Genomic DNA, 144,179 nt, shown 5'->3' with positions numbered 1-144,179 from the left:
ATCTTTCCATAACTTTTTTACTTTTTCTCAAAGTTACTTTTTCTTCTTTAAATTTTGTTAATGTCAGGATTGCTTTTGTTGACTCTTAAATCTTCTACTATTGTGTTATTCTGATAAAACGTTATTGTTTGATTAAAAAATAAGCATTTCCTTAACCTTCATTTTTATTCTAATTAAGTTACTTTACTAAATATTGAAAACAGATTCTCAAAACATTTAAAGTTTTTTATACCAGTTACAGTTCTATGATAGAAACAAAAAGTTTTTTAACTCTATACTCATTGTTTGTTAGTATCAAGTTTGTATACAATGTTTTATAAAAATCAGAGAGAAAAAAAAATTAACCAAAATAACCTAAATTTAATATTGTTAGTAAGTTGAAACAATGTAACATTTTCGCAAAACATTTTTTTAAATAATGGTCGTTAGCAGCTGTAAGTTTTATGTCAGTTTTATTGTTAAATGAAGTTAGTAACTTTTGTAACCATGGAAGCTTCATAATATCACCACAAACTTATTTTGTTAAATAAGCTTTACGCTTAAAGTATTAAGTTTTATCCTTATATTTCAAGTTATTTTTATTATATGTTCTTTAAAACATATCGAAACTGTTTGATTACGGCAAAAGTTTTAATTTTTTCAAAATGAATTTTGAACGATGCGAATGTTTTAGTTTTATTTAACCACTTTTGTTAACATACAGTTACAAGTTGAAATTACGAAATTGCATTTCAACATAAAAACTTTCAAAATAAGTGACAACAAATCAGATTGCCCTCATTTCAGAACCCTGACTGTTTACAAACCATAGCAAGCACTGTTTGGCTACATGCTTGGGGCAAATATGGCTTTTTCTGGTGAACAAAGGGTTTACCACATGAAATATTATAATTTATTTAAATATTTTTAAAACAAATTCTTTACACCGCCAGGTTGGGAGAAAATTCAGGAATGAATTAGAAATAATTATGTAAAATAAGTTTTATTTATTAGAGATAATTTTTTCTCTCAAGTAGGGCTGTTTCAGTGTCAGTTGCAATCGTTGATACTTTTGATATTTTTAATACGTAAGCTTTATGACGTAAAAAACAAATGATTCACATCACGGATAGGTAAAGCAGGATGTAAGTATTACAACGCTTTCAAATATAAACTATTTTAAAAAATTAAGAAAACTTTCAAGGTATACTGTAATTCACTACTACAATTTATTTTTTTACTTTCGACCCATCATAATTCTTTAAATGAAAACGAACCATTTGTATTTTCGAATCAAAGTTATTTGCTTTTATAACAAAACCACAATAGAAACAGGTTCTTTAAAAATTGAGTTTTGAAATTTTATTGTTGTTTATTGTTTTTCACCGTCATTTTTGTGTTTCCGTTGCGTAGTTTTTAGAAAGCAAAACCAATATTTCAAGTGTTAGTTTAAGTAAAAGCATTAAAAAATGAATACGCTTAAGGTTCTTGAAACTAAGCTTATTCAAAACAATTATTCATTTTTTAATTTTAGTAATTAAAATCAAGTTATAAGAGTTGTCGTATGCACATCATTAGATGTTTAGTGTTTATTTTTAGATAACATGCTATTGAATAAAATTATCTACAAAATGCAAAATTATATTAATTATCGCATTTACTAAAAAGAATGCACTTACAAATATACTTTATGTATAAAACCTAAGCTATGTACCTAGCTTAAGGTTTTCTTTTTGTGAAAACTTATTTTCAACTTGTTTGATTAAAATGTATACTACTCTGACTCCTTATGCTTACTTTAACGAAACATCTCAATTATACTTGTATTTTTTTGTTTTCACGGCACAATTTATACTGCAATATTAAATTTAACTAATTTTTGTTGTTAATTTTGTTAGTTTGAAAAATACAATCTGTTTATAATGATGAAAACATTGATTTAATTTACTTTTGCTTTGAATAACACACATAGCATGCTGATGTATATCAAAAAGTTATTATTTTTGTTGATGTTATTTTTTATGAAGTTAGTAAAAAGTACAAAGACACTCTTAACATACCAAGATTCGGATGAAGTATCATTTTCCAAACTTTAATTTAACATACTTTAAAGTAATATGTAAAATTGATTCATTAGTAATTTAAGTACATTTTGGAGTTTAAAAAACAATATTTATAAAAGTTAATCTATTGAAACAGCTAGACGTGGTATTTAAAAAAATGTGAAAGTGATTTTTAAAAACATATGTATACACTCTATATACAACTTTTTTTTCAAATTGGCAAAGTTATCTAGATATCTAAAGCCGTGAAAAATAAGTGTATTTTATAGCACAGTGTTATAAAAATAATCTATTTTATTAAACCTCCATAGAAAAAAAAACTTATGCTAATCAACACCAAGGTTTTTAAAATCTGACAAGTACATTAATTGGCACTGATATAAAATTACTAACTTAAAAACACAAGTATTTTAATGTACCTTTGATGTAGATGCAGAATTGATCTTCATTCTCTTTCTGTAAGAAGAAGTGAAGTCTGATGATGATCTGTTGTGATAAACATGCAACAATTAGCAAGCTATAAGCATTTTGTGTGTTATTAGTATTATAAATAACAAGCTGTAAGCATTTTGTAATATAATTAGTTGGTTAATTATTAATTTATAAGCTGTAAGTATTTGTGAAGTTATTAGAAGTAAAGTTAAAGTTGTAACAATGAAATTACTTGCAATATTATTTATAAACAAGCTATAAGCATTTTGTATGTTATTAATAGTGCTATAAATAACAAGTTGTAAGCAGTTTATGTTATCTAATATATATGTATATATAGATATACATATTTAATTAGCAAGCTGTAAAAAATTTGTGAAATTGTTAGTGTCATAAGTGATTAAGAAGCTGTAAGCAGTTTGGTTAAGTATTAGTATTGCTGTAAGTGTAAGCATTGCACTGTTTTACTTATGTTATCGTTAGCAATATAAGTAAGCATTAAATAAAAAGAGTAACTTTTTTACTGTCATAAGAAAAAATAAACGCCAAGTTGAAAGCACATTTCTTATTACTCAAAAAGAAATTTTAGTGATTCTGATTTTTAGTTTATTTATATTGTTTTTAATCACCTTTACTTTATTTCTAAAAATAATAAACTTTAAAAAAAAACATAGTTTAATAACGTGCTTTGACGTATTATATAACACCGGATACAACGTATGTATTACTTTTAAATTCACAAATACACTAGTTTCACGATTAAATTTAGTAACAAATATATTTGAAAAAATTTGTCAAATTTTATCTAAGCCTAAAATAATATACCTCTAATATTATAAATTTTGATTAAATCGTATTTACTGTTACTTCTGTCAGAAATAAACATTCTGTTTTTATTTTCAAAGGTTATTAGGTTTTCTGTCACAATAAAAAATAATTTATGTTAAAAATATTAAAAGTTGGAATGTTCTGTCAAGGTGGATTAAATTATGTATTAACTATAAATAGTGATCTACTTCAAGTTATATTTAATCAGAAAAACACATTAAGTATATACATTTGAAATTTAAATAATTTAATATAGATTTAAGTATAGGTTCATTGTTTAACAAGTTCTAGGACCAAGTCTTTTTTTTGACGTTTAATGTTCTATAGTAATAAGTAAAAATGAATGAATTATGAAAAACAAACACTTCAAACTAACACTTAAGTTGTCATACCAACATTAAACATACAATAAATACCACACAAGATTTTACATTAAACTACTGAAAATATCAATAGCAAAGATTAACAAGTTTTTGAATAACATTTCTCTAATCATTAAATAAAGGAAGCTATTAGTCACACTATAGATTTCAACATTCAAATGTCACGTTTTTAAAGGAAACTGAAAACAAGGAAGGTTACATTCGTCGCTTAACAACAGTGATTGTCTAGACTAAACTTATTTTCCTTTCGTTTCAATCCACAAAACCAAATTTTTTATAAAAAGATAAAGAAATTAAACTGTAAAATACCACTTTTTTGCTATTTTAAATAAAACTAGATATTGTTAGATCAGACTGAAACGAAACAACAACAGTTGGATTACAAAACCAATAAATGCAACAGAAAAACAACTTTTAATGTACTTGTACAAAATAATTTAAGATACTCACATTTGCACGGTGGGTTGAGATACCAGTATAAAAATCGAAATATTTGTTTTTCTTAACATAATACATAGTTTAAAAAAAAATTCCAATGCTAACAAATCCACGGTGGATTGAGATATCAATACAGACATCAGACAAAAAACAACAGTTATTATAAGATATAGCAAACTTTTAAATTTGAAAAATTAAACAATACTAACAGTTGCACTGTTGGTTGGGATTCTTTGCAGAAGATCTTCTTCAGGAGTCTGAAGTAGTCCCTCCTGTACACCTTGTTCATCAACCCGTATATTATGAAGTTCAGGCAGGAGTTGGAAAGGCCCAACCATCCGAACACCTGAATTTTATTAAAAGTACGTAAAAAATATAAATCCTGACTATCTTTAAAGTTCAGGGAAATATTACTTATAAGAAAGAAAACTGTGAATAGTTCTAAGAAGCTATGAGTTATAAACAAAAAAATGTGATTGACTTAAGCTAACTGAAAATTTAGCTGAACGATTTGAAAAATAACTATAAAATCTAAAAAAACTCCTATTGCTGAGAAACCTCTATGAAAAGAAAACTATATTGAACAACACTAGCAAAAAAATAGTCTTTCCTTTTAATTTTTTTAGACCAACCTTTTTGGCATTGTGATTAATTCCTCTCGGGTCTATGATGATAACCAATGCGTATCCACCCCAGCTCAAAAAGAAAACCACAACTGTTAGGGCTAAAGTTCTGGTAAAAAATAACTTATTTTTTATAAATAATAATTATATAAATAACATTTCACCCCAACTAAGTGCAAAAACAACCACTATTAATGCTTACGTTTTGTTAGGTGTTTAAATAATTTATTAATCAACTTAAATACACAAATAACAGTTCACACCTACTGCTAAAGTTCTCTAAAACCTTTTTAACATTATCATTGTTTTTTTATTAATACTACGTTATTAAATCTACTTGAAGTTATTCATATTTATATATTGAAAATATAAATACTTTTATATATCGAAAATAAAACAATCCAATTTAACTCAGTTCTAAAAAAGAGATTTTTTGCTAAAGCTGTGTAGTAACTATGCTTAAATTAATTAATTTTTGAGTTATAAAGTTGTGAAAAAAAAACTATAAAAAAGTATATAGTCTGATAATACACAAACTTGACCACCTAAGCAACATAAGTTCTTTTTTAGTAGTTTTCTTTTTTATTGATTTTCTTCTTTCAGTACCAGTTGAAAATGACTTCCTTGTCATGCTTTTCTTGCGGACCGCTCTGTTTGAAGAATTGTTTTTAAACAACCAACTGACAAAAAGTTTTAGCTTTAAAAAATAGCTTAAATATTTTTTTTTAATTAGAAAAACTTTTTTAGTATCTTTTATTTCGTTATAGTAGAAAAATTATCAAGATTAATAAAAAACAAGTTTGTTATTTTGCATAATTTGCTTTTATAACCAATATTTTTTGTTGCAAATGTTATTTAAGTAACTTCAGCCAGTTGTTATAATGTGGATTTTTGTTATAAATACTAAAAAGCTTCGTATACCACTATGAAAAGCATTAATACTTGTTTAGAGTTTTTGTTTGATATATTGACTCATAAACCGATATTTTTGTACACCGGGTTCTTGGACCAAAATTTTTGAGCGTGTTTTTTGTCGTTCAAGAAATAATCTTATGTTGCTAATTAAATAAGAAATTTATAATTACTATTTGGTGGGTAAAACAGTTTTAAGAAATGACGTTAGTTTTAATCTTTCGGTATTTAAAGCAAATCTTAGTAGCAAAACTTTATTTTTTCGTTTTAACTTATTAATCAACCTTTTATGAGTTCAAGTAAACTTAAAAACTAAACATCACTTGAGTTTATTTCATTACATTCAGGCAATGAATTATATTGGTTAGATGTAGTTAATAGATGAATACAATAAAATGATGACTAAGTCTTATGTTAAGTTATGCTTATACAGTCTTATTAGTCACTGAATTTTCATATCATATATAGTAAAGTATTATAAGCTTTAACTATACTTATGTTATCAGTAAAGTACGAAAATTACACCTAAATATAAAATGTATTAAGATATTTTATTTTTAAGAACACTATTTTTTAATGTAAAACGTCTTTATTTTAACAAGTTTAAGTGCATAAATACTTTTTTTAATTTCTTTTCGGTATTAATAAAACAAACTAGGTGCTATTTAAGTAAATTTAATTAAAATATTTTATTTAGCTTCAAAATCTAAGCCGTTAGGACACTAAGTGCATATCCAAAACCAAAGTTTTGTTTAGATATCAAATATTTTTCTATGTCAAACATACTACAGTTAGTACTTGAAAAATGAAAAACAATCATACCAAGCTTGATCCTTTAAAAAGTAGAAGATATAGCGTTATGAATACCTTACAAAAATAGAACAGAAAAAACTAAAAATTTGTTCAATTTTATCAAATTTAACTTATGCTTAAAACAAAAAATATACTTTAATCTAAATGTGAAGTTTGTTCAAATAATTTTTGATTGCCTGCTATTATAAAAAATTTCGCTCGACTATTTATTTTCATAAATCTGAAATCAATAAAAACGTACAAAGTTTACATGTTAATATGATAAGTAAATACGACTAAAAGTTTATAAGCAAAACTTAAACGCATTCTAAGATAAAAGTTTAATTTAAATATAACACTGCGTTTTTAAAATTTCTCAAATGAATAAGCACTTTAAGGGTCAAAGGCCACTAATTTAATTTTTCCCGAACACTAGCATATTTGGCGTGTAATGTATTAGACAAGCTAGTTGTTTTCAGAACTAATAAGCTTTATTCTTTTGGTTATTGATCTGTAACTTTTAAGCTGCGTATAGAATTTAATCTTAAAAAGAGTTTCTTTTTTTGATGAAAAAGCGTTTTAGAAAAGTTTAGTGTTATATAACACAATATTTAAATTAATTTTATTTTTGACGTTTCTCTAATAAATTAAATACTGAATAATCTGATTTAACAAAAAAAATTGATAGTCGTTTCATAATCTTATTATTTAATGAGAACTCAACTTTTTTTTTGTACTTTTAAAGTACAATTTTATCGTAAATAGTTTTTATAAGCTTATTTGTTTGGATGAATTTTTGTCAGTCTTTTTTAATTTTTAAACAATTTTAAAAGTTTTGTTAGTCATTTTACTTCAAAAATGTTTAAAAATAACTATATATTACTTTTTTAACCAAAAAACAATAAAATAAATATTTTCATAATACTTATTATTAGTAAGACACTAATAAGAAATTAAGATAAATAAAAAGTTTTTAGTCCTAGTTTTTTCTAGTAGATAATAATTATCTATACTTAAATGATGTACCTCTGTTCTTTATTTTAAACTTTGAAAAAAAAATTGATCTATCCATAAACTTACTAAAAATATTTTATCGTTACTAATAGTTTTAATAGCTACACTTAGCAAACATAAATCAATAAAAAACAGTTAGCCTCATTTAGAATCAGTCAACTTTATTTGTTCACATGCTAAATACTAATTTTGTTAATGATAATAAAGTTTATGTTAATCAAAACAGCATGTTGCTGTTGGTAACTTGTTACTACAACTAAAACATGAACTAAGTAAAGAACAAAATTTACTTGAAAGATGAAATATAGAAGAATAAAATAACAAACAATGGTAAGAACACTTAACTAATAAGTGTTTAATAAACAAATGTAACCAACCTGAAAAGTGATATATAGCAGAATGTGGTGACTATTAGTGGGAAAAACACAGCAGTCACTGAAGCAAACCAGTTGTAAGATAAATCGTAAGTATCATTCCAAGTACATATTTGCATCTTCCAATCGTAGCTAAAAAACAAATTAAGTTGTAAGATATATTATGAATCTTATCCTAGCTTCATGCTTGACATTTCCATTCATATATTTAAAAAAAAGAGTATAAACAGATATTTATATTTTTTGATTTTTTACATTTTTTTAGATTTTTATATAATAGAAAATGTATTAAGTATATTTAAGTCTTTTACTACCGTTATAATTCAGAAGTTTGAATTAAATAGATTCAATCTTTTATACAAAGAAAATTCCGTTATACATTAAATTTTATTGGCAATCTTTTTTACAAAGAACATTCCGTTTTACATTAAATTTTATTGACCTTTTAGATTTTAAACTTTGTTTAATGTTGTCTAAAAGTTTAACCACTTAGCTTAGTAAATAAAAAAAAAAACACTAACATGTTTACTAATCGATTTCGAACATTCATTTAATCTTTTTTTGTTAAGATAAATTAAAAATATTGATGAACAAAAAATTAAACATTATACAAATATCAAAATTAAACAGTAGATTGTTACTCAGCTGACAATGTTTCACCTATAAGGATCCTCACAGCTTAAAAGTAACAAGGTTGAGAAGCTTATGGTGATCAAGCCCTCAAGTTTTGTATTAATTGAGCACTTGAGTCAATTTTTATAGTTTTTTAACTTATGTACAATTTATATATATATATATATATACTAATTACCCGCTACTGCTCCATCCAGTTATGATGGGAATTCCGAGCGCAAAAGACCAGACCCAACTCAACACAGCGAATATGATGATACGTTTCTTTGAAAACATCTTGTTGTACAGTGTGGAGTGAATTATTGATAAGTATCTGTATGAAGAATTTTAGTTTGGCTAAAATCATTGGAATCACTGAAGTAGATAGATACTTTAAAAACAATAGTTTCGGAATACCTTAAGGTATACAAGGTTGAAAAAATAGGTAAAGCTTCGAAAAAAATGTAAAAGTTTTTTTTAAATTAATATATTGTTTTGAAAATATTACTTTATAAAAAAAAACTTATCACAAATATTTCCTTTCTTACAAACTAAATAAAACATTTTACACATAAAAACAATATTCACAACTTAAATAGCATAGTAATAATAATTTTATTGTGTACGACAAATTTATTTAGGCAGTTAAAATTTATATACTTGTTTTAACTGTTCAAAATATAGGTTTAATTGTTTGCTAACAAAAGACCCTAGTGAAGTAACTTCACTGGAATATAAATAAAAACAAATTATACAGTAATCTTCCTTCATTCTACCAACATATGTTTCTGTGTGTCAACGAATCAAACACACAGTTAATTCGTTGACACACAGAAACATATGTTGGTAGAATAAAGGAAGATTACTGTATAATTTGTTTTTATACTTGTTTTAACTTTCTTTTTAAGAAAATACCCTTTAGAATGTCTTTAAAAGTTTGATTATTGAAACATTACTACATCTATACCAAAATTACTAGTGTATATGTATTACATTAAGTTAAATAAAACTAGTATTGACTTTATAATAAATAAATTGTTTAATATATTAAGAAAGGTAGTGTACAAAGTTTAACATTTATTAAAACTGTAAAAATTTTCTCGTTAGTAAATTTTTCATGCAAATTTTTTTTTCTCATAATTATTTATTTATACCTTAGCCGCACGCTACAGAGACATATATCTAAATTGGAATGTGCTAATTGTTTGTTTAACCTACTAATGTGTCACTAATAAACAAAATATTTGATAGGCATCGATTTTTTTGTTAAAGATTAATGTTATATACTTTAAAGTGAATAAAAAAGTTCATTAAAACGTTTAAATAGATAAATAAAAATTATTTTTTATCTTTCACACAACCATAAAAGAATTCAATAAAATCTCTAAACATAAACGAAGTTTAGCATAGTTTGTAAACAAAAATAGCCTGTTTCACGACAATAGCTATTGCAAGCAAGTAATTAAGTTAAGATTTCGTTTACAAAAGCTTCGGTTATCTATTTTAAAATACAGACCTACGTAAATTTCAAAATAAATATTTTTTCTTAGTATTAAACAATTAGTTATTACTTATTTCAAATATTGTAAAAAAATGTAAAGCAGGTGAGTTTCAACTATTATAATTAGACTTCAAATATTATTTTTATAAGCAGTTTTACTTAAAAAATGGATTTTTAATCTCTAAATTTTTTTAAACTGTTAAGTTACTAATATAGTACAATAAACACTCGTATTCATATAAAGCATGTACACTAAAGCATTGTACACACAATATCATTTTCAAGGTAAAAATCAAAAAAAAAGATTTTAATTTATTTACAATATTCAAATTTACCATTGCTTTCTGCTTGAAACATCATTCACTTTTATACTTTTTGCATTAGTAAGTATCAAACCCATTTTTGGGTAAACATGTTGTAAACTTTGTACACATTACATTAAATGTTAATTTTGTGTATTTTTAAGTTATCAAGTAATAAATCTAAATTTAATAATTTTCACTCTGTCCTATCGTATTAGATAATCTGTCACTAATAAATCATACATACAATAGAGATTTCTCGAACTTAATTTACAGTTAAGTATTCTTAGTAATTTTTAAGCTAATTGACTTTTCTAAATAAGGTTTTTATTAAAATCTTAGGAGAACTTATTTAGCAATACAAGCAGTAAAATAGAGTTATTACTTACAAAAAAGTAAAATTAAGATTTAGAACTTTCTTTATTTCACTTTGTAAACACGAAAAGACTAACCAACTAACTAAAATAAATTTAAACAATTTAAAACTTTTTTACATTAATTGTATTTACAAATTGTATTTCGAGCAAGTACACCAAAAATACACAGAATAAATATAACTAAAAAGATATAATAATTTAAAAGTAATAATTATCTGTTCACAGCAGTCAAAGCCAGGTTGTATATAGAGCAAGTGCAAGCGGAAAAACACTTGAGAAAATAAAAGTTTATAGAACAACAAACCTATTTACTTCGGTAAGTAGAAGGTTGCATATGGATCAAGTACAAGCAAAATGGCGTAATAAAGTAGTGACAACAAATTAAGAAAAAATAAGTAAAAACAATCAAATTACCTGTTAACTGCAATCAACGCAAGGTTGTATATCGAGCAGGTGCAAGCGAAGAACACGAAAACGCCGAAAACGTAACAGGGGACGTCACCAATGGCTTGTTCCGTCTTCAGTACGTTTGCAAACACGTGTGGTAAGTATATTCCTGTTAGCTGTGAAAAAATGTTTAGATAAATTTTATTAATTAGTTTTAGTATTATTTATTATGAATATTTATTTAGTTTTCAGTATGTTAGCAAACACGTGTTGTAGGTATATTCCTGTCAGCTGTGGGAAAATCATTAAGTTTACATAGTTTATTTAATTCATATAAATTTGCTTAATACTAGTATTTTTATTAAACAGTCGAGGTAAGTAATTCATGTAAACAGTTTGAGTATTAGCCGTGTAAAAACTTAATTAGTAGGTTAATTTTAAATTGTAGGATGAAACTAAAAAAATATATGTAGATTTGCAACCAGTTGTAAGATGTTCGTTTAACAATTAACAGCAACAGAAGAAAAAACAGTTTATAAAGGCTCAAAGTACTTAAGTGTATACAAAAAGTACGTTTACTCCTAAAAGCTAAATAAAGTGTCAAAAATATAATAAGAACTTAATTGGTCTTTTTCTTTCCACAATTGAGTCACTAGAATATACTTTTTTATTAGCCAGATTTAGAAAAACGTTTTTTTTTCGTGTAGTTTTACTGCGTTTAAAGGTTGTAGAATGTAAATTATGTTAACCAACAAGCTAAATTCGCAACTTTATATTTTGCTGTTCAACAAACAAACAAAAACGAGTAATTTCTATACTATTGCAAGACAACTTTGACTTTGCCATTTATCGACTAGTTTTTAAGCATGTACAAAGTTTAAAAAGCATAAAAATTAATTGTCTAAGTTTAATTTAAAAAATGAATAACTTATAAATTTTTAGGAAAAAGTTTAAGAAGGTAAGACTCAAATTATTGCTAAATTCAATCTAATAAAAAAAAAACAAGACAACTGAGCCGTTTTGATTGATAATTCAATTTTAGAGACAGTTTTGAAAGTCACGAGTAGCAAAATTAAATATTTATGTTTGCTTGATCAGAGATATCAAAAACTGATAAAATTTTATTGATTATCTTCAGCTTCTAAAAAATTTTAATAAATGTGTAGTCTGTCTATCTTATGGTTTTAAAAGAAAGTAGCACTTTTAGTTTTCCCAAAGAAAAGCTACTTTTTTCAAAAAATATGCATATCTTTAAGAACAAATAAATTGAATTCATTAAATCTTTTTACGTCTACAATTATTTCAATTATTGCTTAGCGACTTTTACTTGAAATTTTGAAAACTTTACTATTTACTGAACGGATATTTAAAACAAAAGCCATTAAATATTTTTGGTGTAAAATGAAGCAATTACTCGTTTCTTCTTTAATAATAAAAGTATCAAAACTGATAAAATATTAGAGTAGTTTAAGTTATTAATATTTACTAAATACAAATAGTTAGATATTAATATAAGCATGGAAAGTTTTTTGTCGTGAGTGGAATGAAGTATTTTTATTAATATACGATCTAAGTTTAAGTAATTCAAAAACTTTACACCACACTTAATACTAGTTAATACTTTTAGATGCTGTAGAAAACTTAGTTAAAACAAGTTTTATTTTAATTTGATTCAAGCTTATTACTTTAATTAAGGCGTGTGTTTTAAGAATAAAATACTAAAAAGACTTTACAAAATATTTACTTTTTGCATTAAAATAAGCAACCAGAACAAAATATCCGAAAAAACTAAGTTTCATTCATTATTTATAGATACCGGTAAAAAACTTGAAAGGTTTGTCAAAACTTAACTTTCTCGATAATCTTTTTAAAAATTTAAAAATCTAAAAACTTCAAGGTCAAGTTTGTGTTCAATTTAGTCTTTAGTAATTTTTCCGGAAATATTCAATAAAAAAATTCTTTTTATTCAAAAATTTTATTTTATAGACAGTTTTACGAAGAGTCATGAAACTGAGAAGATTTAATATTATTGATTACTTGGATTAAAAATATCAATATAAGTAATGATATGTTATTGATTATTTTGTTGTCTATGAAAATCCTAATGTAAAATCCAGACTGTCAGCCGTGCATGTTTAATTAATTTAAATCTTATCACTTTCAAGGTTGATTTTATTTCATATTTACGCTTAATGTTTGATAAAGTCAACTTCAAGGTTTTTTTTTTTGTTTAAGGAAAACATTTAAGTTTTATAATTTAATTTTTCAACAGTTTTAAATTCTTTATAATAATCAACTGTTCAGTATTAAATGCTTTTTAAACAACCGTTTTTAAGAAAAAACACAGCATGTTTCTGTAAAATAAATAAACTAATAAAAAACTTGTGGTACAAACCTTAACAGTTTCTTATGAAATCAAAAACATTTTAAAAGACTGAACATATGTTTATTGTTTAATGGTACCACTAAAAAAATAGTTAAATAAGCAACGTTATACATTGCGATAAAAAGTTATACTTTATTTCTTGAACTTTGTATAACTATTTAGTTAAATTTAATCATACTTTGAGTTGGGGATCTACTAAAATCTATATACTTAAAACCTTAAAATATAACTATTTACGACCCTAAAATTATCAGTAGCTAGTTCTTTATTTTTTTAAAATAATAGTTAAAAATAAAAATAAATTTACTCTTTAAATTGTAACAATAGTTTAAAATAATAAAAAATTTGTCATTTATATTAACTATTTTCAAATATAAAAACAAATAACAAATCTAACAATTATATCAACAAGACAAACCACGAACACATTATAGAAAAAACAGTTAAAACATCTAAGTGTAAAACTAACCATCAGATCCACGATTGCCAGATTCACTACGAACACATTACCGTGCTTGTACAGCCTCCTCGCGTAGTTTATACTCGCAATTACCAATAAATTCCCGAAAACCCCCACAACGATGACCAGCACCAGGTAGGCCAGCTGGAACGCCCTCTTGCCGTCGTATCTCCCGCACCAGTAGTTGACCGGGTCGCAGTGCCGGCAGTAGGTTGCGACGTCGGGAAAATCCCCTAGTTCGTATATGGTTGTGACGTTGCATAACAGAGACAGAGGGTCAACAAAGGTCGTGTTTTTCGTCGTGTTTGGGATGTTTGTTGTAAAATTTGACATTTTGTTACTTGTTTATTTTACCTGAAATTTAGTTTTTCTAATATTCTGACATCTACAACATCTATTTGTTTTGTTAAAAGTTAATTAAAATAGTTTTAATTTTTTACAACTAATAACGTTTTTATATATTTGTTTTAAGTTTAAAAACATTTTGTTGCAGAATGTGGTAGCGTATGAACAAATTACTTTGACTATGGTGTTCAATATTTGCTATAATTTAATTAAAATTGTTAATGTTAAATCTTTTTTTTAGGTCAACTATTCAGAGCTTTATTATAAATTTATTAATTTTTAAACTAAATAAATTCAAATGATAACAAGTTAAGTTATACTATTTTGAACATGAGATAGAAAATAACCACGGTAGAAGATTTTATGTAACGTTCAGATATTTTAAAACAAAATGTGACAATTTTTTGGACAGATTAAATAATACATTTATTTTTGACTGAAATTATGTCAAATGATTTACTAACTTCAAAAATAAATGTGAATATTTTTGAAAATTTTAAGAAAAATCAATACATGTTTGTGCAGACACATATAAATTTAATAAATATATTTTAAACTTGTAAAAAGATTAGTCTGCGATTAATCAATAAGCTTTAATTTTTTTTCCTTGCTAAGCTTATTTGTTGTCATTATTATTTACATCTAAGGTTTTTTCTAATTCTATTAATTTTTTTTCAATTAAAGATACAAGTTCTAGTTGTTTGAACAGTACTTTCCAAATTAATCTTATTTTCAATAAAAGTTTAACTCAAAAACAAAATTCCTTTAAAGTTAATTTTTGGCTAAAATATGAATATATTTAACTTTATAATTGCAAACAATATACTTACATATATAGTTAGTTTCTAAAAATAGAGATCTTTTGTAACAAGTTTCAAAAGTTGGGGTAAAAACAACAGAATATTAAATTTAACAAATGTAAACTTAAAATATACGAAAACGAGCAATGGTTCGATATTTTAGCATAGAATGCAAATACTGGTTTGATTTTATTATATTTTATTTTTATGTTCTAGTACTATTACGTTCACAAATAACTTTGAAACGATTTCAAAAGATAAACGCAAGTTAAAACACTTTACTCCAGCGATTACATCAAACACTAGTCTTCCTTTAACGCTTTCTTTTGTGTATTAAACTAACGAGCTTAAACAATTTACTTCATAAAACTAACTCTATTTACTATCAAACACTAAACTAATCTTTATACAAGCTTTGAACAGACAGCCTTTACAGCTTATTAGACTAAAATCTTTGTTTCAGTAGGCAGTTACGTTTTTAGATATTAGTTTACGGATTTAGTTTAAGCTTTCTGAGTATTTTATTATCCTAAATAAAATCACCTACTACGAAAACACATACCTTTGTAGTTAATTCATAGTTTTTTTTCGTAAAATACCTATCAATAAAAAGCTTAACATTTATCTTTGAAATCTTTTGAACGTTCAAACGTGTTAAACTTGGTTTAAGTCGGTTTTAAAGACAGACGCACTATGATTTAGCAAGCAAACTAAATGGACTGTTAAAAACTTCAAACACCTCGATAATTGTTGCTCACTTGAAGTTATTCTTTGAAAAACTTTTCAGTTTTAAATGCGTTTGTGTGTACGTAGCTTTTTGTTGTCAAAATGTTTAAACCACTATACTTTTTGTTGTAATTTAGTGCTTAGCCCGCCAAATGAATAGCATTACTACAAGTTCAAATATTTAATATGAAAGAATTATCATATGCTTTGGTTTTAAGAAAACGAATAAAAAGATCTCAACTACTAGAGGAGAAATAATGAATTTATTTTTTCAAGAGTTTATTTTAGAATAAAAAAGTAATGCAAGTTTTAGCCGTTAGAAATAGCTTTTTTAGATATATTTAGCAAAGTTAACTTTTAGAACTTTGAAAAGTAAATAAACTAATTATACTTTAAGAGTATATCTAAAACACTTATAAAATATTTTAAGTTCACGAAAACTTAAAGATTTTTTTTTGACTTTTCTCCCAAATGACCTATAATGCATTAACACATTATACGTTTAATTAGCAAATATTTTGGCAGAATAAAAATCAATTGTCTGCTAAAGTAAAAATAAATTTAATTAAAATTTCCATATTGGTCACTTTTAAGTTTTTATGCTGTGAAATATTAATAGTTTCATCTTGGTTAAGATCAAAAAACAAAGACAAATCTAAAAAGTTTAAAGTAAAGTTTAATTTTAATTTTAAGTTTCAACAAACGCACATAAAACTAAATTAAACAGTTTTGAATTTAAGTATTTACAGCTAATTGTGCTTTTATTTATTTTCGGTAAACATTTTAAAAAAGCTGTATAAAAAATAAAACTTAAATTTTGCATTGTTATTTCGCTAAATTAAAAAAAAGGAAATCTATAGTAAATAATATTGCTGGAAAAAACAACCTACAAAATTAAAAACAAAACAAACAAACTTAGACTTATAAACTTAAAACAAGTTTTTAACACACACAGTAAAACACCTTACACATACTTTAATAATAAAGCACATTGTATAATGATGGCAGCAGACGGCAATATAAATCATAGTTCTATAATTGTTTTTTATTTTATTGTTTTGCAACTGTTACATAACTTATGTATGATTCATACAGCTTTTAATATAACCGATGTATAAAAACGACTTTGTGCGTGGTTTATATATTCTTTTTACTTTTAATGACTAATTCTTTAATTTGTGACCGCAATACACGTTATAACTAATTACTAACCTTTTCTTTTTATTCGTGGTTTTGTTTATTTTAACAAATTCGTTGCACATTTAACAAAACAAATCTCAATTTATTTATGCTCTGGACATATATTTTACGCAACGATTTAAAAAAATGCTAGATAAACAATAGTAAAACCAAAAGTTATAAATTATAGAACAATTTTATATTGAAAATAGCTTTAAAACTTAATACAAAAGACAATTTTAGCATTTACTTTTACTAAATTATTTTAACCTTATTCTATACTTAAAAACATTTAATAAACATTCTTTTAATCAATTCTAAATGGTTTCTCGATCAATGTTTTCACATAACAGTTTTTTATAATTCTATTTAGTTGTATTATATAACTGAAAATTTAAATAAACAAGAAAAATAAATTAAACAAAAGTAATTAAGTTGAAAAAATTTTAATAAAAATATATAAAATATACATACTCAGTAAACATTAAATTAAGTCTTAATTTCGTGAACTGTATTATTTGTTTTGAAAAAAAATTATAGCACAAAGTTACTTTGGAATAAACATTTCTAAGCAACTTCAAGAAAATAGTTCTAAAAATTATTTCTTTCAAAGCCTATTAACTAAACTATTTTACCAAGCTCTTAGTTTTATTGCTTTAATAAAAGTTAAAATGAAATGAACACATCAAACTAAGCTCTTATTACTTTTAGTTTCTCAAAACTTACATACATACTTATGACGCTTATTTTTAACAAATTAACAACACCAATATAAAAATTATTTTCTCTACAAATCATACTATCAAGTTATAATTTAAACTATATTTCATAAAATAAAACCAGTGAGCTATAGTGAAGGTTTGCCCTTCTTACTAATTTAAAACTCTCAAAGCTTATTATACAGTGACGTTGTATTTCTAAACAGCTTAACAAAAACCAGTATAAAAGCTATATATTTCTCTACCAAATTTACTATCAAAACATGTTATAACATATTTTTAAAGAAAATAAACCAGTATATTACATTAAAGTACAAACATTACTAATTTCAAATTCTCAAAACTAAGTTATCGTAATTTCAAAATCTCAAAGTTTGCTATAAAATGACGTTATAGTTTTTTTTAGTTAAAGAAAAATTATAGAAATATTATTTGCTCTACCAACTTTACTATCAACTTATTACTTCTAACATTTTTTAATAAAGCAGTAAATCACAGTCAGCTCATGTAACTAATTTCAAATTCTCAAAGCTTATACAATATGACGTAGGTTTTTTATTAAATAAACAAAATCAATCTCAAAACTATGATATCTACCAGTTCTACTACCAGCTTACAACTTTTTTTAGAAACTAAACCTGTACATTACGTTTAAGCTCACGTCTAACTAATTTAAAATACTCAAAGCTTATGTTTATGACGTTTTTTTTTATAAATCAACAAAATCAATTCCAAAACTAATTTCTTTACCAACTTTTTCAATAACTTATTATATCATATATAACAATTTTTTAAATAAACCAGTAATTTACACTGAAGTAAGCACACGTCTAACTAATTTCAAATTCGCAAAGCTTATGCATTATGACGTTTGTTTTGAAGTGCGATTTTGTGAGAAAATAGTTCTATCTCTTTCCGCGTAGCCTTTTTACGCGAAGTTTCTTTTTTGCATGCTCGAAATATAATCAAGTAAATATTTATAAAGGTTTCAAAATTTTCAACAAAAAAACAAGCAGACCTTAAAACAATTGTTAATAAAATTTATAAACTTTAATTGAAAAATCTAAAATTATGCATACAAAATTTATTTAAATGCCGTCAGTTTATTTTGTTGAGTAAGTGTGTCTACTGTGACAAAAAAAATTGTAAAGTTATTTACTGAAATTTCATTAAGTTTTCTTACGTCAATAGTTTTTACACTAATGACACTGTTTAGTCTGATTTTAATTGTAAAACACATATTCTACAACAATAATCTAATCATGTTTAATGTTTTAAAATAAAACATTTGATAAGCTTAATAAAGACTGGTATTTTTCTTAATTAAAACAAATACAGTAATTTGTTTACTTGTTCTTTAGAGTTCAACAAAACTTAATCACAAACGTTTAATAATTAACTTATTTAGAAATTTATGTTGTACTCTTTAAAACGCTTAAAAGTTTCCTTTACTTTTAGTTGAGATGATAGTGGTTCGTTTGCCTCCACTAACTAATTAATTTTCACATAAAAAGCTTTAGTGAACGCATATATTTAATAAAAAACATTAAAACATCATCTTTAAAAAACAAAGAAAAAAAATTTTAAGTTCATTTTAAACTAAATCAACTATCGAGCAGCTAAGCTTCTTAAATTTTTAAATAACAACTTTAGTACGTGTAAAATGTTACTCACTTTAACTAAAAAAAAATGGTCATTAAACGTTTTTGTTTAATTTTTTTATCTTTTACCTAGCTTACTACGTTACTTGGCCTTCGTGTTATCAATAAATATCTACCTTGTTTTTAATCTTTATGAGTAAACTAATTTATCAAAGAAGAATTTAGTTTTCATTTGCGTCTTAATACGCAACTAATCTGTGAGAAACAAGGTCTAATAACAAATTTTTCAGCTTTATTATTTTTGTATGCATTTTTCAAGTTACGTATAAATTTAATGAAGTTTATATTCACTTTGCTAAAGTTTTAAAATGTAAGCATTTTTTTTAAGATTCAAAAACAAAACATCGTTTACTTAAAACTGTTGATGTAACATTAAAAAACAAAACTTACTCTATGTTTACAAAAAGTTACAATCAATGACAAAGTAGAGCTTTTATGTAAAGCAGAAATATTCTTAAGCGTTGTATGGTTTAGTACGTTAGTTTTAAACATAAGCATAAGAAAGTTACATAAAACCTTTTTATTAAAAAAGAAAAAAGTTTTGACAATAATAATAAATCTGCGTTTTCCTTATAAAACAAAAAACTACCTGTTATTGGAGCAGCATTATTTAGCGCGTTAAAAATCAATTTACAAACTAATGTTTCCTAAGCATTATTTCTCTTTCTTCAAACTAGTTTATTTGTACTAAAAATACATAAAAACCTGTTACTCTTTGTTAAGTTTGGCACCTCTTTGGAGAGAGTTGTCAATACTGCAAAAGATATTACAATATGGTTTGACTAAGGTATGTTCAACGATAATATATAAAAGACGTTTAGTAATGAAAAACCATATACGCCAAAACATTTACTTTTCTTTACTTTAACGCCTTACTTATAAACTTATTGTTTAAAAAAAATCCCTTTTTAAAAAGTTTAGTGAAAACGAGTTCTTTGAACCTTTCAGAAGGAAGACTTAACTTATCTGTTTATGTACTTTGTAATAGAAAATTTGTTTGAAACATTAATATTCAAATTATTCTAAATTTTTATTTTAACTTACATGTATACGTTTAAAATTTAATTATAGTTGAATAAGTAGGTTATTAATAAAATGTTTTACTCTATAAATTAGCAGAACGAACGTGTATTTTAATGTACCACATTACAAATAACTTTTATTTTTTAAATAATTGAAGAAAAAGTAATATCAAAAAATGCTTCTTAAGATTTAATTGCAAGTTCAAAACTAAATGTGATTATTTTTATGATTTATACAAAAAACGGTATGCTAATAACTTTAAAAGCTTAATATCCATATTGATCATAGAGATAAACTAGATCTTAATTACAGGAACTAACCTTAACTATGTGTTAATGTAATCTTTAGTTACAAAAAGTAAAAGGTAATAAATAAACTTAAGTTGTGCTTCTGAGTTTTTTTAGTTGATATTAAATAAAACTATACTGCAAAAATAAATAAATAAAATATTAAAACATAAATCTAAAATAAGTTAAGACATTAAAACAAAAAAACTTAAAGGTTTTCTAAAAACAAACTAAACCAACAAAATTCCAACAGAAGCTATGAATTTAAACCTTAACCTCATTGAACTTTAGCTATAATTTTTTGATATATGTACAAGTAAGAGCGAAAAAATTCTTCATTGTTAAGGAATTATTTGTCTTTCAACATACACATAAAATAACAGCATAAAAATGCATACACCGGCTTGACACCGGCTATAGGATGTGCTTTTATTTTCTCTAGATTTGTTTTGAAAATTTATGCTGTAAAAAATTGTTTATGTGTTGAAAGACGAAAAGTTCTTTAAGGTATGATCATATCTATGTCTGCTTTTAGCATATTCAAGATTAGTAAGTTTAAAACAGTGTTTTACTTGATGCAAATGTTTCACTGGCTTTCAAAAGTAAGTCAGGATTTCAGCCAGTTTATATACACATATATGAGGCTTTTTGAGTGGATTAAACTGGCTGATTAATTTTTCCTTATAAATTAAGACTCTAAGTTTATCCGGTCAGGTTTTATGGTTAGTTGCTGCATAAATTAGCAAAGTCTGTTTTAAAGGCATAAGCGTATTAAATGCAATGTGAACTTTACTCGATATATAATACACGCCTTAAAAACTTAATTAATGACCTTGATATTTAGTTTATTTGAAGTTAACACCGTACAAACAGTGTATAAAATTTGCCATTAAAGACCTCTTAACTACTTTAAAAACCAAATTCACTGCAAATCTGATCAATAATTAAACTTTTTTAATGTAAATGTAACAATTTTGCAAATAACAGAAAAGTCTAATTTACAGTCATTATAAATCATAATGGTGCATTATATTAATTGAAGTATGCTCGCTTTAATTTAAAATTTACACAAACCAACCTTAAAAATGTGATAGTAAAATAGATTTTGAAATAGTTTTAAGAGAATTTAATGAATAAAATTATTTTCTTCGATACTTAATTTATACTTTACCTTAAACAAAACCTCATCGACTATAACTAGCAAAAATACAATAAGTAATATATAGTTGAAGATATAACTACTTTAAATATATTGGAAGGTAAGGTACCTTTGTTCTAAGTTTCTTTTTTACGACTTAATATCAAGTTTAGTTGTAAACACCTTTCACAACTTTTATTATCTTTAGAATAGTTTTTTTTTCTAAGTGAACTAAAAACCTTTGAGAACTGTTTTCTTTTTGTAGTAGCTTAAAAATTAATAAAAATTTAGTATATACGATGTATCTACATTTTTTAGCAAATAAAAAATCAATGAAGTGTTTACAAATCAAAACTGTAAGGAAATTAAGTTGTACTAAAAACAAATATTTTCTGATACTTATAAAATTAATAAAACTTTTTTGCTGATCTCAAATAGTAATTTACATAAGCTTGATCAAGCTTTACATAACTTAGATTAAAGTCTACTTTTAGTATAACAGCCTAAACATGGTAATATGATAACAAAGATTAGCTTAATGTTCTTAAAAAGATTGAGCTTGCTAATTAAAAACGTTTGTTTTATTTTAACTTAATCATCAGCCTTTATAGTAATTTCATGGACTAACTTGTCTAAAAAATTATCACAACAAGTATAAGTCAACCTTTGCTCTATATAAAATTTTTTTTAGCTCAACTGCTCTATATATGCACTTTTAATAATTTAAGTAGCTAACTGAAAATATTCAAAGGAAACTAAGACCCACCTTCGCATTTTTATTAATTTATAAAACCATTAGAAAATTTATTTCAAAGAATTAGTCAAGCGATTAAACGCAAACTCTTGCTAAGCTCAAATGCAATTAAAATCTTAGTATGCTTAAATTCTGTGTTTTTTTTATCAGTTTTACTCAAACATATATTTCTAAATCTATTCAAATAGGTAAAAGTTTAAGAAAACAAGGGTATGACTAAGGCATCTGTTTATATTTTAGAGAAAACAAAACCGGTTGTTGTATGAAATGTATTAGTAAGTTTTCTGTTTTTAGATATTCTTTTAAAATTCTTCTATCCAAGCATGCTTAAGCATAGTGTGTGTTACAAATAGTATCACATCCAAACAGGCTTTGAAATACTAAACTTTTAATTTCTTTAATTCATTTTGAAAGACATTAAGTGTCTAAAAAAATTTTTGTGAGGTTATTAAAAGTTTTAAATGAAAAGTACTTTTTGTTCGCTTGAAACATTTTTTCTAGAGACTCTGAATTAATCTGTATTATGTATATTTACGTAACATAACAGCTGTGTAAGTATTTCAAAGAATTCTAAAACTTATTTCAGTATATGGTTCTGAATAAATAGTATAATACGATAATATTACATTATATAATATCTTTGTTACAGTTTTTGGTTTAGCTAAAAGTTGAGCTAGAGTAACAAACACTATATAAAAAAGTAGTAAATACTTGTTGTAAAGTATAAATCAAGCTCAGTTCTTATAATATAAAACTTATAAAAAATGTTCTTGTTTCTAAGTTAAATTTGCTGTATTTAAAAATAAAATACAAACACAACTACTTTTCACTAGAAAACAACAAAAAGCTGAAAAACTTTTATTAATTTTACCGGTTTTTGCAAAAACACTAATTTGATTGCTTTATTAACGATTTATCTATCCAAATTTTTCCTAGCTTAACGTTTTTAAATGTGATTTTTGGGCTTTAATGCTATTTCAAATATTTTATAGACACTTTTCAGTCTAAATGCTCACTAAATTCAACACTTTGTTTCATAAGCAAAAGTTTAACAAAATTTATTTATTTTCAAATATGTGCAATCTAACAGCTGGTAAAAATTATAATCAAATAAGTTTAACAACATTATTTTCCTACAATTTTAGGATTTCCAAACTATACTTATCGTCTTACTGTGTAATGTGTTCTATTTTACTTATTACTTATTGTTCGTATTTTTGTTTCTAAAAGCTTTTTTTCAACAAATTTAGACTATTTTTACGTACTAAACTTCTCATATAAATTCAACTAAAAAGATGTTTAATTTTATACTAATGCTAAATTAACTTACTTCAAAAATAAAAAACTTACAACGCACAAATAAAGTTGCCAAATAGTAACTACTTACAGAGCTTTTTATAACTTAGACAAACTATTAAAGCTACTAAATCCCTTAATGTACATGCAAAAGCTTTCAAACTTAGCAAGTTATTAAATTACTGGTCTTAGCGCCAGTCAACTGGTTTATATAAACTTGTTTGAACTTAAATTTAAAAATTTAATATGAAGATTTTCAAGCTGTAAAATTTGTTTATCTCAGTAACAAAAGGTTGTTCTGTATGCAAAACTGTACAAAATTTACAACCAAGTAGTGAATTTTGCTGATGATAAGGTATATTATAAGAACTGTAACTTTATATCTTCAATAATTTTAAAAAGTTTTACTAATTAACGTAAAAATATATACTTCTTTTTATACAAAATTGAAGTTACTGTCGAATTTGCCAACTATTAAATTGGTAAGCTTGTTTACAAGTTTGTTTACAAGTTTAACTGTACAGACACTTATCAATTAAAGTTTTGACTAAAAAATACTGTACTTTTTTATTTATTTCTTTATATTTTTATAGCGTTGTCATTAAAGCATTTAATGATATTTTAATGTCAACTCGTTAATCAAACTTCTTAATTGTTTTTTGATAATGAACATTTTTTTAATCTAAGGTAAAATTTTGGACTTTTACTTGACTACAAATCAGTAAACACCAAATATTTTTACAATTTTACTTAACTTGAAAACAATTTAATATTTAAAAATAGTTTTCTCTTAAATTGTAGTTATAACAGGTTTAAAATAGCATTAGTCTGTCTAAATATTTTTTTCTAATTAGCATTTAACACGAGCACTTTACTGTCAAAGTTATTGCAGATTTTACGTCTATCTATTCTAGAATAATTTAAAACAGATTGTTTGTAATGCTACGAATAAAAAAGTATGCAGATAATTTAAAAATTTTCTCTAACATGTATATTAGTAATAAATAATGGATGGATAATGTACTTACCGGATAAAAAGTTGTACATCTTTTTGATAAAAAGTCGTTGATAGTTAACAAAATTAAACTTTTTTGATCACACAACATTTGTACACTCAGCTAAAACTAAAACAAAAACAAATTGAGTAAATTATCATAAACTTTATACACATAACGATAAAAAAGTAAAGTATTGATTTTGAAAGAAACGATAGTCGAAACAAATAAAAATAGAGCGAAATAAAAGTTTTCAATGCAATAAAATTTAATGTTTTTTTTCAAAACGGGAACAAAAACGTAAACGAAAGTTTAAATGTTTGAAGTTATTGATACCAATAAATTAAAGAAGCTTCATTTTTCAATAACTTTATAGCTAACAATTTTTTAAAACTATGTATCAACTATCTTTAAAGTAATTTGTTTACTAATATGTTTTCAAAATCTCACATATAATCAAGTACTTTAGTTTTTAAATGTAGCTTTTTTTTTGGTATGATACATGTTGTTAAAGTTAAACTTTAATTTTTTTTCATGGTTGTCTTAGGTTTAAAATTTAGATTAAATGGCCAAATTTAAACCATCTTGTTTTATCAAAAAATAACTTAAATTTTTTTTTAAAGCTAAATTAAGATTTTTTTTTTATCTATTTATTTTAAGCCAATAGATAAAAATTTATTTCTGATCCAAAAATATTTTACTTTTATTTTTATAATTGTGCTAACTTAACTTTAAAAAACTCTTGTTTTTGAAATTAAAATTTATTTTTATCAATAGAAATTAGCATTCCATTCATCCATCAAATGAGTTCTTTCCTGATCGAATCTTTCCTCTACTGTTTTTCTGTGGCTAAAAAAATAATGTTTGTAAATAGTATAAATTAGTATTGTTGATTCTTTTAATGTTATTAAATCCATAAACATTTACTATAAGCAACAATAACTGTTAAACTGTGTACTGTAAGTATTTTAATAGTTCTAATTTTACACAAAACTATGTACTATTAGAGTTGAAGAAACTGATATTGGTACTATCTTTGATTTTAAATAATATCTTATTTCAACATTGCGTAAAGAATATAAAAATTAATACTAAACATACAAGCATATACTTATAAACCTGAAATAAGTCATCCAGTAGATGGCGTTAAAGATGAGAAAAAGTACAGGGAAGAAAACCTTGGCGTGTCTGTCAATAGGAGAGACTCTATCCTTTGATAAGTTACAAAACAGTGATACAAAGATTTTATTGGAAGCTAACTTACTGTTTTTGATTATTTTATTAATGTCTGAAATTTGTTTTAATGTGAAAAAAAAACAACAAGTATCTCTTTAACATTTCAAAACTTTAAGAAAACTTTTACTAAATGATTCTACATACTTTGGTTTATTGAAAAAACTAAAATGTGCACAAATGTTTGTGACTAACAGTTTGAAAAACAACTAAACCATGTAAGATAGCTATTTTTTCTTATATTTTTATGCTTTTCTACGCTTTTTTTAAATCTGAATAAGACTAAGAAAAGTTTTGCATTTAGACTTTAAGTGAACATATAAAAGTTATGAAAAACTTAAAAATTTGAGTCGTTCATTTTGTTTAACTTACTATCGAAGTATAAAGTTTAATAAATGTTTCTTGCCAATTAAATTCTTAAGTACTACACCATATATATACTCCTTAGCAACTTACTTTCGAGGTCAATACGTCATAAATGTATTCCTTAGCAACGGCGCAAAGTTTCCTTGCCAACTGAACGTCTCTTTCGGGGATGGGGCCCTTCAGGAAGTTTCGTTCCTTGTTGGTGGTCGTGTCAGCTGTAAATATAATCTAAAACTAATTCAAAAAATTTAAAAATCTATAGAAAATTGAAAAGCACAACTAAAAATACTTTTTTTTAATTATTTTCTCTTATTCACATTGCAATTAAATATAAAACTTACTTTTCTATTATTATATTCAAATAAAATTACTATTTAACTTTTTATATTTTTATCAGATTTGTTATTAAGTTGTTTTTTTTTTTTTAATTTGTTCAAAAATTGTATAAAGACTTATTAAAAAATAAAAAACAAATGAAAAATATTTTTTTAGTCAACAATTTAGTGTTTATGTATTATCTCAAAGTTTTAACAGGTGTGTTCAACTTTGTTCAACCTTGCAACATGTCTTTAATGGTGGTGAAGCACTTGACGAACACGTTGTTGTTCTGAGTCGTCTGTGACGTCATAAACTGGTCGCTGGAGGCGATATACATCAGGTCCTTCAAGCTGACGTCAACAACAGAGTCGCATATGCTCAAGCGAAGTATTCTGAACAAAAACATAATTTCAGTTATATATATTAATTTTTGTAAGTTGTAATATTTTACAAATAAATTCTAAATTTAAAATGTCAACTTTCATTATTTTTCGATCAATATGTGAAAGATGATTGAAAAAAAAATTTAACTTTTATAGATAATTAACAAAAAAATAATATTGAAAGTTTTACTAAAACTAAGCTCTGTTCAAGTTTCTCTGAACTCTGTAAGACTTATATTTACACATTCATTTTAAATTTATTTTACAAAATATTTCAATACACACTTATCTTTTAAAAAATATCGTTAATAGAAATGCACGCATTTTAAAAATTAAATTAAAGTTCTTAGTTTAGCCATGTTTGAGTTTAAAGCTTTTCCTTTTACTTTTTAAGTAGTTCTGGGTGATGGAGGTCTGCCTTGTCGAGGGGGCATCCCAGAATGTTTGCGTTGTTTGTGCCCTTGCTAATGTTGGGACTTTTGTTGTTTCTATTTTGGGTGTTCCCCTTCGATGTTTTGACTTGCGGTATTTTGATCGTTCGGTTCGTTTCGCTGTAGTTTACTGTAAAAAATTATAGTTAAAAATGTTAAATGAAATTCATATTTTTATTTAAGTAATAGAGTTTGTGACTAAACTTTACTTTGTTAATCATGTCAAGTTAATTGTAAATTTTAAATTGATAAGTGTGTTGCAAATGAACAATACAACGAAAAATAATCACTTACTATATTTCAAGAGCTACTTGGTCTACGCTTATATTCAAAACAAAACTTTATACATTCTTTAAAATCACGAAAGTTCAGCCAGAAAAAAGTTATTTAAAAGATAAATTGATAGTTTTCTAAAAACTAGTTTTGTTTGAGTTCTACAACACTTTTATCAAAAGAACTAGGACTCAACAAGATTAAGTTTTTAAAGAACTTTTTCATTAAATATCGTTTAAAAAACCTACAAAAAAGTTTTCATGGCAAAGTTTAAAAAGTAAAAAAGGCGATGAAAACGTGTAAAAGTTTTGAACAAATAAAGATTTTTTACTAGCTTTTTGAATTCAAACATGTGTAATATAAAGCACAACTTTCATAAAAAGCTTTAAGACAAAGGTATACACAAAATACTTTCTTTCAAAGATTGAATACTAAAAATAGTAGTTTTTAAAACAAGTTAAAGCAAGCCACAGTAAGTTTATAAGCACTATATCAAACTTATTAAACGCAACACTAATTGTAACATTTAGTTTTACGAAAAAACATTAAGTGAAAAGAAGCTGAAGTAAAAAAGTCTCAGGTAACATTTTTAAAGCTAACAAAATTTACAAGCTATTATAACAAAATTTTTTAAATGGATACCTTAATGAAATAACCTTAAAACTAAAATAACTTTTTATTGATCGTTATAGTTCGGTAACAACAGAAACATATGACATGAAGCATTAGAATTTTTAATAAGATACCATATGTACTTTAAGTCAACTACGTTCGAATAAAAAGTGAACTTTTAGAGTAATAAAAATGATAATGACACTAACCGCTGGCAAATTCAATGAGAGATAAGAAACAGAACACGAAGCAGGTGACAATATAAAGATCCATAGCAGTTGTATATGACACTTTTGGTAGTTGTTGCCTTGTGCTAATGCTAAGTGTCGCCAAGTTCAATATTGTCATTATTCCTGTTTTATATTGAAGCCTTGTTTTTAAAAGTGATTTTGTATTGCTTTTTAGCATGATTTGTGTTGTTTTCGGTTTAAGTTTGTTATAACACACTGTTTTAAGATAGTAATCTTAATTTTATATTATTTATACCATCACCAAATAAACGTTAAGTTGTTAATTTAATCATTTGACAAATATTTTTTTGTGTTTTCTTTTTTTTTTTCAAACCAAACTATTGAATTTATTAGAAAGAAACTTAAATTAAATCACGATGCTTATGTAACTTATTTTATTTTTTTTAGTTTAGGGTTATGAAAATAAATTGAGTACATAAGTAAAGATTGAAAAAATAATATCTTTTCATAAAACAGTTCTATTAAAACAAAATGTAAGTTTAATATCGTAAAAACTTGAGAAAAACTGCAAAGCCGTTATAAAAATATAGTTTTATTCCTTAGTAATTACCACTAAATAATAAGTTTGTCATGCTTTTAAAATAGTTACTAACCAAAGACAGTTCTAGCAGGAACTGCTTTCTTATTAACCCAAAATGACATCTGAAAAAGTTTAATGTTAAAAACCACATTTTAGAAAAATTTAACGTTAAAAAAAACATCCACATTTTTTGCTTTATAGTTACTTTATTTTATTGACTTTTGTTCAATGAAGCTTAGAATAAACTGTCATGAAACATAACATTTTTTCAGATTTATCAATAAAAATACACTTTAACTTAAAAGTTGTTGTTTTTTGGATAAAATTTTACATAAACTTTTAAAATAGATTTTTTCAACTCACTTGAGATAGTATGACAATTAGAATGCAAGGCAGATAAGTTTGTACGATGAAATATCCAAGTTGTCTTTTCAAATACAATCGGACTTCCAATACGGAAAAAGAACCTTAAAGTATTATATTTCATAACTTTTATATTTCCATTTGCATACAAAGTCCAACTGTTCAACTTATAAGTAGTTGTACAAGTTTTATATATGCATATAGTTTTGACATACTTCATCAAAGTTTGTTTGTTTTAAATATTAACTTTTCTTAATACGCAGGCAGTCATAACAATTTCTAAACATTATAGTGGTCAGAGTTTATTTATAAGTTAGATTTCTTTTTCTAAATAAAAATAATTTAATATAAAACAACTGACCGTAGGGAGTTACTTCAGTTCCGTTCTTCCAGGAGTAGTTCATCAGCTGGAACTGGTTGAGCCTGGACGAGGTTTCAGGTATGTCGACAGGGAAGCTGTTGTTGGACACCTTCCAATTGAAATGCACTTCGTTCTGTATAAGATTAGAAAGGTTATAGCATGAAAATAGTTTTCGACTTTTTTAAACTAACAGGAAAATGCAAGAATTATGTTTAGCTTTGCTAGTCGTATAAATGATATACTTATAACTAAAAGTTCCACACAACAAATTATAAGTATTTGAAAAATATTGAACTTCAAGCATGTTGAATACACATATATAGAACAAGTACATGTAGATTACGCTAAACTAAAAATAATAAGAATTTAAAACAAACATCAGTATATCCAAAACTTCCATACAATAAGTTACAAGTATGAACGTCCATTGGAAAGTCTATCAGTGACATCATGCATTTTGCTTTTATTGTCAATCTGAAACGTTTTAAAAATTCTAAAACTACAATGTATAAATAAAAGTTTAGCTCATTACAAACTGTTTTCAGCCTTCTTTTGTGGTGTAAAAAGCTTATTTATTATAACAATTAACCACGTTCTCTGAATAACAAACGAAACAGAGTATATATTTTTTAATTTAAAAGTAAGATTTACGAACATTGCAAAAAAACATCATAAGGAAAAGTTAAGTAAAGCTTGTAATACATTACAAACGCTCTCTCTTGTAAGGTCTTTTTTAGAATTCATTAAGATTTTAGACTTATTTTACATAGGAATTAAGGTTACATGTTTTTTTCTTTTTATAAATCAAACTCCCGATATACGCTATCTAGCCAACAACTAGTAATTATGACATCATATAATGGTAACACACACATTTTTCAATTACCATAAATTCATAATAGCATTTAGTTTTGTTCATTAAACTTTTATCTAAGTCATTTATAAGTACTATGACTTTATGGACTATTGTGACTTGCTAATAGTCTATTAGATTATTACATAAATTTGCATATACGTTTTATGGAATTGTCAGCAAGCAACATCTTGAAATTTTTAACAGAAGAAAGTCATGAAAAAATATTTACACATTTTATAGAGAACACTCTTATTTGATTGCGGCCTCAAAACGATTTGGGCAGGATAAGATTGTTTTTTATATACACACGTGACTGCTACCATAAAAAATGACTACAACAAAAAAAGTATTAATCACCTCATGGTGTACAAAATGTTCCCGTTCGACTGCAACCTCAACAGCGAGTTGGGCACCGTTATTTTGTGCGCTATCGACTTCTGTTCCCCATTCCTAAAACACGTGGCAGGTTTTATTGCAAAACTATATATTTTATTAACTTAACAGAAATAAAATAAAACCTGAAGAACGTGTCAGGGGTCCAGATCCTGTCCACCATTTTGTTGGACAACTTGAGTTCCTTGATGTTGGTTCCGTTGGTGATCTTCTCAAAATTTAAACGTGGGTCGGTCCATCTGTGTGAGTTTTCAATTTAGGGGATTTTATAATATAGCTCGTACATGTGGGTTGAGAAATATTTAGTTTTTATTTCGGATATGCACCTTGTTTAATCATGAAATTTGATCAAGATTTATAATTTTTGTCCTTGTAGTTTTTCAGTATAGAGAGTTTCTAATAAAAAAGCTAGTATTTTGTAAATCTGCGAAGAAAAGTTTTTTTTTTAAGTTTGACAACATGTTGAAATAAAGAGTATAATGTTAGAGCTAAGTGTAGTGTTTAAGTTTAATTAAAGACTTTTTAAATGTTTTTATATTGCATATTTTTTAAAGTTCAGCTGACTTAGACTTAAATAACAAACTCTTGCCTGAAGAAAACATCCAAGATATACTCAAAGTGGGTGCACGACTATTCAAATTCCGACAATTCAAATTCTTAAAAGAAAATTGAAACGGCCACAAATAAAAAAATGCTGTATATTTGACAAAAATAAAAAATACATATGATAATCATATTAATCTCTACTGGTCATTTTTTTCTTTTTACAAAAAATTAAATATTTTATGAGATATGGTTTTAATAAAGTAAAAGATATAGTTATTTTTAGTAGTTTTAGAATATCTTGAAAAATATTTTAGATTTTACAAAAAAAAAAAAAGTGGCTTATAGATATTAACAAGATATCAGGATAAACAAGATTAACATATGGTTTTTTTATTTTTTTCAATTTTTATATTACTATTTGAGAAAAGTCATTTAAATATTTTTTTAAGATTTTGAATTGTCGGAATTTAAATTGTCCGAATTCGAATTGTCATGTAACCAGTCAATTTTTATCAAATTTAAATGCATCTCACTAAAACATATTTTTGCAAAGTAATATCAAATTATCAAACTCTTGTCTGAAGAACACATCCAAGGTATAATCCATGTCTTGTTCGGATACAGGTCCAAAACCGGTGACGTAAATGTTACTTTTTATTTCTAGTGGTGAACCATCTAAAAAATTTATTTATTTATTTATGTTTATAAATTTCTTAGCAAAAAGTTTTGTCGACGATTCTTGCAGAACCGATTTTTTTTTATTTACCTTATTTTCCAAACAAAAAAAACTATTGTTATTCTAAAAACTTAAAAATAAATGAAAAACTTTAGTAGATGAAGTTTGGTCATCGCGTTAAAATTTTTAATATCTAAGTCTCAATAATTCATTGTAAACTGTTTAGCACAAACAGAAAAAGCGATGTTTTGAGTAAATAAAAACTTAGCTAAGCTAATATTCAAAATTCAATAAAAATAATAATTCAAAACAAATTTCAGCTTATAAAAACTTGGCCTTTAAAAAAGTCTTAGTCTGTTGTTTAAGTTGTCAAAAAAAAATTAGAAACACTTTGGAGAAAACAACAGTTGTTGTAGAAAGTTGAGTTTCTAAACAAAACCAGTATTAGAGGGCCGTATTCTGTTGTCGTAGTTGTGGAGGAAGGTGTTAAGAGTTGTTGTTATGTCTTTCGCGCAGACTTTGTTTTTGTCTGAAACACAGTTTGTTTCCTTTCTAAATTGTATCGCGTCCCCACACCTGAAAATGTGTAAGTAAAAATAAAGAATGTATATGTCGAAGCAGTACGGTTTTATATGTGTTTTGTCTAAAATTTTTGAGAAAACATTGTTAGTAGAACTTTTCTCAAAAAAGGCTTTAAATTTAAAAAACAACAATTTAGTTAGTTTGATTTAAAACATAAAGTTTAGCACAACATTTATCAATGTTGTGTTTAATTTGACTTAATTGTGTATAAACAAAAAAAGTGTTAAAATATATAAAATAGATAAAGTACTTTTTTCATAATTATAAATATTTTTTTTTTGTTTTACACCTTTTAAAAACACAAGTAGTTAATATAAATGAAAACTATTTACTATGTTTACTTACTAAACATTAATAATATATTTTTAAGCTTCTTTCTGCGGTTTTAAACTAGTCTTATAAAATAAATACTACTAAAAATTTAATAGAAAAGTATACTTTTAAATAAATCATTTCTTATCAACCTAAACATTAAGTGATTTATAAACTTTTTAAAAATATTGTAAAAAAGTGCTTTCATATAAATCTGTATTAAAATTTCGCGTTTAGTATTAAACTTAAATTCACAGCGTTAAGCTTTAAAATAATGTATTTTTTATTTGTTATTGTCTTTATTAGTTTAAAAAAAAACAATCTTATTGTAAGGGTAGACCCATTCACTATTGATGAATGTAATATTCTTAAACCAAACTAACTTTTGTAAAAACTTTTCTTTGGGAGTAAGAGGTATTGAAGCAGACACAGCTATCAATGAAAAAAAGCATATAAAATGCAAAACTGTGTTATTTAACATTGAGTATGCGCTAAAACAACTAAAACTTTTGATTGAATTAATTATATTTAAATAAATCTCAAATTTGCTTGATTTTATTTAAAAATAAAAAACTAAAATTGTATTATTAACAGTACTACACTTGTTTAAAAATAAAACTTTTATAATTTTATTTTACTTAAACTTTTTTTTCAAATTATGTTTAAAAAACTGCCCTATAACAAATTTTTGTGAAGTTATATTTAAAAAAAAAATTGAAATTTTTAGTTTTTTTAACTGTTGTTCTGGAAAAATATTGTTATTTTTATTTTAAACTGTCGTAAACTCTCTAGATTAGTTAAATTCAAACAAACTTAAAACTATAATTTTAACACATAAAAAATACCTGCTAACAAAACTACAACAACTTCTAGAGCTTAAATTCTCAACTAAGCGACTTGGAAAGAAAAAGTAAGAAATGTTGTTTATTGATTTTCAGAGTGAATATTCAACTGAAGTTCAGAGTGAAATTGTATTTTCCTCAGCATAAATTATTCATCGCAAGCTTTCCAACCTTAACTTGCAACTTTTCTTTTATTTTAATTATTCGTTTACTGCAAATTTACTTCACGTGAACGACCTTAATTTTAAACTAAAAACAAACTTTGTTTAACGCAACTATTTCAATATTTTCGACAGTTTTACTTTTTAAGCTTTAAGTTATGATAGTTAAGTAAGGTTTTGATTTTAAGCTAAACGATACAGTTGTTTAAATTTTGTTTACGATTGAAAAAAAGGTAACTTAGGTATCTGAAATGTTTTACTTTTTTACCTAAAACGAAACAAAACAGGGATTAATTTTTAATTTATCTCAAGATTTTAAAATTACTTATGAAATATTATTAAAGCCTTACATTTAATTCTACATGTCCTCAAAAAAATATTTTTATAAAAAAATTTTGACCACGCTCAAGCCCCCAACTTCGTTAATCTTTTGACTTATTTCGTAATATATTAGCTATTATAATAGCAAAGTTTTTTTGAAGGTATTTTAAGGCAACGACCTCAAATTTGCTGGGTTTATATTTTTTTTAATTTATGTTTCTTACTTAACATATTATTTTCATCTTGTGTCATGTTCTCATATTTTATATTTATTTAATGATTTTTTCCAACAAAACTTTTTATGTGAAATTCACGATAATGATGAATTATTAAGCTTATCAAAGTTTGCAAACCTTTTATAAAATCAATAAGGTTATTCTAGCATTAGTTAAATATTTAAGAAGGAAACATAAAACTGCAACTGCAAAAATTCTTTTTTCTTGTCTTTTTAATATCTTGCACCTCATTAACTTTGGAAAAACTTTTGAATAAAACTTTTTTTAATAATTTTCTAAACAAAAAACATACAAATTGACTTGTTAATTTTTTCTTAAGTTTTTTTTCTGTAAATATTATAGCGAAACTTTTTTACTTTTAAAAGCTTGACTGTTAAAGCCGTATTTTTCTTTTGGTACGACATCAAGTTTGGCACTTAACTATTTTCAGTTTAAACTTTTTTTGATTGAAATAGTTTTTTTCAAAGAAATTATAAGAAATTATATCATTAAAATTATTAACGGTAATAATGAATTCATTAAAAACTGAGTTCAAACTTAAGAAAAAGTTGGTTATACTTCATATACTTATAAAATAAAAGTATTTTATAATACATTTGTTTAACATGCTATTTGTTTTAGCTCATGATCGAAGCATTTATAAAGAAATTAATAAATTTATCCGCGAAATAGTTTAGCTGTAGAACTTTTTTCACTTTTGATTAGTGTTGAAGAAAGTAAGCAATAACTCTTACACAAAAATAGTACATAACTATAAGTTATAATTTCTAAGATATAAAAAATTAATATTTCGAAACAATTATCTAACACAGGGGTCGGCAGGCAATTGGTGCTCGCGGGCCAAATTTCAAGTTTTTAAAATCTTCGCGGGCCACAGTTTTAGTTTTAGTAATATTTGAATAATCTTCTGGCTTTAGTTTTGGTCTTACCAGAGATAGTTTTACTTTTATTCACTTTATTACTTTAAATGACTTTTAGCTACACATAGAATTCCTATTCAACATATAAATATCTATTTGAGTAGAATTTACATTGTTTAATATACTTAAGTCTTAATAAAATATGTACTTTCTTAAACACTTAATAAGTTAAACTTGATAAAATATTTTTATTTTTTAATTACAACCTAACTCTCTATAAAAACCAAGCTTGAAAAACATTTATGAGTCACTTTTATACATTTTTATACTATGAATCACTTTTTTTTGTTAAAAAAAATGTTAACTTTTAAAAATAGTTTTTACGTCTTAAATAGTTTGTATTCTTCAGAACGTTCAGTAACTCGTTAATTAAATAAATCTAATACCTATTTGTACTCTAAATAAGCTAAATCAAATTTTTTAACATATTTAATGTTAGAATACTTAAATAAAATACCTTATAAGTAATTAATTAGTCTTTTACACGGTTGCCACTTTAAAAGCAAAAATGTCTGAATTATATTAAAAAATTACTAAAAGATAAAATAGCTAAAAACTTTCTGTTAATCAAGCTTAAATATATAACTAATATATCATTTTATAAAAAAGCACAATATGTAAATAGACAAAAAAATTACAATTAGTAAACTACACAACAGTCATAAAAACTGTTCTGAGAATTCGAAGATTTATTCAAAGTGTTTGAAATAAAAGTTTCATATACCCCTAAGTTTAAAAAAAAATTCTTAAACAGCTTCAACCTAGTCTGAATTTTATAATTTTTTTAAACTAGCCTGTTTGTTTGGCAGCCCTATTTAAAATCAAGTTCACAAAATAAAGAAATACCGAAGTTTATTAACAGTGAATTAATTATATAACTAAAAAAATATTTTAATTCAGCTTGAATGGATAATTAAAGTTTTAAACATTTTCAACAAATGTATAACAAATTATTAAGCTATTAAAGAAATTGAAAAACCTATTCTTTATTGAGCATTATAGCAATTCTTTATCTGCGTTAAAATTTTGTATTTAAAAAGAGTAAATGTAAGTTATAAGACGAGCTACAAGAACTATAATACTTTAGTTTCGAGTTATTGCGAGAAACAAAAAAACATCGCTTATGTCAGTTTCAACAACGCACATGATTATTTTCATTAACTACAGACTGATTAGAAAAAAACTGTTAAGGCAAATTATAATGTAGCAAAATTAATTAATAAAAAAGATACCGTTTAGAGTTGAAAACTTGTTTGAATAATTTGTGTTGGGGTTAGTAAAATGTTTTTGTTTATTTCTTCAATATCAACAAGAAGTCGTGTTTAGGAAATGTCTAAAGATTTTAAAGCCGCATAAACCAAATAAGGACTTAAATCAACCTGTTAAGATGTTAAAATTGATACAACAGATATTGTCTATTTTAGAATTTTAATTACAGGTTTTTACTAACTTTGACATTTTAGAAGAATTTCTGGGTTTAGTTCCAACACAAAGCATAAAAATAGGTAAAGACATTTAAAAAGCAAAAGTGCAATGCACCAATATAATATCTTTAAAAGTACAACATTTTGCTTCTATTTTTAATATATAATTAAGTTAAAGTTAAAATAAAAACGTTTTAAATAACTCAGAAAAGTTTTAAAAATACTGTTATCTACTTTAAATGTGTTTTTGAATAAAAAATATTTATATGGTGGATTTTGTGTTAAATCAAAATTTTATTACTTTACGTGTAAAAATTGTTTAAAATTCCAGTTTTTTTTTCAATAATTCTCAAATTCAAGGCTTTACAGAATTTTTAAGTATAAATTGTCAAATTCCAGACTTTTCCGGGATTTTTTGGCAACACTAATTGTTCAGACTTATATGTATAGAATTAGTATAAATAATAATAATTCAAATTATACCAGCTGCAAGACTTAAAATTTAAAACATATTTTAATTTAAACCAACACTGTGCAATGAACATAACATACATCATGAATTTAATTTATCACTCTTTAAAGCAAAAAAAGTCAGTCCGAGTAACCAAAACTAGCTTGATATTTTAGCATACAAAAAGCAATTCAAGCCAAAAACTGAAAAATGACTAAACTTGCCTGAGATTTGAAGTCTTTGAATAGTCATAGTCTGAGTGTGTGTTCAAATTTGATCGAATTTGAACTATTTTGATTAAAAATGTACAAACTTAATAAATTACCATTTCTGAATCTAGTTTGTATTAAATAGGTAGTTATAAAAAACAGCAACTGTTTATATTATTATGAAACGCATACCAATTAACTTATTTTGTCAAAAAACATTGTTTAATAAATCAAAAAGTATACCTAACAAAAACTTTTTTAATTTATGCCATATATATTGTTTTAAATGTGTCTGTACACACTTAGATATTACATGTAGAAACAATAATTTTAGAAAAACATGCATAAACTATTTTTTATCTCATTGAGTATTAAATATAAAGTAGTTTAAAATATGAGCGTCTTTGTTCATTGGTGTGCATAGGAATTAATTTAAAATGCAAAGAAATCTTCTAAAAAATCAAAGGTGTCAAAACCAAAATAAAGTTAACCTTGTTTCTTGTTATTATGTTATTTTTAATGTTTTTATGCACACTAGAATATAACATATAGTAACAAAACATCTGTGGTAGAAACTTAGGTACAAAAAACGTTTTAAAAAACTAAACTGTAAAGAAGTATCATTTTAATTAATTACTGTGCTTATTTTTGTACAAAACGGAAAACATTTGCATTTAGTTTTTACAAGTAGATATTATATAACTATCTTACTAATTCAACGCAATTTTTACACTCTTTTTTTTAGAAAATAATTTGCTGTTGTAAGAAGAAATTTATTATAAAATTGAGAAAAAAAAACCTGGTGGGGTGCCTGTCTTTTTCACATTTTAGGCTAAATCAGTAAAGTCTTTTAATTATTTTAAAGTATTATACAGAAACTTGAAACTAAATTGATCAAACAATTTTAACTTAAAATATATTTTTGCTCAGCGGGCCACATTTACGTGGTCGCGGGCCGCAAAATTTTCTCTCGCGGGCCGCATTCCATTCATAAAAATAACGTGCTCGCGGGCCGCAGATTTATCCTTCGCGGGCCGCATTTGGCCCGCGGGCCGCAGTTTGCCGACCCCTGCAACACGTTTATGCAAAATCAAACAATAAAAGAAAAATTTAAAGGTGTAAACACAATAAACGCATTAGTTATTTCTACAAGTATTAACTACATAATAAGTTTTGATTGCAACAAAAGCTAAAAAAACAACGTTTAAGTTCCAAACTTAAACTGTGCCAACAGATTTTAAAACTAAAATTCAGGTACTAATATGAAAAATTTGAAGTGATATAAAAACAAAGAATGTAAAAAGAGGTCCCGCCGAGACTTGAACTCGGATTACTGGATTCAAATTTCAGTGTGATAACCATTACACCACAGGACCACTTGAGAGCATATTGCTTATAGCGTTTATAAACACATACTTCAAGCTACTGTTGTATTTGATACACGTTTATTAATAATACTGTGGCTTATATTTGGCACTTATGTATTGTAATAAGCAAAGCTACATACTTATTAGCTTCAAGCTGTCTTAGTTCAATTTCAAAGGAAATTAGAATTTCTTATTTTGTACTTTTTAGATGTAAAAATGTAAACTACGTCATAATATCAGTTGCACACAAATCAGTTAATTTTATAAAAGTGTATAGTATTCTTTTTTTTTATGACGTATTAAACAAACTTTGATAATATATGTTACATAATTTAAAACAAGGCTAACTGTCATGATGGCTCTAAGTTTTAGTTTTTTTTCTTATAATATTCAAAAGTAATACTTAGCTGCATTTATATAGAATTAAGAATGTTGATAATATGTTTGTTAAGCTTCTTGTTAAACTATACTAAAAACTGGTAACAAATAAGTTTACATTGAGTATTTTAAACTTGCTACACTTTTTATAGTTAGAAATCTCTTTAATATTTTACAAGTTGAGAATTGTATAAATGTTAGTGTTGTGTAGCTAAACTGGTTTATAGCTTTATACACTCTTAAATACTTAAGTTAACGAATATTAACCTCAAACAACTAATAAGTATTGACAAAATCCTTTTTTTTTATTAGTTTTAATTTTATTTTTAATTAAAAAATTTATTAAATACAAAGTTAATTAAGGCAGACAATTCCTTTAAATTTTTATACCATTAATTAAAACTTATATACTTAAGATCATTAAATCACCACAAAGTTTACAAAGTTTTACACAAAAAATTTCATGGTTAACCAAAATAATTATGTTTTGCTAACATATAAAAAAAGGTACAACTATGCCCTCACTATAGAAACTATTATACCTATGTATTTCATTATTATTTATACAGTTGCATGTCATAAGTTTTACTGATGTTCTTGTACGATGTTAATCTAATTATAAGTATACTTGGAAAATACAATCTGTATAAAATCTTAACTTATATGGTACTTGAATGATGGTTTTAAAAATTAAAAAAAGTTCCCAGACCGGGAATCGAACCCGGGCCGCGTGGGTGAGAGCCACGAATCCTAACCACTAGACCACCTGGGAGGACGACTGTAAGCTAAATAGTAGGTATATATATAGTCGTATACGCAGCAGTCTTATGTTGTGCGTGTGAGCATTTCAGCAAGCACAAGTGTTTTTATTTCTTGATTGTTGAAAAATCTATCAACCAAAGTGTTTAAATTTGTATAACATCTGAAAGTCAAAATTTTAAGTTTGTTGATTAAATTGTTTTACACTTTTATAAACTCATAATATTTCTTTAAATTGTGAGCTCCAACAGATACATCTATATATTTATAACATTCGTTTTAGTTGAATTAAACTAAATACTTATTTATAAGTTTTAACTTGAAATTAAAACATAAGTTGTATAAATATATTTTAAATTATATTTCTATCAAGTAAAATAACTGGTTTTACTATGGAAATTTTTAGCATTAGATAATTTAATTATTATTATTGAAAGAAATTTTTAAAACAATTAATTTTGTTTAGTTAAACCATCACTGAAAAATCATTTCTAAATAATTGTTTATAATATTTATGAAAGTATTTAAACAAAATTCATACATATAAGGTAATTTTCATTAAAAAAAAGTATTATTAAATCTGTTTTAAAATAAAATTCTGCAAAGAAATAAATAAACTCAAAGCTTTTATAACTTTAATAACTAGCCTTTACAATTGTTGCTTTACTAATACTATATTATTATCTATAATCTCTTTTTATGAGTGAAACATTGTTTTTTATAAAAATCATAAAATATTCGAAGCTATAGCTTTACTGATATCTTAAAGTTACTGTTTAAGGTAATTTATTGTAGTTGATTTAGTTTCAGCTGTGTAACATGAGTACATACTATTTTTAAAACACTTATTAAACGATATTTTAACCAAATATATAAAATACTTTTTTTAGACCTCAAGATCATCTTTTCTACAAAAGGTTTATTCTAGTTTAAAGAATAAAAGTGTGTTTTATTTATACAATACAAAAAAATCTTTTGTTTTAATTAAATTATCGTTTTAAGTACTATTTATTAAAGTTTTAAGTCTGTTTTTGAAAACTTGCTCAAAATTAAAGTGTTTATTGAAAAGCTAAAACAAAATTGTGGTATACATGAAAAACTGTTTTAAAAGAATAGCTTTAAAAAAAAATTTCAGTAAAACTAGTAGCCTTACTCTAATCATCTAGTTAGTTATAATTACACTAGAGCAACATTTTTTTAAAATTTATAACACAACTTTTAACAAATGATCACAATCAGAAAACAAGCTTGTTCTAAAACTTATTTTACAGTATTACACAAGTCTATATTTGGAAATTAATAAATAATACTTTTTTTAAATAGTTTAATCATAAAATATATTAATACTCATAGACTTAATAGAATGTATTGCAATATGAATAATAAACATTTGAATTTTTTTGTAAGTGTCAAACAAAACAAATTTTTTTATTACTTACTCACTTTCTAAGTAAATTGTATGTCCATTAAGTTAAGAATGCAAAAAATATTTAGAACAAAAACTTAAAAACTCACTAAAATGTATATTACCTTACATTCCTTAAGCATACTTTCTAATAGTTTTATAACTAATTATCAAACTATTAGAAAGTATGCTTAAGCAATGTAAGGTAATATATATTTTAGTGAGTTTTTAAATTTATGTTTTAGTTTCAAGTTAAAACTTATAAATAAGTATTTAGTTTAACTCAACTAAAACGAATGTTATAAATACAGTAACCTCTCGCTTATTTACGCACGTTGTGTCCACAGAAAAAGTGCGTTAAGATGTGAGAGATCGTAAAGATACGATAGGTACCAAATATACTTACTATAATGGCTGTTTTTTATATTGATTTTAGTTATAAGCAGACTGGGAGCTTTCCCACTTTTAATTATTTGTTTACTTAATTTATAAACTTGAAAACAAAAGATAAAACTAAACATATATTAAAAAAAAGGTTTTAAATTTATGTAAAATATTAATACGTGTAATAAAAATTTACTGATTCAAACAACAAGTAGATTTTTGCTTTATCTTTGTTTATATGTGACTTATTTGATACTTAACATTTATATTCTATTCTTCTTAGCAAATTCAATTTATAATTAAGTAATTGTTTACATTTAAGAAATGGTGTGGTGTCTATATTAAATTTTTTTTCTTTAGTCTTTAAAATTTTTTTGCACTTAGTGCTGTAATAGATTTCTTCTTTTGAACAAAAATATATGAAAGATAAGAAAAATATTTAATAAAAATTGTTTATGTTACTAAAACTTTTTTAATTTGACCTTTGCCCACATAAAAATAAACTTGTTTTACATTGTATTAAAAATATATTAACTTAATGTTTATCAATAAGTAAAGGAACATAAGTTTACAAAGTCTAAAGATATAAAGAGGTGAATTAGCATTTAAAACATATTTTAAATTAAAAATATACAATAAACCTATTTTGTGCAATATTAAAAAGAATTAAAAATTTTTATTTTTTGAATTTTTTAGAATTCTAAAATGCGTAACTAAACGAGAGTGCGTAACGTCACGAGTGCGTAAAGATCCGAGAGGTTACTGTATATAGATGTATCTGTTGGAGCTCACAATTTAAAGAAATATTATGAGTTTATAAAAGTGTAAAACAATTTAATCAACAAACTTAAAATTTTGACTTTCAGATGTTATACAAATTTAAACACTTTGGTTGATAGATTTTTCAACAATCAAGAAATAAAAACACTTGTGCTTGCTGAAATGCTCACACGCACAACATAAGACTGCTGCGTATACGACTATATATATACCTACTATTTAGCTACAGTCGTCCTCCCAGGTGGTCTAGTGGTTAGGATTCGTGGCTCTCACCCACGCGGCCCGGGTTCGATTCCCGGTCTGGGAACTTTTTTTAATTTTTAAAACCATCATTCAAATACCATATAAGTTAAGATTTTATACATATTGTATTTTCCAAGTATACTTATAATTAGATTAACATCGTACAAGAACATCAATAAAACTTATGACATGCAACTGTATAAATAATAATGAAATACATAGCGTATGATAGTTTCTATAGTGAGGGCATAGTTGTACCTTTTTTTATATGTTAGCAAAACATAATTATTTTGGTTAACCATGAAATTTTTTGTGTAAAACTTTGTAAACTTTGTGGTGATTTAATGATCTTAAGTATATTAGTTTTAATTAATGGTATAAAAATTTAAAGGAATTGTCTGCCTTAATTAACTTTGTATTTAATAAATTTTTAAATTAAAAAAAAATTAAACTAATAAAAAAAAAAGGATTTTGTCAATACTTATTAGTTGTTTGAGGTTAATATTCGTTAACTTAAATATTTAAGAGTGTATAAAGCTATAAACCAGTTTAGCTACACAACACTAACATTTATACAATTCTCAACTTGTAAAATATTAAAGAGATTTCTAACTATAAAAAGTGTAGCAAGTTTAAAATACTCAATGTAAACTTATTTGTTACCAGTTTTTAGTATAGTTTAACAAGAAGCTTAACAAACATATTATCAACATTCTTAATTCTATATAAATGCAGCTAAGTATTACTTTTGAATATTATAAGAAAAAAAACTAAAACTTAGAGCCATCATGACAGTTAGCCTTGTTTTAAATTATGTAACATATATTATCAAAGTTTGTTTAATACGTCATAAAAAAAAAGAATACTATACACTTTTATAAAATTAACTGATTTATGTGCAATTGATCTTATGACGTAGTTTAAATTCTTACACCTTATAAGTACAAAATTTAAAAGTTTAATTTTCTTTGAAACTGAACTAAGACAGCTTGAAGCTAATAAGTATGTAACTTTTGCCTACTAAAATACATAAGTGCCAAATATAAGCCACAGTATTACTAATAAACGTGTATCCAATACAACAATAGCTTTAAGTATGTGTTTATACTCGCTATAAGCAATCCTCTTACAAGTGGTCCCGTGGTGTAATGGTTATCACACTGGACTTTAATCCAGTAATCCGAGTTCAAGTCTCGGCGGGACCTTATATTTCATTCTTTGTTTTTATATCACTTCAAAAATTTTCATATTAGTACCTTAATTTTAGTTTTTAAATCTGTTGGCACAGTTTAAGTTTGGAACTTAAAGGTTTTTTTTAGCTTTTGTTGCAATCAAAACTTATCATGTAGTTAGTACTTGTAGAAATAACTAATGCGTTTATTGTATTTACACCTTTAAATTTTTCTTTTATTTTTTGGTTTTGCATAAACGTGTTAGATAATTGTTTCGAAACAGTAGTTTTTTTTCTCAAGAATTATAACTTATAGCTATGTATTATTTAGTATTATTATTTTTGTGTAAGAGTTATTGCTTACTTTATTCAACATTAATCAAAAGAGAAAAATGTTCTACAGCTAAAAAACTTCGCGAATAGATTTATAAATTTCTTTATAAATGCTTCGATCATGGGCTAAAATAAATAGCATGTTGTAATATAAAATAAATAGCAATTCAAACAAATTATCATAAAATACTTTAGTTTTATAAGTATACGAGATGTAACCAATTTATTATTAAGTTTAAACTCGGTTTTTAATGAGTTCATATTTACCATAAACAATTTTTAATAAACTAATTACTTATAACATCTTTGAAAAAAATGTTTGAATTAAAAAAAGTTTAAACTGAAAATGCCAAACTTGATGTCGTACCAAAAGAAAAATACGGCTTTAGCCGTCAAGCTTTTAAAAGTAAAAAAGTTTCGCTATAATATTTACAGAAAAAAAAAACTTACGAAAAAATTAACAAATCGATTTGTATGTTTTTTGTTTTGAAAATAATTATAAAAAAAATTTTAATAAAACTTTTTCGGAAGTTGATGAGTTGAAAGATATTAAAAAGACAAAGAAAAAAATAATTTTCGCAGTTGCAGTTTCATGTTTCCTTCTTAAATATTTAACTACTGCTAGAATGACCTTATAGATTTTATAAAAGGTTTGAAAACTTTGATAAGCTTAATAACTCATCGTTATCGTGAATTTCACGTAAAAAGTTTGGTTGGAAAAAGCATTAAAAAATTATAAAATACGAGAACATGACACAAGATGAGAATAACATGTTAAGTAAGAAACATAAGTAAAATAAAAATATAAACCCAATAAATTTAAGGTCGTTGCCTTAGTATACCTTCAAAAAAACTTTGCTTTTACGGAATAAGTCAAAAGATTAACAAAGTTGCGGGCTTGAGTGTGAAAACTGTGGTCAAATATTTAATTCATAAAAATAATTTTTTCTAAGACATATAGAATTAAATGTAAGGCTTTACTAATGTTTCATAAGTACTTTTGAAAATTATTAATGTGCACTTAAGGAGCCACAGGGGGCCATGAGGTCATAATTTGAAACTTACATTATATATTTTGGAGTTGTTGGGGTAGAGCAAAAAAAAAAGGTCATAGGTGCTTTTGATGGTAGATTTTTGAGTAATGTTATTGAAAAAAGCCATAGCTTTTTTAATTTATTTAAAGGGGGCTATTTGAAATTTTTTTTAGAAATCCCCAAAGTAAGCTATAGTTTTTGTTAAACTTAAGTAACCTTTTATTTAAAGTGAACATTTTTGTAAAAATACTACAGTACAATAAATTTAAGATATAAAATTAAAGTTTTATAAATATAAGTTACCTTCTGAGTGTGCAAAAAAAAACTTCTAATTAAAGTATATTTGAAGTATTGTAAACAAAACTGATTTTTACTACGAAAAATAATTGTAGATTGTTTAGATTTTAGAAGTATTGAAAGACACCCATGTACTTACTTATAATGAACACAAGCTTTAACTAAACAAAATTGAAAGTCAATATTCTTAAAGTTTAATATATTTTTACTCTCGTTCAAATAAATAGAAGAAAAATTACAACGTTAATACTTTAAGTAGGACTTCCAAAGGTCGGCATTATTGCCACCTTGGGAACGGTTTTAGCTATTAAGGGTAGTAAGAAGTATTAGGGCAGTATTTAATTAAATAAGGGACCAAAATGTAAACAAGTGTTTAGCTACTAATGGTGCAATGTCTAATAAGGAGGGGCAACTAAATTTCTTCTATTAAGTGAGCAATTTTGAAAATAAGCTTAGAAGACCCTGATGTAAAGGCATTTATAAAAGAATATGCGATAATTTTTTAAACATGTGCTTAAAATAAATAAGTAACTACAAAAGACTGTAATACAAAAAAGAGAATACCTCTCAAAGCAATACTTATATAATTTCGAATAAAATAAAATCCCTATTTTAGTTTTATTATCACCAATTTTTAATTTGTTAATTGGAAATATCTATATACTATTTGCAACTTAATATCAATAGATTATTCATTTTGTATTTTTATATTTTATTACACAAAGCTTTTCAAAACCATACAAGTTTCATTCTCAAGTGATAAATTTTTGATGAATTTTGAAAAATTTTTTGTTTAGTGAACAGCTCAAAAAATAACTTTAAATTATGACGTATGAATAAATTCAAAATACAAAAATTAGAGATTTAGCAATTAAAAACTAAGGGTATGTTTATTAGTAGATTGTTAACAATTTTATAATGTTAATTATAATTTTATTGATATTTCTCTAACTTTTGTAATTTTTGTATTTTTGAATTTGTTCATACATCATAATTTAAAGTTATTTTTTGAGTTGTTCACTAAACCAAAGTTTTTTCAAAATTCATTTAAAATTTATCACTTGAGAATGAAACTTGTATGGTTTTGAAAAGCTTTGTGTAATAAAATATAAAAAACAAAATGAATAATCTGTTGACATTAAGTTGCAAATGGTATATAAATACGTTCAAAAACCTTTCTATAATAGTACTTATTTGGAAAAGTTTCTTTACTCACACAATAACAGCAAGTTACTGATACAAAGTAATATTTTTGGGCTGTTTTATTTTATAGGAAGCATAGAAAGTTAAACTTTTCTTGTTTGTTTAAAAGTACCTTACAATTTAAGAAGGTAAGTTTCTGTTAATAATTCATTAAAACTAGTTGCATGCTAATAATGATAATTTTGCTAGAATTCAAACTTTAGTTTTATAAACTTTTTTCAAAGAACTAGTAGTTAATCTATACTAAACAAATACTTACGAAAGGCTACTTAAAAACATAATTTTTATCACTTAAATGTTTTGTTTGTTAACTAATTAAATTTGTTCTTTTATCAAGAAAGATTGGTATTGGAGAGTAATAAAAGTTCAAACAAAAAACGCCAATTTATATCATTTTTAATTAAGACTTAAAAAATTGTAATAAGTGCAGTAGAAAAAAAAATGTGGCGGTAAAAGTTTAAATAAAGTGTACAAAGTTAAGTTAAATTTAAATACTTATCCAATAATTCACTCAATTTGATATGAAATAGAAAATGGTTCATACTTCGTTTTTAAACTTGTTAACTTTGATATTAGTTTTAAGTTGCTATGATGTTCAGACATCAAGGTTAAGGTTCAAAGTATATTAAAAGATTACAAAATGTTAACAAACTCAGTTTTTTAGGCCTACCTTTCTGTATATACCTAAATAGTTAGTGAAAAAAGTTAAGTGGTACATTTTGTATGCAAGCTACATACTTTTGTGTTGCACAATTTTCTTTTTGTTTTTAACTATTCATAGTTACTTAACTGTCACTTTAATATGTTATAACATTTTTTCACAAACTGTTTGCCTCTTTTTTGCCTTCCGTTTTGCAAAGCTGCCAAGATATGTAGTCATCAAGGTTAAGGTTTCAAAGTATACAAAAAAATTTATAAAGATTTGAATAAACTCAGTTTTTTAGGTCTACCTTTATTGTATATACCTATATAGTTAGTAAAAAAAATTAACTGGTACATATTGTGTGCACATTACATATTTTAGTGTTGCACAAAGTTTTTGTTTTAGGCTATTCAAAGTTACTTAACTGTAACTTTAATAAGTTATAGTATTATTTCACAAACTGTTTGCCTCTATAAAAAAGTAGTTGCATAAAAAATTATTGAGTGAAGATGCTTCATTTAGTTATTATCAAGTAATTTGTTTTTGAAATTAAATTAGAATTATACAATAATATTATGTTAGTAACAGCAGCCTAAAAATAAAGCTTAATATAAGGTTTAGATCATTATGCAGCAAAAATTTCTCTCATTATTACATAACAACAAAGCTCTATCACATTATGACGTCATAACAAAACCCACAAACAGTAGCTTTCTCACCTTATTTAAATTCAAGCGCTGAATGCTTCTCATTCAAGATCATACTTTTAGGGGTCACTTCTAAAGTGTGTGTCTCACGAACGTTATTTAACAATGACGGTCAACCTCTCACGATGATGAATTGTGGAGGGGTTCTCTGAGCAGGAAAATGACTTCAGCTTGCTGGACGTCGTAATGACTGTTCCGCCGTTGTCAAGGCAACAGCGGAGGGGAATCTCTCTTTCTGAGTGATGAATCAACAAGCCTTGAGTGCTTTATTGCATTATTGATGATTAGTTTCAAACTTTTTTTTTGCATCTAACTTTATTTAACTCATCACTCACGTTACGTAATCTATTTCATTAAAAACTGTTGTTCGCTCTTAGAAAAAAAAAATATTGCTGTAAAGTTTAAAACTAATCATCAATAATGAATCGATTAAACAAGCTTTTAAAAATTATTACAGTGTAATAATAAAAGATTGACCCGGACGTGATTTGAACACGCAACCTTCTGATCTGGAGTCAGACGCGCTACCGTTGCGCCACCAGGCCTTGATGAGAATCGAAGTTGTACGCATTATATACATAATAGCAACTATGACGTAACAATGCAAGTCTTAAGTCGCTATATCACTTGATGTTGTTTATTTTAGTAGCTGTAACTTTGGATTTATTATACAACCATTATTGTTTATAGTGCTTTGAAACCTTTCTTTTGAAACTACTTTAGTAATATGTTCATTAGTACATACCAAATTTACTTATTAGAGATATTGTATTAAAATAACTGTATTACATTTGAATTTCTCTTTAAACCTGTAAACAACAAAAATTAGATATGACATAAATTTAATGAGTTTTTATTTTTTTGCTTTATGAATTAGAAAGGAATTTACAAAAGAAATCAATGGTTGTAAAGGTTTCAACAAAACAAATGTTGTTGTATACTGTATCCTTTTTTTGCTTAATTTGTCAGCTTTCAAGTCGTTACTCAGTTGTTACATAAATAAAAAATTTGTATTTCAGCTAATTGAATAAGAGAATCTTACTTAAGTATTGTTTCTAAAAAAGTTATTAAACTTATAACAAATAGTTGATAAATAAATATATTTGTTTTTATTTCAGTTATCTTTAAAAGACTTGTTTTATTACCTAAAAATTAGTTAGTTTAAATTTTCGATACAAAAAGAACGCATACATTCAAAATAGATTAATGAACATTTGTTTTAGAAAAGCCCCTCAAGGCTTGTTGATTCATCACTCAGAAAGAAAGATTCCCCTCCGCTGTTGCCTTGACAACGGCGGAACAGTCATTACGACGTCCAGCAAGCTGAAGTCATTTTCCTGCTCAGAGAACCCCTCCACAATTCATCATCGTGAGAGGTTGACCGTCATTGTTAAATAACGTTCGTGAGACACAAACTTTAGAAATGACCCCTAAAAGTATGATCTTGAATGAGAAGCATTCAGCGCTTGAATTTAAATAAGGTGAGAAAGCTACTGTTTGTGGGTTTTGTTATGACGTCATAATGTGATAGAGCTTTGTTGTTATGTAATAATGAGAGAAATTTTGCTGCATAATGATCTAAACCTTATATTAAGCTTTATTTTTAGGCTGCTGTTACTAACATAGTATTATTCTACAATTATAATCTAAATTCAAAAAAAAATAACTAAATGAAGCACCTTCACTCAATAATTTTTTATGCAATTACTTTTTTATAGAGGCAAACAGTTTGTGAAATAATGTTATAACTTATTAAAGTGACAGTAAAGTAACTATACATAGTCGAAAACAAAATTTTGTGCAATACTAAAGTATGTAATTTGCATACAAAATGTATCAGTTAATTTTTTTTACTAACTATATAGGTATATAAAATAAAGGTAGGCCTGAAAAACTGAGTTTATTAACATTTTTCTAATTTTTTTAATATACTTTGAAACCTTAACCTTGATGACTGAACATCTTGGCAACTTAAAACTAATATCAAAAATAAACAAAATTAAAAACGAAGTAAAACTATTTTGTATACTTTATTAAACTGGATGAATGATTAGATAAATATTTAATTTTAACTTTACTTTGTACACACTATTTAAACTTTACTCCCACATTATATTTTACTACACTAATTAAAGTTTGTTTGAGTCGTAATTAAAAATGATATAAATTGGTTCTTTTTATTTGATCTTTTTTACTTGCCTAAACCAATCTTTGTTGATAAAGAACGAATTTATTTGGTTAACAAACAAAACACTTATGTGATAAAGATTTTTACTCTTTTTCAATTAAATTACTTTAAACGTTTTTAACTTTCTGTTAACGATTTTTTTTTAATTTATTGTAAACAAGTTAAGAATTTCAAAAAGTGTTAATATACGTCAAAAACATAGTTTGAGAACATGAATAATTGATTAAGAAATATATTTAAGTAGCCTTTCGTAAGTATTTGTTTAGCATAGATTTACTACAATGATTCTTTCAAAAAAGTTTATAAAACTAAAGTTAGAGCTCTAGCAAAGTTGTCATTAATAGCATACAACTATTATTAATGGACTTTTAACAGAAACTTACTTCTTAAATTGTGAGGTACTTGTAAATAAAGAAGAAAAATTGAACTTTCTAAGCTTTCTATAAAATAAAGCAGCACAAAATATTTCTCTGTAAAACTCTGCATTAGTAACTTCCTGTTATTGTGTGAGTAAAGAAACATTTCCGAATAACAAAAAAAAAAATTGGTGATAATAAAATAAAAAAAGGGATTTTATTTTATTCGAAACTTTATAATTATTGCATTGAGAATTTTTTTTTGTATTAAAATCTTTTGTAATTACTTATTTATTTTAAGGACATATTTAAAAATTAATCGCATATTCTTTTATAAATGGCGTTACATCAGGGTCTTCAAAGCCGATTTTCAAAATTGCTCTCTTAATAGAAGAAATTTACTTGCCCCTCTTTATTAGACATCGCCCCATAGTTAGCTAATTACCTGTTTATATTTTGGTCCCTTATTAAATTAAGTACTGCCCTTAGTAGCCAAAATCGCTACTAAAGGGACAATAATGCCGACTTTTGGAAGCCCTACTTAAAACACTGACGTTGTAATTTTTTCTTCTATTAGTTTGAACGAGAGCAAAATAAAGAATATTAATTTTCAATTTTGTTTAGTTAAAGCTTGTGTTCATTATAAGTAAGAACATAGAAGTCTTTCAATTTTTCTAAGATATATAAAATCTTCAATTGTTTTTCGTAGTAAAAATCAGTTTTGTTTACAATACTTCAGATGCACTTTAACTTAAAAAAGTTTTTTTTCTGCACACTCAAAAGGTAACTTATTTTAATGAAACTTTAATTTTATATCTTAAATTTATTGAACTGTAGTTCTTTTACAAAAATGTTCACTTTAAATAAAAAGTTACCTAAGTTTAACAAAAACTATAGCTTACTTCGGGGATTTCCCAAAAAAATTTTCAAATAGCCCCCTTTAAATAAATTAAAAACGCTATGACTCCTTTCAATAACATTACTCAAAAATCTACCATCAAAAACACCTAAGACCTTTTTTTTGCTCTACCTCAACAACTCCAAAATATCTAGTTTAAGTTTCAAAATATGACCTCAAGTCCCCCTGTGGCTCCTTAAGCGCACATTAATAATTTTTAAAACAAAAAACATACAAATTGACTTGTTAACTTTTTCTTAAGTTTTTTTCTGTAAATATTATAGAAAAACTTTTTTACTTTTAAAAGCATGACGATTAAAGTCGTATTTTTCTTTTGGTACAACATCAAGTTCGGACCTTCACTATTTTCAGTTTAAACTTTTTTTAATTCAAATATTTTTTTAACGAAGTTATAAGTAATTAGCTTATTAAAAGTTATTTACGGTAAAAATGAACTCATTAAAAACCGAGTTCAAACTTAAGAATAAGTTGATTATGCCTCATACACTTATAAAATTAAGGTATTTTATAATAAATTTGTTTAACTTGAAATTTAATCTGTATTACAACATGCTATTTATTTAAGTCCATGATCGAAGCATTTATAAAGAAATTTATAAATTTATCCGCGAAATTTTTTAGCTGTAGAACTTTTTTCATTTTTGATTAGTATTGAACAAAGTAAGCAATAACTTTTACACAAAAATAGTACATAACTTTAAGTTATAACTTCTGAGATAAAATTAATATTATTTCGAAACAATTATCTAACATGTTTATGCAAAATCAAACAATAAAAGAAAAAATTAAAGGTGTAAACACAATAAAAGCATTAGTTATTTCAACACAATACTACATAATAAGTTTTGATTGCAACAAAAGCTAAAAAAAACTTTAAGTTCCAAACTCAAACTGTGCCAACATATTTAAAGACTAAAATTAAGGTACTGATATGAAAATGTTAGAAGTGATACAAAAACAAAAAATGATTAAAGAGGTCCCGCCGAGACTTGAACTCGGATTACTGGATTCAAAGTCCAGTGTGATAACCATTACACCACGGGACCACTTATTAGTTAAATGCTTATAACGTTTATGTACAAATACTTAATAGCTACTGTTGTATTTGATACACGTTTATTGGTAATACTGTGGGTTGTATTTGGCACTTATGTATTTTAGTATGCAATACTTACTTGCTTGTTAGCTTCATGCTGTCTTATTTAAACATTAAAGAGAAATAAACCTTGAAATTTTTAGGTATAAAAATGTAAAATTACGTCATAATTTTATCTTAAAGGGTAGGACTTTTTATGGGTAGTTTCAAATATTGGGTACTTTTAATTGCAGCAATTTTGCAATAAAAAGTACCCAATATTTTGATGATGTCATTAACTTTACTTTGGGTACTTTTGAAGCTTAAACTTTCTTAATAAAACAAAACTGCTGTCCAGGTCTATGACAAATTCACTTTGTCTATTTTTCTAAATATGAAAATAACTATATCTGAAATAAAACAATAGAAGGTAACTAAATATTTCCCTTTCTTAACAAAACTATAGAAAAATAATTTTAAACCTTGATATTTTTTGTGTAATTTACAATTTTAAATATAAGCACAAGTTAAGCTCTTGACTTAATAATTTTTTCTTTTATAGTTTATTGATGGCTTTAAGTTATTATATTTTATCAAAATTTAATTATTTTACATGTAGAAGTAGTTTAAAAATTACAGATTTTTAGGTGATTTTTGTTTTTACTACCAAATTTTTTCAATTTTTTTTATTTTACAAGTTCAAAGTTTTTCCAGTTTTTGTTTAAACTGTCAAGTTCCTGGATTCCAGGTGTGTTGGTAACCCTGCTCAAATTTTAAGGAAGTATTCCTTTCAATATTTATTAATAAAAAGAAAAAAGTAAAAAAGATGACACTTAAAACCTACTGTACTCTCCTATTTTAATGTTACATATCAAAAGTTTGTTTTGGTATAAAAAATTTGTATAAAGCTACTTGTAGTTTAGATTAAAATTTATAAAGTGACATCAACTTGTAATAAAAGTGATCTACACCCTTCCTGTACCCAAGGTGACTCCTAAAGTTTTTTTGAAATTTTATTAAATTTTTCTAAATTTAATATATTTTTTTAAATGCAAGTCTTAATTACTTTTCTAAAAAAAAAAAGTGATCAGAATTTCAAGTCATTCTAGGATTTTATACAACATTCCAAGATTTCCATAAGCATCTAGGTTTGATGGCCACCCTGTTAGCTTTATTTCAAACTAAAAAAGGTAGCTTTTATAGAAGTACATAACTTATGTACAACTAGTTCAAATTTTTCTATGACTGAAATTCATCAATAAACTATAAAAGAAAAATTTAATAAGTCAATAGCTTAATTTGTGCTTAAATTTAAAATTGTAAATTACACAAAAAATATCATGGTTTAAAATTATTTTTATATAGTTTTGTTAAGATAGGGAAATATTTAGTTACCTTCTATTGTTTTATTTCAGATATAGTTATTTTCATATTTAGAAAAATAAACAAAGTGAATTTGTCATAGGCCTGGACAGCAGTTTTGTTTTATTAAGAAAGTTTAAGCTTCAAAAGTACCCAAAGTAAAGTTAATGACATCATCAAAATATTGGGTACTTTTTATTACAAAATTGCTGCAATTAAAAGTACCCAATATTTAAAACTACCCATAAAAAGTCCTACCGGCACTTAAATCATTTAATTTCTTAAAAATGTATAGTTTTTTTTATGACGTTTTAAACAAACTTTTGATAAAAAAATATTTTTTAAAATTTGAAATAAGGCTAACTGTAATAATAGCTCGAAGTTTTAGTTTTTTATCTTATAATAGTCGAAAGTTGATCTGCATTTTATACAGAATAAAGAATGTTGAATACATGTTACTTAAGCTTAAATAAGCTTCTTTTGAAGCTAAACAAATAAAATAAAAACTAAGTTTGCATTGAGTATTTTAAACTTGCTTTACTTTTTATAAAATGCTTTTTTTTGTAGTTAGAAATCTCTTTAATATTTTATAAATTAAGAACTTTATAAACGTTAGTGTTGTGTAGTTAAACTGGTTTATAGCTTTATATATTCTTAAATATGAGGTTAACGAATATTAAGCTCAAATTAGTAATAAGTATTGACAAAATCCTTTATTTTTATGATTCTTTTTTTTAATTTATCTAAATTTATTAAATGAAAAATCAACTAAGGCAGACAATTCCTTTAAGTTTTTATTCCATAAGTTAAAACTAATGTACTTAATTGCATTAAATCCCAACAAGTTTTAAAAAGTTTTACACAAGAACTTTAATGATTAATCAAAATAATTATGTTTTGCTAGCATATAAGAAGAGGTATAACTATGCCCTCACTATAAAAATATTATACGTTATGCACTTCATTATTGTTTATACAATTGCATGTTGTAGGTATTATTACGATGTGCTTGTACGATGTTAATCTAATTATAAGTATACTTGCAAAATAATATCTGTATAAAGTCTTAAGTTATATGGTACTTAAATGATAGTTTTAAAAATAAAAAAAGTTCCCAGACCGGGAATCGAACCCGGGCCGCGTGGGTGAGAGCCACGAATCCTAACCACTAGACCACCTGGGAGGACGGTGAGAGGCAAAAATGTAGATATATATACTTGTATGCGTAACAGTCTTATGTTGTGCGTATAAGCATTAGAGTAAGCGCAAGTGTTTTTATTTCTTGATTGTTGCAAAAGCTTTCAACAAAAGTGTTAAGTTTGTATAACATTTGATAGTCAACATTTAAAGTTTGTAGGTTAAATTGTTTTAAACTTTTATAAACTCATAAACTTTCTTTAAATTGTAAGCTCCAACAGACACATCTATATATTTATAACGTTCATTAAACTTAAACTAAACTAAATACTTTGCTATAAATTTTAATGTGACACTAAAATATAAGTTATATAAACAAATTTTTCAGTTATATTTCTATCAAGTATAATATACAAATTGGTTTTACTATACAAATTTGTGTTATTAGATAATTTTCTTTTTATTATTGAAAGAAAGTTTTGAAATAATAAATTTTGTCTAACTAAACCATCACTGCAAAATAGTTTATAAAGAAAAATTTATTTAACAAAATTCACATATGTAGAGTATTTTTTATTGTTTAAAAAATAGTATTAATTCTGTAATAAAATAAATAATTTTTAAACAATAAAAAATAGTATTAATTCTGTAATAAAATAAAAACCTACAAAGAAATAAAAAAACCTAAAGAGTTTATCATTTTAATAACTAGCAATGGATTTTTTTTTTTAACAGGTTTTACTGTATAAACAGTCATAAACAATTAAAACATTATTAATCACGCTTGTATACTAAAAAAAAGTCATAAACAAAAGTAACAAATCTTAAGTGTTACTATTTAAGCTTTTTTTCCTAGCTACATTGTGCTACAACTGATTTTACTTGATGAATTTTGCAGAATAACAGTTTCATTTCCATCGTTTTTCTTATAAAATTACTAAATAGGAAATGGGTCAAGAAAGTACGGGCGTCACTTTAGCACAAAATGACACTTTAGCACGGAATGACACTTAACCACAGGGTGACACTTTAGTCTAGAGTGACACTTTAGCACGGGTCGACACTTTAGCACGGCGTCTTTTTAGCATAGACTGACAGTCTTTTTTATGCTTACATAATGTTTTTTACTGTTATGTTTAAATTCTATAATAAATTATGCAACATGTAAACTTAAACTTAACAAGCATTAAATAAGTTGAAGCTTTAACTAAAACTTCGTGTTTATATTTAAAATACTACTAGTTATTTTAAAGCAAATATCAACTTTTTTATAATAATATATAAGTAAATTTACAAATTCTACTAACTCATTTTGCCAAAACTTTATGTTTAATGAAGGTATTTTCAAACTTTTAATTAAACATTTTCGGTATAAAAGTGTTTGTATAAACCTTGCAACATATAAGAGCTTAAGGTTTTTTATAACATTTTTGATAAGTTTGAATTGATTTTAGTAAGGTTAGATTTGAAGCGTAAATTTTAAATAAAAGGTGTAAAACATAAATATTAATAAATACTGATAAATAAAATGCCTTTGTTTTTTAAAGCTCCGATAACTTAATAGACTATTAAAAGTTTACTTAGTCCATTTTTAAAATACATATAGGTTTGAATATCGCAATACAAAAAGCTGTTAAGTTCATTCTATTTCTACATCTACGTGTGTCGCAACTTTTTAATACGTATGAATGTGTTATAAGATTTATATATAGACTACTACTAAGGTAAGTAAACTTAAATCACAATTTTTTCTATTTATTTACCTTTTTCAACCTTTTAGAATTTTAAGAAATAGCAAAATTTAAAGTTTTACTAGTAAAAGTGTTTTTTATTGTTTTAAGACGATTAAAAAACACTTTTATTTTGAGCACGTGTTCAAAAAAAACTTTAAATTTTGTTAAATTTATTTTGATAGTAATTTAATTAATATAAGAGAATTTTCGTTTTATATAAATAAAACACAGTTTTTTTTTAATTACAATAAAACTTTTGTAGTAAAGATGATCTTGAGGACTAAAAAAAGCATTTTATATATTTGCTTAAAAAATTTTTTAAAGTATTTTAAAAATAGTATGTATACATGTTACATAGTTAAAAAAAATCAACTACAACAAATTATTTTAAACAGTAGTTTAAATATCAATTAAGTATTTATCAATTGATATATTTTTAACTAATAATTAGTTAAGTATGAATTAAATAGTCAAATACTTTATGATTTTTTTTAAAAACAATGTTTCACTCAAAAAAAAGAGATTATAGTTATTAATCCAGTATGTACTAGTAAAGCAAAAATTAAAATTCTTTAGCTAGTTATTAAAATGATAAACTCTTTAGGTTTTTTTATTTCTTTGTAGGTTTTTATTTTATTACAGAATTAATACTATTTTTTAAACAATAAAAAATACTCTACATATGTGAATTTTGTTAAATAAATTTTTCTTTATAAACTATTTTGCAGTGATGGTTTAGTTAGACAAAATTTATTATTTCAAAACTTTCTTTCAATAATAAAAAGAAAATTATCTAATAACACAAATTTGTATAGTAAAACCAATTTGTATATTATACTTGATAGAAATATAACTGAAAAATTTGTTTATATAACTTATATTTTAGTGTCACATTAAAATTTATAGCAAAGTATTTAGTTTAGTTTAAGTTTAATGAACGTTATAAATATATAGATGTGTCTGTTGGAGCTTACAATTTAAAGAAAGTTTATGAGTTTATAAAAGTTTAAAACAATTTAACCAACAAACTTTAAATGTTGACTATCAAATGTTATACAAACTTAACACTTTTGTTGAAAGCTTTTGCAACAATCAAGAAATAAAAACACTTGCGCTTACTCTAATGCTTATACGCACAACATAAGACTGTTACGCATACAAGTATATATATCTACATTTTTGCCTCTCACCGTCCTCCCAGGTGGTCTAGTGGTTAGGATTCGTGGCTCTCACCCACGCGGCCCGGGTTCGATTCCCGGTCTGGGAACTTTTTTTATTTTTAAAACTATCATTTAAGTACCATATAACTTAAGACTTTATACAGATATTATTTTGCAAGTATACTTATAATTAGATTAACATCGTACAAGCACATCGTAATAATACCTACAACATGCAACTGCATAAACAATAATGAAGTGCATAACGTATAATATTTTTATAGTGAGGGCATAGTTATACCTCTTCTTATATGCTAGCAAAACATAATTATTTTGATTAATCATTAAAGTTCTTGTGTAAAACTTTTTAAAACTTGTTGGGATTTAATGCAATTAAGTACATTAGTTTTAACTTATGGAATAAAAACTTAAAGGAATTGTCTGCCTTAGTTGATTTTTCATTTAATAAATTTAGATAAATAAAAAAAAAATTCATAAAAATAAAGGATTTTGTCAACACTTATTACTAATTTGAGCTTAATTTTCGTAAACTTACATACTTAAGAATATATAAAGCTATAGACCAGTTTAACTACACAACACTAACGTTTACAAAATTCTTAATTTATAAAATATTAAAGAGATTTTTAACCACAAAAAATAAATTTTATAAAAAGTATAGCAAGTTTAAAATACTCAATGCAAACTTAGTTTTTATTTGTTTAGCTTCAAAAAAAGCTTATTCAAGCTTAAGTAACATATATTCAACATTCTTTATTCTGTATAAAATGCAGATCAACTTTCGATTATTATAAGATAAAAAACTAAAACTTCGAGCTATTATTACGTTAGCCTTATTTCAAATTAAAAAAAAAAATTTTATCAAAAGTTTGTTTAAAACATCATAAAAATAAACTATACATTTTTAAGAAATAAACTGATTTAAGTGCAGATAAAATTATGACGTACTTTTACATTTTAACACCTAAAAATTTCAAGGTTTATTTCTCTTTAATGTTTAAATAAGACAGCTTGTAGCTAACAAGTAAGTAAATATTGCATACTAAAATACATAAGTGCCAAATATAAGCCACATTATTACTAATAAACGTGTGTCAAACACAACAGTAGCTATTAAGTATTTGTATATAAACGCTATAAGCATTTAACTAATAAGTGGTCCCGTGGTGTAATGGTTATCACACTGGACTTTGAATCCAGTAATCCGAGTTCAAGTCTCGGCGGGACCTCTTTAATCATTTTTTGTTTTTGTATCACTTCAAACATTTTCATATCAGTACCTTAATTTTAGTTTTAAAATCTGTTGGCACAGTTTAAGTTTGGAACTTAAACGTTGTTTTTTTAGCTTTTGTTGCAATCAAAACTTATCATGTAGTTAATACTTGTAGAAATAACTAATGCGTTTATTGTGTTTACACCTTTAAATTTTTCTTTTATTGTTAGATTTTGCATAAACGTGTTAGATAATTGTTTCGAAATATTAATTTTTTATATCTTAGAAATTATAACTTATAGTTATGTACTATTTTTGTGTAAAAGTTATTGCTTACTTTCTTCAACACTAATCAAAAGTGAAAAAAGTTCTACAGCTAAACTATTTCGCGGATAAATTTATTAATTTCTTTATAAATGCTTCGATCATGAGCTAAAACAAATAGCATGTTAAACAAATGTATTATAAAATACTTTTATTTTATAAGTATATGAAGTATAACCAACTTATTCTTAAGTTTGAACTCAGTTTTTAATGAATTCATTATTACCGTTAATAATTTTAATGATATAATTACTTATAATTTCTTTGAAAAAAACTATTTGAATTAAAAAAAGTTTAAACTGAAAATAGTTAAGTGCCAAACTTGATGTTGTACCAAAAGAAAAATACGGCTTTAACCGTCAAGCTTTTAAAAGTAAAAAAGTTTCGCTATAATATTTACAGAAAAAAAACTTTAAATAAATTAACAATTCGGTTTGTATGCTTTTTGTTTTGAAAAGTATTAATGTGCATTTAGAAGCCACAGGGAGGCCATGAGGTCATAATTTGAAACTCACATTAGGTGTTCTGGAGTTGTTGATGAAGAGCAAAAAAAAAGTTCTATGTGTTTTTAATGGTAGTTTTTTGAGTAATGTTGTTGAAAGGGGTCATAGCTTTTTTAATTTCTTTAAAGGGGGCTATTTGAATTTTTTTTTGGGAAATCCCCGAAGTAAGCTAATTTTTTTGTTAAACTTAGGTAACTTTTTATTTAAAGGGAACATTTTTGTAAAAATACTACAGTACAACAAATTTAAGATACGAAATTAAAACTTACCTTCTGAGTGTGCAGAAAAGTATTTTTTATTTAAAAGTATTTTAATTAAAGTATATTTGAAGTATTAAATAACGAAAAACAATTGTAGTTTGTTTAGATTTTAGAAGTATTGAAAGACACCCATGTACTTACTTACAATGAACACAAGCTTTAATTAAACAAAATTGAAAGTCAATATTCTTAAAGTTTAATATATTTTTGCTCTCGTTCAAATTAATAGAAGAAAAAATTACAACGTCAGTGTTTTAAGTAGGGCTTCCAAAAGTCGGCATTATTGTCCCTTTAGTAGCGATTTTGGCTATTAAGGGCAGTATTTAATTTATTAAGGGACCAAAATGTAAACAAGTAATTAGCTACTTATGGGGCAATTTCTAAGAAAGAGAGGCAACTTAGCTTCTTCTATTTAGAGAGCAATTATGAAAATCAGCTTAGAAGACCCTGATGTAAAGCCATTTATAAAAGAATATTCGATTAATTTTTAAATATGTCCTTAAAATAAATAAGTAATTACAAAATATTGTAAAACAAAAAAAAAAAAGAATGCCTCTCAAAGCAATACTTATAAAATTTCGAATAAAATTAAATACTTATTTTCATTTTATTATCACCAATTTTTTATTTGTTATTTGGAAATGTTTCTTTACTCACACAATAACAGAAAATTATATTTATATGCAAAGAAATATTTTTAGGCTGTTTTATTTTATAGGAAGCATAGAAAATTAACCTTTTCTTGTTTGTTTAAAAGTACCTTACAATTTAAGAAGGTAAGTTTCTGTTAATAATTCATTAATACTAGTTGTATGCTATTAATGACAACTTTGCTAGAGTTCAAACTTTATTTTTATAAACTTTTTTGAAAGAATCATTTTAGTTACTCTATACTAAACAAATGCTTACGAAAGGCTACTTCAAAACATATTTCTCAATCAGTTATTCATATTCTCAAATTATGTTTTTGACTTATATTAACACTTTTTGAAATTCTTAACTTGTTTACAATAAGTTTTAAAAAATCGTTAAGGGAAAGTTAAAAACGTTTAAAGTAATTAAATTTCAAAAGAGTAAAAATTTTTATCACTTAAGTGTTTTGTTTCTTAACCAAATAAATTGTTTTTTATCAACAAAGATTGGTATAGGCAAGTAATAAAAGTTCAAATAAAAAGAACCTATTTATACCATTTTTTATTACGACTCAAACAAACTTTAATTAGTGTAGTAAAAAATAATGTGGGAGTAAAGTTTAAATAGTGTGTACAAAGTAAAGTGAAAATTAAATATTTATCTAATCATTCATCCAGTTTAATAAAGTATACAAAATGGTTTTTACTTCGTTTTTAATTTTGTTTATTTTTGATATTAGTTTTAAGTTGCCAAGATGTTCAGTCATCAAGGTTAAGGTTTCAAAGTATATTAAAAAAATTAGAAAAATGTTAATAAACTCAGTTTTTCAGGCCTACCTTTATTGTATATACCTATATAGTTAGTAAAAAAATTTAACTGATACATTTTGTATGCAAATTACATACTTTAGTATTGCACAAAATTTTGTTTTCGACTATGTATAGTTACTTTACTGTCACTTTAATAAGTTATAACATTATTTCACAAACTGTTTGCCTCTATAAAAAAGTAATTGCATAAAAAATTATTGAATGAAGGTGCTTCATTTATTTATTTGTTTTTGAATTTAGATTATAATTGTACAATAATATTATGTTAGTAACAGCAGCCTAAAAATAAAGCTTAATATAAGGTTCAGATCATTATGCAGCACAAATTTCTCTTACTATTACATCACAACAAAGCTCTATCATATTATGACGTCATAACAAAACCCACAAACAGTAGCTTTCTCACCTTATTTAAATTCAAGCGCTGAATGCTTCTCATTCAAGATCATACTTTTAGGGATCATTTCTAAAGTGTGTGTCTCACGAACGTTATTTAACAATGACGGTCAACCTCTCACGATGATGAATTGTGGAGGGGTTCTCTGAGCAGGAAAATGACTTCAGCTTGCTGGACGTCGTAATGACTGTTCCGCTATTGTCAAGGCAACAGCGGAGGGGAATCTTTCTTTCTGAGTGATGAATCAATAAACAAGCCTTGAGGGGCTTTTCTTTACCAGAATGTTCATTAATCCATATTGAATGTATGCGTTCTTTTTGTATCGAAAATTTAAACTACAGTAACCTTTTTCGCTTATTTACGCACATTGTGTTCACAGAAAAAGTGCGTAAAGATATGAGATATCGTAAAGATACGAGAGGTACTAAACATACTTACTATAATGGCTGTTTTTTTAATATTGCTTCTAGTTAAAAGCAGACTTGGGACTTTCCACTTTTAACAATTTGTTAACTTTATTTATGAATATGAAAACAAAAGATAAAACTATACATATTTAAAAAAAAAGGTTTTAAATTCATTTAAAATAATAATTGTTGAAAGGTTCTACTAATTCTAATAATAAGTAGATTTTACTTCATCTTTATTTATATGTTACTTATTTGTATTCATTATTACATTTATATTCCATACTACTTAGCAAATTCAATTTATAATTAAGGATTTACTACAATAAAGAAATGGTGAGGTTTCTATATTAAAATTTGTTTCTATAGTCCTTTATAAAAATATGCTTTTGGTGCTGTAATGAGTTTCTTCTTTTGAAAAAAATACATAAAATATAAGAAAATTATTTAATAAAAATTGTTTATGTTACTAAAACGTTTTTTAATTTGACCTTTTCCCACATAAAGATAAACTTGTCTTGCATTGTATTAAAGATATATTAAGTAAATGATTATCAATAAGTCAAAGAACATAAGTTTACAAAGTCTAAAGATATAGAGAGGTGAGGTGGCATTTAAAAGCATGTTTTGAATTGTAAATAAACCTATTTTGTACAATATCAAAAAATAAATTTTTTGCTTTTTGAATTTTTTAGAATTTTAAAAGGCGTAACTAAACGAGAGTGCGTAACGTCACGAGTGCGTAAAGATGTGAGAGGTTAATGTAACTAATTTTTAGGTAATAAAACAAGTCTTTCAAAGATAATTAATAAAATAACTGAAATAAAAACAAACAGATTTATTTATCAACTACTTGTTATAAGTTTAATAACTTTTTTAGAAACAATACTTAAGTAAGATTTTCTTATTCAATTAGCTGAAATACAAATTTTTTATTTATGTAAAAATTGAGTAACGACTTTAAAGCTGACAAATTAAGCAAAAAAAGATACAATATACAACAAAATTTATTTTGTTGAAACCTTTACAATCATTGATTTTTTTTGTAATTTCCTTTCTAATTCATAAAGCAAAAAAATAAAAACTCATTAAATTTATGTCATATCTAATTTTTGTTGTTTACAGGTCTATAGAGAAATTCAAATGTAATACAGTTATTTTAATACAATATCTCTAATAAGTAAATGCGGTATGTACTAATGAACATATTACTAAATTAGTTTCAAAAGAAAGGTTTCAAAACACTATAAACAATAATGGTTGTATAATAAATTCAAAGTTACAGCTACTAAAATAAACAACATCAAGTGATATAGCGACTTTAGGCTTGCATTGTTACGTCATAATTGCTAGCATGTATATTATGCGTACAACTTCGTATTCCTCTAAGGCCTCGTGGCGCAACGGTAGCGCGTCTGACTCCAGATCAGAAGGTTGCGTGATCAAATCACGTCCGGGTCATTGTTTTATTAATATGAAGTAATAAATTTTTAAAAGCTTCTTTAATCGGTGCATTATTGATGATTAGTTTTAAACTTTTTTTTTGCATCTAACTTTATTTAACTCATCACTCACGTTACGAAATCTATTTCATTAAAAACTGTTGTTCGCTCTTAGAAAAAAAAAGTTGCTGTAAAGTTTAATATAATAAATTATTATACTGTAATATAATTTTAAAAGCTTTTTTAACCGGTGCATTATTGATGATTAGTTTTAAACTTTACAGCAATATTTTTTTTTCTAAGAGCGAACAACAGTTTTTTATGAAATAGATTTCGTAACGTGAGTGATGAGTTAGATAAAGTTAGATGCAAAAAAAAAAGTTTAAAACTTATCATCAATAATGCACCGATTAAACAAGCTTTTAAAAATTTATTACAGTGTAATAATAAAAAAGTGACCCGGACGTGATTTGAACACGCAACCTTCTGATCTGGAGTCAGACGCGCTACCGTTGCGCCACCAGGCCTTAGAGCAGGGGTCGGCAGGCAGTTGGAGGTCGCGGGCCAAATTTAAAGTTTCCAAAGTCTTCGCGGGCCGCAGTTTTAGTTTTAGTGACTTTTGAACAATCTTTTGGTTTTAGTTTTAGTCACACCACAGAAAAGTTTACTTTTATTTACTTTATTTTTTTAAATGACTTTTAGCTATACCTAGAATGCATATTTAAATTAATATTTATTAGAATAGAATTTACATTGACTAATATACTAAAGTGTTAATAAACTATGTACTTTCATAAGCACTTAATAAGTTTAACTTAATACTTTTGTAATTTTACTTACAACCTAACTCTCTATAAAAAACAAACTTGAAAGACAATTTATGGGTTACTTTTTTACATTTGTTATCTTATCAACCCTTTTTTCATATTTCTAAGAATATTTACTACAAAAAAAAAACTGCGTGTTAAATAGTTTACATTCATTAAAAAATTTAGTATATAGTTAACTTAATAAAATTATTACCTGTTTGTATTCCAGAAAACAAGAACAAATTCTTTAACATAATTAATTCTCGAATACTTTAATAAAATATCTTATTAGTAATTAGTCTTTTACATGGTTGCCACATAAAAAGCAAAAATATCTGAGTTGTATCAAACCAGCCTAAGTTTATAAAAAGTTGAAAAGCTAATAAATAGTTGTTAATCAAGCTTTAATACCTAGTTAAAATATCATCATTATCAAAAAGTGTAAGAAAACATGAAAAAATTACAAATAGTAAATTACTCTACAGTCATAAAAACTATTCTGAGAATTAAAAGATTTCTTTAAAGTTTTTGAAATAAACGTTTCACACACACCTGAGCTTTCAAGATTTTAAAATGGCCTGTTTGTGTAGCTACCCAGATAAAATAAAGTTCACAACATAAAGACATAACTAAGGTTATTAACAGTAAATAAATTACATGCCAAAAAATATAAGTTAGCTGGAATGGAAAATTAAGTTTCTTAAAAAAATTTAACAAAAGTATAAAACTTTATTAAGTAATTAATTATTGCAATTCTTTATCCGCAATAAGAATATTCTATTATAATAGTAATTGTAAAATATAAGACGAGCTACAAAAAAAACCGTTAGTTAGGAGTTATTGCGAGAAACGATAAAAAAACAAATCACCAAAGTCAGTTCCAACAAAGCACATGATTATCTTCAGTAACTACAGAATGATCAGAAAAAAATTGTTAAGGCAAGTTACAAAGTAGAAAGATTTATTACTTAAAATGAGATACCGTTATAGTTGAAAACTTTTTAAAAGAATTTATGTTGGCGGTAATAAAAAACTTTTGTTTATTTCTTCAATGACAACAATAAGTCGTGTTTAGGAAATGCATTAAGGTTATAAAGTCGCATAAATCAAATTAGGACTTGAATCAATCTGTTAACATGAGAGCACTGATAGAAAAACTATTGCTCATCTGAGAATTTTCATTAGAGATGTTTTTACTAACTTTGACATTTTAGTAGAATTTCTTGGTTTAGGTCTAACGCGAAGCACAACAATCGGTGTAATTTTACAAGTAAAGGTGCAATGTACCAATACAAGGTTTTTGGAAGTACAACTCCTTCTTTTATTTTTAGAATAAAGTTTAAAAAAACGTTTTAAAAACTATATTAATATTAAAAAATACTTTTAAGCTACTTTAATATATTTTTTAATTTATTAAAAAATGTTTGTTTGCTAAATTTTTTTGTTAAAAATTGAAATTTAATTATTTTACATGTAAAATTTGTTTGAAATTCCAGGTTTTTTCAAAATTTTTTAAATTCAAGTTTTTTTCCAGTATTTTTAAGCATAAATTTTCAAATTCAAAGCTTTTCCGGGATTCAAGTCGTTTGTCAACACTGATTGTTCACACTTAAATGTAAATAATATTTTGAATTATAACAACTGCAAGACTTAAAATTTAACATATATTATAAATCAAACTAACACTGTGGATTGAGCAAAACATACATCATAAGTTTAATTAGCCACTCTTTTAAGCAAAAAAGCCAGCCTGAGTCAACAAAAACATTCCAGATATTTTTGTATACAAAAAGCAATTCTAGTCAAAAACTTTTAAAAATGACTTAGTCGGCCTGAGATTTGAAATCTTTAAATAGTTATAGTCTGACTATGTGGCAATGTTTAGTTGTTTATTTGCTTGAATTTGAACTATTTTGACTAACAATGTACACATTTAATAAATTTACCATCCCTAAATCTAGTTTATATTAAATAGGTAGCTCTAAAAACAGCTATTGTGTGTATTGATATGCAAGGCATAAAAATTAATTTAGTTTGACAAATGAAAATGTATAACTAACAAAAACTATATGAACTTATGTTATATATATTGTTTTAAAATATGTCTGTACAAATTTAGATATTACATGTAGAAACAACAATGTTAGAAAATTATGCATAAACTAAACTTAAAGTAGCTAAAGTATTAAATAAAAAGTGATTTAAAATATGAGCATCTTTTTAAATTCGGTTACATAGAAATTAATTTTGAGTGCAAAGAAAACTTCTAAAAAATTAAAATTTGTCAAAACAATAATCAAATAAACCTTATTTTTTATTACTATGTTATTTTAAATGTTTTTAGACTAAAATATAACGTTTACAAATATAAAATCTATAAAAGAAACTTAGGTATAAAAAATATTGGAAAAAAAATATCTTAGCTATAAAGAAATGACACTTTAGTTAATTGCTGTGCATTACTTTTGTACAAAATGAAAAATATTTGCATTTAGTTTATTTAATAAATTGGTATTAAATAACTAACTTATTAAATTCAAGCACTCTTTACACTCTTTTTTCAGATAATTACTTGCTGTTGTAAAAAAGAAGTTATTATGAAACTGAGAAAAATATCCTGTTAGAATGCTAATCTGTCTTTTTCACATTTTTAAACTAAAGCGGTATTTTCTTCTTATTATTTTAAAATGTTATACAGAGACTTAAAACCAAACTAATCAAATTAGATCGAATTAACAAAAAAATTAATTTGAAATATATCTTTGCTCAGCGGGCCACATTTACATGCTCGCGGGCCACAAAATTTTCTTTCGCGGGCCGCATTCCATTCAAAAAAATATCGTACTCGCGGGCCGCAGATTTACCCTTCGCGGGCCGCAATTGGCCCGCGGGCCGCAGTTTGCCGACCCCTGCCTTAGAGGAATTCGAAGTTGTACGCATAATATACATGCTAGCAATTATGACGTAACAATGCAAGCCTAAAGTCGCTATATCTATTGATGTTGTTTATTTTAGTAGCTGTAACTTTGAATTTATTATACAACCATTATTGTTTATAGTGTTTTGAAACCTTTTTTTTGAAACTAATTTAGTAATATGTTCATTAGAAAATACCGCATTTACTTATTAGAGATATTGTATTAAAATAACTGTATTACATTTGAATTTCTCTATAGACCTGTAAACAACAAAAATTATATATGACATAAATTTAATGAGCTTTTATTTTTTTGCTTTATGAATTAGAAAGGAAATTACAAAAAAAAATCAATGATTGTAAAGGTTTCAACAAAACAAATGTTGTTGTATACTGTATCTTTTTTTTGCTTAATTTGTCAGCTTTCAAGTCGTTACTCAATTTTTACATAAATAAAAAATTTGTATTTCAGCTAATTGAATAAGAGAATCTTACTCAAGTATTGTTTCTAAAAAAGTTATTAAACTTATAACAAATAGTTGATACTTAAATCCGTTTGTTTTTATTTCAGTTATTTTATTACTTATCTTTAAAAGACTTGTTTTATTACTTAAAAATTAGTTAGATTAAATTTTCGATACAAAAAGACAGATACACTCAATATAGATTAATAAACATTCTGGTAAAGAAAAGCCCCTCAAGGCTTGTTTATTGATTCATCACTCAGAAAGAAAGATTCCCCTCCGCTGTTGCCTTGACAATAGCGGAACAGTCATCACGACGTCCAGCAAGCTGAAGTCATTTTCCTGCTCAGAGAACCCCTCCACAATTCATCATCGTGAGAGGTTGACCGTCATTGTTAAATAACGTTCGTGAGACACACACTTTAGAAATGATCCCTAAAAGTATGATCTTGATTACAATGCAATCAGCGTTTCAATATACATGAAGTGAGAAAGCTACTGTTTGTGGGTTTTGTTATGACGTCATAATAAGATAGAGCTTTGTTGTGATGTAATAATATGAGAAATTTGTGCTGCATAATGATCTAAACCTTATATTAAGCTTTATTTTTAGGCTGCTGTTACTAACATAATATTATTGTACAATTATAATCTAAATTCAAAAACAAATAACTAAATGAAGCACCTTGATTCAATAACTTTTTATGCAATTACTTTTTATAGAGGCAAACAGTTTGTGAAATAATGTTTTAACTTATTAAAGTGACGGTAAAGTAACTATACATAGTCGAAAACAAAATTTTGTGCAATACTAAAGTATTTAATTTGCATACAAAATGTATCAGTTAATTTTTTTTACTAACTATATAGGTATATACAATAAAGGTAGGCCTGAAAAACTGAGTTTATTAACATTTTTCTAATTTTTTTAATATACTTTGAAACCTTAACCTTGATGACTGAACATCTTGGCAACTTAAAACTAATATCAAAAATATGCAAAATTTAAAACAAAGTATAAACCATTTTGTATTTTCTATCAAACTGGATGAATGGTTAGATAAATATCTATTTTTAAGTCAACTTTGTACACACTATTTAACATTTAACCCCTACACATTTTTCTCCTGCACTAATTAAAATTGTTTAAGTCGTAATTAAAAATGATATAAATTGGTAATTTTTATTTGACATTTTTTACTTGCCTATACCAATCTTTGTTGATAAAAGAACAAGTTTATTTGGTTAACAAACAAAACTAGTTCAAAACTAGTTGGTTAACAAAAAAAAAGTGATAAATAATTTACTATTTAAATAAGAGAAAAAAGTATGATTTACGCTTTCGAGTTCAAAAAGTTTTTTTTTAAGTTTTTATGACTCCGTTTACTCTTTATAAATGTTTCATCTAAAGCGTACTAGATTTCTAAAGTGTATGTTCGAACATAAAAATGTGTACACATAAACATACCAAACATGTAACAGTTTATAGGAAAAAAATATGACGAAACGTTTTTACACCTGTAAAACTTAATTTACCCAGACATTCATATGAAAAATTAAAACTGTTATGTTTAAACTAAATTTACCTATGTATCATTTGGAAAAAGTAAAACTGTTATTTTATTGCATGCTTGTGACTCTAAATAAAGTTTTAAGACGTAAAACTTTTCGAAATATTTAAAACTAATGAAAAATAAAAGCTGTTCTGCATTAATTTTAAAACAGTGTTCATGTTGTTGAAAAAAAATTAAAATCAAGGTATGATTTTATATTTTATTAAACAAAAATTTTCGGTCTATTAAATTAGAACATTACATTTTTCAGTCTATTTATTTAAAATATTACATAGTGTCTGAGACTACTTCCTGGTTCGGGTACTTCTGTAAATAATAAAATATCGGATAAGTTTTATAAATAACAAAGACTAAATATTTATTGTTCTAACTTTTCACATTTGTTACCTATACCCTAACAGTTATTTGTTGTTTGTTGTAACCAAGTTATCACGTTTTAAAGTAGATAATAGATGCCAAAGAAATTAAGTTAACAATTTGAATTTCTTTGTTAACAAGTGTGTTTTTAAGTTACCTATTGTAAGTAGTTGTTTAAGTTTTACTAACTATAATGGTTCTAAAAAAAAACTTCATATTACACAATTAAAGAAAAAAAAATGACTTTATTTACTACTTGAAATTCAACCTTGAATATAATCCTTTGTAAACTAATGAGAGTCTACGTTTAGAAATATAATTAAGATATAAGATATTAAAAATAGTATAATATAAACTCATTTATATGAGAATAAACATAATGCTGTTTTTATTTAGAGCTAAACAAAACCCAATTATGAACTTATTATGTTTAAAAGCTCTATAAACTTATAGAAGATTTATAAACGAAATAAGTAATTAGATATTAATAAAATAATAAACTATAGACAATTAAATCAACAATCAAAAATATGGTCAAAGAACCAGATGTAATAAAAACATTTTTGTCGTCAAGATGTACTTGTCTATTTTTACTGCTTTGACTTCAGTATAAGACATCTCTAAATATTTTGAACTCAATCTGTTTATTAAAAAGTTATTTTTTTTTTTACCTAAGTTAGTAGGAGGCTTCGGTGGATGTACTGAGGATTCAGGTTTTGTAGAATCAGGTTTTGAAGAGTCTGAATCTGCAGGATCAGAGTTTAAAGACATCCTGAAATTCAAAAAGTTTAAAGTAACAGTTTACAGTTAACGAAAAACACCTGGTTATGAAAGCTTGTGCAGCATTTTTTACGTAAAAATTCTAGTATATAACTCATTTTTGATATATAAGTTTGATAAATGTTTTTTTTTATGTTTAATTTTATAGCTTTGAATAAATGAACACGAAAAGCTCTAAAAGTAAAATTAGTAGTCTATGTTTATTTTATATGTTTTATATAACCTTAAAAGGTATATTTCTATATAACTTTAAATGAATGTTTTTAAACAATGGCTTACAATTGTGTTATGCTACTACAGAAAACTATAGTTAGAGTTCTAAAAAATATTTAAATAGCACACAACTGATCTTAGTGAATTGTTAACAAAAACTTACCTTTTAAAAGTCTGCTATACTTTTTAGAAAGAAAAAAATGTGTTTATACTTTCTGAGCTTTCTACAAAATAAAGCAGTACAAAAAATATTTACTCAGTAAAACTTTGCATCTGTAACTTCCTGTTATTGTGTGAGTAAAGAAATATTTCTAAACAATAACCAAAAACATTGGTAAACATAAACAAACACTTTATTAAAGTTTATACAAGTTTTGTTTTAAGCTACACACATTATTTTATTTCTGCTTTTAAATACACAATGGTTTTATTTTTATTATTTATATATTTTGCAATCACTTATTTATCTACAGCATATATTTCTGAAGTGTTGTTAAACAAACGCACGTTCTTTTTTGTGTGCCTTAGCAATCAGGGACTTTCAAGATCCAAAAACCACCCACTTGGTAGAAAAATACGATTTCCCTCCTTTATTAGATATCACCCCATTCGTAGCTGATTACCCATTTAAATTTTTGCTCCCTTAATAGTTACTGCGCTTGGTTGCAAAAACCGTTCCCAAGGTAGCAATAATGTCGACCTTTGGAAGCCCTACTTAAAGTATTGACGTTGTAACTTTTCTTCTATTTATTTGAACTAGAGCAAAAAAAATTTTAAACTTTAAGTATATTGACTTTCAATTTTGTTCAGCTAAAGCTTGTGTTGATTATAAGTAAGTACATAGGTGTCTTTTAATATTTCTAAAGTCTGAAAAATATTTAGTTGTTAACTTAGTTAAAAACATATTTGTTTACAATACTTCATATATACTTTAATTTAAAAAAATCTGTACAGTCAGAAGGTAACTTATTTTAATAAAATTTTGATTTTTCACCTTTAAGTTATTGTACTGTAGTAGTTTTACAAAAAAAATTTTACTTTTTATAAAAGGTTACCTGAGTTTTGTATAAACTACAGCTTAGTTGTCTCTATACGCATTAAAGCTTTAAACTTTGATTAACACAACAACGATTAAATGTTTTTCTTAATAAATTAATTCTTACTTTAAAAGAAGTATTCTATATACTAAAAAAAACGTACCTATGAAACCATAAATTTTACAATTTACTCTTTTTTTCAGGCCATGTTTGTCACCTTTAACTTTTTTTAGTTAATAGTATTGAGTTAAGTAGAACATTATAAAACTACAAAAACTGATGAGTTTTAAAATAGTTGTTTCAATATTTGGTATATCTAAAAAAAGTTTTATTATCTGCTGCCTAATCTTAGCAACTTTTAAAACAACTGTTCATAAACATTTTATCGAATTAAAAACAGGCTAAATTATAAACTATACTGTAAGTTAGGGGTGGGCAACGTAAATATTTGACGGGCCGGATCCAGAAAAATATAGTCCTCAGCGGGCCGGATCATTTCAAGTTAGTGATCTTTTGAATTCAGCTGAATCCTTTTTTGAGATCCGGATCCCACTTTAAACACATTATCCGGATCCGGCTAAATACTAATTTTAGACAAAGATCTAGATCCGAATGGAAGCTAATTTCAAGAAGATTTGGATCCGGTTAGATGCTTATTGATCGGGTATTTGAGAATTTTGAATCAATATACTAATTACCAAGGTTCTCAAGAATGAAATTTTATGTTAAATTTAGTTAAGTATTCATATTCTATATATATTATAACTCTGGACCGAATTAATACTAGTTAGTCCTAAAAAATTATAATTTGGTTACTAAAAGTTACTCGAGCCTAACATTTTAAGCTAAAACATAAAAAAATGCTAACTATTGGAAATTAATTAATTTTGGAAATCCTTATCTGGAGTTTATATTGATAATATTTGTTCAAAAACTAACAAACAATACAATATTAAACTACTATTATTTAATTTGATTAAGCTAAAGAAGATTCATTACATTTTTTGCATGTATAAAAGAAACAAAACAAAAAAATAATTCTGATATAATAAACTGTTTTACCATAAAAAGCAAAAATAAAATAAATAAAAGATCTCGATGAAACACTTAAGGTTGATCATGTATTAGAGTTGTTTAAATCTAGTTGCATGACAGTTTTGGAAAATCTGCAAATGCACTAAAACACCGATTAGGTTTGAAGTTAGCTTATCCTTGTTAATGTTTATGGTCGGAAATGTTTGTTTTCAAATGTGTGAAGTATCGAACAACACAACTAGTTCCATGGTCATCTTTAGAAGTTGACAAACTTTGGGTCGATCAATTATACATAAAATCTATCTAAAAATTTTATAAAAGCAACAAAAATTATATGTTTGATTTCAAGTTTTCTTATTAACTTATTTAAAAAACAGTTTAGCCTGGATAACAAATTACTTTGGCTTGAAATTTTAACACTTTTACTTTCAAAATATCAAATAGTTATATTTAACTTACGAAATTTAACCAAGTTCTGTACTTTAAAAATATTATTATCAAACAGTGCACCTAAAATACTTTAATAAGTGTACTAACATAAAATAACGAAATATTTAAACAAAAAAGAAATTAATAAATATTTTTAGCATAACAAACCTTTTAGTTTAATAGACTTTAAGATTAAGATTGATTTCACTAGTGAAAATATTACTAAACGAAAAACTAAAACATAAAACTGTCACATTATACTTCAAATGTCAAGTTTAAAGAATATAGCAAGAATAATTACGCTAAAAAGAAGTCAATCAGGCATTTTTGGATCATAAAAGTTTTTAGCAAGTTGTTTAAAATCTGGAAGTTTGTTTGAAGTAGATATTCTCAGTAATGACTGCAAATTGGTATCAGTAAGATTTGAACGCGGCTTACTTTTGTTTATATACATGGTTAAGAATGTTTGTTTGCAAAAATATGTAGACCAAAACAGAACAAATAACTTTATTGTCATCTTAATTTAAATTAACAAACTTTGACTTGCTAAGTAAATCATAAAATCTGTCAATTTTTCAGTTTTGAACTTTTCTTTTTGTGTACTGCCACATTAAAGTTCAACAGTTCTAACAATATTACTAAGTACATTTTCGGTGTCAAACGTCGACGGTGATGAAACAATGTCAAATTCTTCACTAAATTGTTAAAAGTCTGCAAAACGACGACCAAACTTATTATCAAGTGAAACTATTGTCATCAATTGGTCATCACTAAAATTAACCATATATTTAATCAAAAAGTCCTTAATGAAAAAACAATAGCAGAAAAAGTGCAAATTGTAGTCTAAACTTAAAACGTTTGAAAAAAATTTAAATTTGAGCAGTTTGACTTAGAAAATTTGTCGATGTTTAATAAGATATTTTTTTTTTACTTTTAAACAACTCAATACTTATCTGGAAAAGACAACAACTTTTTACACGTCTATGTTTTATGAAAACATTATGGTAGATAAGATCATCAAAGTTACTTAAGCAAACAATTGCTTTTGGATAATTTGAGAAAGGATTACTTCAACTGACTTAAAACAGAACAAGATACTATAACAAAATAGTGTTTTATCACCACAAAATAATAAGCCATTTTAACAAACGTTTTCAGGGTCAAAGTCTTACAGTTTTGTTTAATGAAATAGTTCAAAAAAGGTTTTGTACAAGTTTTGTGATAATTAAATTGGCTGGCCGGATTTTATATAAATTTTGAAAATTCTTAGCGGGCCGGATCATTCACTTGCGGGCCGGATTAATGTTGTCCGCGGGCCGGATTCCATTTAAAATTAAAAAAGGTTTGGGGGCCGGTCATTTTCACTCTGCGGGCCGGATCCGGCCCGCGGGCCGTACGTTGCCCACCCCTACTGTAAGTTATAAGTACTTTCTGCATTTCAACATTGCAATTGAATATTTTTATTAATTAGTTTTGGTAAACTAAATAATTTTTTAAGTAAGTCATCTAATAATACACAGAAACTAATCAATTTTAATTTGTTTAACTGTTTGGTAGAATTTTGTTGTTTATTTTGAAAATGTCTTACTGTAAAATAGTGTACAAGCTTATTTATGCTTCATTGTTTTTCTAATAATGAGTTTATACAATTTTTTTATTATTATCTGCTGTTTAAAATAACTTTCATTATATTAATAATATTATTTATTAGTACATAAAATTTCGCATAAATTGATATTTTGTTTGAAAATTAAATGAAAATTCAAAAAACTTTTTATTTGTACTCAGTGTATAAATACTACGTATTGTTGACAAAAACACATACATTTTAAACAAAATATTTTTCTTTACATTTGCGCCAAAAAATCGATATTCCAATAAAAACACAACCAACAATTTTACTATACAAACCTTTACAATTTGAAAAAGCGGTTTACGATAATATAATTTAAAAAATACTTAGTTGTTAAATATAAAATGCTCATTAAAAAAACTATATAATTACTTTGCAAAAAATGAATTAAGAATTGTTCTAAAATATTGATATATAGACTACTTTAACATATGAAAACAAAATAATTTAAAAAATTATAATAGCAATTCATTGTATTGGTTACAGACTTTTTTTTTAACATTTATAACACTTGAATATAAAATTTGATCAAAATATTTCTTAAAAAAAACTTTTGGTCAAATTTAACACAAAAATTAACAAATAAAATATTTTACAAGAAAACAAAGATTATATTTTGGTTTATACAAAATCTTTAAAGAACTTTTACTAAAAGTTTATAAATAAGAGTACTACATACTAGCTACTTTTGTAAATTATTTGTTACTTAAAGCATTGGTTAAAATTTTAGAGGCAGAAAATTTTAAAAACATTTTAAACAATCACAGTTTACCCACGAAACGATATCACAGTGGAAAAGACATTGAAATAAATAAATAACAAAACTAATAAGACATTAAAGCTATGTATATACAAAATAAAGCTAGCATATTCTAACTTTTACGTTTTAAGCTAGGAAATAATAATTTTGGTTATAAAAATATGTAAATAAAATATAACAATGCTGTAATTAATTTGATTTAACCCATAAACTTAGCTTCAAATAAACACAGATAAATAAGTTAAATTCAAAGTTATAACAAATATATATTTATATAATGGATTATTCTCTTATACAGCAAATAAATTATTACACTTAATTAAAAATAACTGTAATAACTTACAAAAAACTAGTTACACACAAAGTTTCACCAACATTTAAACACGTCCTTTTTCAATACAAAAACAGTTTTATTAAAAAAATAATATAGCTGAAATCAAAAAAACAACTTTATCCATTTATTCTTCAAAATTAGGAAGCTTGTTTATAAATTTGGGTTGGTTCTAAACTACCAGAATAGATTTTGTGTTCTAAAAATAGGTCAGATACTACTGCAGCATATTAACATACTCATTTCGAAAGTAAGAACTCATAGTCATAAGCTTAAAAAGTCTATCTGGTAAAAGAACCATAATAATATAACAATAAAAAAATACAACAGTGCCAAAATGTAAGAGCTAGAACCATTAGTGGTAATACTTTTATTTTATAAATATTATCCGTTGTTCAATCATCCGAACAGTGCAGTTACCGCATACCCAAGACTTTTCTCGATTTACCGACGTTATTGTATCTGTACCGAGGTTTGTACACTTCTCCTGAAATACCTGTAAAAACTTTATGAATTTCTACTGTCAAAATAAGTTTGAAGATAGCACTAAAACTTTAAGTTGATTTTTTTCTAACATGGTAAAAAGTTTTTATATCACAGAAAGTACAAAAAAGAAAGAATAATTTTACTATATAAACAAATGATTGCAGAATAAATTCTAGTTTAAGTTTTTTAAGTATTAAAAATTATTAATACTATACATTTATTCTTCCTTAAAATAATTTATTCTATACAAATAACTATGTAATAAAGAGATATTTGGGGGAGAACTTTACAAATAAATTTAATAAACATTAAAAATTTCACAAATACTTTACCTGTAGGTTTATACACGTCTGCGTAAACATCTGAAGACCCCTTGTAAATATCTGAAGGTTTGTACAGATCTGTAGTAGGCTTGTACTTGTTGTCATACAGATTCAGATTGTTCATTCTCCTTCGGTAGTGATCCAGATCTGAGTCGACCTGTTTAATAAAAATAATTTGTTTAAAGGTTTGTGCCAGTTGTCCATAGTACATAAAACAACTGACTTATGTTTTAATGATAAAAAAAATGCATTGTATAAATACACACTTTGTGCATGATTTTTGTTTTCAATGTATATTTTTCTTAAGTAACGATATGTATCATTTTATTTTTGAGTCCACATACCTGATTCAGGTATCCTGAAGGTTTGTAAAGGTCTGTAGTCGTTGGTTTCCTGAAATTTCTCAAGTTTTCTTTTTCTCCGTACAGCTTGTAGCTAAATAAAAAGAGTCATGCTTAAAACATTTTATCATTTATTAATTCATTTTTAAACAGGTTTCGCTGATTGCTTAAAATAAAACTTTAAGTTCTCTTGTCTACGTGCAACTTCGTACTGTTTTTTTTATTAAGTTGTTAGCTTATTATTATAGCTAGATAATATTGGTCACACATAACAAAGTACAAAAGTAAATAAACAAATGCAGTTACTTCACAAATATTTTGAAACATTCTCCCTACTATGTTTATCATTTAAACATCATTAATACTTAAAATATATAAACAAGCTTAATATAACCTATCCAACTGTACTTATCACTCAAACATTAATAATCAAAAAATAGTAACATTATATATAAACAACTATACAATAACTTCAAAAAACAAATAAAAAAACTCTTGTAAATCATACCTTCGATTTTACCTATCATTCAAGCACTTTGAATTGAGTTGCTTGTAATAAAGTAAAACATAATAATAAGTAAATAAATAAAAAACTCCTAAATAATATCCCTCCTACTATACTTGTTGTCAAAACATTAACTTCTTAAATGCTTGTATTAGCATTATTAATATAATACACAGTAAATGTTAATTTTAAATAAAATAAACTAACTCGTTAACATCTCTTCTATTGTACTTGTCATTCAAACATTCGCTCCTCAATTGCTTGTACTCCCTTATCAACTTCTCAGCCGACTTCATTTTTTCCTCCGCCATCCTCTCTCGTTCTTCAATCATCATTTCCCGCCTTTTCAATTCTCTCGTTTGCCTCTCTATCACCCTCCAGCGGTCATCAAGTAATTTTCGGTCTTCGGAACTTTTTGACTCGGCAGATTTCGAAGAAGTTTGAGACGTGGAACTGAAGAAGTTTGTCAATTAATTTATAGAATTATCCTAACAAAATCCCACTAAATTAATAATTTAATTTGTAAGGTTTTAAGTTATGAGTAAATAGTATTTGTGTATTGAAAGGCTTTTAATACTTTCACAATTACGCCTCAGTAGATTTTGATTAAGTTTGGGGTAAGGAACTAAACTAATTAAATCTATAAACTAACAAAAGACCCTCAAGTTTTTGAAAATTAAATTTAGACTGAAGCCTTCTACAACTATTCTTCGGTTTTTTTAATTTATTTAATAATTCTTTTTTTGTTTACTATATTAATTAATGTTATTTTAGCTTACAGATACTACCAAGTCTTTCTTCAAACTTTATCATCAAAAAAATAAAAATGCTCATTTAAAGAATGGCTAAAGAGTAGTGATGTATATATGACTAAATAAAAGATTTATATATCAAATAAAAAATCTGTATTTAATAAAACTAACGGTTTATCAATATTATTCGAAGACTTGCTACTAGATGAAGTTGATAAAAGATGCTGGCGATTACCATTTGAGTTTTTTTCACCTGATATAAACAACAATAATCTTTAGTTAGGTTAGTAAAAAAAAATAATCTTCACACCCAACAAGTCAATGGTTACAGTTGAGAACTTATTTTGAAAAGTTAAATGAATTACTGTTTAAAGACCATCGTGAAAAAAAAATTATACAGTAAAAATAACTTAAACTATAGAATTTGAGACTATAAATTAAAAGCCTTTTTGTATAAGAAGGTATAAAAAAGGGTTTGTTTAAAATAAAGCAAAAACACAAACTTCCATCAGTGGTGGATTTGGTATCAAACTGAACTTTCTGTTTGACCTTGTTGCACAAACGCGAATGTTCATCCAGCACCGATTTTAGTATGGGCAGTTCCAATAACTCGTCCAATGTGGGTCTTGAGTTCGGTGTTTGACGTAACATTGAATTCACACATTTCTGTTGGAGAGGTGAAAGTATTAATAAATTAATATTTATTTCGATATATATTCTTTTAGTACTAATTTTAATAGTTTGACCTGACATCGAACTCACACATCTTTGATTAGAATTCTATATTTTTAAATGTAATCAATTTTGACACAATATAAAAACTATAAAACAATTAAGAATTCAATGCAACATTAAGTTTACACATACTTTTGAAAAATTTGAGAGTTTTAATAAACTACTCGGTCTAAAAGTACATGTCTCCAAACTTAAAATTTAACTTTGTTTATGCGTTAATTTAATGTAAACTAATCCATTACAAAATTTTGGTCAGCTGTTAAACAGCTACTGTTATACTTTGTCCAATAAAATACAAACTAAATATTTTAGCAAAAAATACAAAAATGGACAACATTTTCAACAAAAACTCACTTTCAAACCCTCGCTGTATTTCGAAGGTATGCTTCTGAAGTGACCCTGTTTTATCTTGACAGCCAGCAGCTTCTGATTGCTCGCAGTGAAGGGGGGTGTCAGCGAGCACAGCTCGTATATGAGGCAGCCCAACGACCATATGTCGGATTTCTCGTTGTACTGCGATTTGCTCATTTGCTCTGGCGACATGTAGTACGGGGTGCCTGGAAAAAAAAATACCTTTTAATATTTACATTATATGCTGTTGAAAAAACAACAGTTGTATAGATAAGAGCTGGAGAAAAATTAAACAAAGTCTTAGTAAGTTCATGAAAAAAAAATTGTACTGAGATTTCGACATTTGCTCTGGTGACGTATAAGGGGTACCTGAGAATAGTTGTAAATTTTATGAAAGGGACTCCAGAAAATTCGTAGTGAATTTTATTTTTCAACTATTTTTTTTTGTCACATGCTTTACATATACTGAAAAATATAAAGCAAGGCTTTATTACTTTTTAATAATATTTAATTTTTTAGTTTTTAAAGTGTTAGCTATAGTTTCTGCTTTAAAAGTGATATGACACATATATATATATATATATATATATATACAAACATTAACCAAACACCTGGATATAAAAATTACCTTTTAATATTTACATTATATGCTGTTGAAAAAACAACAGTTGTATAGATAAGAGCTGGAGAAAAATAAAACAAAGTCTTAGTAAGTTCATGAAAAAAAAATTGTACTGAGATTTCGACATTTGCTCTGGTGACGTATAAGGGGTACCTGAGAATAATTGTAAATTTTATAAAAGGGACTCCAGAAAATTCGTAGTGAATTTTATTTTTCAACTATTTTTTTTTGTCAACTTGCTTTACATATACTGAAAAATATAAAGCAAGGCTTTATTACTTTTTAATAATATTTAATTTTTTAATTTTTAATGTGTTAGCCATAGTTTCTGCTTTAAAAGATATGTTTTACATAAATGTAAAAACTCTAACAACCAACAAAATTTTTAGCAAAACTAGTGTCATGTTAAAACAAATTGAAAAAAAAAACCTATATATATATAACTTCAGTAAAAAATATTACTTTATCATATATTCTTAACTAAACTGACCAACGAAAGTTTTAGCAAAACTGGTGTCGTGTTTCAGCACCCGCGCAAGGCCGAAATCGCCCAACTTAACATTGGTGTCAGCATCTAGGAACACGTTGGCGGGTTTCAGATCACGGTGCAGGACTCTCTGCTGCTGGCTAGTGTCGGCTTTGTTGCGCTGGTTGTGGCAAGCTTGCAGTGCTAATATGAGTTGGATCAGTATCTGTTGTTTATTATCGTTGTTTTTATCATGTCAGTATTTTAATAACTTGTAAAATAAATTAAATTGGTTGTGACATGCTTGAAGTGCTTGAAGAGTTGAATCACTTTACCTTGGAACTATTTCTACATTAAATAAATATAGTTATAAATTCGCAATAGGTCAGTAAAACTAACGAAAAATTGAATATAATAATAAAAGCAAAACATTAAAACGCTTGTAATGCTAAAAATGAGTTGGATGAGTATCTGTGGAGTTATTATTATTTTTATTATAATGTCTATATTTTAATAATTATAACTACAATTAAAATAAATGGTAGTAACAAGCTTGTAAAAAAATATGAGTTTAATCAGTGTCTGTGAGTTTTTAAAACAGTATAATCATTGTTATCATTACTATTATTAATATAATGCATTTTGCATTTGAACAAGTTTCGATTATAACTATATTAAATTAGTTGTAGCAAGCTTGCAGTGCTAATATTAGTTGGATGAGTATCTGTTGGACTTTAAAAAATGTAATCATTGTGTATTATCAAGTTTGTTAAAATTTTTATTAGTAAGTTGTTTTTAAACATTTTTGTTAAAAGTATAGTTAAACTAAAACAATTAAGTAAAGTGCTGGTTGCGAATCGGTATGTGTGGGAACTACTACAATTAATGTTGATATACTATCATTATTACATCAACAGTTTAAAAAGCTAAACCTGCAAGTGTATTAAATTGGCTTTCACAAAGTTGCAATATCGGTAAAGCATCTGTGGTGAGATTGTTAATTATTGCCATTATTATTTTTATCATTTTTAATTAGAATATCGAGGCAGTATTTTAATAAATCTAAATGAAATTTCTAGTAAGTCAAATTGGTATTGACAAACTTGGAGTGCTAACATAAGTTGAATGAGTATCTGTTATAAAAAATTAAATCATAAAAACTAAACTTAGTAAAACCAATGTTTGTATTTATAAGTATACTGTTTTGGTTGTGACAAATTTGCAATATCAAATAAGTTGGTGAAAAAGGTGGCTTGAAATTCAAATGTCAATTTTCAAAAACATTATGAAGAAAAGTATTAAATTCTCTGATCTTAGTTATAAAGTTAGTGGGATTGTATAAACTAAGAATTTTAAACTAGAGCTGTAATTAGATTATGATGAAAGCTAATTAGTAAAGCAAATGGGTAAAGTTTTATTTAACAACCTTTAATTAAATTAAAACAGGCCATAAGCTTTATAATATTATGTCTATATTTGTTTGCTAATTTAGAGTTGTTATAAGCTAGGCAATAAAACCAATGAGACTAGCCCAAGTTAGCCATTTGATTGATTAAACCAATTTAAAATGTAAACTTAAGTAATTATGTTTTATTTTATTTTGCATCTTGCATACCGCTGTTTAATTTAAAAACTATGTGAATATAAAAAGATAACAAGACAATTAATATTCTTATAAAAATTTTAAGGGGACAGATCTCAAATCTTAACTAGAAATTTAAACAAAATAAGAAATTTTAAGTGATTAAATTTATTTAATTGTCGATTAAAAAAGGACAGCTTTATAAAAAAATTATAAGCAATCAATTTTTTGGCTTATTTTAGATAAAAAATTATTAAGAACTTATAATGACCAGGTTTTTGTAGTTCTTTTAGCCATATCAAAAAAATCAATTTTTAAAATGTTCCAGAAGGTTTATTTGATTAGATTGTGATGGTAAAAATAAAATTTAAAAAAATATTTGTTAAAATACAAAATTAACAATAACTCAAAGTTATCAGAACTTGTAACGTTGGAATTGAAATTGTCAGATTAGATTTTTATGCACCGATATAAAAATATTATTCATATACAGACCTACCATTCTTAAACTTAATTATATGTAAAAAAAAGTTTTCTGCTGTTGAGCTTTTACTAACAAACCGATTTATATTTATAAAATACAAATAGTCTACTTTATAATTTGTATCAATTTTATTAACAAAACTTTCATCCTAAAAACTTAAAATTTATTATTAAACTAGTTTATAGGATATGATGTATTTTAGTTTACTTCAAAATTTAGTACCAACTTTTTTAGAAAACTTTCATCTTAAATACTACAGAATATAATAACAAACTAATTTATGGTTTATAGAATACAGACAGATATACTTTATAATTTAGTATTAATTTTTTAATCAAAAAACTCAACCTTACAAAATTTTGATCTAATCAACCTATTTATAGTATATGATATACTTGTTAGTTTACTTCATAACTTAGAACCAACTTTTTTAGAAAACTTTCGTCCTAAATAGTACAGAATTTAATAAACCAATTTATTTTTTATAAAATACAGACAGATATACTTTATAATTTAGTACAAACTTTTTAAACAAAACTTTCAACCTTATAAAATTTTGATCTAATAAACTAATTTATGGTATATGATATTTTTGTTAGTTTCATTACCTTTTTAATAAAAGCCTCATTACAAACAAACAAATATATGATTTACAACATACTTTGTAGTTTACTTTATATTTATTTATACAATTAAAAATCTAATTTATGTAAAAAGTGGTTTTCAAATGTACAACTTTTATTATTAAACTAATTTATGACATATATATATAGATATATTTATCTAATTGTATAAAAACTATAATTTAAACAGCTGTCTCACACATTGAAATGTAAAATTTCATGTGATCGTCAGTAAGTTACAGTTTATTATAATAGTGAACAGAAATTTCGATTTTAAAATTATTGTAATAATTGTGACGTAGTATACTGACGATCACATGAAATTTTACATTTCAATGTGTGAAACAGCTGTTTAAATTATAGTTTATAGATAATTAGATAAATATTTAGCTCCAATTTAATTTGTCGAGCACTATTGATCAGAACTTGTTATAAAACCTTTAATATATAGATAAATATATGATATAGTTTACTTACCTTTTTTACAAAACTTTCATCCACCAGTTTTCTTTCTCTTCTGTGCTTGGTTATGAGGCTCGATAAATCTCCACCAGCGCAGTATTCCATCACTATGTATAATCTGGAAACAAAAAACAATTATTAACTTATAAAGTTTATATAAAACCAAGTTGTAAATACTCTATCACTATGTACAACCTTGATAAAAAAAAATTTTAAGTAAATTAACTTTTTCCATAAGTAAGTACAATCTTAATAAAAAATATATAAAATTCATCATTATGTACAATCTGAATAAAAACTAGTATGTAAAAATAAATATATTTTCCATTACTATAAATTATCTCAAAAAATATATTAAGTAATTTTTAATTCATAAAGTTTATATAAATCCAAGTAATAAGTTTTTCATAACTATGTACAACCTGAATAATTTCGTTTTTATAAAATGTATATTAAGTACTTCATAATACATAGTACCACCCTGAAATATTGAAACATTTGTTAAAAATACATGAAACTTTAAGAAATAAGAAGCAACGATTACAACCTTGGTTTTATTTTTTTGGAAAATATATATGAAATTGTTAATAATAAGTAGTAACTATGTATTTGAAATATTTGTTTGTAAGAAATATATATGAAACTACCAAAAGTAAGTAGCAACAATGTTCAACCTTGATATTTTTTATGTGTGTAAAATACACTTACTTATTTTATTTAAAACTTATTAAAACTCGTACAAAATAAATTTTTACCTATCATAAAACTTACGAAAATATACACATTATATACATAAAACCCATGAAAACATCACACACCTACATCTGCTCCGATCAATTATTCTGTCGTGGTATCTCACAATGTGGGGATGTTTCAGTTCCCTCAGCAAGTTCACTTCCGACACCAGTTGCTGTTTCTCACCTGGAAATCAAACTAATTACCAATTTGTTTTCGATAATTGGAGAATTTAAAAGTTTAATTTTAATACTTCACGTTGTTTCAATTCTCAATAATAGTTATTCATCTTTTTGATTGAAAAGTTATGCAAATGGTATAAAACTAAGAATACAATTGGTGTATGTTATTACTACTTATAAACTTGTTATCCTTATAAATCCTTATCATGAACTAATGATAAATAGTTCTTTTAGAAGAATATCCTTTGAGGAATATTAAGTACTTTAATTTTTATTGAAAATGACATTGTGTTACTCTTATTTATCAAAAAGCAACAGATAAAGTACTAGTAGTAACTAGTAGTATCAAAGTAGTCGTCCAAGTAATTAACTTTAACATCTTTTCAACTTAGTATCATTAACTGATAACTTTTGTGTTTTCAGAAAGATATTTATTGCCATAAGGAATATTATATCAAAATAAAGTAAAACTAAATGTTAAAAACAACAGTGAAGATAGTTTTAACCCAAATAAAAACACTAACTTTTGAAAATAAAGAAAACTATACTAGTGATTTTATTTTTGCGTAATACACCTGTCATTAATTAAGAAAGTTTATTTTTTTAATTTCTATAAAACGAGTTTAAAACTTTAATTAGATACCAGAATCAGTTTTGAGCTCTTTATAAAAAGAAAGCATTTTCCTAAAGTAAAATTTTAAAACAATATTAACTTTTTAAACAAAACTATGTAGATACATTTTATTTAAAAATTAACTTAGGTTTTGTCCCGTCATAGTCAGATAATTTATTATGAATTACACAAATCATAAAAAAAGACTTAATTATACTTGTCTTTCTATAAAATAATAGAACTTAAGGCCATAGGGGGGGGTCCAACATTTTTTTTTACAAAAATTAACATTGGCTTTTATATGAAAGTTTAAAGTACAAACTACAAGCTAGTTTTTATAGACTTCAAAAATATCATTTAACTTTTGAGATATTTAATTTTTTGTAAAAATTTTCCAATAAAAACGTATGGACCGCAAATTTTCTGGGGTCAATTTTCTCGGAAATTTTAAAATTCACTAAAAATCTATCTCCTCCTTGATTTTTTAAGCAATCTTCTTTAAATTTTCAGGAAACGTTCCTTATAATATAAAGAAAAAATGTTACTTTAGAATTTTAATAATTTTAAAAAATAAAAATTTTATCACAAAAATAAAAAAAAAAAAGTTTTTTTTTTCAAAAAAAAAAATTTTTACAATTTTTTTATAATTCCAAAGTAACATTTTTTTTTGTTATTGTATAAAGACTAGACTGTGAAAGTTTGCAGAAGATTGCTTGAAAAATGTAGGAGGAGATAGATTTTAAATGAAATAGTCTTTTTTCGCTGTTTTAGTTTTCCCTTCCCATAAGGAACCTATTATGCGGCCCAACTTTGACTGGTCATATCTCAAAAAATAATTTGAATTAGTTAAAACAATAAAAAGCATCTTGAAGTTTAGAAAAAACTCAATAAAATAAGATCAACTTGTAATAAACATGGTTTACCCCCCTATGGCCTTAATTTTTAAGAAAAAAATTATAAATAATAAAAGCAATCAAAGAAAATAACAATAAAAAACAATATAAAACAATAAGTTACCTATAGTCATTACTTAAATAATTTGATGAATAATTAATAATCAAACAAGATACAAGACAAATCAACTTAAATCTTCAATTTAAATTTTACAATTTAATTTGGTCAAAATATCATCAACAATTTTTTTTAATTATGATTAAAATATTTAATTTCATTCATTGTTTTATAAGCAAATAAATAACTAACAATCAAACAATATGCAAAACCAATAAATTTATATTTTAAATTCAAATAATAAAATTTAACTTGAACAATAATCAAATCTAACTTCAAAAACAATAACTAATAATGTGAAGAAGAAAAATATAACCTTCAGTCATTGTGCCATAATCCATGTCTTTCCAAACCAGGATCTTGTTGTCATGACGACGCTTCACCTTCAGGCACTTGCCGTAAGAACCAGACCCGATGGTGTACAAGACTTCATAATCAGACAGTTTGGAAGGCATTGTTAGTTGTATTCTATTTTACTTATCTGTGAAATTATAACTTTGTCTTAGCTATTACTTGTTTGAAAAACTTCATTTGTTAAAACTTTTTTTAGAATGAAGCAAATAAAACTGGTAAAATTTAAGCAAGCAATTTTGAAGATTCTTTTTTGAGAGGCATTAATAAACAACTGTCTTATTTTTATTTATCTATGAAGTTTCCGTTGTGTTTATATAAAATGTATTTATCAAAATAATTGTTATTTGTTAAAAAGTTCATTTTCATTAAATAAATAAAGTTAAGTGTCATTTAATTTAGCAGCTTTATATTTTTTGTCTGGGAAGTATTTTAAAATAATTGTTTTGTATTTTTATTTATCTGTGAACAACAACCAATTGCATAATTGGATAGCTTAAAAGGCATTGATAGTTGTGTTCTACTTTTATTTTTCTCTGAAAATTTTGCATTTTCATCAAATATCACTGCTAAAAGTTTTATTTGTTTTACTTTTCATTATTATATATTAAATAAATCTTGCAGATTTAAATATTTAAAGAATACTGTACTTAACATGGGTTTAGGGCTTTATACTTTATGCACCAAGCCTTTATGAGAGTATTTATGCATAATATATGCACAATTGCGTTATCACTTACTTTGCTGCATACAAGGTTAAAATAAATAAGCTAAAAACAATTTTTTGTTTAGATGTTTCAAATGATATATAGATTTTAAAAATGAGAAATGGAACTGAGAAGATGTTAAATAGTAGATACAAGTTTTATAATTTTATGAGTAACACATAAAAAATAGTTTTCTTATTAAAAAATTCACTTTGAAGGTAAGCGCACTTGTATTACGACTTTAAATAAAATTAATTTCATTGCAAAATGTACTAATCTTATGAACATTTCACTTTTAGTACTAAACAGCAAAAATAGACTATTTCACTAAAAATCTATCTTATCCTATGTTTTTTGAGATAAATACCTCAAATTTTTAGGAAGTGTTCCTTGACATATTTAGAAAATTCTGTCGGAAGGAACTTTTAAAAAATTAAAAAATAAAAATTTTATATTAAAATTAAATAAATTAACTGTTTTTTTTTTTATAAAATTTTAAATTTTAATTTTTTTTTGTTCTGACAGAATTTTCTAAATATTGCAAGGAACATTTCCTGAAAATTTGAGGAAGTTATCTCAAAAAGCGTAGGAGAAGATAGATTTTTAGTGATTTCTTGTTATTTGCAGTTTTAGTTTGCGCCTCCGATAAGGATCCTATTGTTGCCTCCAACTTTGACTGACTATATCTCAAAGAAATATTTTGAATTTTAAAATCTGTAAAAAGCATCTTGTAGCTTAGTCAAAACTATATAGAATAGGATCAAATTAACAAAAAAGTGTTTTACCCCACCTATGCCCTTAATCAGTAATATTACTTTAATATATCTTATAATGTCTTTAATATTGGAATTTGATATAGTAAACTTGCCTTTTTTAAATTCCACTTAAATTCATGTCATGGTTTTATTAGATGTTATGGCAAGGGTAATGAGGCCAATTTAGAAGTGATGTATGGTAATATACCTTGCTATCATTAAAAACTTGTTTAAAAGTTTCTGTTCATTTTTTAAAACAATCTCATTTACCTTTTCAAACTTTTGCTAACCTTTTTTTTCAAAAAGTTTTTCAAAAGTTCTTAGTAAAAGTTCTTTTTGAACATGTATCAACAAATGTTTCAATCTTGCAACGTTTAAATCTATAAGTTTTCAAACTGTCATAAGTACCCCCTTTTCCACAAGGCAAAAACTGAACTTTTGTAAAATTGTTATGAGGCTTGTTGGTGTATTGGCACTAATGTGAAAATCAAAAACTTAAACAGTTGAAATTTATATGATCAAAACCGGCTCATGGTTGCCACTGATCAAGCTGAGAAAACTTTCCTGACTTGTCCTGACTATTTCCTGACTTTTTACTAAAATTTTCCTGACTTTTCTAAATCAAACTCTTAAATTAAACTTATTCTAAAATACATAATCTAACACTTGAAACTATATAAAGCTTTTAATCTAATTTAATACAGGTTAAAAACAACAGTTTTTTTTTGCTGAATTCTATCATCAAACTTCCAGTACATCACTTAAACCATCTGTGTATGATTGATGTTTGTAATAAACAGCTCTATCAGCAAAATACTTGTATTATTACCTTATAAACACAGCTTGTCTGAAAAAAGACACAATTTTTTAGCATTTCCTAGCATAAATGTATCTAGATAAAAAAATGACATATAAGGAACTTTTACAATTAAAACATTGGATTAATAACGGACTTTCACAACTAAAATCTTAAAACAAAAAAAACTTTTTACTGTTGTAAACCTTAAAACAATAAAGAATACATTTTTTCAGAATTTTCTAGCATATATGTATCTAAATAAACAAAACAACATATAAGGAACTTTCACAATTAAAACCTTAAATCAATAAGGAACTTTCACAACTCAAACCTTAAAACAATAACGAACTTTTACAGTTAAAACATTAAAACAATAAAGAACTTAATCAAATACTGTTTTTTTTAAATATATGTACAAAAATTTATTTTCTCTGTCTTTTTATTAGCACTTCAACCTCTTCATCTAATGAAGATATGGTTTCCTTCATCTGAACTGCATTCCACTTCATTTTCTTGGCAGTTAAAATCATTTGCATCATTTTATTTAAATCACTCTCATCTGCTGCCCTTCACTTGTTGAAGCAAATCTTTTCTCTAAATCAAGCCACAACTTGTGGGCTTCATTTCTTTTTTTTGGCACTCATTCATTTTTACTTTCATTTATAAAATATTTCCTCTTATCATTTAGTACAAAATTTGTTTTAAATAAATATACTCTTATTTACTTTAAAAACTTAAGTTATTCTACAAAAAATACAAATAATAATAAAACTTAATCTTGGCATATACCTCTCTTATAATTTAATTTATAAATTTAAACAACTTTAAAAAAATTATAAAGAGGTAAAGTATACACATTAACTTGTTACAAAAAATACTAAACAAACTGATTAGTTATAAAAAAACTCAATTATTTACTTAAAGAAAAAACACTTTGACTCTATAAGTATGCTAGATAAACTTTTGTGTATATATCACAGTTTCACTATGGAAGTGTGCTTGCTACAGATCATTAATACTAAAAAGCTTACAAAATCTGCTTGTTCAATATGTTAATAGAAAATTTTTGCAGTTTTGTAAAGGATATTTTATTAATTTATATCAGATGAAGGCATTGGAAATAAAATTAAATATTTTTGTGAATTTCTAGGAAAATTTTGGAATTTTTTCTGACTTAAAAGGACTTTTTATTAATTTTTACCATTTGAAAAAAATGAATTTTGTAAATTTAAACTGACAAAATCTGATTTTTTTTTTATCAAATTTCCTGACTTTTCCTGACTTTTGTGATTTTTTTAAGTTTTTCTTGACTTTTTCTGATTTCCTGACTTTTCCTGACCAAGTGGCAACCCTGCCTGCTAATCAACTCAGATACCACCAAAAAATTGAACTTTTTTCAAATGTAAATTCAATGATGTCACACCAATATCAAACTGAATTTATATTTTATTAGAGGTCTACTTTAAGCATAATATTAGGCTAAAAATGACATTTTATAAATACATAAATAATAAAATCAAACCTATCATAATGCAATAAAATTTAAATACTTAATTTCTTTAATTTTACAATATAAATTGATTATATCAACACAATATTTTATATGAATTACAAACTTATTAAAAAAAAGTAATTAAATATTTAATTTTTGTTAGTTTGTAATAACTAAATATAACTTTATTTATGTTATGTATTTATAAGCTTGTTTAAAACAAAGACTTTTTAGAATAAACATATAAGGCTTTTAACATAGATTTTAAGCCTAAAATTATGGTGAAAATAGACATCAAAAATAATGTAATTTCAGTTTGATATTTGGGCAACTACAGGCTAGGTAATTACTGATTAGTTAAGGTTTCTTGAAAAAACTTGCAATTATTTGGAATACTTAAACTTTACAGATCCAGGACATGTTAAAAGGTATCCGTGGTGCGATTCGATAACCAAAAGGTTTTTTCGTACACCAGGTCCTAAGAGCAAATATTCTGAGCATGTTTTTGTTGTTCAATAATCTACAAAACATTTTTTTCACTGTATGTTGATTAACTTAAAATTTGTACCTTTTTAAAGAACTATACTAAACTTAGTTAATTTTTATTACAAATTAAATGATAAATTTATTTATGTACAAATAAATATTTATATTTACATTGCAAATTAAAAGCTTTATTGCTTACTATTTGATTTTTTTAATTTACTATGTGAGTCTGTTAGCTTCTATAGCATTTACAGTTTAAGCTGGCCGGTTGAAATTGTAGAAACAGCATAAAACATAACAAATAAAGCTGTTACATTTTCATAACTATTTTACATAACATTTATCAAATCGATCAACAATACAGTTGTTTTAGCTAAAAAAACTAATCTTTTAATAAGATATAACTTTGTACAAGATTTTTATATGGTAAAAACAAGTAAAAATATTATTTTAATGGCTTCATAGATTCAACACAATATTATTTTGCCTGTCCTGGACGAAACATTAAAAGGTATCTGCGGTAGACGACTAGACAAACGAAAGGTTAGTCGTGTACCAGGTCTTAGAACCGAATATGCTGATCTTTTTTATTTTTGTTCTTTATCAGCTAATACTTATTTATGTTAAGGTTATTTAAACTTAAAAATTTACGCTTAGGTAACTTTGTGAATCTAAACAAATTTAAATTGGCAACTGTGGCTTTAGTACTGGTTGAAAAAGCAAATTAACTTATTATTATTTAAATAATGTGAAAATTAATTCTATTTACTAAACTGTAAGAAATTTTTATTTAACTAGTTCGAACAGCATACAATATTTTTATTTATAAGATAATAAAAGCTTAAATATTTTTTAAATAAAATAACAATTTTCAGTTTTTTTTTTAATATAGAAAACGTATTTTATTTTAGTTTAATATTTAAAAGATTTATGTCAGATCATTAATATTGTAAAATAATACTAAAATATCCTTTTTTATTTAGTTTAATTTAGTCAACTTTTTTTATAGCCTAATAGTAAACAATATAGTTAGTTAACTTTTATATCCAAATACGGTTTCTAACTTTTCTGCTGAACTTTAATAAACAAGTTATCTTATGCTATACCAAATTTAAATACTGTAAAACAATTACCTACATATCTTCATAATTGTTTATATCTATATATTTTTGTATTTATTTTATTTATATCTTTGTAGGATTATCTTGATAGAATCTCGTATAAAGAACAATATTCAGTATTTACAATCTTTGAAATTAGTTTTAGTAAAACCTTTGCAAACATTTAAATGAATTTTAGATGTTTTCTTTAGCATCTTTGAGATTTCATGGTTTCATAAAAGATTAAAAAGAAATGATACAGTAAACTGTTCTATAAAACTAAAAATAAACCAAATAAATTAAACTGCGCGGATTTGATGTGAACTACATGATGATTTTTTAAATATTGTTTTACGTTCATTTGTTTAACTTTAAGTTTTACGTTTTATGTAGCTTTAAGTTTTGTAAAACAGTTTCAAAAGTTATAGAGGATTTTTAACATAATTTAAGCTAATCACATTATATTAGTTAGGTTTTAATTTTAAAAAATTTAAAAGTATTGACTTATTAAAGTTAGAACTTTCTACAAAACCAAAAAAAAACTTTGTAAAAGCTTAAACAAAGTACTACTGTTTTATAAACCTTATCGAAAGAAAACTATTTAAGCCTTTACACTTGCACAAATAACAAATAAAATAAAGTCGTTTTATAGGACTACTAAGCTTAAAAAAGTTTATTTGTAAGTTTGCAATAACTAACCAAGAAAAGAAATGAATAACTTTTGTTTCTTTTGGTATGTACGTTGTTTTAATACAGTTTGAAAAGAATCTTTGTGTTTTTTATATTTTAATTTTTAAGATGTTACAAAAATGGAAATTGTAAACTTATACTTTAGATTAACTTTTTGTTATAAACAAATAAGAAAAATTACTTCATGTGAGAACTTTTATTGGGGTTTAGTAAAAAAGATTAAGCTATGTCTTACAAAAATTATATAGTTTAGCTTTAAATTAAACATTTAAAATAGAATTTATAATAAAAAAGTTTCATGATTTATATTTTACACTACATATAAACATCACAAAACTTTTCTATAAAAAAAAATATTGTGCTTTATAGTCTTGAAAATCTGCATGAAATTATTAATTAAAAAGATAATATAAAACTTCCGCCTTCTTGGATGAACATATATTTTTTTATAAAATTGTAGTTACTTAAAACAAAACTATGTGTAGTTTTATCAATTAGCATTATTTAGAAACTAAGCTAACTAGTTAAATATTAAAAGCTAGAACATGAAATGACATTAAATTAAGTCTTAAAAACTCCCTATACTTTCATTCTGAACATTTAGTTAAAATAAAATAGATGATTTATGTCGATTTATAAAAGTTTCAACGGTATTTTTGTTTAAAGTTTTTATTAAGAAAAACCTATAACAGAAATAAAATAGAAATATATTAATATACTTCATATACTTTGTACATAAATTGTTTAATCAAAAACGTTAGATAACATTATTTTTCCCTATATCTTTGGAAAGTTGTAGTTTAACATATATGTTAAAATAGTTAGAAAATGATAAGTAGTAAAAAAATATTTAAAATATTATTTTTAGAACTCTTAAAGCTACAAAATAAATTTATAAATAAACGTTAATGTATATACTTTTCTAACTAAACATACCTAGTTTCTATTTCGATTATTTAGACTTTACAGGTAGAATAAATATATTTTAAATATATTTATATAAATATAATATAAATACATATATATATATACATATAAGGTTTTTGATAATTTATTTATTTAAAACAAACATTTTTGAATAAACAGAAAACCTTGCAAACCTTATATAAAATAATATAAAAATAAATTTAATCAGCATCTATTCATTGTTTAAAGAAAAAAAAAACTTTAAGTAGTTAAATAAAATTGATAATTAGACCAAGAAACTATAAAAAATAAAAATAATTTATATACGACCAAATCAAAAGCTTTTATAAATTTCTGTTGCTAAACTATTTGGTGAAAATTAAGTCTTAGGCAAAAGTTGATTTCATCAAAAATTCGTAAAAAAAATGAAGTTTGTCGTTAAGCTGCTCTCTAAGAATAAAATAGGGTTTATGTAGTAGTATGTCGAAGTAAAAAACACTTTTTTTATTCAAAGACTCTAAAAATCTGAATAAAAATACGAAGTTAAGTACAAAACAGTGACTTAAATTGATATGAAAAAACATAAAATATTAGTATGAATAATTTTTCTTAAGGTTCTAATTAGTTTTAAAAATTTAGTCAAAAGTAACTGCAATAAAAATAAATTAAATTAATAGAACTAGAAGATCAAAAAAGACTTACCAAATTTTCAAAAGTACTTGACAGTTTTTATTCAACACAACATATTGTGTATAAGGTTAAAATTATTTGTAGTACATACTTAACAGAAAATAAAAGTTTAATCAAAATACTACAATAATAGTTCTAACAAACTTACTGGTAAAGTTTTCTTCCCGAGGCTTTCGTTAAGTTCTACGAAAACTCGTTGTTTACCTTTGAAGAGCAGCCTAAAATGTTAATCGTTGTTTATTTAACTCAGCAGTACAAACAGAATTAGGTTGAATTAAATAAACAAACTAATTGAAAATCAAGTAAAAAACTACTATAATAAAATCAAACTAAATTAAGACATCTACAAGGTCAAAAAAGTCTTGATGAATTTTAAGTAAAGATACTTGGTAGTTATTAGTTTGAATAAACTCTTGTTTAAAAAGTTGCAGTTGTTTGATTACGTAGTAAAGTGTTATTAAATCGGAATTGAATCAGTACTAAAGTAAAAAACATTTGAAAAAAATTACTGGCAAAGCATCCTGTTCGGAAGATTTTTTATCCAAAGCCAATGGAAGGACAGGAATTTCTGGAAGGTCTTGTTCCGAGCTTCGTTGCGCAAACGAACTGATAATTGAAATCAAAACAATAAAACAAACAAGCAAGTTGATTTTCATTTTTTTTAAATACTATCTGTTTTTTTATTTCTTCGTTCAAACTATTTAACAAAGACTTAACATAGTTTTTTACAAAAAAATTCTGCACGTCAACTGTAAACAGAAGTTAAACGGAATGACAAATCAAAATTATTTCGCTTTTTTCGTTTGTTGACCTATATTCTGAGTTTGAATTTAAGAAAAAAATTACACTTGTTGTTTTGTAGATTCTAACAAAAAACGAACCGATTAAAATAAAACTAAAATTAACTGTAAGATTTGTCAAAAAAAAATTTTTCAACCTGAACACACTCGAGAACTGTTATATTATTATCACAAAGAAATCTGAACAAAAAAATAATAATTAAAGATACTTGTTCTTAACTTTTAGAACAAATGTATTTTATAATTGTCGATAAATAGTTGAACATTTGTTATTTCGGATTTTATACTTATAAATAGTACTATTATAAGTTAGACTGTTCAGGTTTTATTTCATTTTACAATACCAAACATAGTTTTTTTTTTCTAATTATTTTGATATAAACATGATTATGTTCAAAGATATCAAACTAATGTTTAACTTAAAGCACAATACATTTATTAATTTTAGTTTACAACTAAATTAAAATTTAACTGTTTAGTTTCAAAAATGTTATCTAAATTATAATCTTTTAAACTGTTGAAATATTTTTAACAACCGTAACGTGAATTTAAAGTTTTTTTTATTAAATAATAAGGCTTATTTTACCGGGTAATTTAAAGAAACTAGTAAGAAAAAAAAAGTTTTAAAGGAAATAATCAAAAAATAAAAATATTAAAATACGACTTTTAACTCAGTAAAAGCTAGTAAGTAGCACTCTAACCGAAACATTTTACATTATTCAAAACTTATAACAATGCATGCCAAGAATACAACGAGAAATTTAATTTTTATTGATTGTCTGTATACCAAACACTCAAAAAATGTGGACTACCATTCAGATTCGAGCCCTTTTATGCAAAACTGCACAAAAATGCTAAATCATTGAATATAAACTAATAGTGCTTTAATGTTCCTTAATTATCAAAATTTATTGTTTGGTAAAAGTATTTAAAGAGAAAAAAAAATCAAGCATAACGTTATCTGCAAATTGAAACCAAAAGCTTTAAAACTAGGAACAGAAATGGAAAATAAACAAAATCCCCAGATTAAATTAAAAATAAACCTTATAAAGTTACTACTTAAATTTACAAGTTTATATGACCAGTGGTTTAAATTCTAGATTTTTTTTGTCAACACAAGTTTGAAATTTTACTACAAGTTTAAAAAAAACATTTTAAAATTGTTCCAAAGGATAAATAAGAAACAATTATTTCTATGCTTTTTGGAACAACTTGTTTGAAACTTTTAGTTTTTTATATATTTATTTACTTTACTATTTATTATTATATCTTTAGTTATGTTTTAAAAGTTGCTTTAAAAAAACCACAAACGTTTTTAAGAACAAAAGAATTTAAACAATTAAATTAGCTGCCTTTAAAATATATAAAGTATACTAAGCTAACACTTTTACAGAGAGACTAATTATACAATGATAAAAATTAAGTTGTCGTTCTTTGTATTTTCATTGTTGATTTTTGAAAAAAAAGAGTTCTATAATCTTAAAACTTTAATTTTTATTCTTCAATTGTTTATTTGGATCAGTAATTTACTCTAAAAGAGCTTGTGATTGCTTAAAATTGAGTGAAACAATCTGAAAAAAGCATAGAAAAAGATTTCTTATTTAAGCAACTAGTTCAAAAAATGAGAAAAAAATACTTTATATACTTGTAAGAATATAACAACAAATACTAAAATGTAGCTACTTTAAAGTATTAAGTAGCAAATGATGTTATTTTTTTAGAGTAACACTTAGCTTATTTTAGTAGTGTAAGAATTGTTTTACTTCAGTCGATAGTTTGATTACTTTTAATGTTATGTTTATTTTACATGTTTTATCAGGATATGTTTACTTTTAAAACTGATGTAGTATATTAAAATGTTACAAAATATCTGTATACTTAAAAAAAACTAACATTAACTTATTTTTTCGAAGTGAGAGGTTAACAAACTTTTTCAAAGCCGATGTAATTTCCAAAACTTTATTGCAAATGTTAAGAACCACTTATAAAAAAAAACTATAATAATCGTTTAATAGGCACTACTGTTTCAGTAAAATTAAACTTTTAAATGTCCAATACTTGTTATAAAAATTCCGTTATTAACTCGAAAAGTGACAGTGCTTTTCCAAAATCAATTTTTTTTAAAACCGGTCGGCTGCAGTCGTAAAGTTTTACAAATGCTTTGTTCATCACATTTTGCAAACTAAGTAAAAAGATAAAACAGCAGATTAGTAGGAACATCTATACCCTTTTCCTTGACCCATTCTACCTAAAAATTCAAATCTACACTTTTATCCCTTACTCATCTCACCCAAATATATAAAAATAAAAGGAGAAATAAAGTTTTACTACTTTAAAGTATAAATAAAAATAGGTAAATTATTAGCAAATTAGAAGCGACCTTAGAACTGCAGCCGACGCGTCTAAAACTAAAAATTAAAACTAACATTAGTTATAAATAACAAAAACCGTTTTATAAATTTTATACCGTTTTTATTTCGTACAAATTAATATTTCTTTTCTTAAGTCTCTTTTATTTTCGGTAATATTTACGTTTTCTACCTGGCTAAGAACTTAATGTTTGAATCCTCGAAAAGTTATTGAATTGTACCCTTAGAAAACACCTTTAGATAAATATACACGTGTTTATAAAATAAAAAAATGTTATTTGTATTTAACTAAGAAAAATAAAACAGTTTTCAGAAAAAATTGTTCTACCAACTTTTTTTTATTACTTACATCTTTACTATTTGTGTTGAAAAAGACACACAATAAGAATTTAAAAAACTTAATTTTTAAATGATAAATCAAACTCGAAAAGTTGTCTTAATTGTGTTTAACAGCTCGAATATTAAAGACGTTAATCAGCATATATTTAAATTAGAATTAAGTCATACAAAAAACTACAAACTACTTTAAAGTGTAAAGACTGTGTGAAACATGATTTTAGCATAACGTGATTCAGTAGTTTTATCAATCTAATTTATTGTGTTTTTTTTACAGAAATTTTAAGAAATTTCGTGTTAACGATTGTTTTTATGGATTTTTTATTTATATTTACATTATTTTTAAATGTAATTAGTCAATAACTATTAATATTGTATTGTACTGTTTTTTTTAAAGATAGAGCTGATTCCGTGAAAGCTTACTCGACTAAAGGTTATATTGTTTTTCAGTATTAGGGTTTAGTTTGAGCCATCAAAAGTTGAATGATGTGTAAAATTAACACAAGATAGTTAGAAAAACCTTATTAAGACAACCTTTTGAAATATGTTGTTGAGTATTTAAAAATACTAAATTTGTATTACATGAATTTATTTAGCTGATATATTTAGCCAACAAAATGTTTAGTTTTATTTTGAATAAAATAGTTACAAGTTCGTTTTGTTTTGAAAGTGTTATACAATAAAATTTTGATGTGCCTACTGCACAGTTTTTTGTAAACTGTTTTTTTTTTTGTAGTGAGCAAAGCAAACATATAACACAATACTTTTTATTTTGTTTTATAAGTGCCATTGCAAGTTTTTAAGCATTTTCCTGCCTTCAAGAGTTATAAACTAATTTGGCTTTTATAGTAATGCTATTTATGTGAAATTCAAATTCAGAGCGCCTATCTGTATTAAATAATCCAAACACTTAAAAACTTATGTGGAAAATCAATAAACTAAATAACAAATAATAAAAAATCTCAAAAACTAAAAAACTTTAAAAAAAATTAAAATTTTTACACTTTTTAATTTAACCAAACAGCTTGAAAATAAAATTCTCTATATAGTTTTATATTTTGTCTTTTGTCCTAGAAAAGACATTAAAAGGTATCCAAGTGGTGTGCAACTTGGTAACCAAAAGGTTTTTTAGTGAATTAGGTCCAAGGATCAAATATTTTGAGCAATTTTATTTTTGTTGTTCATATAATAAATTATATTATAGAAACATGATGGTAGTACATTCATAGTAGTGCGTATAATATTTTAAGTTATCAAATTTAATAGTTTTCGCAAATTTCACATTGACTTAATAATATTTTTCTGTATTTTTCAACCACTTGGTTTTTGTTTTGCAACCTTTATTTAGAGAGAGTTTTCAAACTCATCATTAGGACCCCTAAGCCATCAGGCCGCAAGGTTTACTAAATTTTATGGTGGACATTAATATACATACTTACTATTTTTGTACATTTGTCAACCAGCAGGTTTTGATTTTCATAAGTTACTTTTACATTTTTGAAAGCCTCCATTCGGATCATCTGCCACCAATTTAATTATTTAAATGTTTTAACTCTAAAATAAATTTTAAAATCTAGAAATTATCAGTTTTGTTGTCCTTAAAACTCATTACACTTAAAAAAGTCACTTATGACAATTTTCTATTTAAAAATGGCATAAGGGGGATAAGTCAACTTTTTGTCAAATTTTGTTGATTTTTAACTAAGCTACAAGTTGCTTTTTACATATTTTTAAAACTCAAAATAATTTTTGAGATATGGGATCAAAGTTGGAGAACAGAAGTTTTAAGACAAATTACAAAAAAAAAATTTTTGTTTATATTTTTTATAAAACATTTAATTTTTTTTTTTGAAATTGTTTCTAAAAGAGTTTTTTAAATATTCAAGAAATATTTCCTGAAATTTTGAGGTTGTTATCTCAAAAAATGTAGGAAGAGATGGATTTTTAATTAAATAGTCTTTTTTTGCTGTTTAAATTTGCCCTCCCACAAGGAACCTACTGTTGGCTCCTACTTTGACCTGCTATATTTTGATTCTTATAAATATGTAAAAAACAACTTCTAGCTTAGCTAAAACTCTATAAAATAAAATCAAATAGTGAAAAAGTGTTCAATGCGCTTATTTATTATCAATAAATCATCATCTATTGACCCTTTTGATCAATAATTTTAAAGTTGATTTGGATGTTTTGAAATTTTTTTTATACACTAATCTATTTTTAGGAACCTATTCATTTTAATTATTTTCTGTGTAGTTTTAAAGCATTTTGTGACTCAAAAAAAAAATAAAATAAATAAAATTAATTTTTAGCAACTGACTGTATCTAATGCTATCTATACAACAATGGGAAGGGAGTGGTTACATTGAAAATAAATATTAAAAATTTAAATTTAATAGTTTGCTAATAAATTCCTAGCAAAACAAGTTCACCAAAATGTATAGAATAGTAACAAATCGCAACAGTTCTCTTCTTTGTTAAACTAACACTGTTTCTAACTAACACTTTTTCTGTGTGTTAACTTGTTACTCATAACTTGTTAACACACTTCAGCCGAGCTCTGTAAACAAATAAATTCTGAAAAAAAAATAGAAGCTGAAGTAGGTGCAACGTGTGTTAGTTAAATATAGAAAGAGTACTGTTTAGATTTGTTACTATTACATTAAAAATAGTCATCTTCTATACTTATATGGCTCATTTCCTTCTTTCTAAAGTTTTAACATTACAGCATATATTAAATAAATTACAAAAAACTCAAGGTAGTTTAAATTTATTTGCACAAGTCATTATTCTTAACCTCCTCAAATTTCTTCCTCAAATTCCTTTAAAATTGATAATTCAAGCCTCAAAGTATGTCATAAATGAAATGCAATAATAATATTTTAATTTTCTGTTTAATTAAATTTTAGTCAGTTTATGCCTAGTAAAATTAGTTATGTTAAAGCTTACTTACAGTTCTCAATTTTCATTTGGCAAATTAATTGCTCATATAGTACTGTATAATTTCCAATTTATATTATTTAAGACCTTTAAAACAGATCTAGTTTTATGCTGACTCAAACAGTAGTTATGACATCATAACAAAATAAGTTTTTAATTTTGAAAATAATTTTTGGAAAAGCTGCTGCACAGTTAATGCAAAGTTATGAAAGTTTGTGTGAAAAAATATCTAGTTTTATGCTGACTCATACAGAAATTATTACATCATAATAAAAAATTGTTTTAACTTAAAACCTTATTTTTAGCAAAGCTACCAAAACATAACATAAAGTTATGAAAGCACTGTTTTAGACCTTTATAGAACCTCTTCTAAATTGAAAGTCAATCCTTGAATAAATATTCTTATTTTTAGGATTTTTCTGTATTCAAACATTTTAGTGAGATGTTAAAATTAATATTTGTATGACTTTCACTTAAAAAGAGCTTTTATAAAGAATACTAATAAAGAAAAGGTACACACTTTTTCATAACTTTGATTGCAAAACTGTGTTAAATTTAAGAATCAGGTTTTATCAAGAAGTTTTATCTTTAAAGAAGAGAAGTTTATGAGAATATAAACAAAAGTTAGACAAAGTCAATCTTGTTTTTAACATTTTTAGTTTTTGTTTCTTATAATGGTTTTATTGTTCTAAAAATTTCCATCCATAATATGTTATTTATTACAGCTTTTAAAGAACAGATTTTTCAAGTTTTCTTTTACTTTTCACTAGTTTGTTTGTTTGACAGGGTTGCCACTTTACCTGGAAACCTGAAAAAACCTTGAAAACCTGGAATTCGACAATTTAGGCTAAAATAACCTGGAAATACCTGGAATTTTGAACAAAAAACCTGGAATTTTAACAATTTTCAGATGTTAAGTAGTAAAATTTCAATTTGACCCAAAAAATCCATCATAAAAATAAAAAAAATTTATCATTATTAAAAAAATTTTTATTAAAAAACATATTTGAAGTAGCTTTATATTATCTTTTCAATGTTTTTATACTATATAACATAGACCATTCTTACCTTAGACTTAACTTTAAACCAAAAATAGACCCAAAAATGTGTACTTTTAAAAACCTAAATTTTTGAAAAACAAGTGGCAGCCCTGGTTTGAAAGTAAATCACAAACACAAATTATATATAGAATTCTTTATACTATTTTTAGCAAAAACTGTAAAGTTTTAAAATAGTTAAATTGCTTTGGACAAATATCTCTAAATTGTTTACCTTCTTTTCTGTTTAAAAGTTTTAGTCAAGTTTTTTGATCAAGTTTTTATTAATCAAAATTAATGCTTTAATGGGTAAGGCTAGATTTTTTTTTCAAAAGTTAGTCTTTTTTACACTAATTACTAAGCTACCAGTTGTTTTATACATTTTGAAAAATAAATCATAATAACTTTTCAAGTTACAAGCAAATAAAGTTATATAGTTCAAAAGGTTCTTTATGAAGGCACAAACTAAAAATACAACAATTGACAAACAACTATAAATAAATATTTATATATATATTGATGTACCAATGAATGGCATTTCTGTTTCCTACAGGTGTTTTGTAACATTGAAACTAATTAAGTAAATTGTTTTGAAAATAAAGGATAAAACATATTTTTAGTAAATCATGGCGATTTTTTAAATTGACTTTGAATAAGATTTAGTTTATTCAAGTTGCAATAGTTTGTTAGTTTATACCTAATCTTGTTTAAGAACTTGATTTTTATTAATTTTGAAAAGTTACAAAAAACTTTTTTAACAAATCCAAAAACTCAGGTGACTAAGGACAGCTTAAGGTCACTCAAGACATTTTTTTGACATGAAGAGTGGCAACCATGTCTTTAAAATGCTTTGTTGCATTTCAAGTTAACCTAGAGTTTCTAACTATATATTTAGCAGTTGTGACTGCTGTATTTTCTTAATAAACATTTGTAAACATTTTTTCATAATCAGTCTTAAGTTTATTATTTAAATATAACAATAAACAAAGTAAAATTTAGTACAAAATATTTTCAAACTTTTTTATCACAAAGGAATACTATGTAAAAAGGGACAAAAATATCTTGAAAGAAAGTAGAATTAATTCAACTCCTTTCAATTGTTCAAGTTTGTAATATGTAGGAGCAAACAAAAAGCAGCAGTTACAAGTTTCTTTAAAAAACTTCTTAAAACGACTGTTTTTAAACTGAAAAGCTATAATATTTTTTTTTCTATTAGATTTTTTAATTTAGTTAAATTTTTGAGCTGCTATTAAGTTATTAAAAGCATTTAGTTTTTGTTAAGGCATATTGTTTGTTGTCACTTAGGTGTAATGTCAAGAATTAGAAATAATACACATATACTATATCTCTAAATTTCTGTTTTTTTATTTTACTTTATTTGCAATTACATCTGTTTTTTAATTAAAATCAAGAATATGTAATTTTGTATTTTCTTACAGGTTTTTAACAGTGTTAACTGATTGAAAAGCTTCAATATCATTGGTAAAAGAGTTAACTACTCTTTAAATTTTGCAAAATGTTTACACAAAAAGTACTGTCCAGAAAACACTAGACAAATTTTACAAAATCATAAAAAACATGAGTTTTGTTTGTTTTTGCTGACTATATAACCGTTGTTTTTAATTAGCATATTATATCTTTAGAAAATTATCTTCTGCTCATATAAGTTTTTTGTTGACAGTAAACTAGTTTTGGTGCTTTTTAAGCCGATTACTTTTGCAAACTTGACTTCAAAAACTAGCTAATATTTTTTTTCTCAGTATTTTATATAAAAAAAAGTTAAAAAGTGTAAGTGAAAATTTTAAAGCTGATAAAATTCAATTAAAGTTATCCTGACATAACTTAAGAATCAGTTTCACACTTGAAAATGTTTATTTAACATTAAGTGAGTACTTGTAAAGTATAAGTTTTATATTGTTCGTACTTAAAAAAACAGTGAAGTTTAATTTTCTGCCCAATTTGCTTGTATTGTTGTTTATAGATTTTTTATATGTATCTATTTAAAAAACCTATCTAAGATAACTTCAAAACCCTGGTTAGAAAAAGTTATAAAAAATATTTATTAAAAATACACCATTTGTTTAAAATAAAAAACAAAATTTTGTACTGATTGCCTGATGGTGTACGCTTTGAAATTCTTAAAGTTCAAGGTTGCATGACTAAAACTATAAACACATAAAAAAACAACTAAAAACTATATAAAATAAATTTAATTAGCCAAATTTTGACATTTTTTTATATTTACTTCAAATGTAATAAAATAGTTTAATATTTTAAGCTATTCTTGCTAAATTTTTCTTCAAGCTAGTAAAATAAAATAAAAAGTATTGAGATGATAACTATTTATTGTATATCTTTAAGTTGATCAGGAGTTGAGTTATATTTACTTTTTAATAAGATCTTAACAACAGTTTAAACTTATAAAGTCTTTTTTGAGTTGAAAGCACTAATTAGATTAAAATGTGTAGAAATATGGATTATTAAAGTAGTTTTTATGTTGTTTACAGCTTTACAAGCGTTAACTTTAAAAAAATAATTTCAACCCAATTAAAAGTATATTCAAAGGTTAATTCATTTTGAGTAGAATTCAAAATTGCGGTTTATACTTTGAAAGATATTGCTCTATTAAAGTTTTTTTACCACCCAAAAATTCTTTAAATAAAAATTAACATCTTTGTAAAATAGTTGAAATTTTTTATTAGTTGTGTTAGGACACTTTAAGCAGTTATTAGTGATAAAGTCACTACAATTTTTTAATTTCAAAATCTTTCAGGTATATTATATTTGTGTTATTATTTTAAGTTTTCAGTAATGTTTCTAATGTTTTTGTTATAAGAGGCTTACCATTAATGTTTACTAACAAAATGTTTTGAAAAAATAAATTGTAACTTTTTTAAGCAACAGTTGCAGTTGATAAGCTTTTGTAAGTTTTTTATTATATTTTAGTTTTGATTGTTTATATTATAAAAAACACAAATGTCTGAATACACAGTTATAAACTTTCCATAATGCTGTTAATTTTATAAAGTACTAAACAAATTCAAATGTTTAAAAACAGTTGCTGTTAATTTAAGTTGCATTTTTGTTTTTATGTATTCTTTATAATTTAAAAATCCTATTCATGTTAGTTTTAAAATGTTTTAACTACAACTAAACAGTTAGCAAACATATGACATCACTTTTCCTGTCAAAGTTTTTTGAATTACAAGTAGTAGTAGTTTGAATAAAAATCATTTGCATGTTTTAAATAAAAGACTTTAAAAAATATAGTTTCTTGCTGTTAAACTTATTTGAAGGCATTTAAAAGTTTAATTTGAAGCAGTTGCAAATAATAACTGAATATTTATGTTTTGATTTATATAAACACAAGATGCGTAATGATTTATTATATCACAATTATTTTAAATGTCTAAATTGCAGCTTAAAATTTTGAAAGTACTAAACAAGCATAAAAAACTTAAAAGTAAAGTATAATTTTATTGATAAAAGTTGCAGATAATAACTACACATAATTTTGTTTTGATTTATTTGGACGCAAGAGATGCAGGTTTTCGAAGACTTGGAAGAAGAAGAGGATCAACCTGTGAGGAGAACCGCTCCTCAGTCGACGGCCGCTTGGGAGAACGCCAAGGAGAACGTGCAGCCGCTGAAGAAGGGAAGAAACACAAAGTGCCTCAACGCAGCCCTGAAGGTTTCTGTCTTTTTTTTATACTTTAATTGTGTTTAAAGTTGATTAATAAAAAGTTTTTGAAGTGTACTCAAAGGTAGAAATAGAAACACAGCCTTGAAGGTTGATTATTTTGGTGACTACTTCTTAGAATATTTTTTGTAGAGAATAGCTTTTGTTCTAGATACTTTTAACATTTTTGAACTTTTAAATGATAATGTTTATGTATAACTCAAAGGTAGAAATAAAATACAAATTTTCAGTCTATTTCTGGTAAAGATTTTTGATTTTTATACAGAGCATATGTGTGTGAATTTATGGTAAGGAACACAAAATTTCTTAACAAATTTATGATTTTTGTTATTGTTATATGAGTCAAAGTTTTTATTATAGAACTTTAAAATTGTTTTTTATTACTTATGAAATATAAGTTGCATCAATGCGTTTTTAAAGAGTTTTCTTCATATGAAAATGTTTTCTTAAATATTTTTTTTTGTAAAATCTTATAGCACTAAGTATTTCAATGAAGCTTTTTTTATTTGTTTTTTTCTTCTATATCTTATGGTTTTCTGGATGTTGATTGAGTAATTATAAAAGTATTATCCAAAATTTAAAAAACATCTTGTTGAAATTTGTAATTTATTCAAATATGTTATTTGGTTATCATAAAATAAGCAAATAGAAATTGTCTCTGAACTGCAGCTCTTTAGTTTAACAAACTTAAGAAGTAATGAATCTTATAGCTTTGTTTAGTAAGTTAGTTGATGTCATGTTTTTAAATTGTAATTTTTATATCTTCGTCAAAATGAGTCTTGATTAAAAGAAGACTATTAAAAATTCCAACTCTAAAATTAAAAGTCAAATTCTGAAATAAATTTAGGAAATAGTTTATGTTGTACTTGTCAATGTTTAAAACAAATTTGTAAAAACAACTGTTAATGTTAGTTTATTTTTAAAATTGAAAAACAACTTAAGATTTAACAATTAATTAGGTATATCAAACTCTTCACAGATATTTTAAATACCAGTAAGCTTTTTGTATGAATTTAAGCCTTAGTAATTTTTAGTGTAAAATTACTTTGTTAAATCTTTTTTTCCTGAGGAAAAACAAACTCATGTACATTTTTCTAAGTTGTAAAAATTAAATTACAAATTAATTTAGTTAAAATTTGGTTACTTTGTAGAAATTTTTAGAGTTGGCTGATAAGGGTATATGGGGGATTTATGTAAAAAAAAAAAAAAAAAAAAAAAAGATATTGTTAATAAACATATTATTTTTCAAAATTAAAAAAAATCCTGCATTCAAATCTTTTTTGGATTGAATAATAAATTTTTTGTGAAAATTTGAAGAAGATTGATTAAAAAATGAAGGAGAAGATGGATTTTTAATGAAATAGTATTTTTTCGCGTTTTTAGTTTGCGGCTTCCATTACGAACCTATTGAGGTCACCAACTTTGATCGCTTATATCTCAAAAACTACTTTTAATTTTTTTAAGCGGTAAAAAATGTATGTTAGCTCGGATAAAACTCTATAAAATAAGATCAATTTGTAAAAATGAAGATGGACCTCCCTCCTCCTTTATGCCCATAACCAATTCTATAACATCAAAGTTCTCATGTTACATTTTAATTTTAAAAAGTTTTTAAAAGTATAATATATTTGCTCAAAGTATTTTAAAATGTGTTGTGAATTTTCAGACTGAATAAAAATGTGATCTAAGGTTAAAATACTTTTGTAGTAGTTTAATTATAGTTTTTAACAATTTTAAATTAAATATTCGAGATAAAAAAATGAACGAATTAATAGTTCAAAATTTTTTTATGAAAACTGTGTAATAAATTTTAAAGATTAATTTAAACAAAAAACTTTAAGATCTAACTGAAAATTGTTTTGATCAGGTCATATTATGCATATACTGCTCTAATAAACTTTTATTTTGATGTTTGACTTAATTATTTAATTTAAATCCATGCAAAAAGAATGGCCAAACCGATACTTAAAGCAAAAAATACATAAAAAATAATTATCTTTTGTCATAAAAAAGTGTCAATATCCTGAAGTCAGATGTTTGAATTAAAAATACTAAAAAATATCATAACTAAAATGTAAATAGTAAATTGTGTCATATGATAAATTATTGCATCTCTTTTTAATATTCAAATATTTTTAGCTCCAAAAGTTAGCAAAGCAAAAATTTTGAATATTTTTTTTTTGTATTTTCTATTATTTTTATCGTATAACTGAGTTCCTGTTCTTGTATTTATTGAATCTATGTAAATATTTATAATATGTGTGTAATTAGATACAGCAAAATAAATACAACAATAGGCTTAATTTCACAGTACTTCTATAGATATATAGCTAGCCCAATACCCGTGCAAAAATATTAGCTGCAATCGCAGTTAATTTAGCATTCAATTATTATATAAAAGAAATATTATATTTTTGAATTTTATTGGTGTTATATGCAATATTAAATCATTAAATAACTGATAATGTTAATAAATCAATAATAATAGTATACTAAAACCTTTTGTACTAGCACTTAAATGTCAATTTTTTTTTGTGTTTCAGCCTTCAAAGAGCGACAGAAGCCAGCGTGAGAAGGAGAGGCAGGAATTTGAAAACGAACTTCTAACAATCGATGACACGCATGAGGACCCGCTTGGGGTTTACTACAGGTTGGAATATATTTGATTCAATTAAAGTTACAAGACACTTGATAATTATTATATATAAAAACCTGTTAGGAGTTTCTTACATGTTGGAAATAATTTGTTTATAGTTAGTTATTATTAAACTATTACATAAAAAAATTTAAAACAGTTTTGCATCCTTAACATATTGTTATTGACATTGCTAATTGTTTTTACTATTTTATCAAGTTTTTTTAAAAAACAAATCAAATTGAAAACTTGCTTTAACTAAGATATAAGCAGAATATTTTATTATAAGATATTTGAATATACAACTTAAATACAATAAGCATTCGGTATCTCCTCTTTAAATTTTTGTGTATTTATAGAGGTCAAAAGAATGCGAAACTAAATTAGTTCAAGTTGCCACTCTTGCTCATGTATTGCAAGTTTAAAGCAACTTGCCTAAGACATTTTAGCATTATGAATTGTTTTATTAAGTAGATAAGATAAAAATGCATTAATGCAGTTAACATGGTCGCGCTATCTTAGGCTAGTTTGAAGTAAGATCTTTAAAATTCTTATTCTGACTTATTTTATTTTCTATAGATATAAAGGTTTTTTTGTTTTTATTTGTCATTTTTCAGTCAACCTTTTTTTTTCATTATAGTATATTCTACTATATAAATAAATGTTACTATCAATTTTTGCTTATTGTACAGCATAGAGCTTAATTAATGTTTAATTTTAGCTGTTACTATTAATTGAATATTCAGTTTTTAGTTTTATTAACTATGTACTTATAAAACCCAGCTGACTTATATTTTATTATAGTAACTATGCCTCTTTTTTTTTGCTTCAGAGCAACCTGGTAATAAAAATAACAAATCTGTATCAATCATGTGTTTCTTAGTTGTGAAAAGTTTTTATTCTCTGAAATTATTTTTTTGCTCGAAATCAACCTAATCAAATAAAAACTATTGGCAAAACAAAACTATAGTTTAACTTATTTTTACATTTAGTTTATTTAATATTTTAATATAATAAGTTAACATTAAATTTTATTTCTACTTTAACAGGTACATTATATGGTTATTATGATCAAAATAAAATTATAAAAATTTGATATTAAAAAGTTATTTTGAATACTAGGTTTTGCTTTAAGAGCTCTGTGCAAATAAGTCTTTTCAAATAGAATCAAATGCAAATAAAAACTACATAATATTGTTTATACAAACTGATAATTTTTTTTTACTCAAAAGCTTTTTTTCGTAGTTAAAGTTTTACTTATCAGTAGAATCTAAACTTAATTGTTTTGAATCGAATTAGAAATAAAACTATTAATAAAACAATATAGTTTAATTTCACAAATACATAATATGGCTAGTACTATGACTAAATATAGTCATGTATTCTGTATAATAGAAAATATAGTTCTGTATTCTAGAATAGTGCATGAAAAAACAAGTTCAGACTGATTAAATCAAAATTATTTAAAATTTAGTCCGCTATAAACTCCCTTACCTAGAACTTAGTGACCATGAAATTTTTCTTGCTCTAAAGCAACCTGAAATAAATAATATTGGCAAAATAAAATTAATTATAACAGGTACATAATATGGTCGCAGCAGATTTCACCGTCAATTCACGACTTGAAGCACGTGAACTCTCTCTACATTCAGACAATAAACATGTTCAGAAAAGAAAAGTTTCTGGAAAAATACAGGTTTGTGAAAAGTTACATAAATGTTTGAAATTGGTTATTTTGTTTTATTTTTTTTGTAATAGTAATTACTTTGTTTAAAGGTATATAAATATTTGATTCTTAAAACAAATTGGTGGAAAAGTAAAGCGTTGTAAGTGTATGAAATAAAAAGAAAGATGAGAAAAGTTGATTTTTATTGCTGTTTGAGTGTTTATATTAAAGTTTTACCTGTTTACAAAGGGTTAAATATTTTATAAGGATGTGTAAACTTGTTTAGTAAACTGTATTTCAAAAATGTTGATGTAGTTTCTTTGAAAACTACTTGAATAATAAGCAAGTTTTTTACATACACGAGTTAAAAATTTTTAGTACTTCGAAATAAAGTCTGCGTTTTGAATAAATAGTTATTGTTTGTCTTAATTTTATTATGATAGACATTGAGCAAGAATTAAATGATGCGTTTAACAAAAGTTCAAAAAGAAGTTATTATTAAAGGTTATTTTTTTTCACATAAGTTCAACAAGCAATTAAAGATACACATCAAATAAATTGAACGTAAGCCTTCTAAGAAAATAATTATAAATAATTATATATTTTTATAACATAATAAAATTAATTTTTTAGTTAAGTTTTATAATTATGTTATAGAGCTGTTTCATTTGAACTTAGATCATTTTACATATATGTTATAAATTTTAATAATTTAAATATATAAAAAAAAGATTTCAACCATTTTAAGGCATATCTTTGTTAGTTATAAATTTTATCAAACTTTAGTTTAAAATGTGTTATATTTAAGTTTTTTTTCATTATTTCTTACTTGTTAACTTACGAAATAAAGCATATGCGACTTTTTATAACCTAAAAGCTAATTCAACAAAAGTTGACATTTGTAATAAACACAAACACTTAAAGATTCTTTTGATGTGTTTGAGTGAAAACCACAATGTAAACCTATAACTCAATTAAATGGTTTTGAGACTTTTCTGTAAACTTTTACAAATTAAATTAAAAACTGCAAAAATAAATTTATTTTATCTATTGAAATAAAAGGTGAAACTATGAACTGTTGTAAGTTTTATTATACTTCAAATTGCTTGTAGTAGTAATTTAAACATACTTTCTTATTAGTCTAAGATATCAAATTTGCACAATAAGTATCAGCTAAACAAAGCACAAACTGTTATAAATTTTAAACAATGCAATGTTTTAAATAAAGTTTGACTAAGTAGTAGTTGTTTTTTTTACAAGATTGTTTTTTATAATTGTTTCACTCAAACAAATATTAATCAATGTTTACTAAAAGTCACCCATAACTACAATTACAATTAAAATTCCAGTTAAAATTACAAATTAAATGTTTATCAAAATGTTTTAATTTTTTTAATGTTCAAAAGTTATATTATATCCTTAAAAGTCTCAAGGGAATACAAGTTTTGCTACAAAAAAAACTTGTAGAAACCTTTTGGGACTCATAAAATTAGTTTTTTTGAATAAGATTTTATAAAGCAACCGAAGAATCGAGTGAAAGATTGTATTGGTAAAAAAATTTTAAAGTTTGAAGTGGTACTATTCTCCATATTTTTAAGTTAGAAACTTTTATTGTGAATGTGATCTTAAAACTATAAATACACAATTTTAGACTTTTAAAAAAGTATTTTAAAAGTTGTAGTGAAGTAACATCGTTTTCAATCTAAGTTTATTTTTTTACAGTACATTTGTATAATCAATGAAAGTCTGGAAAATTAACTTTCTATTCCACCAAAAACGCCATTTCAAACATGGCCAGTCTAAAACGATTTAATTTGCAAATCATTAAATGTTACGCAATCAATGTAATTCATAATAAGTATCTATACTGCTGAGTATTAAAGTTTCAAGGCCGTTATCAACATGGTTTAAAATGCAACTGTTTAACTAAATGTTTACTCGGTAAACTTGTTCAAATTTAAAATTTATTAAAAACGAAAATACATGCATTTTAGAGCTAGTAGTGACGTCATAACATTTAACTATAAAATTTATTTTATACAATGCGATTATAAACTCAGTGTAATCTTAAAATTTAACGATCTATGCCTACGAATACCCAGATTTTTAAGCCATTATTAACATGGTTGATAATTAAACTGCTAAACTAAAAAGTGAAATTATTATCATAATCCATCAAATAGCTAATGTATTTTAGATACATTTGCAGTTTATTATTTCCATAAAGATATTATTTATTTTGTAATGTAAGTTATTGAAAGAAGCCAAAAGACTATGCTGTAAAGTTGTTTTTATAAATTGTCAAAACTAATTTGTAGTACTACTGCACAGTCATCGCAACACAGATCTTTTAAGTCGTTCAATGAGATCTGCTTATTGACTTATAATTTGCTCAAACGATCTAAATTAAATTAACTAGTGCACAAAGTTGATAGAAAACGTTAAAGTTCTCACACTTTGTTATTAGATTGTCAAAATTGGTATGTACTATCAAAATCCACCCACGTTCAAAATCCACCTGATTTTTTCTAATAGTTTATTTATTTATTAAAATATTTTAATGTTTTCTGTGTTTTTTTATTAATTGTTTATTTATTTTTTACTATCACTGTTACCCCTTACCCTCAATCGGTAAGCGGTTCTCGAATTTGACTGGTCGGATTTTGAACATGTCAAAATTAGTAAAATATGTACACATCAACAGTTTGCAAATAAGTGTCTACCAGGGGCGTAGCGTGGGGAGGGACACTGGCGCATGCGTGCCACCCAAAAAAAAAAATTAAAAAAAAAAGAATGTAATATTTCTATCCTTTATAGTTTATTTTTTCTGCTTAATTTGCCTTTTTTCAAATATGTTTATCTAGTATTCAAAAAGTTAAACGAAATTTTGAATACCAATTAGTGACAAGTTAGGAAAGTACATGTTATTACTCAATATACTGATTCGGTGCGTAATTGCAAATGCGCACCGATGTTGATGAAAAACTCCATAAAGAAAAAAAATATAAGTTCATTAATTTCATAAGAATTTAGACTCAAAAAGTACGCAATTAATATAGCGCACCGCTGTAGTATAACCTTATGGCAGATTATTTTTCTACAAAAAGTTTACAAAAACACGTCACGCTTAAAGAAAAATTAAACAATTTTACAATTTTTTTTTATGCTACATTGTTAAGACTACTGCTAGTTTTCTTAACTTTATTTTTGTAAACATACAAGATAAGCGTGTCGGCCTATGAGAAATAAACTTTGTTTGTGATTTTAATTTTAAACAAATACAATCAAATGAATTAAATTTAAAAAGTATACTTTTTACTACTTTACAAAGTTGTAATAAACTGTAATAACAGTTATAAAATTGGTCTATTTTAACTTCAGTGTAACTTTATTAAAATTATGTGCAATGAGGTGTTGTTATCACTGTTGTATTGTATATAAAAGAGATTGATATTTTTTTCGTAAATAAAACAGATACTTTCGTCTTATTGAATATATTAATTTTTAAAGATATAAAGTTTACTATAAGTTATAAAAACAATTTTTATTAAGTAAGTTTACATTTTTGCAAGTATAAGTAATTCTAATGAAATTTATACTTTTATTTGATTGTTTAATTTTGTAATATATAAATATTTTTTCAAACAGTTAACGAACTTATTTTATTTCATAAATTTAATCCAGTTATATTACTTATAAAAAGTTTTTTTATAGCTAATTACAAAAGTTTTAATTTAGAGGATTTTTTGAGAAAAAAATTTGCGCACCCCCTGACCAAAATACCACGCTACGCCACTGGTGTCTACCAATTTTTTTCAATGTAAAAAAATGCGTTTCAAAGTTGTAGTGACGTCACGACAGTTTCAATTTTAATAAATTTTTTTTTTACAAAATATTTTAAGCTCGATGAGATTTCAAACATAAATGTTGTTATCAACCCCCCAAATATCCAAATTTCAAAGCTGTTTGTAACATGACTATCAGTAAACTATATGAATTACATTTAAAAGGATACTGTGTAATTAATGAAATTAATAAAAATTATATACTCTAATAGTTCTTTAATTTGTTCAAATTTTTGAAATTTTATCATTTTACACGGCTTTAAACGAAACCGTTTTTACTAACTAAACTGTTCAAATTTAAACTTCTAAAAAAGTGCATTGTAAAACTTGCAGTGACTTTTTAATGTAAAATTTATTCTTACAACTAAATTATTTAGCCAGTTTATTCTTAGAATTTACCTTTCAATACTTTCATCAACAGCCCAGATTTTTAAGCCATTATTAACATGCTTAACAATTGTCTGTTAAGCCATAAAGTTGTTATATTAATATCCTAACCCGTGTAGTAAATTATGTATTTTAGCTAAATTGCAGTTTTTTATAATCAGTCGTTAAAATATCATCTATTTTGGTATGTAAATTATTGAAAAAGCCAAAAAGATATGCTGCAAAATTGTTTTTAGAAATTGTCAAAACTATTTTGTAAACTTTATAAACGACAAAGGATCATAGAAATCTGCTTGTTATACGGATGCATTACAGACTACAATGACGCAGAAGAGATGTTTAAATTCAAATTGTTTATTAACTAAATTTGTTAAAATTTAAACTTAAGATTTTATTCAACAGATGATCTCGTTTGACTAGTTTCAAGCGAGTGAAACATTGTATTCTTAATAAAATTTAAAATTAATCATTCTACTTATATTTAAGTTGAGAACTTTGATTGTCATTTTAAAGTAAAAGTTTAAAAATTTAAACATATATAAAAAATAAAATTCGTAGATTTTAAAGCTTGTAGTGACGTCATAACATTTTAGTGTAAAGTTGATTTTTTACAACCCACTTATATACTCAGTCTAGTCAACTATTAATCAATTACCTTTCGAATCTCCCCATTGCCAGATTTTTAAGCCATTATTAGCATGGCTGACATTAACAAATAAGTCATTAAATAAAATTGTGTTTTTACTTTTATAACCTATCAAAAAGATAATAAAATTTACCTTCAATTGCTTTTATTCGTGAAAATTATATTTATTTTAATATGTAGACTATTAAAATAATCCAAAAAGTCAATGCTCCAAAATAGTTTCTAGAAACTGTCAAAATTATTTTGTTATACTACAGCATAGTCTTAAAACACCATCGTAACACGTAACATTTAAAGTTATTTATTTAGATATGCTTATTGCGCGACTAATAGAATGTTTTAAACTTCAGATCTAAATTAAGTAACTATTGTACAAAGTTGAAAGAGAACGTTTAAATTCTCTCTACTACAGAAACGACCGACGATTCATTGAGATCTGTGTGTTGTTTTGCTGCTGCAGTACAGATTATAACGTCGCAGCCGAATTATGCAAGAATGATTATTAACATTGTCTTGCACATCACATTGCATATGAATATGCTTTATTTAAACCCGCCTCTTACATGAACTACAGCAAAGTAATTCAACAAAATAATTAAACACAGAATCGACAGACGATTGATTGAAAACTCCCTGTTACACGGTTGTTGAACTGATTATAACGACGCTGCTGAAGTGTACAAAATAATGTGTTAATTAATAAATATTAAAATTGTAAATTACAAGGAAAGAAACAATGGTATCAGAATTAATATGCATGTGAGCATATATTTATATACAAAAGTTTTCATACAGAATGAAAAGCGTTTATAGAGATATTCTTACTATACGGCTGCGCTACAGATTACAACGATACGGCAGAATTATACAAAAAAAAATTTATTAAAACTATACATAAAAAACGATTTATTGAGACCTGCTTCTTTATGACCCACAGTAACGTTGTTTCATTATTTAGAATTATTTTATTAACATTTCACACATGAACGACTAGCGCTTCATAGAAATATGCCTGCTGTACGGCTGCACCACAGATTACAACGACGCGTCAGAATTGTACAAAATAATATATAATAAAAATAATAATGATAAAATTGTAATAGTTATAAGGATAAGGAAAACAACAATAATATCAGAATTTAAGTGCCTGAGATCACATATTTATATACAAAATTCTTCACACAGAAACGACAAGCGCTTCATAGAGATATTCTTACTATGTGGCTGCACCGCAGATTACAACGATGCAGCAGAATTATACATAATAATATACATGATAAACGCTTTATTGAAACCTGCTTCTTTATGACTCACACCAAAATTATTATTTTATTAACATTTCACACAGGAACGACAAGCGCTTCATAGAGATATGTTTATTGTACGGCTGCACCACTGACTACAACGACGCGGCCGAGCTGTACAAGATGATGTGCCAGTACAAGATAGGCTGCCAGTCGGTCGACTTCTACAAGCAGTGGAGCGAGCATTACGAGCACGTGGGAGACGTTAAGAACTTGGAGAGGGCCGGGAAGATATTGAATCAGGTTTTTAATTGTTATTGTTATGTGTTTATTATTGTGGGCGACGTTAAAAACTTGGAGAGGGTCGGGAAAATACTGAGTCAGGTTTTTAATTGTTTTTATTCTTTATTATTATTATCTTCATTACTTGTTAATCATTTTGAGCACGTTGATTAGATAAAGAATATTGGAATATATTGAGAAAAAAAATGTAAAAATTTAGCTTAGTGTTTATTATTTAAATGCTAAGAAAGAAAGGGCTGGGAAAATATTAAATCAGATTTTTAATGTTTTTATGTTTTGAATATGTTTGGAAATGAAACAAGAGTTTGTTATATTGTAAGTTTTATTCATTAGCATTTTTATTTATTTTATTATTATGGGTGACGTTAAGAACATGGGAGTGGGCCGGGAAAATACTGAATCAGGTTTTTAATTGTTTTTATTCATTATTGTTATTTATCATTATGAGCGCGTTGATTATATTCAGAGTATCAGAAGATATTGAATGAGATTTATTTAAAAAAAGGTTATTTCATTAAAAATTTAGCTTTGTGTTTGTCATTTAAATTCTAAGAAAACAAAAGGTAAAATCACTGAGTTTACTATTGACAGTTTTTTTATTATAATAATTTCTTATTATTGTCTTAATTTATTATTAGTAATTATTTTGTATTATGAACATGTATGTTACGAACGTGGAACGCGCAGGGAAAATATTAAATCGGTTTTATATAAAAAATATTAAATAAATCTGATTTTTTAAAGTGTGTTACTTTGCTTTTGTCATTAGAAACATTAATAACATATTACAGAAATAACAAATATAGAATAATAAATATAGAACGCGCACAAAAAAAAGTTGAATCAGGTGTGAAATAAGTTTTTGTTTTTTAACATGAGTTAAAGATGTTTTTTCTTTATTTGGCTTGTTATTTTTTTTTAAACGATAAGTTTGTTACCCACTTTACATTCAATTAACTTTAAAATATACGAGCCGGTAAAATGTTTAAACAAATTTATATTTTTTTAAAGATGCTTCAAAAATTTTAATAAATTTGCTTGCGGTTTAAAAACTTCAAATGGTTGGTTGTTAGTAAATTATTTATGTTGTAAAAGTTAACAAATCTTAGTGTTTTATGGTGTTTTAGAATTTAGATAGAGTTCATAGTTTTTTAGAATACATACCACAAATTATGTAGATATCGGAAAAAGTTGATTTGTTAGTGTAAAGTAAACATAATTTAATTTTGTGAAAGCGTTGCTTTTATCCCTCTCTTGCCCCTTTTGATAATTAAAAAAGGATTGATATGAAAATGTACCAAATAAACTGAAATTGTGCGAGATTTTATTTTCAATATAAATTCCAACTGATTTTGAAGTTTCGAGTCGCAAAAAGAACTTTATCACAATTAAAATGACTTTAAGTCGCAGCTATTGTAGTCAGTTACCTAAGTTAAATTTTTATTCTGACAATACAGACTTTAGCGAAATTAAAACGACTTTCTTAAAGAAGACTTGTTTAGTTTTAGTTTTGATTATACACGCTCGTGATCTTGCAAATAAAAAAAAATCAAGGTCCGTCTTCTTTCTTAGTAATAAAATACAAAAGCTAACATTGAAAACTAATTTTTTCTTTATAAATAGCATCTCAATAAACTAGTGACGTAACAAAGTAAAAGTGAAACAAAATCTTTCAACTGAAAGTATATATTGCATATAAATTTTAAGCAAGACCGCTAAGTCGCTAATGTCTATTGATTTAATTTAGAAGGCAATTCACTTGCTTATACCATTTCTCTGAAAACAAAAGTAGTTGTCTGTAAATGTCCAGAGAAACAATGTCGCAGAATTATGAAAGAATGTTTTGTCTTAATATAAAATCTGTAGGTTGAAAATTTCTAGTGTTTTAAAAAACAAAGTCTAATAGAAAAGAAGCAGTTTTTGTATGAGAATTATTTTTACTTATGTCCTAGTGTGCCCAAAGTTTTTTTTTTTTGTGATGTGCTTTAAAACGTTTGAGAACCACCGGTCTCAACCTGCAATATTTTTATTGAACCGAATTCATGTTGACTGTTAGTGTTTCTGTTACAATCGTTTGATTTTTTCAATATTTTCCTCTTGTTTACCTACGTTGTGCAATGCAAAACAAAAACATGCTGTTCGGTTATTACTTCTTGTATCATAATTTCAAGAAATACCACCACTACTTTAAGTTTGAAAAGATTCAAATGAAAACTATTCTGAAAGTATAATGTACCTAAAAGTATAAGATTTTTGTGTACCGGAAAACCAAAAAACTTGTAAAGTTATATCAAAATATTAATCTAATGTTCATTGATAAGTGAAAGTTATGTTCAAATTGTAATTTAACTTACAAAGCATGTTATCATTCAGATTTCATTGTTCTGAAATCGTTTATAACCATTTTACTGAAATAAGATAAAAATGTATAGTTAGTTATAATTTTTTTAGTTAAAGAGTACATATATAGTTTGCTAGTTTCATGTTTCTAAAACCACATTTTTCAGTTAAATGTAATCAAGAATAAAATTCACGATTGTCTCTAAGTAATTTCTACACATAATAAAGTAAAGAAGTAATTACATGCATTCTTTCTTCTCTAGTGTTAACTAAGTAAAGTTTTATTTCAAACGATCCTAGTTCATTATAAACTTCGCAATAGATCTTGTTATATTTGACTTATTTAGTTTTCTATTTTCTGTTAACTAGTTTGTAAACTTCTAAATAATACATTAGAATGGATGTTTCTGCTTGTTTTAAGATAATAAAAAAAGATATTACTAAAATCATAAAAAAAAGAAGTTGCGCTTCTTTCAAATAACATATATTCACTAATAAATAAACACTCTACAATTTAGAGACGTGTAGCAAACTAAAAACGAAATAGAATCTTTGAACTAAACTAGTTTCGATAACCACCTGAAGTGTTTATTATAAAAAATGCATATATTTAGCTTGCAGTTGAACTGACTATATAAGTTTCTCTTAAAATAACTATGTGTGAAGATGTTTTATACCACAAACAATAGGTTGACAAGTTAAAAATGTTTCCACATTTTAAAAGAGTTGCGTTGAAGTTTCCATATTTTTCTAGAAATCGAGTAGAAAAACATAAGAATCAGTCTTAGCATAAAAACTAGTTACTTAGCGCTTTGTTTTTTATTCTCTCTCAGAATCATCTCTTGTTTGCTGACCTCATAAAATAGAAAACACAAGCATGCTGTTCAGTTCTAAATATTTTCATAGTATTTTCTATGTTAGAGGTTAATGTTCGTTAACGGTAACAATAACCGGTTTTATAGACATTCTAAATGTCTTGTAAACCACCTCATTCTATAGATAGTTAAGACTAGAGTTCCGTACGATCTTTACCTGGTGTATAAGTTTTTCTTAATTAGAAAAATTGAAGCTAACATTGAATAACTACTATAAGCTTTTTAAAGAAATCGTCACCAAGTATCTTAATAAATGACTGAAATAAGTATAAAATAGTTTTAAAATTTCAATGCACTGCAGATTCATACTGCTTTTCAAATCAGTGTTCCGTCTAATTTTAAATAGAACATTTAAAAAATTTCTTGAAAGTAGATAGTTGGCACAACTCATCATTGTTTCAGTAGGAGAAAGCTCTCAGTATTGTTAGAAAGCATGTTAAAATATATTAAAACATTACTTGAACTCTATACCGCACAGTGTTCTTTAGCGTTGAACTAATTTATTTAATTATAAGAACTTCTGTTTGGTGAAGTCTAGGAAACGTGTAAAATTAAAGAAAAAGTTATAATTTTGTTGATCTTCAGAAAGATAGAACGAAACACACTCAAAAGCCATTGTTCTGAAATTATTTACAATATTTTACTGCCACAAGATAAGTATAAACAAACTGTTATAATTATGTCTAATTAAATTGTTTTGCTAAGATCATGTATCTAAAGTCACAGTTTACAGTAGAGTTGTATGTATTCAAGAACAAAATTTGCATTCTTCATTTTCTACTAATCTTTTTTTAGACGTTAGTGTTATGTAATCTACTATATATTATAATTAGGTTTCATTTTTACGAGTTGACTAGTTTTTGACACAAGTTCAAAAAAGTGGAGTGATAATAACTCTGAAAACTCTCTCAAAATTAAAGCCTTTCTATCGTTTGCTGACGTAAAAAAATAAAGAACAGTTTGAGTGAAATATATAAGTAAAGTCTGAACGTTAATTTTGAAAGTTTTTGGCTGTATGTCATCGTTAAATGATAGTATTTTAAGGTGATAAAAACACCTACTTTTAATTGATGGTTAATTCTCTAAAGTACCACGTTGTATAATACTACGCCAGAACTTTTATGTATCTCTTTCAATAACCAAAAAATAAAGTTTGTGCGGATAATGATGCTTCAGTGTTTTTTTTAATCTTTAGAATTACTTTTAAACTTTTGTTTGAAGTTCTTCTCTCGCTTTTAAAGGTAACTTTCTTTAACTGCTTCAATGTTTAAATTGTTGTGAAACTATTAACTGCCAGTCTTTAATAAAAGTTTTTGCATAATAATGTTTGCGCGTTGATTCTTCAACAATAATTGAGCTATATTCACATCACATAATAGTATTTTATTTAAAAAGATCTTGAGTGATTTTTTAGAAAAATTGATTTAAAATCGCAATTGAAAACTTCAAAAAAGTTAGAATGTTGATTATTTCTCTTAAATTGAAAAACAACTCATAAAAATAAAGCCTTCTCTCAAACTTCGTGATCTTATCTTTTTTGCTGACGTCTAAAATTTAGAATTATTTTTTAAATTGAGTATAAAATGTTACAACTTGGTAACAACAGATATCTTTTATATTGTCAATTAGATGGTCGAATTTGTAAGGTTGAAATTTTCTGTCTAAAAAACTTCTAGATTCGTGCAGACTTTACAAACGAGTTATTTTTTCATATGACTGTTTGTAAAGCTAACTTTTTTTGCCATAAATGTTTATGACGATATCATTTTTGAACTTATATCAGTGTAATTTTAGCTTGTTGTGTTCTAGTTTAAGTTTTTCTCTGGACCTTAAATATGTAATGATTTCAATGATCTACCGAATCCAAACATTTTGGATTCGGCCGAATTCCAAAATTTAGCGAAATCTGAATTTGGCGAAAGCCCAAAAAGGCCGAATCCGAGTCCAAAGCTTGGATTCAGTAAATCACTAAATGATTTGGCTTTTATTTCTAGGTTTGTAAACATTTTGAGTTTTTTAATCATAAGTTTAACGTTTGAAGCTGAGTACTGATCTATAAAAAAATAAAAACTTTTTTTGCTACCAGATTAGCATATGCATTTTTAAAGATCTCAAATGGCTGGTAAATTAAAAGGTTATGCTCAAACAAATTGTATTGCGAATAAAGAGTGAGCAAAAATATACGTGCGGTCCACGCTCTCAGTTGTTTTCAACTTGAATATAACAATATAAAAATCAAGAATTAACTTAAATCAAGCCTCCTGCGCAAGATGTTTTAAGGTCTACATAAAAATTCAGTTTGCAATGAATCAATTTTTTCGAATTAGTTGTTTTTGCTTCGAGCAGTGGCAAATACCAGAAGTAGCTTTTAAAAATGAGAAACTTTTTGATGAAGTTTTTTCTTGTGCTGTATATTTTGAATTGATTATGAAAATCGCTTTAGCAGTTGTGGTAAGAGTCCTCAGTCGCTTTTACAGTCAGCTTTGTTATGCTTTATTTTTATTTTGTTCTAATCCACATGAAAGCAAATTGATTTTTAGGAACAAATCCTCTATTTAAATTATCTCAAAATCTAAACCAGGGTGGCCACTAAACCTGTAAATTCTGGAAAAACCTGAAGTTTGACAATTTAGGCCAAAAAAAACTGGAATTTGAGAAATTTTGAATTAAAAAGCTACTGGAAAAGCTGAAATTTCATTAAATTTTTACATGTTAAGTCATAAAATCTTGATTTGACACGAAAAATCTATAATACAGAATAATAATTTTTGCCATTATCAAATTTTTTTATTAAAAATCACATTTAAAGTAGCTTTACAGCATCTTTTCAATGTTGTTATACTACTTTATACAGTTTTTAACTTTACACTAAAAATAGACGCAAAACAAGTATTTTTAAAAACTTGGAAGAAATTCAGAAAACCTGGAAAAAACTTCTCAAAAACCAGTGGCCACCTTGTTAAACTCAGGTTGTCTCGTTTGCTGACGTAGAAACAATAAAACACAAGTTCCTTTATAACTTTATAGTATTAAAATGGATATAGGGTTGGTGTTATGTACAAATGAAGTTTCCTTTTGAGATTGGAATTTTTAAGGTGATGTAAGTCGCCTACCAGTGACATTGATTAAAGAAAATAATCAGATGTATCGCACATTTCATCTTCAATGGGTGAATAGTTGCTAACTTGTGATTGAAGCATAATGTTTGTGCTGATTTGGATTGAAAAGCTATTGAAAAAGTGGTTACTTGAGATTTTAAATGTGGAAATTTTGAACTTTTTTAGGTTGAAGTATTTGATCGTAAATACTTTTTTAGAAAAATCTTTCACTTCAAAATTTTTTAGCCAGTTTTATCGAAGCAGAGTCGTTATAATTTAAACTACTTTAATAATATCGGTGCTAAAACTTTTTGTTTTGCACATAATAAGTCATAACTAGACATTTGACGATATGTTTTAAGAAATCATAGTATTTATAACTGCTTGATCAACACTAACTTGTATTACGGCAACTATGGTTTCGAATAAAGTTTTTTTGTTTTGTTAAGAACTTTGAACTTAAATCTTATCTAAAAATTATATATATATTCGATAATTATAGACTATATTGAGTTGAACATTTAAAATCTTAATAGTTTGCAACTTCTCTCCAAATTTACGATTATCTTTTTTGCTGACGTTTAGAAATTTTGAATCATTAATTTATTTGATTGTTAAAAGTAACACATTACAAATAAAACATCTCCTAATTAGAAGTTAGTTCTAGTAAATAATATAATAGTCCTAGTAAAAAGCACTTAAGTTAGTTTGTTAACAACATGACTTACGGCTAAACTTCTACACTGCTCGATTTTCATCTTAATTGAAACTAAGTCACTCGCAGTCAAAAAACAGGTTTGTAAAATTTAGTTTTATTATGCCGGTGTATGAAAAGAGCAGCTCCTAACAGCAAACTTTTGATGGGAGATGGTTTTCATGCAACACTGTTTTGAATTGATTTCAAACACCACCAGTTTTGCATCGAAGGTTTTCCGTAGCGTTTTCTTTACGTAAAACTTTTTCACGCTGATCTGAAGGTGCCGGGTAGATTTGTTACTTGACAAATTAAAAGTTAATATTTTTTCATTAAAATAACTGCGCGCCAGTTCTGTTACCTTAAATAAACTTATTGATTGACTTGAGGTTTTGAAACAAAACTATAAGCTTCTCTTCGCTAATTGTCTTAGAACTTCAAAAGTGTTACAATTTTCAGATTTTAATAGCTTATCTCAAATTAGCAGTTCCCTCTTCTTTGCTGACGTATATATTAATTTTTTCTTAAATTTGATACATAAAGCAACAATTTGAAAATAATATATCAGTGCATATTGTAAAGATATCATCAGAATTGACGGGTTGTATATTCAACCTAAAACACTTGTATAATAGGCTAGAACAGTAATCTGAGTTAGATGTAAGCTAAATGTGTGCCGGCAACATCAGTGACATTTTTGCACGAATTGATATTTTTGTACGGGTTAGAGCTTTTTTTCTATTTCTGTCACTGTTACCCCTTGATCGTTATTTTTTTTACGCTCGTGCAAAAGTGTCTCCGTGCACATTTGACCTCAAAACATAGTAAGTTTTAATTGAATGATTTGAATTATTGTTTAATCTTTATTTTTTGTAATAATTTAATTCCTGTATGTTCTTTTAACTTATTAAATCAATGGTTGCAGTTGTTCGCAATTTTGAGTTAAAAATTCTCTCTTGTTTGATGACTTATGAATTTTACCAAACCATTTATTGGATTTAATCTAGAGAACCAACAATTTCATTCATAACGATTGAAACATCTCCAGGGTTTAAAACTCATTTCTTTTTAGTTTTCAGTGTGAGTTTTTAATATTTCAAAATGATTTAAAAAACTGCATCAAATATTTTCCATTGCGTTTTTGAAATTTTAACGAGATTTTTTCTTATCTTTTACGCAAAAGTTATTCATGCTGTTCTAATAGATTTGTTACTTGATAATTTAAAAGTTAATATTTTTTAAGTATTTGCGCGCCAATTCTGTTACCTGAAATTGACTTTGTTTTTGAAACAAGACTAGAAGTTTGTCTTCGATAAGTACATTAAAACTTGGCGATTTAACTTCGAAAAAGTTATATTTCTCAAATTTTAATATCTTATCTCAAATTAGCGGTTCTCTCTTCTTTGCTGACGTATAAAAACTTTGTTAATTTTTTTTATTTAATTATATAAAGCAACAATTTGTTGAAAAACTATCAGTGCATAATGCGAACAGATCCGCAGATATGACAGGTTGAATTCTCAATCTAAAATACTTTAATATATCTCTGGAACAGTAAGCTATCTTAGAGGAAGTGTTGATGTGTTTCAATGACATCAAGGATAATTTAGCACGGGTTGACATTATTGTACGGGTTTTAACTTTTTTTTTACATTTTTTTCAATTATCTAGTTATTGTTTTTTTACTTTCACTGTTACCCCTTATCCTTGTTCAGTATTTTTTTTACCCTCGTGCTAAATTGACCCTTCGCGCAAAAGTGTCTCCGTGCACATTTGATCTCGACATAATCAGTTTTGATCGAATGACTTGAACTATTGTTTTATCCTTTTTTTTTGTTCTAATAGCTAAATTCCATATTTAAACTTATTAAATCAATGGTTGCATTTGTTTGTAATCTTGAGTCAACGACTCTCTTGTTTGATTAGTTATGAATAATATCAAATCGTTTATTGAATTTAATATAGGAAAGTAAAAATTTCATTCATTGTAATTTAAATACCAAGTTAAAAACTCATTTTTTAAAAATATATTAACAGCACAACTTATTTTGGCCAAGTTGTACCCGATTTCCATTTTCTTATTGCTAATTCTTGTAGTTGGTTATTTTTTTTTATTGCTTTAGCTTTCGCCTTTATTTAGTTTTGCAGAAATAATTTTTATGCTCTACTTACATTTTAAAAATTTCTTCTGAAATAAATTTGAATATCTAAATGCAGAAAAAAAAACTCTCTTTTAAGTTCTCTCAAAACTGAAATTCAGTCTCTTATTTGATGACGCGAACGCATCAAAACGCAAGTTTGCATAAAGTATTATAATATTTATTAGAATTTTTTATCAATCACGATACGCACAGAGCTATCTTGTTTTACACCAATTTGAGGGCGTTGCAAAGCGCCCAACACTAAGATACTATTATTAGAACATGGAATCGTTGCGTATCGTTTAATGTGGGCAATTAACAGCCAAAGCATGATAAGGAGTAGCTCCCAGTAGTTACTTGATGAAGCTTTTAAGGTTAAACGATATCAACTTTGTAACTTATAGTTAAATGAAATTCGACTGTGAAAGCTCTTTTGTATTGTAATTAATTGAGGCAATATGTTTTGGATAATTTTAAATATTCACTGTAAAGCTTTGATGGAAGATACATTTACTTTAAGTACGCGATTTTTTATTTAATTCAACATGCGTACCTTATCGACGCCCTACGCCAAAAAACCATGGTATTTACAGACGCTAGATTTACAATAACTTAAATGAAGGCAACCATGATTCTGAATTAAGTTTTTTTATCAATGTAGTCTTTATAATAATGTACATTAGGGACATTGATAAGGTATGAACTTTTGCCTCAAGGTTCAAGATGCGTACTTTGTTGATGTGCTTACCTTACTTCTATATACAAAAAATTTCAACAATTCCACGTTCAAATATAGATCATTAAAATCTATCGGTACTAAAAATGTTATTCCTTTTACTTAATAGGTCATGATAAGGTGTGAAAGTAAGAAAATGTTAGTTTTGAGTATTTTTTTTTGGATATCAAATTTTTGAGTGTTATACTTGTTTGATCTCAATGTAACTTTACTGGTTAAATTTGTTGCTTCATTGGTTAAAAAGAATGTGTACGTTGATTTTTTATACTAAATGAGTTTCTGTTAAAAATAATAAAATATTTTTTGAATCGAGATCATCAAAGTTTTTCCATGCTATAACCATGGTTACTTGACAGTAAAAAATTACATGTAAAATATTCAAATCCTAACAACTTCTCTCAAAACCACGTATCTCTCGTTTTAGCTGACGTTTGAAAATTTTGAATCATTTATCTATTTAATATAAAATGTAACTTTTAGGCTAATAATTTGTCAGTACATATTGCGAATAGACTATCAAATTTGTAAGGTTGAAACGTTCAACCTAGACTGCTTCCACTTGCAAACTAACTGAAGAACAAGTTACTTTGCTGCATAATATTTTATAAAGTTTTTCACTTAATATTTTTGTGATAATGATAAATTCTGCTAATTTATTTATTTGGCTAGTTTAATTCTAATTTAGTTTGTTATCTCTGAGTTTTGATTGTTTATCTGTTCGAACTTCTTTAATAAATGGTTATATTAATTTGTAATGGTAAATTTTATAAGTATGTTTTGAAAATGAGTATTGCGGTACAAAAAAAAATTTCTTCTCTAATTTGACATATACAATTTTCAGTGCTGTTCAAATTTTATCAAAGTTTTCTTCACAGTTTTAAAGTGAAAATATCCCTCATGGAACGTTGGTTATTTTACAATAGATGTTTTTTTTACTCAAAAAAAAAGTTATATGTTTTGAAACAAGAACATCATAGCTTCTATGACAATTTTTTAATCAGGCAACGAATGATACGAACAAGTTATAATTTCCTAATGTTCTCAAAATTCACGGTTTATCTTTTTTAATGACGTATGAAAATTTTATTTGTGTTAATAATAAGTAACTTAGGTATAATAAGAAAAATAAATGCACATACTTAAATAAATTAAAGTCAGATTCAATTAGGAAGGTGGTAATTCCACCTGTAAATACTGCTAAATGAGCGAATGCAAGAGAACATAACTTCCAAGCAGATACTATTTACTACATATTTTGGTGTAGTTAAGAGTGAATAATTGCGTTTTGGTTGTTTTAATGCAACTGCCTATATTTCTGTTACAAAAAGATGGTTAATAATTTTATTGATAGCTAGCGCAACTGTTCTTTTAAACTATATATATTTAAACAAAATATTCACATTGTTATTTATTTTTATTATTATTTTTTACAGGTCGCATCAAAACACATTCACGAGGGCCACGAAGACTTTGAAAAATTGAAGAACGCAAGAAAGTTTGTTTTGTTTGATTTAAATAGTTATGTTTTTTGTTTTGTTTTCATGTAATTATTTTTAAGCTTTTTATTTTAAATTTGTTTTTTTTTTCAACGTAACTTACAGGATTAAGAACAACAACTGTTATTTATGAAGACTTGTGATGTTTTCACTCACTATCTTTAAGTTAGAAAGCAATCAACATGAAAAAAGATGTTTTTATACATAAACAGTTTTTCGCTTTGTTATCTAACAGTTTTTAATGTTTTTAAAAGTATATTTTGCATTAACAATGTTGTTTATTTTTTTAATTATAATTCTTAAATATTATTTGGAAAACGTAATTATTTATCAAAACTCAAATTAAGTTTTTGTTATACTAAATGAATTTTTACAAATTTTTTAATAATAAATTGTTTTAAATGTCTTAAACTAGTACTAAATTTTAATAACTTTTGTCCAAGTTTTAAAAAACTAACTTAAACATTCTATGAAATATACTTTATAAAAATATACCAGCTGTTAAATTCATTCAAAAAATACTTGAATATTTTTAGACCTACTTTAGAAAAAATACTTAACTCTTACTTAATTTTTAAGTGTTAACTTTAATATTCTGTGAAACATCTTATAGATATATATCAGCATTTAAATTAGTTTTTTAATGTCAACAAAGAAAGTAATCAAATTAATTTTAATAATACTTGAAGGTTTTTAGACCATCGGATGATTCGAAAAACTTTGTTGACAAGCCAAATCAAAGACGAAAACACCAGGTTATTATTTTATTTTTTTGTAAAATTTTAAATTATTCTTAGTTGACTAGTTTTTACTTTAAAATTTTTATTCGAAATAAAATCCCAGTTGTTTTTGCAGTTTGTGTTTCGAATAAAAAAGCATAATTTATTTTAAACTTATACTTTAGGCAATTAAAGTTTATATAAATTCTCTCAAATAAAAATTAAAAATACAACAGTTGAAGTTTTTTGTAAAGCAAACAGTTATATTTATATACATAAATTTGTATAGTAAAATCTCAGACACTAGCTTGAACGTGATAGTTTAGGATAAATTTTGATTAATTTTATTTCATACGAATTCATGGGTATAATTTATTACAATACTAAAGAGAGAAACAAACTCTAAAGAGCCTTGCTACTACTTGTGAAAGTATTTAGCTAAATAAGCAAGTCCAACTTTTAAAATAGAACAATGTATATATACAACGACAAAAAAAATTTGAAAAAAATTATTATAGAGAGAAACAAACATTGAAGAGCCTTGTAACGACTGGCGAAAGTAAAAAAGTCGGATCAGTTCGCATTACCACAATGGAAGGTGAGAATAGTTTTGTTATTTTTGTACAAGTATCAGCTATTAAGTTGTTCATATATTTTCAAACTGATATAATGTTTTTGTTCATGCAAAGTGCGAATTCCGTACGTGATTATTCAGTATTTTCAATCAAATTCGTATAATACAAACTACTTACAAAAAGTTGAAAACACTGACATTTCAGTTATCGAATGCCAATTTATTAGTAAATAAAAAACAATAAATAACTAAAAACAGACAAGGTTCGCGTGGAGCAGCGCAAGACAACGAAACCATCATCTAGTAACACCAAGCTGCAGGTTTACAACGAGGAAGAAGACGACAACGACGAGATGTTCGCGCAGTCAAGTGGTAAGAGCACATTGAGCGAGAAGCACCGGAGGTACAAGGAAAACGAGAAGCACGCCTCGCAGTGGGTCGGAAGAACCGTTAGTTGCTTCGTGTTTAAATTTATACCTCTACTTTCAATTGAGTTTATATAAAAAAATTACTTGAAAAATAAAAAAAGAATGTTGTTTTCATTAAAGGTTGTTTTTCATTTCCGATGGGTCGGAAAAACTGTTAGTTGTATGTTGTTCAAATTAAACATATAAAACCAAAGTTTACAGTTATAACTATTATATGCTATTTCGGAAGAACTGTTAGTTATTTGAATTTTTTACTAAATGGTATAATATAGTATGGAATTCGTAAGTGTGTTTAAATTTAAGTTGAGTTTTAGAAGAAAAGTTATAAAAGTGTCAACAAAGATCAATTAACAATAAGTTTGGAAAAAATATAATTAAGTTACAAGTAGTAGTTGATTAGTAGTTGGTGATAAATTAAGATACTTCAAGTGTCATCTTTATAAAATTATTTTTATCATTATAGTTGTAGAATATATATAAACTGTTTAGTCATTTGTTCATTATGTTTATTTCGATCTATTTAAGAAAAAAATTGACTGAACTATAAGTCAACGTTAGTTAAAAAACTGTTGTTACGTATTTTTTATTACAGTTACCGCAAACTTCCCACGCGAGCCACCAATCAAATCCAGCTTTTGAAGTTTATCGCGATGAAGACGACAAAGAACCTTCACAGGATAATAAAACAGGTTATTTTATTTTACTCCATTAATACATAGTTATAAAACGTATAAAATTTATCTAAGAAAGTTGTACCGTTTATTAAAAAAAGGCTGCTGATCACTGATTTGCATTAAATAGGAGTTTACATAACAACCTTTTCAAATAATAATAGAGATTTATGCAATTTATTTGTATAATCTTTGACTCTTATCGAAATAAAGTGTTATAATGTCAGGTATATTTTTGTATAAAGTTATCTTATAAAATTAAGATTATTTTACTTTGTTGATTGTATATTTGCTGATTTTTATGATTGAAAACAACTCAAAACCGCCTTATTCAGTTAGGTAAATAACAATTAGTTTATTCATTGAAAAAGCATTCGGTATCTCCTCTTTAAATTTTTGAATATTTTTAGAGGTCGAAAGAATGCGAAATGAAATTAATTCAAGTTGCCTTTCTTGCTCATGTATTGCAAGTTTAAAGCAACTCGAATTAGACATTTTAACAATAATATTTCTAAAATATCTAAGAATATTGTTTACTAAAAAAATTATAATTCTGTATAGTTGCATACAATTTTAAATTTTTTATAACTATTTGATGATTTATAACTATTTGTATGAAAGCTGTGTTATGTTTACTTAATTATACTTATTAAATTGAAAGTTTAATAATAAAAACTAAAGGTTTCTTCAGTATAACTTACCTATTGTCTAAAAAAGTATCATTACTAATTCAAGTTGATAAGTTTACAATTGTAGGTTGAAACAAGTTGTTAAAAGTAAATTTATTTGTATGCCTTTGGTTTTCTAAGTTTTGGTAATTTGAAAAAGAAAGGGGATAACTATAGTTTTAGATCATAAAGTTTGTATATTGATAAAAAATTATTCTATCAGGTAAAAATAAAGCGCGAGGAATATCTTACGTTGAAGTTTACCAGTAATTAGTATTGATTTTTGATATAATAAAATAAATTTAAATATTTAAATCAGGTACCAGCAAAGCGCGGGGAATATCAAACGTCGAAGTATACCTGTCCGAGCAGAAAACAATTCAGAACTCTCAGTATTCCGAATCGCACAGAAAACTGATGAAAAAGTTCAACGATAGCGAGAATGTGGTTGGTTGATTTTATAAAATATATTATTTTAACAAAAACATAATAATACTAATGACCTAATTTTTCTATCGTTTGCATAAAAATTTGAAAGTAAGAATTGTTTGAATCTAACAAAGAAATAAAACGATAAAAAATAAGGTGTTTAGATTAAATGGTAGTTATATGTTCAATAGATGCATTTATAGTTATTTATTTTTGTTCGTCGTTTGAATTATAAATTTATTTATTTGTCTTAGATGCGAATGTACCCGGTAGACAAGGTCTACACTCCGATGGGGGAATTTCAAATCGACGAAGTTCTATTGGCGAGATGGAAAGTCAAACAGAAGAAAAAAGAGGCTGCTAGAAAAAGTAATTAAGTGTTTGATTTTTTTTTTCAAATTTAAGTTTCACAAAAAATAAAATTATCATATTTTTTAAATACCGTTATAATGAAAAAATTTGTAACTATTTATAGGAAGAGTCGATTTTATATTTAAAAATCTACAAATAGAATAAAAATGAGCTGCTATGAAAAGTAATTAAACTATCCTAATTACAAACTTAAAATACGGGATTTAAGAAATAAGTGTAATTTGTTTAATGTTGTTTCTTGAAAGCGTGTTTGTTATATTGCTTTCATTTTACATTAAATTTTGAAAACATATGTTATGGTAGTTTATTTTGATATTATACATATCAGAATCGTTATAACTTTTGTTGTAGAACAAGAAGAAAAAGAGAGGACGGAACGGGAGCTGATGGAATACAAAATTAAGTTGGAAAAAAGAGAGGAGCAGCTTAAAAATTTAATACAAGCCACAAATGAAATGGTACGTTTGTGAATAAACCAGTTTTATTGAACAAAAAAGGTTGATCTAACTTTTATGAGTTTTTTTGTTTTAGTACTGGTATTGACTAATCAGTTTTTGTTTTATTTTAAATAATGTTTGATTAAGTCATGCAACACATTTAGAAAAAACGGTTTTTTATGTTTATGTATTTCTAAAATAACAAGTCTAGTTTACTTGAACTACTATTTTATATTATGGATGTAATTTTTTTGTCACATCTTTAGTCATGAGATAAGTTTAATATTTATTTAGCGGTCATCTATTATTTGGAAATATTAGTTTTAGTTATTGATACTTTAATCTTTGAGACTTTAACAAGGTATTTTAAATTCTCGTCTTAGTATATTACAGTTTAAAAACAACACAGGACTTATCAGACTCGAGATTTTCGGAAGCAAAGTCTTCAACTCTTAGTCCCATGGTTTAAATATTTATGTATTGACACCAATATCATATCACTTTTCGTTTATTTGCACGCTAATGAAATATTTCATATAAGTGTTAATGTTTATTGAGTTGCACGTCACGAAAATATTTATTGATTTACAACACTTTTGTTTCGTTTTCAGCAGAACTGTCTTCAAATTATTTTCTTATCAAAACACGTATTTTATTAATAATGACAAATATAAGTTATCTGTTCAAAAAAATTTTTTACATCTCATAGCAATTTTCTGTTACTAGTCGTATCAAAAAGATATGTTTTACATTATTACAACCAAAGTACCAAAGATTCTATGTTAAATTTGATGCATGCTAATTTTGTCAAGTTTAAAAACAAATGACTTTTTAAAAATATTTTTGATTTCCTGGATTTAGTATGAAGTGTATAAATATACAATACCAGTAAAACAAAACCAATACCCATTTGCATGATCAAATAATTAAGAGATAGTTAATTTCGGATACTCTTACCAGCACAGTTGTTGTAAAACTTTTATTCTTAAGTACTTAAATATTTAAGTAATTTTCGGCTAAAATTCTCAAAGAAGCCTAAAGTTTCAACTTTTTCTAACTTAAAAGTTTTCATCAAAAGTAAATTTTGCTCCCTCAATTTTAGTTCGTTGTACTAAAATATTTAATAAAATTTATATTTTTTCCATCCAAACTCCACAATGAACTCTCAGCATGCCAACTAAATTATAAATAGTATAAGTTTTAAATTAATTAATGTAATAATTGAATTAGAAGCAATTTTATTTATATTTAGTTTTGTATATGAATTAAACTTGATTATTTTCTCCAGCCGAATTCCACGATGAACTCCCAACACGCCAATAACCAATCACAAGGTCAAAACTCAATGAGCTCAAAGGCGACTGCTAACGGTGAAAATAATACCGAGGGTGAAAATTTCAACGAGATGACCATGAACTACAACATGGCGCTGCAGAAACTCCATTTCGAAGATGATAAAAAAGTTTGTTCTTTTGACTGCATGAAGTTATAAAACAAAAACTTATGAATAAGTACTTCTTAATTTCATTAATCTTTATAAACGTAAAGTTTAAAACTGCATTTCGAAAATGATAATAAGCTTTTTTGTATATATAAATTGTAGACATGCATTATTAAAAAGGGTTTTTATTTGTTTGAATATCCTTTGATGTACCTAAAAGTATATAAACACATAGTAAACATTTGATTTGTTTTCCAGGATGAAACCCAAGAGTCTAACGATTCAACTCCCACGGAGGAAAAGTGTCCTGACAGTTAGTAGATTTATTATTTTCAAGTTTAAATTTTCATGAATAAAAATTTACTAGGTAGTAATAAAGTTAAAGGACACATTTTAAAGATTTTAAAAACTCGGAGAGCAGTAACCTCCCTATGTTTGAACAAGTTTATATCTGAAAAACAAACGGTTGAATAATATTACTGCATGTTTAAAGACAATATATACAAAAAATCACAAAGTTTAAAAATAATTTCAACAGACAAGTTTTTTCCGCTAATCAACAATCAAATGTTTTTTATCAACAGATAAATCCTCCTTGCTTCAACAATCAATGTACAATTTCACGCATGATGTTCTGCAAAACAGTGAGAACGATGTATTGACTGTAGGTGATAGAACAGCTGATATAATGGACTTCTTCCCCGATATGGAAGCCAATGAGAAGTAATTAAGTTTATTATATAAATAGAATAAAAAATTGTGTTTACATGTGCTGTAGTTCAATTAATTATTAGAATTAAACATGCAGTTAGAACGAAAAAATTGAAAACAAATTACTTGTGGGCTTTCAAGTATAATTTATTACAATTAATTACAATTCAAAGCAGTAAATATTTATTAAAAGCAATCGCAATATAAATCATTGTTTTTTTGTTTTAACTATTGTTTAAATATTTTTTCATTTTTATTTGTTTTTCTCAACAGGCATTAAATTTGAACAATCTTCTACTGATAATTAACTAGTAACCAATGTTTTTAAACTAAGTTTATTTATTTAAACTTGCAGTGCCAACAGCCAGTCAACAAAGCGCCAGCACTTGGACGACAGCATCGTTGCAATCGAGGAAAAATCACCGAAGTTAGACGAAGACGTCGGGTACTTGGACACTTCCAACTTGCTTGATTGTCTGCCAGACGTCGAACCCTGCGCATCCAATGTAGACATGAAGAAAGAAAAGAACGATTTCGACGAGTCTGTCAGCTTCAGCGAGGTCAGGGGAGATCAGAAGGAAGCTTCAAAGATGCAGGAAGAACCGAGTATTAATCAAGATATATCTGTAAATATTCTTCAAAAAACCATGGACAAAACAAACCATCGGGATGTATCAAAAATGCAAGTTTTTGAAGACAAATCTCAGAACGCTTCGCAGTTTCAAGTCTTCCAAGATAAAACGCAAGACATCTCTAAGATGCAAGAAGGACAAGACTTGTCAGGTTTTCAGCCATTCGAGGACAAAACCCAGGACGTTTCTAAATTCAAAACTAAAAAAGCTGAAGTGTCAGGCTTTCAAGACGTTTCAAAGAGAAAGCAGGAGCTTTCAGGATTCCAACCGATGGAAGACAACACTGAAATGCAGATTCCAAGAAACAAGGACGTTTCAGGGTACCAAGTTTTTCAGGACAACACTGTTGACGTTTCAAAGATTAATAATAATAATAAAAATTTTTCTTTGGAGGTGTCAGGGTTTCAGGTGTTGCAAGACAACAGCCGAGACGTTTCCAAAATGCAGAATTTTGAAGTTTCAAAAATGGAAGTTTTCGAAGACAAAACTCAAAACGTTTCAAGCTTGCGCAAGGACGTTTCAGGGTTTCAAGTTTACCAAGGAGACAACACCCAAGACATGTCGAGGATGCCACCGAACGATCCTTCGAGGTTTCAGGTTTTCGAGGAGAGCGCTACAAAAATGTCAATGTTTAAAGGAGAAAGTTCGAGGTTGGGAGAAACGTCGAAGCTGCAGGTGTTTTTCGAGGACCCTACCTCGACTTCTCAGGTAAAAAGCTCAGCTTTTTCTGCGTTCAAAGCGCAGCAGCCTTTCAGGGTTCTGAATGAATATACTGAAGCTGCAAAAACTAGCTTTTCTCAACAGCAGCAGCAGGGTATGGAGAAAAATGCTTCAACCTTAAAAGAGCATTCCGCTTTCATCAGCCAGAATCAATCAATGAGCGAGCGGCAATCTAAAATCGAGCCAATGGACGCGCAGCAAGTAGACGATTCCATCCAATCTCAGCACCGCATTCCTGAAAATTCCATGAGGTTTTACAAGGACGAGGTCACGGACACCAACTTCAACTTTTACAGCCAATCAAACAAGTTGAAACCGAACAAGAACCAATCAAACGCCTCGAACTTCCTGCAAGACTCGAGGACTTGCAATAAGTTCAACGTTTTTCAGGACGACACGACTAATTTCAGGAATTTGCAGGTTTGCTGAAAACAATTTTTTTTTATTCTTAAGAAAATGTAAGAACGTAAAACATAAATTTGCAATTTTTTTTTTGCTATTTTTATTGACTTTTGTTCAGTTTCTGAAAAAATGTATATACAACGTAAATGTTAGGGCCTAGTGTGTTAAAATTTTATTATAAAAGATAGTATTTTATAACTCAAGACTTTTTTGGCTAACAATCACTACTCTTTTCCAGCAATCCAAAGTGTCCAAGCTGAACGTCTTTCAGGACGACACGACAAACTTCAAAAACCTGCAAAAATCCGTCTGTGACGCAACAAACAATGACGTCAGCAAATTGCAAGTGTTCTGCGACCCCACACAGACGGACTTCACCAATTTCAAGCAAGTCGGCAACAAGAGCAAAATGGGAGTTTTTAAGGAAGTTGGAGACGAAAATAAAGAAAATATCGAGTTAGTTTGTTTATGTATAATTCTATTAATACCAATTTAATAGTGAAATACATTTATTGCATAGTATATTGTGTTATAAAAAAAATTCAAGCAACGTAGTAATCTAGCTTTTCTAATTTCCATTACCTTATACACCAAAAAAAAGTCTTTATTTAAAAACTTTAATGAAAACTTATAAAAAAATGATGAAATAATTAACTAATTGTTATCTACAGTCCACAACCTTACAGTAAGCAACCGGAGAGAAGGCAGAATGTACAAGGTGTTCTGACAAACGCTTCAGGTTTCAAGTTGACGTCTGACAAGACATTCAACCCACAAACTGATACGGTTTGTATTTAATTTTAACATAGACTGAAATTTTAAGCTTGCATTAACAAATCATACGTAAAAATATATTAATTTATTCTGTTTTACCGTTAATCTGACACTTTATCTTACAATATTATTTTTGTTTAATTTTCATTGATAATTAAGCTACCACGGCTAGAAGTCTAATTTAAATGTTTTTGATCAATGAGTCCATTTATTTAAGTTTTGATTAATACTTTATACTTTAATATTGAATTAACCTTTTGTTAGTTTTCAAACCAAAAATACGCCAGCACTTAGCAAAAAGTGACTACATTTGTTTTTTTATTTCGTTTATATTTTAACCCATCTTTTTTGTTTCATTTTAGCAATTTTCACAGATCACAATACCACAAGACGAAATTCAGAACGATCCTCAAGCTTCAGAAAAAATTCCAGAAAACAAAAAAAATCCAGTAAATATGCACAGCACTGCTAAAACACAACATTTTGCACAAGGTATTTAACATGTCAAATTTTTTTTTTTGCATCATTAAATTTTATTTAATATGATCAAAAACATATAAAATGGTTGTTTTTTTTTATTTCTTGTTATAAAACAATTCAGTTTCTTACACTTACAAAAGAAGAAAAAAAAACATTAAATTTCGATAAATTTATTTACTTATTAACATTATTATATAACAACTAGTTGTTTGCAAAGAAGAATCAAAATTTCCAACAATTAAAATTTATCAATAGCTAATAAACTATTTTTTTTTCCTCATAATAAGCAACACAATTTTTTTTAAATATTTTTTAATTTGTATTAGAAACAACGTCTCACCATCATTCCTGTTTTTTTCATTATATATGTTTTCAATATACTTTTTTTCCTTGCAGAAGAAGCGACGTCATACGGTTTCCAAGAGAGAGAAATGGCCGACGACGTCACAATGTCTCAGTTTCACCGCAACCTCATCTCGTGCGAGTCTACCTCCTACTTTCCACCCGGCAACAGGTTGCTAAGCAACACGGTCGTCAGCCAACCGCCCAGTTTCGGGATGGTCCCACCCGAATACAGGTCACCCTCGCCCAAACAACTACTTCAAGTGACCCAAGTCAGTTTTTTTTAATTTTATCTGCTTGTTATATTCTATAGTAGGTAAAATTAATTTTATGAAATTTCTAGTTTTGTACAAACTAGTTTGTTTGAAACTTAAATTTCCATTAATTCTCCATCTTTAGTATTAACATTTACAAATCTAAAAGTTGTTGTCTCTTAGTATTAGATACCCTGTTTAGTTAAAAATATTATTTTTAATAAAACGAAAGGTCTCTGAATCTGTTTTTTTTTTAATTTTTAAAGAGTTGAGACAGCTTTTTACTAAATTTTTTATTTAACCAATTTTGTTTTGTGTTTAATTATAAAGCTTACAGTTTATCTGAAAATTTACTTGTAATCATTTACATAAAATTAATTAAATCAAAGTTATTAAATTTGCTATTTGTAACTTGTTTTATTTATTTGAAAAAAAGGCTTTCGTTTGTTTTTGATATAAAAATAAAAAACTAACAAAATGTTGTCTTTACAGCAGGTTCAATCGGAACAGAACAAAGCGGAAGAAGTTGACAAACTTGAAGACAAGTTTGTTGTCCCCGCCCCTAAGCAACTCCCTCTTGCCAGGAGCGATACTGGTGTTGCCAGGGAAGAAAGGGTTGTTAGGGAGGACGCAAGCAAGCCGCCGGACAGTTACAGCAGGTACATGCACCAGGACTTCATGTCCCATTTGCAAGGCGGGCAGTTGAGGTAATGAGAAAGTTTTTGTATAAATAAAAAGTTTGAGGTTATTAGAAATGTTTTGGTTGTTTAAAATGAATTTAAAGCAGAGTTTTCAAAGTTTTCACAATCGCCCCCCATTCATTAGCTATCGTTTTTTACTAGTTAAATACCAATATACTTTTTCGATCCCTCACTAGTTTTGGATTGCCCGCATTAGGAAACCCTAATTTAGAGGTCACACTTTTTGGTTTTTAAGGACTGATGTTTAAGGGTTCACTAACTTTGCTATAAACTAACCTTACTGTAAAAAATTACATAAATTATTTTTATTTAATTTTTTATTTGTAATTATACTTGATTACATTTTTATTTCAGTCACATCAGCGAACGAAGCAAGGAGTCTTCATCTTCTACACCCAGCAATTTCTCCCAACCATCATCCAATTTCTCCAAAACTTCCAGCAATTTCTCCAACGCCACCCAATCATCCTCCACCTCCAAGACCACTGTTGCCATGCCGACCATATCGCAGGGTCACGAGTCGATGTGCGCGCCCCAACATTGTGACGATGATGACGTCACTAACCACAAGGTGTTTATGACGCCACAGATGAACAAGAACGATGAGCTCGACTGCAGCACTTATATGAGCGGAGTGAGGCCTTTCGAAGGTTTTTATTTAATATTTGTTATTTATTTTTAATTTCAAAAAGTTTTTTCTTTGTGATAAGCAATCAAAGAAAACATATGAAGTTATTTTTGAATTGTTTTGTCTGTAGAAAATCTTATTTGTAATGGGCAACTAGAGAAAATAAATGAAGTTTTCAGTTACAATTATAAGTTTGTGATCACTAGTTTTTCTAAGACCAAGTATACAACTATTTATGATGTGTACAAAAAGTTTCTGTGTTAATATAAACTTTAACTTAATTTTTAAGGTGCCAACAATCTAGATGCAACACAACAACTAAATGAAAGGAGCGTTTTAGAAAGTAAGATAACACAACAATTCACTAAAAATTTTACTAATAATAATAATTATAATAATTATATAAAATGTTTTTTCAGAAACAAACAATCTAGATGTAACTCAGAGATTGGTTGAAAGAAGTGTTTTGGACGAGAGCAAATTTATGGGCTACGATAATTACTCGAGAATGTCGTTTGGTAACACTTCATGCTTCAATCAAACAGGTTTGAAATTGTTGTATTTTCTTAAAATTGACAAGGAATGTTAGATTTTTAAGAAATAACGTGAATAAAAACTATTTTCACTTAAATCAACAGTTAATAACAATTTTAAGTAGCAGTGTAACTAAGTTTTCAATTTTTTTGTTAATAATGTTTAGCCAGAAAGTATTTAATTAATTTTTACGCAAAGTTTGTTCCGTTTTTCACAGTCAATAAAGCTCTTACAGTTTGGTTTTTGTATAAAATATTAAAGTATTAAAATGAGCTCTACCTTATGTGGATAATCTTAAACCCTCTGCCCCTAAATTTTACCACTTAGTCTTAAAACTTTAATACCTAAGTCCCCAACCCTGTATAGGAATTTTATTTCTGATTAAATGGTGTTTAAAAAGAACTAAATTTTTAAACGAGGCACGTTTAGTTAAAAACCGCTAGCTTTTAACATGATATTTTGTATATATCACCTAACACTAACGTTTTAAAGTTTTAACCAATCGAAACGTATGACCTAACTTGTTAGAATAAGTTCTTCGGTTAAGTTTAACCCCTTAATCTAACAAACTCCATAAATATTTTCTTATCAGCCACAACTAACACATACCAATTAAACTTGGCCATATGGACTTTTGAACCTATAAGATTCTTTCTAAATAAACTATTTGAATCGTAAATATAAAACACAATCTAAACTATAATACCTTTTAATCAATGACAAATAAATATTTTTTTTAATCAGCAACAACTATGATGAACCAATCAAACTTGACATCTCAATTGAACCAATCAACCCATATAAAGTTGAACATTGTTGAGGACCCATGGTCGGAAGGGGAGAGGCTTCGTATCCATGGTAACGAGGACAACGACCACACATCAACCTTCGCCTTTCACGTGAATCAAAAGGCATTACAGTTGAAGAAGGGAATAAAGCTGAGATTTGGTGGGTTTACTTGATAACTAACTAAAATTCAATATTTTACTTTTTTTTGATCACCTTAAAGCACAGTATCGAATCAAAGTTTGGTTAGTATGCTTTGTTGATTTTTTATATATGCTTATTTAACAATATGTTTTGATAAAGATTAATAAAAGTGAGTTTTTGTTATGTGCTAAATAAATCGAGTTTTACTTTTTACAATTTTTTCTAAACCAAACATATATGAATTGTAAAATTGTTTTTTTTTCTCATTAAATTACTTTGACTCCCTTTTTCAACATATTACTGAACTTTTCTTCCTTCAAAAACAATTATTGCAGAAACCAACTACTATTAAGTATTGTAAACATAATAAAATAAATTGTTAAAAAATTTAAGAAAATAATAATATAAACTCCACAGGAAACAACAATTTCATACTGCAAGGAGTTATTGGTAAGGGAGGTTTTGCAAACATTCACCTCGCTAAAAGAGACGATGGTCTGCAAATGGTTATCAAAGTTAGTCTTTTTTTATCTTACTTTTTTCAGTTATTAAAATTTGTAGTTCAGGTTTTTTTTGACAAGTTTATAAGTTCAAACACCAGTTTAGAACCCCTCATAAATCTTTAGAAGTCTGTTGCTAATAAATTTTAATAAAACTTGTGTACTTGTAATTTTTTGATCCTAATATTTTTTACAGGGATCTTAAATCATAAATTAGTTCTTAGTTTTTGAAAATGAATTGTAAAATTTGATATAAAAAGGCTCAATTTGTTATTATTTAATTAAAATTAAAATACAATACAAATATACTTATATCAAACAAATTTTAACAGCTCGAAGACTCATCATCTATATGGGACGCGCACATGGCCCGTCTGGCCGCCAAAAGGTTCAACAAAAACCACCAGACACGCCATCTGGTGGAGAGAATATTACCAACGGTGCACGCATGTGTCAAGTTTGTTGATAAGACCATGACTTTACTTGATTACTACCCTCATGGAAATTTACTGGTGAGTTTTTTTATGTGTTAAACAATATTTAAGTTGTTAAAGTGTTACTTATGTCAGTTCTTTCTATACAAAATTAAATTCTTATGCTTTGTTATAAATTTTGTTGTTGTATAATATAAAAAGTACATAAAAAAATTAAAACATTTTTTCTCTGAAACTAAAGTAAATCATATCTACGACTATAAACTCTTACAAAGAAGACAATTTTAGCTATAAGAATACAAATCAAAAATAATAAACAACATACCAAACATACTTTAGCTAATTCTACGACTAAAATACAAGTTTTTAAATAACTTTACAGGATTGGATAAACGCATGCAGAAGAGACAGTGTGAGCTTCAACAAGGAGTTGTGCGCGTTGGAAGTAATGAAGTTGATAAACAGTTTGCATCAGATTGGTATCTTGCATGGTGATATTAAACCAGATAACTTCATGGTTGTCAACACCACAAAGTGAGATATTTGATTTTTTAATTATTATTTACGGGAATATTTATTAGGATATAGAAGTTACTATATAGTTTAAATTATATAAGATTGGTATTCTGCATGGTGATATCAAACCTGATAATTTCATGGTTGTCAACACTACTAAGTGAAACATTTGATTAGTATTATAAAATAATGTAAAATATATTATCAAATGCTAAAAACTGTAAATAAAGTTGATTTGGGTATGATTATAAAAACATGGTTACTTAAATTTTTTGATTAATTTTCAAATTAATTATTTTTGATTAGTATTTATATTTAACCAACAAATTATTGTTGTGAAATGGTTAAGTTCTTCTAAGAATTGATTATCAACTATCTTGAAATTAAATATTTTTTAATAGTGATGATTACTTGTTCTATAAAAAACAAGAAACTAAGCACGTTTTTTAAAACCACAATTAAATATAGAGTATGATAACAGCTATAGTTTTATTCTCATTTTGTTTTGAAGTTTTCTTTCTAGGCTAAAACCAGTATACTTATTTTTTGGCTTCAAATTCATTCAAAATATGTATTTAATAAAGATAAAATAAGTTTAAGCTGTAGCTTCTAGTATGCTACATTTATAAAAACTTACCATTTTACGTTTTTTAATAATCAATAATTATTCAACAGACTCACGAACCACACGATATGCGTTTAAAATGATAATAAAAATCAATTAATATTTTCTTTACTCAACAGACAAGATACAACATATAAATTACTAATTAATATCCATTCACACAGAGACTCACGAAGCCACAGGATATGCGTATTGAAACTGATAGATTTCGGAAGGTCCATAGACATTAGCGCTTACCCTGATAACACCTGCTTCTTGAAATCGTGCAATACATCCGGGTTCGAATGCCTGCAAATGCAAAACAACCAACCTTGGAATATACATGTGAGAATTTGTTTATACTTTTTGAACTTTAACTTAAATTTTTAATAACTATTCACCCATACTTTCGTTTTGTATTATTTTGCGTCTACATTTTAAAATAACGAAGTTTAATACATAAATTATAAAATTAATTATATCACAATTTATTCTGGATTTGATTAAAAATGTTTTTATTGAAGATTTTTGAAACAATTCTGATATAGCAATCTTAGATTTTTTTGGTTAATCAGTACACTTAAATACGAATCATATGGCGTCACAAAAGCATATTATGACTTCACAACTCAATTTTCAGGTGGATTTGTTCGGGATAGCGGCCACAGTCCACCAGCTTCAGTTTCCTCAGTTCATGAAACCTGTTTACGATGAAAACAGCAAAAAATACAAAGTTCCACACAGAAGGCTACCGTTAGTTTCAATTTAATAGAAAATAGTAGTTTTTTGTACGTGATTAGTTTTTTTAGGTGTTATAAAATAAGTTTTCTTACAAGAAGACTAAAGTATTTTTCGAACATAAGCTTTCTAGTTAAACTTGTTCAAACAAAAAAGTGTTTTTTTTAGCTAGGACTA

The 144,179-nt window shown here is 25.7% G+C and overlaps 3 protein-coding genes and 13 non-coding genes across 16 annotated transcripts in view; 6 read left to right on the top strand and 10 right to left on the bottom strand.

Annotated features, from left to right (window-relative positions):
• LOC145828914 (melatonin receptor type 1C-like) overlaps window positions 1-14,196 on the bottom strand; it is a 14,334-nt gene extending 138 nt beyond the window's left edge. Inside the window, exons 1-9 of the mRNA XM_082936660.1 lie at window positions 13,873-14,196; window positions 11,045-11,193; window positions 8,650-8,784; window positions 7,842-7,970; window positions 5,292-5,396; window positions 4,756-4,855; window positions 4,333-4,469; window positions 2,462-2,528; window positions 1-110 (exon numbers count right to left, since the gene is read on the bottom strand). The exon at window positions 1-110 is cut by the window's left edge and continues 138 nt beyond it. Of these exons, the coding sequence (XP_082792786.1) occupies window positions 48-110; window positions 2,462-2,528; window positions 4,333-4,469; window positions 4,756-4,855; window positions 5,292-5,396; window positions 7,842-7,970; window positions 8,650-8,784; window positions 11,045-11,193; window positions 13,873-14,196 (1,209 nt within the window). The 3' untranslated portion in view covers window positions 1-47. The remainder of the gene's footprint in view (window positions 111-2,461; window positions 2,529-4,332; window positions 4,470-4,755; window positions 4,856-5,291; window positions 5,397-7,841; window positions 7,971-8,649; window positions 8,785-11,044; window positions 11,194-13,872) is intronic.
• Window positions 14,197-25,556: 11,360 nt separating this feature from the next.
• LOC145828913 (gamma-aminobutyric acid receptor subunit alpha-6-like) lies at window positions 25,557-33,757 on the bottom strand. Its single transcript, XM_082936659.1, has 15 exons — window positions 33,646-33,757; window positions 32,808-32,944; window positions 32,265-32,367; window positions 31,272-31,385; window positions 31,111-31,203; window positions 30,275-30,371; window positions 29,898-30,030; window positions 29,537-29,640; window positions 29,247-29,295; window positions 28,612-28,755; window positions 27,473-27,647; window positions 26,941-27,095; window positions 26,476-26,600; window positions 25,906-25,997; window positions 25,557-25,635 (listed from the first exon to the last, which is right to left on the bottom strand). The coding sequence occupies exons 1-15, from the start codon at window positions 33,741-33,743 to the stop codon at window positions 25,557-25,559; spliced, it is 1,698 nt and encodes a 565-aa protein (XP_082792785.1). The 5' UTR covers window positions 33,744-33,757.
• A 6,514-nt stretch (window positions 33,758-40,271) lies between these two features.
• Trnae-cuc (transfer RNA glutamic acid (anticodon CUC)) lies at window positions 40,272-40,343 on the bottom strand. Its single transcript has one exon. It is a non-coding gene; the product is annotated as a tRNA-Glu (tRNA).
• Window positions 40,344-43,134: 2,791 nt separating this feature from the next.
• Trnae-cuc (transfer RNA glutamic acid (anticodon CUC)) lies at window positions 43,135-43,206 on the top strand. Its single transcript has one exon. It is a non-coding gene; the product is annotated as a tRNA-Glu (tRNA).
• A 5,371-nt stretch (window positions 43,207-48,577) lies between these two features.
• Window positions 48,578-48,774, top strand: LOC145830304 (small nucleolar RNA U3). The gene has a single exon (XR_014369642.1). It is a non-coding gene; the product is annotated as a small nucleolar RNA U3 (small nucleolar RNA).
• Window positions 48,775-49,003: 229 nt separating this feature from the next.
• On the bottom strand, window positions 49,004-49,075 carry Trnaw-cca (transfer RNA tryptophan (anticodon CCA)). Its single transcript has one exon. It is a non-coding gene; the product is annotated as a tRNA-Trp (tRNA).
• A 704-nt stretch (window positions 49,076-49,779) lies between these two features.
• Window positions 49,780-49,976, bottom strand: LOC145830302 (small nucleolar RNA U3). The gene has a single exon (XR_014369639.1). It is a non-coding gene; the product is annotated as a small nucleolar RNA U3 (small nucleolar RNA).
• Window positions 49,977-52,967: 2,991 nt separating this feature from the next.
• Window positions 52,968-53,039, bottom strand: Trnaq-uug (transfer RNA glutamine (anticodon UUG)). Its single transcript has one exon. It is a non-coding gene; the product is annotated as a tRNA-Gln (tRNA).
• A 2,502-nt stretch (window positions 53,040-55,541) lies between these two features.
• Trnae-cuc (transfer RNA glutamic acid (anticodon CUC)) lies at window positions 55,542-55,613 on the bottom strand. Its single transcript has one exon. It is a non-coding gene; the product is annotated as a tRNA-Glu (tRNA).
• Window positions 55,614-58,495: 2,882 nt separating this feature from the next.
• On the top strand, window positions 58,496-58,567 carry Trnae-cuc (transfer RNA glutamic acid (anticodon CUC)). The gene has a single exon. It is a non-coding gene; the product is annotated as a tRNA-Glu (tRNA).
• A 1,071-nt stretch (window positions 58,568-59,638) lies between these two features.
• Window positions 59,639-59,710, top strand: Trnaq-uug (transfer RNA glutamine (anticodon UUG)). Its single transcript has one exon. It is a non-coding gene; the product is annotated as a tRNA-Gln (tRNA).
• Window positions 59,711-62,685: 2,975 nt separating this feature from the next.
• Window positions 62,686-62,882, top strand: LOC145830303 (small nucleolar RNA U3). The gene has a single exon (XR_014369641.1). It is a non-coding gene; the product is annotated as a small nucleolar RNA U3 (small nucleolar RNA).
• A 1,555-nt stretch (window positions 62,883-64,437) lies between these two features.
• Trnaw-cca (transfer RNA tryptophan (anticodon CCA)) lies at window positions 64,438-64,509 on the top strand. Its single transcript has one exon. It is a non-coding gene; the product is annotated as a tRNA-Trp (tRNA).
• A 436-nt stretch (window positions 64,510-64,945) lies between these two features.
• Window positions 64,946-65,017, bottom strand: Trnaw-cca (transfer RNA tryptophan (anticodon CCA)). The gene has a single exon. It is a non-coding gene; the product is annotated as a tRNA-Trp (tRNA).
• Window positions 65,018-68,934: 3,917 nt separating this feature from the next.
• LOC145830301 (small nucleolar RNA U3) lies at window positions 68,935-69,131 on the bottom strand. The gene has a single exon (XR_014369638.1). It is a non-coding gene; the product is annotated as a small nucleolar RNA U3 (small nucleolar RNA).
• An 8,114-nt stretch (window positions 69,132-77,245) lies between these two features.
• LOC145828912 (serine/threonine-protein kinase Nek2-like) lies at window positions 77,246-87,569 on the bottom strand. The gene is made up of 11 exons (XM_082936658.1): window positions 87,419-87,569; window positions 85,380-85,482; window positions 84,577-84,679; window positions 81,435-81,636; window positions 80,326-80,528; window positions 79,740-79,902; window positions 79,408-79,489; window positions 78,692-78,937; window positions 77,983-78,073; window positions 77,648-77,795; window positions 77,246-77,325 (listed from the first exon to the last, which is right to left on the bottom strand). The coding sequence occupies exons 1-11, from the start codon at window positions 87,555-87,557 to the stop codon at window positions 77,246-77,248; spliced, it is 1,560 nt and encodes a 519-aa protein (XP_082792784.1). The 5' UTR covers window positions 87,558-87,569.
• Between the last annotated feature and the right edge of the window lie 56,610 nt (window positions 87,570-144,179).

This window comes from Thalia democratica, chromosome 2 (assembly GCF_965202585.1).
Source record: "Thalia democratica chromosome 2, ktThaDemo2.hap1.1, whole genome shotgun sequence".
In the NCBI taxonomy this organism is placed as follows: domain Eukaryota; kingdom Metazoa; phylum Chordata; class Thaliacea; order Salpida; family Salpidae; genus Thalia; species Thalia democratica.
Note: the sequence above shows the minus strand (reverse complement) of the source record. Positions and strands in the feature narration are given on the sequence as shown.

Excerpts from the sequence above, each read along its gene's own strand:
- LOC145828913 (XM_082936659.1), bottom strand. The coding sequence starts at position 33,743 with ATGTTAAATAACACAGTTTTGCATTTTATATGCTTTTTTTCATTGATA. Across the intron at positions 32,368-32,807 it reads AATACGGCCCTCTAATACTG|ATGGTTCACCACTAGAAATA; the intron begins GTTTTGTTTAGA and ends TAAATTTTTTAG. Across the intron at positions 29,641-29,897 it reads AACTGAAGTAACTCCCTACG|GTTCTTTTTCCGTATTGGAA; the intron begins GTCAGTTGTTTT and ends TAATACTTTAAG.
- LOC145828912 (XM_082936658.1), bottom strand. The coding sequence starts at position 87,557 with ATGCCTTCCAAACTGTCTGATTATGAAGTCTTGTACACCATCGGGTCT. Across the intron at positions 85,483-87,418 it reads TTATGGCACAATGACTGAAG|GTGAGAAACAGCAACTGGTG; the intron begins GTTATATTTTTC and ends TTTGATTTCCAG. Across the intron at positions 80,529-81,434 it reads TTTTGCTAAAACTTTCGTTG|GCACCCCGTACTACATGTCG; the intron begins GTCAGTTTAGTT and ends TTTTTTTTCCAG.